Genomic DNA, 144,179 nt, shown 5'->3' with positions numbered 1-144,179 from the left:
TCCTTGGAAGCAAGCTATGCTACGCATTTTCATCTTACAAGCAGATCATGTTCACCTAAAGGTCTAAATTTACGAGCATCTATTGCAGTGTATAAAAATTGAAATTCGTTCTTATGCTATTCTTCTTCTTGCTCTTTGCTTATTTTTGACATTAGTATTTTTTAAATCAGGCGCAATTTTATAATTTAATGTCATTTATTTTTAAATAGAACTTCTTTAAACAGTGTAACAGTCGAACTCTGAAATAAAATTCTGTAGCGGTTGTTCTAAGAGGAGTTTGCTGGTTGTTGCTATGGGAATAATGGTCTATGTACGTTGCTATCTTATCGCGTAAATAAAGTTGGTGATGTTTGCGTTTATTCGCGATAAACCCATTGGAGTTTGGCTGAAGCCGGGCAGTGCGTCTTATGTGTAGTGTTGTGACGTTATACAGTCGAAACAAGTGACTGAGATTACATTTTGGAGAACTTTTTGGTATAAAGTATGCCGAAATTAGGGACTGACGAAACGAGAGTGTTTCGTGAAAGGAATTATGCAAACGAACAACGGAAAATTGAAGTAAAAATGAAAAAGAGCAAGTGAAAAAAAGTGCGATAATGCAGAGGGCAAGGAAAAAATGTATTTTCTAACCTCTTTTCGGCAGTTCAGTTACAGAGTGATAAGGATTTACTGAATGTTCCTACACTGCCAACAATCGGCGAACAATCAACGAGTGCGATGTCTGGTTCAACTGGTGTGTCATCCACCTTTGAGAACTATAAATAAGAACAAATTGAAACATTTTTTTTTCTCAGGCACCAGAAAGTTTATTAAAGTAAGAACTTGTGTGATAAATATTCACTGTCTCTACTTTGAAAAACAAAATTCGGATATTAAAAATAATTTATACTTACTAGTCATGAAATATTGAAAATGTCATCCGTGAAAAATGCAGTGAATGAGTGTTTTTCACTTAGTTTCCGAATTTCATTTTGTGATTCCTCTCCCATTGTATTCTTAAATCTTATAGCTAGAGAATGTACCAGAATCGGTTTTGTAACATGAATAGTTTAAATAACTTAGGCCAAAAAACAAAGAGAGACAACAAGAATTAAATTAACTCGTATTAGTGCATTACTACCGTAATCGAAAAATATGCGAGAAATTTATATTATCACTTACATAATGAGAGGGCTCAGTTATAGGATATCTCAGAATATGACTTCATAATTCTACAGGAAGAAAATGAGTCGGATGATTGAAGAAAGAGCAGTCAAACTTCAAAATTTTCCGGAGGCGAAACAGATTATTGGCCTAGTCCTTGACTATTATTATTATTATTATTATTATTATTGTTGTTGTTATTATTACTAATATTATTATTTTATTTTATTACATTTATTTATTTAAACTTCACCACCAGCAGAAGTAAACTTCCAATTATAGGTGGCTTATATTGATACATAGGCCTATAGAAAATACATAATAAGAAAGAACAAAACAAACAACACAAAAGAAAGAAAGATACATAATAGATGCTAAAATATAATATTGCAGTTAATATAATGCCAAATATCAATATAATAATGCAAAATTATTTCAAAACTAGAGTGGAAACATTATAATACACTTATTCATAATTTAAATATTTAAGGAAATACAATTCTTTTTAATATTGTATGAAATTTTTTAACTGTTAAACTGAAATCTAATTGAGAATCACAGTTTAAAGTCAGAGAGTATTACACATAACAAACAATAGAGAGTTCTTGAAGAAAACAGTTATAGGAATTGGAATAAGAAAAGGTTGCCTGTGACGTAATTCTGTTCTTTTTACATTGAACTGAAGGAATTTAAGAAAAATCATAGTTAAGTCTTATAGAGTAAAATTTGGCTATTTATTAAAGATTTTTAAAAGTTTTATACTAATTAAATTCAAAAAGTTATTGATTATATGAAATTTGCTTTTCATAAGACGATACGTGGTTTTTAAAAATATAAGTAATGTAAAAATCCTTTCTGTATCCTTTCTATTTGCATCTGATGGGACTGGAACTGAGGTGACCATATTATAGACGCATACTCCAGCTTACTCCTATTATTATTTACTATTATTATTATTATTATTATTATTATTATTATTATTATTATTATTATTAATATTATTATTGGTGATGATGAGTTTAATAATTTGACTCATGAATAACTTCACAGTTTAAACCTTCTGTTGCTGTCCCATTTGTAATATTTAGCTAGCATATTTACCTAGCATCTCGTTTTGCTTACCTTTAACTACCTCGAACCCGAACATGTACCTTCTCTCTATTCCTCTGCACAAAACATCCTTCTACTCATCATCTTTCAGCATATCTATTCCACGCCTCTGGAATTCTCTCTCCGACCATGCCAGAGACTGTCGGACAATATCAAAATTCAAATTTAAATAAAAAATCTCATTCTAGTTCATGGAATTGCTTGTTGAACACCTGTGAGGTTGCGCAACTTTGGCTTAACCAGTGAAATATAATAAATATTGTAACTACTGGGTGTTCAGTTCAAAGTGTGTCATGGCTCGCTGTATGTCGTCATGTGGCTAGCCGATGAGCCTAGAGAATTCAATATTCCTACATCTCCGCAAAGGTGTATTACCTATATGCAAGAGAAGTTGCCTACCAAGTACGGCGTTCATTCTTAAAAGTACTTACCGGTACGTACGGTAACGCCTGCAGTGGCAGGAATGTGAACTGTTTGGAAACACGTACTGAGGTGAGTTTTTTTTTCTTACTGTCGGGATATGGGGAGAGGGTTAAGACGATTACTTACGTACAGTTTTTGTTGACATTAACTTAGACGGTCAACATGGACACGGAGAATTTGATTTGTATTGTGGAATGTTGCCGTACGCAACCGATGATAACAAATACCCTGGGTACGACTTGCCCGCGCAAAACACAGTTCGAAAGAGGTTATGGTAGCACATAGACCGTACACACCGCCATCTGTTGCTACGACGTTCAAGTTATACCGTACACGTTCTTAAGTTCAGATTGAACGCCTTGATTAATAGGCAACTTCTCTGACATAAAAGCTGAAACTCGCTTCAAATCGCTGACTCACCAACAGTGACGTCATGACACACTTTGAAATGAACACCCAGTATGCTGTTGCAGAATTGATAATTAATATGTAATGTATTTATTATTGTTATTATTATTATTATTAATATTATTATCACTATTATAATTACTATTTCTGTTTTTCTTTCTTTTCTTTTTTTTCTTTCATTAGCTCCATAGTGTTCTTTTGACCCTCTTGACCTTCTATAGGGCCTTAATTTAGTTTGTATTATTTTCATCAGTGTTTGTATTTCTTTTTGTATTCATATGTGCTATCTGGTAGGATGGAAGAGAAGGCCTTATGGCCTTAATTCTGTAAAAAAAAAAAAAAGGTAAAGGTATCCCCGCCACTTGCCATGAAGGCACTTGGGAGGCATGGAGGTTGAGCCCCATGCTTTCCATGACCTCGGCGCTAGAATGAGGTGATGTGGTCGGCACCACGCTCTGACCGCCTTTTACTCCCGGGAAAGACCCGGTACTCAATTTTTATAGGAGTCTGAGTGAACCTCGGGGCCGTTCTGAAAGTTTGGCAACGAGAAAAATCCCGTCATCCCCCAGGATCGAACCCTGGACCTTCCGGTCCGTAGCCAGCTGCTCTACCAACTGAGCTACATGGACGTCCGGCCTTAATTCTGTCAGATTAAATAAATAAATAAATAAATAAATAAATAAATAAATAATAAAAAAGTAGTCACATCATCTATATATAAATTGCACCACTGACCTTTTGTCATTTTGTCTTCAATTATAATAAATCTTTATAATAACTGTTACCTTTTTTTGTTCTATGTTCGATGTATTTTCGTTTTAAGATACTGCCTGATTATGTTCACAGCCTTCTACTGTACATATTTGATTATTTTCAATAATTTAATTTCTTATGACTACACTTCTATCCAGAATGGTTACCTATACATGCTCTACGTGCAAAATATGTGAAACTCAGATGTAAATTAAATAGTTTTGAACAGTTCCAGAAGTTGTGATATAATACCTGGTGCGGTTAGTGAAACTGGAACACATCGATCGAAGTCCGAATTAGTTATCTCCCAGCAGTCAGGTCAGTTACCCGTGATAATTCGTGAATAGATGAGAGATAGGGTGTTGTGCAGATGACAGGGCATTGATTCCTAGTAGGTCAATTGGTTTTTGTCTTCTTGCTAAGCCCAGAATAGTTCTCGGCTCACCCCCATGTGTCTGGACTAAAGCGACCCATCTTGAAGCTGATGGATCATTCTCTGATCTAGTACAAATAGGGACATGTTAGTCAAAATATGCAGTAGGGAAATTAGCTTCTTATTGGATTCGTAGTAAATGTAATTGTACATTTGAGCATACTACGTGTCAAGAATTTTTTTTCGTACTACGAGCTGTAACTGTAAGTCGATATGTTTTATTTACTTGGACGTTACCTACACAGACACAATGCGGAATCCCTTGAAGTGAACCAGCTCCACGCCGGTTATCTGCATCCACAAAGAACCTGATATATTCGTCTTCTCTTCCTTGCCTTCCGCGTGAAAACTAATTTCACTCTGGGGTCCTTTTGATAAATCAGTGCTAGAGAGCGGATTTGTCATTCCACGAATTTGAATTCTAACCATTGTGTTCATTGGAGTGATACTTGTAATGGATAAAATCGAAGGATGGGGAGTTTTCCTGGGATTCTCCGTTTCCGTCAACATTACAAATTTCAATCCAATCACCCCAATTTATCTTTTTCTTCCCCGTTGCTTATCATTTTCTGTCATAAAGGAAGAATTGAGGATTGTGCACATGCAACTCTCATAACTGTTCACAGATATCAATCGGGGACGCCATTTGGCGAGATCCGTTGGTATTTGTTGACATGTGGCCTGGTGAGTCTTATTCCAGAAAAGTATGGTATGGTATTGTATTGCATTGTATTTATTTACATAACTTAGTATTCGTACATCGCTTCACAGCTTGAATATGGAACATGTCAAAAAATTGATAGTACTACAAAGTCTTAATTTATAGTCACAGTCTACTTGAAATATACACAGAAGGGTTTTACAATATATTAGCATAACACAAGAGGTTAGTATCGATACTGAATACAAGAGGAAATATTCATGTAGTGTTGTTGAATGTCATAATTTCACCTGTAGGTTAGAAGGCGTGAGAAATTAGGTACAGCTCATGCATTTTGTCAAGACACTCGCGATGTGCAGTTCGGGAACAACGTTTCTGTGGAGGGGGTTGGAATAGAAGAGAAGGTCGGGCGTGTGTCTACCGAGTTCAAGGCAAAGAGAAACCCATTCCCCTATAATTCGTAAGTAGACTCATCCGATCTCGTGCGCAGCTCTGTAGGAAGAGTGGGGGAATGTCTGGACATAATGCATGCACTGTACTTCTTTAATTTGGCCCTGAATAATCTTAAGTTTTGAGTTTCATTTGTTAAATCCATAGGGAGGCTATTAAAATTGTTACTGCCTTATAACGCACTTCTTTTGATAGCACGACAGATTTGCCGATGGAGTATGAAAGTTATTTTTTTTTACGATTATTTATGCTATGAATTGTTAAAATAGTTACAAGGTTTTCACTATTGCATGTGGAAGTTTATTAATTAAAAAATATACTGACAAGCCATAGGCATTATGTATAGTTTTTTTAATGGTCCTACACGATTCCCTAAATTTGGCACTGCTATTACTCTTTACTCCTTTCTGTAGTAGGGATATACTGTTATTAGCTGTAGAATTTTCCAAGTATATTATTCCAAAACTCATTACCGAATGGAAGTATGCAAAGTATATTGTTTTTAAGGTATTCATAGTTACTGCTTCTTGCATATATCTAATAGCAGAACATTCCGAATTTAATTTGGGGGTAATTTCTTCAATATGATTTTTCCAATTTAACATATCAATTTTTAAGCCAAGAAATGTGATTGTTGTTGTTATTTCTCTTAGGGACATGTTATTAATTATTGCGCTTGAAATTTGCAAGGTTGAATTTGGACAGGTGTAATATATTATAAAAGTTACACAACACAGAACTGCACGCATTGTGTTCTTCACCTGACATAATTAGGAACATTAATTCCAGACGTTTGAGATGGGCAGGGCATGTATCACGTATGGGCGAATCCAGAAATGCAAATAAAGTGTTAGTTGGGAGGCCGGAGGGAAAAAGACCTTTAGGGAGGCCGAGACGTAGATGGGAAGATAATATTGAAATGGATTTGAGGGAGGTGAGATATGATGATAGGGAATGGATTAATATTGCTCAGGATAGGGATCAATGGCGGGCTTCTGTAAGGGCGGGAATGAACCTCCGGGTTCCTTAAAAGCCAGTAAGTAAGTAAGTAACTATGTAAGTAATACATTATAAACTACAAGTGAACATTTTTCTAAAATGTGGAGTTGTATCTTGTTGTGCGCAAAATTACGTATAACTACATACATTTTTAATAAATATGTATATGTAATATCATAACTAGAGCCCTGCCTATGGTCACCTAAACGCTCCAAGCAACCCGCAGCAGTGTACGTGTATATAGACTATAGCTCCGTGGCACCAACCCTCATCTGCACAGTTGCGTTCTGCTGTTCAGTGAATGAAGTTCGCGGTCAACATGCCAAAACAAACCAAAGGCAGGCTCTTGACGATCAATGCTCTGATAGAAGAATTTGGTAACGAGTATTTCATGCAGAGAGAAGAAAACATTTTCTGTAAGATATGCAACATAGAAATAAGAACCAACATACGGCGTTTTATAGAGAAACAGTGCAACACAAGAACACATATTACACGTGTAAAAGAATTGTCCAGAAAGCATGGAAACGTGTCTTCCACTTCCGACTTCCCCGCTAATCGGCCTGAATTTTACAAAGACATGTGTAAAATGTTGGTATTAGCGGATACTCCATTTGAAAAGGTCTAAAATAGTTACTTTCAAGAATTCGTGGAAAAATATACAGAAAAGAAAACTTCCTTGTGCTACAACATTACGTAGATATCATTTACTGCCCTGCTATGAAAATATGATAGCTCGCATAAGGGACTCTCAAAATGTTTGTGATAATTCATTTTAATGCATAGACACTCGTAAACTTCATAGAAGGTATAGTTTTCTTTAATGAGATGTATGTCTTTTAAACTAGTGATTCGAATTTGTACGACCTCTATAGTATGTAATTGGAATATATTATTGTAAAAATAATATTTGTTTGACTTAAAATAAATAGTTTATTCTTATTGAGTCTTATAAAATAATAATTTGTCGCATGACTACTGTTCACAACGTACACACACAGTACAGTAGCCTACCGGGAGACTGATTCGCTGCTGCTTGCACTGTTTTGATGGACAGGGCTCTCCGTACACAGCGAGGTTAGAAATGCTCGACTTATACCTAACTTTATCCAAAGTGACTGAAGGCAGGGCTCTAGTCATAACAATATTATGATGTATAGCCTATACAGACTGCTTTAATTAATGTCTTACTGATATACTGAAGTTTATATCCATCTCTCTTATTTCTAATATCGTTATTAGGGTCTTTGGCAAAATTAATATTAACATACTAAAATATTTTTTCAAAACTCTATTATTATACTATTTTGTAATTCTAGGCCTAATAGTTCATAGTGTATTTTAACAATAAATTTTGAGAAAAGTCCCCCCCCCCCCAAGATACTTCTGGTTTCTGGCTACATATGAATTGCAGTAGTACCAATTTCAGTCGACAGACTCCGCTAGCAACCATCTTCTGTTCCTACAAATCGATAGCACTTAATCTAAACATTCATTATACACGTACTCAAATTCTGTTTTAAATCGAGATTTATTCTTTCTTTATAAAATCTGCGATTTTCAATATCAACCCCCATCACTTTCACTGCTACAACAAAACATATTGCATGAATTATATTTTGATATAATACTAATAAAGCACCAGGATAAATAAATGTATTATTATTATTATTATTATTATTATTATTATTATTATTATTATTATTGTTATTAAAATAGTTTAAGGGTACTGGGTAGAGCTGAAAATAGTATTTTCGCGTATAAATATGAATATATAAATATTTTTTCCTCCCTGTTTCTATCAAACATATACTAATATCCTTTACATCGTGCAGTAAACAAAAATGTTAATGAATTGTGAGCTGGCCACAGAAACAAATTATCTTCCATTGTTTTAATACAGGAATGGCAGAAAGAAAGAGCATTGAAAAAAGAATAATTTTCATTGTTATTCAGGAACCATTTACTCAGAAACTACTTAAGATGAAGGGCTGAAGTTTTGTATGCTAATGCTACCCAGGAACTCTACCAGACCTCGGCTCCTGGGTAGCTCAGTCGGTAGAGCGTTGGCGCGCACAGCCAAAGGTCACAGGTTTGATACCCGGCCCAGGAACAATTTTTCTCTTGAAATTATTGAAGTCAGCTGTACAGGAAGCTATTCCTGAAAAATAAGATTTGTATATTACACGTCATTGTTCGTTAACAGAAGACGACAATTTAAGTCACACAGAAAAAGTGTGCACTCAATGCTGTGTCCTCGACGTCTTGTCAACCCACTTGAGGTGGATATGAAAGGGAGTCTGGTAAAGTTCCTGGGTAGCTCAGTCGGTAGAGCGTTGACGCGCTCAGCCAAAGGTCCCTGGTTCGATACCCGTATTCGGAACAATTTTTCCCTTGAAGTGATTCTTTGGTGTTGAACATACATGTTCTTTCAAGTTAATTTTATTCCGATGAACACTGGGATTTAAAGGAGATCCGAAGTTCTGGAACTCTGTAAACTGACATAGAGCTCAATGACGAAGAAATTGTCAAATACTTGACGTCTTCTAGAATAAAACAATGCATTGTGTAACATTCTAATCTCTAACTTCGCCATTACTGGTTGCACGCCTTAATGAATCAAGCTAATGTGTCAAACACACTATTGACTTTTGCATTGCATATCTAATTGAGGGTAGCAGGGTAGGTAGTTGGTAGAGCAATAGCTTCGGACTGGAAGGTCCCGGGTTCAATTCCAGGTTTCGACGGGATTTTTCTCGTTGCCAAAATCTTCAGAACGGTTCAAGTTTCACTTAGTTTCCTTCCCATTTGAGTACTGAGTCTTTCCCACGGATAAAAGGCGGTCGGAGCGTGCTGTCCACCACACCGCATCATTCTAGTGCCGAGGTCACGAAAGCTCCACGTGCAATCTTCCCACGCCTTCATGGCGTGTAGAAGGGATACCTTGATATTTATATAATTATGAATGCTGTGTTTACGCAATAACCTATAGATTACATTAACCTACTTCGTATAAAGTGATGCATCTGGCTCATACTATATCTATCCATACAGGGTTAAAAATGAAGCATTTTTTTAATTTGTGATTTATTTTTATCTCCTGCATTTATTTTCTTACTGATTTTACGAATATTCTTCCTGTTGTTTTTATAATAACAAGGGAACATTCTCTACCTATTAACTGCGATTTTAATAAAAATTGTCACAATTGCTAAGTTTGAATTGGTAAATAATCTGGTAATAATCACTCACCTAGCTTTTCTTTCATTAAGGAAATATAACGTGTTTAATTACACGTCTTATACGCCGCTCTTACACGTAACCAGAACACAACACAGCATGCTATGAATTTGTTCGTACTGTACATACCGGTATGCAACCACCACACTGCAAAGCACTTCAAATCAAGTCTGTAACCTTGTGTATTTGAGAGGGGGTTGCAGTTCCGGTACTGTGAGTTGTATGTTAGTGTCTTCTGATGAATCATGTGGACGTGGTGTTATGAAAGGAGCGGTTGTATAGTATATAAGTTTTGAAGAAAAACAAAAGTGATACGACATTCAATTTAGTTTGGAAGCGTGTAAAAGAATTATTATTATGTTTGTGCGTAGTCCTAATTCGGATATTTGAAAGTATTTGCTTTTATTTTCACAAATTTTAGTTTCCAATTAATGTCACATACATTCTAAAGAATCTAGTCCAACCATGGGGAAAAATGGCTCCGAAGGGCCACTGCACTCAAAGCCGCCTTACCTCACTCCACCGTCCCTCTTCTCCGCCTGGTGCTTCTCTAGACACGCTTCATTCAGTGGCGGGTATGGCTTCGATCTCGGGACGTCAGTTTCAGGAAGAGTGGCAGAAATAATTTTTTATTACTTACAAAAAGAAGAAAGTCTGTTGTTTAATATGTAGGTTTAAAATCGCGCATATAAAACTCTTCATTATTAAACGCTACTTTAATCGGAAGCATAAAACGGAATTCGGTGATCTTACAAGTATTTATTTACAATTTTTAAAGCTATTTTCATAATATTTGTGAAACGATACAAAACAGGATATGTTTATGGTATTTTCAGGATTTAGATACTTGTTATTTTATTAAGTATCTGGAGCTGAACTTATTTAAAACTTTGAGTGCATATTAGGCCTACTTGATGCGTTCTCTTTCCAAGAAAGATTTTCAGAAGTAACTGCAATGGACATAGAGATGTGTTTGTTCAATAATCCATTTGTATTTGATGTTACCCAAGCATCAGAGCCACTATAGAGATGCAAAAGAGCACGCCACTAAAGTGTTTAGGAAAAAATGGATTACCTACCAGAGGAGCAATTCCCTAATCTGCGCACATTTGCAATGCGTATGGTATGTACGTTTGCCTCAACTTATTGTTGTGAGCTGTTTTTTTTTCCAAAATGAATATGACCAAAAGTATCTCCAGGTCTAGGATCACAGACATGCATTTAGTTTCAGTATTTCAGTTGAGTTGTTCTATTTTAGAGCTAAATATATCATTTTTAGTTAATAACAAGAAATTTCGAGGGCAATCAAAAAAAATGAAAACAAGCAGTAAAGGCCTAAAGTAGTATTTCGTTTCATTCATATCTCATACATTTTGTTTAATATGTTTTAAAGCTATATGACAGTGGAGCTTAGTTTTACTTTCTTTAGTATTTATAAAAAGAAACAATTGATTTTGTTGATCATTATATTGTGTTTAATATGTTTTCAAGTTAAATGACAATGGAGCTTAGTTACTTTATTAGTTTTAAAAAGAAACAATTTATTATGTTGAGCATTGTATCTTTTAATATATTGTGCAGTTAAATGACAATGAAGCTTAGCTTTTTTCTTTATTGTTTTTAAAAAAAGGAATACTTTATTATGTCGACCACAAGGCAGTTCAAGAATTTCTTGTGCATATGATAAAGGAATAGTTATACAATTGAAAAATATATAATTTGCCTAATGACAGTAGGTGACCGTCATAATTATTGTATGGTACGTGTACTTCCTATAAACAAAATACTGTAAAGATTTTGAAACAAGAAATAAGAGCGGAAAAATTACTGATGCGCAAGGTGTGTCGAATCCACCACTGCACTTGACCTAACAAAACAACTGCTTTACCCCTCGCCTGTCAATCAAACGAATGTGGGGTGAGTAGGAACGTTCCCTCCCTATTTTGCTTATAGTCCCCATAGCTGATCTAGTCGATTCAAAATACAGTGAACTACACGATGATCAGTCTTTCGCTTATGAACTACTTGACATGATTCAGGATAAATCTCAATATAGAGGTGGAGTTGCGATGTATGACTCATTGCAGATAGTGCTTGTGACAGTGAAAACAGTGATGAACTTGTGAATCCCGATGACACAGAAACACCTTCATAAACATGTGAGTATGAAATCTCCTCTTCAGTTAAGGCACAGACAACCACTTTAACCGAAAAAGATCGAAAAATTAATGATCACGTGGAAACAGTGACCACAAAAGGAACTAACAAGCATATAATATTATCAACTGAAAAAAATTCAGATGCACCACTGGTTTTGTACTAGGCCTATATAAGGCAGTAGGTTATTTTAAAAAGCCTCATAAACATCATGTATTATTGTCAACAACAAAAAAGAAACGATGGATGCATTTAAAACTTCGCGCCAATGAGATCTTCCGGTGCATTACTGTAATCTAAAACAGTGGGCATTGATGTTCGCAAAAAAAAAAAAAAAAAAAAAAAGACACACACAATTATTCTCTTGATACCCCACAAACATTTATTTATCAATTTAAGGAAGCTCATCATATCACCACACGTAAAATTACTAAATTTATTTCTCGTAAAGAAATCGAAAATTAATCCGAATCCATTGACAAAGCCAATAAATTCGTAAAAGATGTTAATAAAATTACTGATGGAAGCATTACAGTTCCGACAGTGTGTTTAACACTGACCAATCTCGTTTTGAATATGAAATGACTTTTGGCAGGACACTCTCTCATCAAGGTGAAAAAACACGCTTGCAGTAGTGCAGTCCACAGCATCCACAACGTATTCTTATACTATCCATATTCATAATTATGTCCTTTGCTGGTTGTTAGGTTCGCGATTGTTTATATGTTTTCAACAAGGATGAATTTGTTCCTAGAGTAAAGCAAATGATAGAGAGAGAAACTCCTTTTAATATTGTAGTAAGTGCTAGCTCATAAGGTAAACTCTCTAAACTTCATGTAAAAACTTTGCTGAAGAAAGTTTTCATTCCTGATGTACAGATAGATACTTTACTACTTTTAGATTCCTGGAGTGGACAAACAGATATAAATGTATTTACAAATGGGGAAATAATTCGCTTGCTCGATGGGAAAACAATAAGCGGTTGATACAGCCATTAAATGTATATTATTTTAGACAATTTAAGCTTGTGATTCGACAGAAAATTTACATGATAGAATCTTTATTGTAAAAATGCATTCTGTTATGTATCATCAGTTCTGTTAACCAGAACTCCGAGACATGCTGTATATGCTTGACAGAAATATGGATATGTGACAGAAAAGGTTATAAACGATTTTAGTAATGTTCTCCAAACTATTCTGAGTACTGGAAATAGTATTTGTGAAACACCTCGATGTGAGAAACCAGCTGTTGTAATATGTTTGTACTGCAAAAGGATCCTGTGCCCTGACCATTCCTTAACAGGGCCATAATATCCCAGAGGATAATGATTCAGGTATGTGTAGATAATAAAATTATACTATTGTGTACGGGGTTCATGTGTGTATATATAACAAACATTTTTCTTAAAATCGTAGTGATTATTTCGATACTGTTTGTAGCAAGTAATAGGTTTTCGAGTGGCGCTGCGTTGTTATGCAGATGAACAGTCAGTACAGTGGCAGTGTTAGTTGCGTGTAAGAGCGGCGTATAAGACGTATATTTAAACACGTTATTGAGTAGAGCATCGATTATCCGAACCGAAAGCGTTCCAGTCGGCAAATTCAAATTTGCGCGCGCGCCATGTAGAAGTTTTGCTAGAGCTATTTGCGAGATTTAGCGGCAAAAAAAATGAGTCTCAGCTCTGAAGCAAAAAAAAATGGACTTTTACTAAACTGTAGGCTACTTTAATGACCATTTTGAACTTGTCAAACTAGACTAGTCAGTTCTCTATGTTATTTGTAAGACTTGTGATACAAAAAAATATACTGTATGTACAGTTTTTTCTTTAATATTTTTATTTTATTGGGTTATTTTACGACCCTGTATCAACATCTAGGTTATTTAGCGTCTGAATGAGATGAAGGTGATAATGCCGGTGAAATGAGTCCGGGGTCCAACACCGAAAGTTACCCAACATTTGCTCGTATTGGGTTGAGGGAAAACCCCGGAAAAAACCTCAATCAGGTAACTTGCCCCGACCGGGATTCGAACCCAGGCCACCTGGTTTCGCAGCCAGACGTCTGACCGTTACTCTACAGGTGTAGACTGTGTTTAATATCAGTGTTTCTTTGTTTCATACTGCTTCAATGACACCAGTACAATTGTTTTTCGTAAGTGATCGGTTATCCGAAAAATCAATTATCCGCAATTGTTTCGGATAATCAATGTTCTACTGGATTTATTTAAAGAGGGAAAAGCTGAGTGACTATTAGATTATTTACTAACTCAAACTTAGCAATTGTAAGAATTTTCATTGAAATCGCAATTAATAGATAGAAAATGTTCCCTTGTAAGACAATTTGATAACGTCCATTTATAACTTATTCCTCAATTTCTTCCCGTTCATGTGATACAATGATTATATATCTTTTATGCATTATAATGAGAAAGTAAAATATGAAAGTACAGTGTCAGAGAACCGATTGTGTTCGCTTTATCTTTTGACTGAGTAGAAGTCAGATTATTGCAAATGGCTTGCGACTAAAAGCAGTAGCCAAGTCCTGCATATTTTTAGCTATCCTTCGGTGATCTCAAAGTGAATTTCAGAAGTATGATGCACTAAGAATTTTTGTCTTGTTTAGTAATGTGATTCACAGATGGCACTGAAGTATTGCATTCTTGGGTAAGCCAGTGAATTGTGAGTGCATGCCAGAGAGTAGTGCATGCTGGAAGATATTGGATTTTATTCAAGGTATTTGTGTCGATGGCAGCAGAGCACTTCTTATTTCTGATCGGACATTCCTCAACGCTGCCACCGTTTTGTATCGGCACTTGGGGAATGCAGCAGTCTCATCGGCATGTGGGCATAGTTCCATGCTCTCTGCATTAACATGTGCACTATTGATGGAAAATGGGGTCTCGTACTTAATCGAAATGCTTGCAGAATTTTCAGACGCGACACTCAGTAATTCAGGTTTAATTAAAAATTTAATTTCCTCTCTTTTTACTCTCGGCAGTTCTTCATATTGGGTTTCTACTCCTTCTGTTTTCAGCATTATGAGTCGTCAGAATAGTTGAAACTCTGAATATCCAACTTAAAATGCCGATAAGTCAAAGTGAAATTTTTGTTGCACGAAGACAGATATCTATTTCCGTTTTATATTTATCTGACTCATATAACAGAAACGCATTGTTAGAATGTTACAAAATATTACATTGAGATACTATTATTTCTTTTCTCGTGAAGGTTACTGATGTATTCCCGCAACTAATTTATTTTACGATTTTTAGCTACAGGGTGAACCAGCCAGGGCTAGACTCCTAACTCCATTCACGGCAGCTGATTTATACGTAACAACGCTATCATATGCGGAGGATTTGTTCCGAACTTTTGCGGCTAGTATTGTGTAATGATGTACTTATCGAATTCACAATTCATGTTCGAAATGATGTCCTTGTAATACCTGAGAGGCTGCACAACAGCTGAAGACATGTCCAGCAACTCGCCGCAGTTCGTTCTCCGAAATGATTCGAATTTGTCATGTAGCGGGTTTTTTGTGAAAGCGGCGTGAATTTTCACTGTCCCAGTAACGATTGTTTTGAGTGTACACGTAACTACTGAGGCAGAACCATGCTCCGTCACTATAAAAAATTAAGGTGTGGTCAGGTACTCCATCATACACTGAGTGTTGGAACCAGATGCCAAAAGTAAGTCTGCTATGGTATTCGGGTTCCGTTAAACTCTGTACTACACGAATTTTGTAAGGTTTAAATTTTAATTGTTTCGTACCTCTTATCATCGAAGACTGTGATACCCTTACCTGCTGAGCTACACAGCGGGATGATGTAGAATTTCTCTGTAGTCGGTGGTCAGTTTTATCTAACATCTCTTCAGTGAGACCACGCTTCATACATGTTCCTTTCTTATCTAATAATGATCCTGTTGTACGAAATTTCTTCACTCAATTTTAAATCATTGCTTTAGAAGGCTCTGGCGAATCAGGGATTGACTGGCGGAAGTTTGTTACAACTGTTCTCCAAGATTCGTATTTCATAAAGTTATCGTATATAAACACTCTTTGTTCAAGACTATATTTCGTAATGGACACACACTGCACTCTAAATGTACGGTATACAGCTGCACCCTCTCTGTGTGAACGTGTTTACGTAAACTAAACACGAAACGAACGCGAGCAAGAGGTCTGATCACTGCGATGGCACAGCAGTGACAACGCATACGACTTTCCGCTGACGCCGGTCTAGCCCTGGCTGACTCACTCTTATTTACTATTATTTTCACCATAACTGTTACAATGCTCTGAGTAGTTGGAACGAGAGATATATTCCAAGGTACACTTTATTAATTAATACTTCTGTAATTTTTTATGTTTTCTTCAAGTAATGATAGGCCTATAGCTCGTATTTTCAGTGAAAGGAATTTCCGTATTATAAAGAGGAATGGCATAGGAATGAGCGATTTTAAGGAGCTAACAGCACAATTAATGTCCAATAAACTGCGCGTACATTCTATTATCAATATAATACCATTTATTCATCATAGAATGGTGTATAACATGTTTTTGCATTTAAAATCTTTTAGAATAACATTTTAGATTTTGGCCATTATCCCGTCCCATCTCCTCATTCTATTCACATTTTCATCCATACAAGATTTAAATGGTACATCAATTAAAACATCTCAATATTCTGAACCAAAGGGCGTTTTGTAAGGAGATTTTAAATCGCTTGGATGAAGATGAAGAATTTTTTGAAACTTTTTGGAAGTCTGACGGAACACATTTCCATCTCAGTGGTAGTTATTTAAAGGACGTCTTTTTCAAGAAATAAATGGCATACAATGTTCTTAATGATCTTACGTATGACATTTAAAAAAGTACTAGAGTTAATAAGCAACTATTTATAATCGTCAGTTCCTCTGTCAAATCATGTATGTTTTAGGTAAAGTAATGCCTTTTTATGGATTACAGACATTAGTTTACACAAAAAGTAAATAAATAACATTGAAATTGAAAATTGCGTATCTGAAGTTTCAAGGACAGTAAGTGGCGTATAAAATTGCGTAAGATAACGAACATTTACCCTAAATTCCATAAGCTACGAAAGTTGTTCAATTCACTGAAGAAACTGCATCTCATCAACTTTCTAATATACCAACCAACAGGATCCACTATGGACCCTGCATCTATCCCAAATTCCGAAACCTGAGAAACTTGCATATTTCACTGGCAAAAACTTCTTGCCGCATCATAGGCCTATTTATAATATCACGCCAGTCAAGTAGATTTAGCTGTTCGTAACAATCACAATTTTTCATCTGAAGGTGAACTGTGAATTCCCAATTCATTATCAGCAATGGAAAAACTACAGTGTGCACCTCTTCTAAATGCACCATTGCTTTCTGTCTCTTTTAGATTAGCATTAAAAGCATATTCGTTCGATGCAAATATACTGTAATGTAAGCAGAGAATGAAAATGAAATACTTTCAAAAGAAGCAATGAACTACTAATTAAAAAGAAAAGGGATCCTACAACTTCGAGATAAGAATAAAGAAGCCGCAATGTAGCCTACACTACCCTAGTCCTTGATAATGACAATGATAACAGTAATAATAATAATAATAATAATAATAATAATAATAATAATAATAATAATAATAATAATAATAAAGAATTATCTATCCCTTTGTAGTTTTTAAATGAAATGGATGGTTTTCTTGAAAATTGAATTGAACATATCGTTATTTCCTGCTATTAGAAAGTCTGGCAACCCTACTAGAGTGAGAAAGGGACTGAATTCTGCTATTCAGACGTGAGTTTGTGTGTGTATTCGTAGATTAGTCGTCGATGCGCTGTTCTCAAACTTCGCAGGCTTTCAGCCAAATTTTCTAGTTAACCATACACTTCAATACAAAACATATAACATTATTTTATTTATTTTAATGTTGTCTATTACGCCCTTCAATCTCCACAGTTATATCTCCGTGGTGTATATATTACTGCTGTTTGCAGAAGTTTTCTTTCAGTAACATGGGTGAGAGGAGCAAGTCTTTTTAACTAAAGAATCTTGTGATAGTGTGCATGTACACAGCCATCTGAATCGTAATATGACTAAAGCCAATTGTTTTGAATGAGGGATGTTGAACTACTACTACTACTACTACTACTACTACTACTACTACTACTACTACTACTACTACTACTGCTGCTGCTGCTGCTGCTGCTGCTGCTGCTTCCAATCCCTGATGCTCTTAGGCGTCGGGTTCACCTCTCTCCGTCCATCTCTTCCAAATCTCTCTCTCTTTACACATTTTCTTTATTTTAGCCATTGTCTTTCCACATTGTTGTACTATGGTTTTAATATTCTAGGTTCCCATTCTCAAAGTCCGTTCCCAATTCGGTCGTCGTCTGAAAGAAATGTCCGTTCCGAGGCTAGTTATTTGTCTTTGAATCAGTAATACCCCAACAGGGTGATTAACCCATTGTAGGGTGGTTTGATTTTGGGGTTACCGTCCCGTAGATCAGCTGTCTTCACTTCGACTATTGAGCCTGATCCGCCCATCGTTTATTCAAGGTGTCTCATACGCCTCCTCCGCCATTGGGACTCTCACTCTTCTTCTGCCTTCGGAGCCGTTGGATTAGAGTCCTGCAAAACCGGTTGAAAATCGAAAAAAAGCTTACATAGCGCTATTGAACGCCTGGCTCTATAGACAGTATGCGAAGTACATCTGCTTGCATACTGCCTCAGTATTCGGTTTAACGTGTATTCGAGTTGATTCGATCTCTATGTGGGTGGACGGCTCTGGCGTATAAAATGAAGATCACAGTGAACCATCCAGATATTATAGCTGCGGATCATCAATAGGAACAAACAGCGTGAAACTACAGACGTTGTTAAGCGTAAATTGCAGAAAAAAATTTTTCGGTATCCACAAATTACCAAGGTTGTAATTTTTGCTTACACTAGAAAACTGAATTATAATATTACAATAATGACACACTTAAAAACAGTAAACTCGATCAATAGTAAAACTAAAACAAAAATAACTTTATATCTTCTGAAACCTACTACAATGCTTTTAGTATGTTTACTATGACTAGAGAATTAAACGTAATATAGGTTTTCCATTCATTTAAGTGAACCTTATCGCCCCGTACAATCTGCAGAGTTTTTTCACTTCTACCCTGTATATGAATAGCTACTGTTTTGGAGGAATGCATTTAGAGTTAATAGTTATTTAATTTTATGTTTTGTGATTAATTGTAATTCTATTTTGGATTTATTTACTTATTATATCTCACAATATGCATTATGCTCATTTCATTTTCTACATACTAAATTGATGGAAAGATCACCAAACAACTCTAGCCTCTCTAGCAACACTTGTGAAACGAATATTGGCCATTCCATGAATAAGTGTTTCCACCGAGCGTAACTTTAGACTAGTAAAACAGATTTATTAATATATAAACACAAGAAGTCAACTCTGATCATGTAGTCTATGATAATAGGCCCTAATAATAATTGTGAACATCAAATAGTTGATATTAGCACGTGTGTGATAAAATAGTTCTTTGAATGACACTTGTTTTCTCTGAAGTAGATCTTTTCTATACAGAATGATTTGTTTCTAAACCTTGCTATTCTTTTTTTATTCGTAGTTTAGAAATGTGTAAATTATAGTTATTTTGTACAGAACAACAACCATTGGGAACCAAAGTAATCGTATTGTTGAAAATAACATTACTGTTTATCTTTTTAAATTTATTTCTTAATAAATAATATTGAAACTGATTAAAATAATTAAAAAGCACGCAACTATTGTTTTAGAGGTAGGCCTATACATTTTTTTAGTTTGAAGTACAAACGTCATAATGGACTTATGTACTTATTTCCTATTTTGTTTTATAATGAAATGTAATTATATTTTTGAATATGTTTACATTATGATATTTCACATTATACATTACGTCTATTTCCTTCGATGTCACTATGTCCATTGTTCATTTATTTGTTACTAGTCTAATTACTGCAAGTTCGAAATACAAAAATAAATGTATTAAAGTGTCAAATTATTTGTATTCCTATTTGAAGCAAACATATTTTTGTAATTAAACAAAATAAATATCCTTCAATATTATTACTCTGTTTGTATAGCCTACTGAGAAAATGTTAAAGAGTTATTGTATGATGAAATGTACCTGGTGTTATTTGGAGATCGTATTTTCTTCCTCACCATTTCTTTCTGTGTGAGATTTGTGTTCTAAATAATTCGCGATCTTACATGAACTTATGTAATATCGATCATTGGTTTATACAAATCGAACAAGATTCAGTCAATATGTGACGAGAAAGAGTTACGACGTAGTAAATGATGAAGTTATGACGTATACTGTATAGAAAAACGCCAGCTATATAGCGTTTATTGGTAAGAAAAATATACATGGCTTGTGCACGTCTTGTTCTGTGAAAAACTATAACATTGTTTAACATATCTATAAGCAACTTTCATTAGTAAAACTCTAAAAGTTTAAAATATAAACGATACTTATAAAGTTACTGCAAGTTCAGAATAATAAATAAAATATGTGTGTTATAGTGTCGAATGAACTGTAAGAATACTTGCAAACACTTTTTTTTTTCAATAAGACAACGTAAATTTCCTTGTTACTCCGGTTGTGTACTCGAAAAACGTTATTTTCATGTAAATGCGCCTGATGTTTTGTTTACTCTGCAATACATCAGGCGTAATCGCTCGACAACCGAGTTATTCGGCCCGATGTTCATCGTAGCCGGTTGAGCTCCGACCGGTCGAATCCAAACCGGTTGTGTGCGCAGTTTTGCAGGTCTCTACGTTGGTATACAGACGTATCTAATATTATGAAGGCGGTTGCTTCGAAGCAATTCTCCTTTACGACAGAAATCCAACATTTTTCTAAGGGTTTCGATATTGTTGTAGCCAGGATAAGGGCAGTTGTTGGTGCCGGAATGTCTGCCAGGGATGCCTCTTAGCGCAGAAATGTTAGCCGACATTTTAAGTGCACGTGACTTCCCGTATAATGACATTCCTCTACTATTATTTAACCAAAAATTTGCTTTAGAACGGTAAACGTAAGTAACTACATATTTTCCTCGTAATGACTGACAGGTTTGATAGTTTTTTAGAAATTATTACAGGTAAAAATTGGAAATTCCGGCAATGCGTATTTAAAACTTCGGAAGAGAAAGGATTCGTAATAATTTGAATTTGGATAATTTTACAAATGTTCGTATCAGGTTAAATCCATGTAGTTTAACCCAAACTACATTATCCTGAAGTATTTTACATTCCTCCTGAGACACTCTGTATACAGACGTATACAGAGTATTGTAAAGTTGTTATACTCCAACCCCTTGGTAAGTTCCTTCACTTTGAGCATAACCTTTTGAACCACTCTGTAAATTGTTTGGTATCATAAATCCGGTCAAACAATACTGCCAAAGGGGATTGTGAGTAAGCTTCTGAAATTAAGCTTTCAGGTCTGTTTATTTAACTCAGCCTTTTCACGTTCAAGAGGTGGACAGAATGGGCTCGTATGAACTGAAGTGCTTAGTGACTTAATCCGCCTCTTAATTCCAATCTATCGATCTGTCTTTCTAGCCTGCTACGTACAGTGCGAAAGGCAGACCAGCATTAAAAATAATGAAACGAAAGCTTCTCGTTCTCGATGGTCTAAAGCAGGTATAGCCTACCTAGCTTGAGCGTTTCCCGGACTCTGTCACTGTGCCAAGATCTGCTTGGAAATGAGACTGAACGATTAAGCCGTAAGAGCTGTCAGAAATGCTGTTGAAGTAGACATGTTTGCCTTATGTTTCCAGAAATAGGAAATAGGATATATACTAAGATTATACCAGATAATTGAACTGACTAAGAAGACATTTCACAAGTGCAGAAAGTAATGCATTTTATTCTACAACGACCAACAGAATGATAGGCCATTGTAAGAATATTGCAGTTACCACAAATACATTTTTTCATGTGTAATTTTAATTCTGTACTATGTGATCCGTTTTAAATTCAAATTATAAAATAACTGCCAAAGTGCAACTTCAAAATAATTTAAGGGTCTGGTGCGAGAGGGGTATAACTCCATTTTGTCACATTTTTCGGGAGAAACGATTGTCTCCTTCAAGCGCCAATCACAAAAGCGAAGTAAGTTTCAATCTCTTGTAACAGGCCGAATTTCCAGCGAATCTACCTCGTACCAAACATGCCATTTATTCTTGCCTATATATAGAGAGAAGAATTTAAATTTTGGAGTTACCTCTCTCTTACACCAAGCCCCTCAATTCCTAAAATACAAGATCAAATATTTACAAATTGCTGTATATATTTTATTCAAAAGAACAAACATCAGCCTATAAATACAGGTTGCTACTTACTTACAACTTACAAATGGTTTTTAAAGAACCCGGAGGTTCATTGCCGCCCTCACATAAACCAGCCATCGGTCCCTATCCTGTGCAAGATTAATCCAGTCTCCATCATATCCCACCTCCCTCAAATCCATTTTAATATTACTTTCCCATCTACGTCTCGGCCTCCCCAAAGGTCTTTTTCCCTCCGGCCTCCCAACTAACAGTCTATATACATTTCTGGATTAGTCCATACGTGCTACATGTCCTGCCCATCTCAAAACATCTGAATTTAATGTTCCTAATTATGTCAGGTGAAGAATACAATGCTTGCAGTTCTGCGTTGTGTAACTTTCTCCATTCTCCTGTAACTTCATCCCTTTTAGCCCCATATATTTTCCACATCTCTGTTCCTCTCTCAAAGTGAAAGTTCAAGTTTCACAACCATACAGAACAACTGGTAATGTAACTTTTTTATAAATTCTAGGACCCTAATTCTAGAAGACAGTGTATACTGGAAATTTGAACGTAGTTGGTTTAATAGAATAATTTAAAGGTACAAAAATGAAAACATCTAATTTAACTGAAATATGAATAAAATAGTATAAATGTGCCACGACTTCTTGTAACAATTTAGGCATAATAAAAATTACGACAAAATATACAATGAAACATTAATAACATGAGAATGATTACTTGTTCTAATAGCCTATTCTGTGAGGAATTCCGTGTTGCTTTAAAATACTTCATGTACATTTAGTTATGGCTCCTCGGCTACAAAATAATAATCTTCTCACAAACCAGCTCTCTAGATTGATGACGTTTTTCTCATTGAAATGTGGTACGCATGGTTCATACAGACTACAGAATTTTTTCTTTAGGTCTGCCTGCGATGTCTGACTAATATTTTCCTCAGTCTCATGGTGGGATGTAGAATCAAAGCCTTCTTTTTTCCTTCATCAAAGGCAACGATATTATTGCTCTTCCACATGATCACGAAAAGGACAAACAGAAACATCTTTTTAAACTTCCTATTTAAGAGATCGTAATTTAGATGCCAGCAGTGATGTAATCTTATGATGGCGGTTGTTTGGAAGCAATTCTCCCTTGCGACACTGTTGACTAAACAACAACAACAACAACAACAACAACAATAGCTGTTTCCTATTGATCTAATGATTACCATACTTGAGACCAGATTTGAAGTTCTCAAGCGCAAAGTCGGCCAACGAAAATTGATTATCAAGGGCAATATAAATACTTTGTTTCTTCCTTTGAAATAGGAGAAAGCCAAGAGTCTCTTGTTGCAGATTTACTGAACATAAAATACGCCTGTTTCTGTTTCAAGATGCTCTGTGATGAATTATTGGCCAGCTATTTCTTTTCCCATTAAATTCCGTACTTTTGGTACTGACGATTTTATAGATTAATATTTCGAATGAGACCGTGTTGTACCTTGCACATTAGAGTGGAGTGAATCTATACATGAAATTGTTTTTAATCTGTTTTCTAAGTGTAATAATTGCAAAAATCTGTGTTTTCTCTTACCTTAGGAATGTGAAAAATATGGGGTTTCTATAATTAATTTTTGAGGTGCCCCAAGTGCTTTGAAGTTTCTTAAAATTATTATTTTTTGTCTCTTTGTATATTTGTTCTATTATTTTGTTTTTCATTACATAGCTAATGAATTGCTGTAAAATCATATATTTAAACTTTATTTGGAAGACTCTAAATTGTGGTTGTAGTATATAGTACTTTTGAGGGGATCCAAAGGAATAAAATATATAGTATTTTGCATAAAATATGACAAATTCTATTTCAGACCATGTATTTTTTTAGTTAATATTTCATTTCTTTCTGAGTGGTAACTAAATCAACAGGTCCAATTATCATCCTTTCTGTTCTTTGCTCTAGTAAAACATTCTTTCTTGTTTTGGAACACGGCGGTCTTTATCACAATTAGGCCTACAGTATTATTATTATTATTATTATTATTATTATTATTATTATTATTATTATTATTATTGCAACTGCATATATCAAATAGTTTGTTTGCTTCTTCTTTGAATTTTGCTGTTGTCATTTTAGTTGCCATTATGTCGTTTCTTACAAGGCTTCATTAAGTTTGTGTATTGATCATGGTAAGCGCCAATCAGTTGTAATATTCTTGTATGACCGACTTTCGAAATTTATGCCTTTATCTAGATTTCCTTAGTTTTGATAGCAACTCTTTCTGAAATCTCTCCAATAGTAGTTTCTTTTCATTTCAAATCAGCTTTTAATTCATTTTTGACCCATAGATAATTTTCATTACGTCATGATAGATAGGTAATTGTGATGGATTCTGCTCCTCTGGCATTGCGAATACAGGTTAGAAGGTCAGATTTCTTGTATTAATTTTAGAGATATTCTGATTTAAATACCCTGCAACGTAAGAGAATGAATTTCCATTAATTTTATTATATTAATTATATCATACCTAAGAGTTTTGTGATTATTCCCAATTTTCGTATAAATTGAGGTTTTTGTGACACTTCAAGATGAAACAACAGGGGACCAAAAATATGCCGAGTCTTTTCACAGGTATTTTTTTAACATGTTCCTAGTATCCTGTTCAGATTGAATCACCGGAGAATGTTCTCGCGCTAAAAAATCTGAACCTCAAAATTTTGTGAAAATTTCAAATATGGTGCTCTTGGGGCACCTCTAAATATTAATCTAGAGAAAATATATCTTGCATTGTTCTTTATGATATCAACCCACAACTTTTACCTGGTATTACAGTTTGATTCCATGAACTTTATATTTTCACTCCTTCGTATTGTCCATTACTCAATTTTTTAAGCATTAAACGCTTAAGGATAGGATTCTGAAGACAAGTAAAGCAGTGCACATTTACATGACTCGGTACAAATAAAATTTAAAGATTGATGTCTCGCGAGAATGAAAATCTCTGAGAGATAAATGAAGAGTCAAAGCAGAAAAATATGCAAAAGAATACAATAATTTAATATATTGCAGTATATCCGAAGATGGCGGAAAATCTCTAAAGAATTAGTTCACCATTTAATATACTCGTATATTAAATTAAAAGGTATACCATTTTCTCTAGCTATGTTTACCGGACGTGAATTGCGCTAGTTGTGCAGGGTTGTTCTCTCACTTTCAGCTTGTCGAATATATGGAATAAATGGGCACATTTATTAATTTCATACAATGGGCAGTTTTGAATTTGTAAGTAAATTTAACTTCGGTATGTAATCAGTGCGATCTTCGCAAACCTGCGTGAAACGTTTCATGGTTGCTAAATGAAACCAGATTCATTAAAATGTGGTAAGGGGAATGAAATACATGCCCATGGCTCGAAAACAGAAATCTAATTTGGGTTATTTAGTGGTGTCCCTCAGTCATTCGTTTCAATAATGGCAGGCGTGCAAATTCTGCGTATAACCAACTCTGTTACACCTGCTAGAAATCCATATTCAAGTTCTGGGTTTGAGGAAAACACTTCGATATAAACATACACTACCGATCAAAAGTTTTCGATCACATATCAAAACTATGGATTTGTGGTTAAAACAGGGATTTAATTTTGAATATTATATCATATCATAATGCTAGAGAGAGAAAATATTTATTTTGTTGGTCTATTTAGTTTTTCCGATGTGTTTGTATATTGCAATAAAGTTTATAGTTGTTTTCGTAGCTTATCTAAAACTTTTGACAGGTAATGTAATTAGGAACAGTAAATTTTATACATTATAATAACTTTATTTAATTATATTAACATAAGAGATTTTACAAGTTTAGGTTTTGCAGATGACAAAGTACGATTGATTTTTAGATTTGAATGTTAATTTGAAAGATATCTTTCTAAATCAGTACCGGTAAATGATTTGAATATAAAATTACTTACAAATAAAAATAAAATGTTGGCACTCAATGGTACTTTTTCGAGTGTGATCTCCGGCGTGATTGTGATGGAATTTGTAGTAAAAAAAACATACATTTCAGAAGATCTTCCTCGGTGTACATCCGTTTCTTTCCACCATTCCACCACAGTCTAGTAGATAGATAAGTGCATTTATTGATGCATAATAAATTATACAAACTCATGTACACAAGATGCTTCTCACGAGCCCGTATGGCCATTCGTGCTGTAACTATGCACAGTTTGAATCTTCAAAACGAAAATAATACCTACTAATAATAAAATAGTAAAACAACAGTTATTATTATTACTACCGTTATCATTAATTATCACAATTACAACTAATCTAACTCACAGTCTAGTATATACAGTCATACAATCAAGAAGCTCAATACGTAATAAATATGCATCCATAGATAGTTGCTAATCACTAGGATCACTACTATGACCTCATTACAGACAATGCAAAATAGTACCTGTAGTCTATTGTTCCTAGAACCCTCAAGACTCAAGCTTCGTGACTGTGATTCCACCAACACTTGCCACATTCCCCTCGCTTCAACTATTGTCCTCGATATTTAAATCTAGCACGTAGAATGTTCGAGCAGTTAGTTGCTTGTCTCTCGTCCCAAGCATCAAGGGTTTAGACTGCTGAAAGAAACTTCTCGGACGAATAAATCAAATTACAGTTTGACTGGCTCGCTTTTCAAGGACAGACCCTGACGTTATCAATGCACTTATGCTTACACTGCACTGACCCGTTGTGCTAGATTTAAATATCGAGTACATTACTTGTGATTAAGTGTTTATCCTATTTAAGCATAACTAGTTTGTGTGAGAAAACCTGAGGACAAACTGAAGCGGTCTCCTGTACAATAATGAGATAAATTTATCGGTTAGCGATTGTTTTCTATTATTCCTTAGCAGCTCTCGCAGGGGTTTCCTCTCCCCACAGTCCAATTCGGATAACAGACACAGCAGAATGAAACGACAGACCAATCTCTCCTAATAGCACCCAGACGCATTTTGTGGTTTGTCCACTGCTCTCTTAGTGCTGTATGCAGCTAGCTTCCTATTTAAACGCCAGTTTTACTTGTTTTATCGTCCCGTTGATGGAGTGGCTACAGTGTTGTCATTAGATCTGAGGTTCTTAGGTTCAAACCTGACATACAGCGATTCATTCATAAGAATTATAAAAATCCTTAGTGTAATTTTCTTTGGAAACAAAGTAATATCGGAAACTCGTTCGTATATTTGTGGCACGAAAAATAATGCAGTTCCTGAATTGAAGCGATACGTTGTATTGGACTGCTGTCTATTTTAGAAACTCGAGGCAATTCGAAAACTTTTTTTTAAATTTTTTTTAACTAGCTAGCTAGCTGGTGAGTACAAATGAAAATTATAAAACAAAAATGTTTCTAGCCACTACAGAAGAGCCAGGCTCGTGTACGGTGTGGTCTTAGCCAATAATATAACATAAAATTTAGAAAGAGAGTTTACTAAATGCAGTAAGTAACTTAATTCAAACCAATAAATAACACACAAGAACAAAAAAAAAAAAGAAGAGCGAGAAAAAGAGAGAAAAAACACATTTAATATAAATTGACAAGCAGACAGAATCCAATGTATTCAATTAAAACATGAATATAGTCGACAGAAATAAAAGGTAAAAAGTACACACATTTGTTAATATTAGATATCATGAATAATTTTCTTTTTTAAAAACTTCAATTTCAAAATATTTCAAATTTGGAAAATGGTTTGTAATTTTATTATAAAGTCTTGGGTCGAAACTAGCACCATGCTCAAGAGCTGCACTTGTATGACATTTAGGCTCAATTAATGAGAAAATAGAGTTTTTTCTTCGAATACGATATTCATGTCGGTTAGATTTATGTTTTATTTGATTTCTGTGGTAGTAAGTTAGTAAACTATATTTATACATTTATTCAATAGTTAATACTTTAAAATCTGTATAAATTAAATTTATTGGGTAATCCATATTTTTGGTTAGACAAATTTTTATTAATCTTCTGTGTAATAAAATTCATGGATTAAGTAGGCTACAGATGATGCTACTCCACCCCAATTTATTATACCGTATTGTATTAATGATTGTACTAAAGCTAAAAATATTATTCCCAATGCTTCCTTAGTGAAAAAATTTCGAAGTATTATGAATTTATAAATTGACTTTCTTATACTTGTACATATAAAATCAACTTGTTTATCTCAACGTAAATCCTGATCTATAATAATATAATAATTTTTAGATTATGGTTTTAGATTTTAATGTACGTATATTTTGAAACCATGTAATTTTAACAGATTTGGTTTTTGATTTAAGAGTCTTCTGTGGTAAGAAAATGTAATTTTGAAGATATGAAGGAAATGTGTGATGTCATATCACTTAATCCCCTCAACTAACCCACTAGCTTTGTCACACATGTTCTTAATGGGTTAGATGGGTTAAATGAGGGGATAGCTAAGTGACATTAAGCCGAGGTCTGTGACAAGGTTAGTGGGTTAGTTGAGGAGATTATTTAAGTGATGTGATATCATACCTTTCCATCGTATGGTCGTTCTGAGTGGCGCAATTGATAATGTTGGTATAGCGCTGGAGCTCTGTGCCCGAGGTTGCGGGTTCAATCCCGGACGAGGTCGATGACATTTAATTATGTTTAAGTGCGACAGGCTCATGTCACTAGATTTAGTGGCATATAAAAGAACTCCTGCGGGACAAAATTCCGGCACACCTGTGAGGCTCATATAAACTCGGCAGTTGCGAGCGTCGTTAAATAAACCATAATTTAAAATTTTCCATCGTATCTTTAAAATTACCAAAATTTTGCATAATAATTTTATAATTGAATTTAATTATTATTTTTTTATTCCTGATCCTTTTATGAAATTTTTAAGTAAGCAATAATAATAATAATAATAATAATAATAATAATAATAATAATAATAATAATAATAATAAAGCAAAAATTATACTCATATGTTTGACGTACAGAATTAAATATTCAGTTAGATGAAATTTAAGCGTTTATGTATTTTGGTCAGTTGTGCCCACAATGAACTCTAACCTCAAATGCTATAATTAAGTCTTTATATTCTAGTAGTCCTCCGTCCATATTCGTGAGTCTCGCTTCCGACATTATATGTAAACATTTTTATATAGTATTGTTCTATCATGTATGTAAAATAATTTAATTAACTTCTATTTCTTCACAAATTTATTCTTTTTATTAAATCCATTTATCAGGGACTAGCAACGACAGGTTCTCGTAAAAATGCTGCTGTTACATTCATGTAGACGTCACACTAAAAATTATTACTTGTCATGAAGAGTAAGTATGAGTAGAGAAATATTACTCTTGGATAAAGAATATATACGATTTTTGTGGTCTTTTATGAAATAGTCTTTTTAAAGCATTTGACATATTTTTCTTTGGCTCTTAGTATATTTATTAAAGGATCGTAAACATGAGAATAACTAAACCACAGGAACTGTTTGTCAAGGACTGAAATGAAAAACTTCTGGATTCACTCTGCGACTTTTGTCTCCCTTGAATGACATCCCAACCCTTGTGAATTACGGGATTCAGAAAAATTTCTGTACATATTTAGCAAAGATGTTATGAGATAAAGTGGTTTATAAATAAAATCTCTTAATGGATTCATATTACAAGACATAAGCACTGAATAGAAAGTGAAATACATAGTGAAGAGGAAATACGCTATTGCTATATAAATATTAGACATACAGTACATTTCCGCTTCTTTCTTTGTCCCCATCTTCTTCTTCCTCCAGCTATATAGTATTACACTTCTCCCATTATTTTTCGTTGTTCAAGCCCTTCATCTTTCCCACTCAGTCATAAACACTTTCGTCACCTTTTTCATATCCATTAATTCATTCGTTATCCTTATAACATTTTTAACATTCAGACATTCGTCAATATAAAATTCATTATTATCACACTACCACAAACAGCACCACGACTTACTTACGTATAGATTTTAAGGAACCCGGAGGTTCATTGCCGCCCTCACATAAGCCCAGCATCCATCCCTATACTGAGCAAGATTAATCCAGTCCCAACCATCATATCCCATCTTCCTCAAATCCATTTTCATATTATTCTCCCTTCTACGTCTCGGCCACCCCAAAGGTCTTATTCCCTCCGGCCTTGCAACTAACACTCCATATGCATTTCTGGATTCGCCCATACCTCCTACATGCCCTGCCCATCAAAAGTCTGGATTTAATGTTCCTAATTATGTCAGGTGAAGAGTAAAATACATTCAGTTCTGTGTCTTGTAACTTTTTCCATTCTCCTGTAACTTCATTCCTCTCACTAAATACTTTTCTAAGCTCCTTATTCTCATACACTCTTAACCTCTGTTCCTCTTTCAAAGTGAGAGTCCAAGTTTCACAACCATACAGAAGAATCGGTAATATAATTGTTTTATAAATTCTAATTTTCAAATTTTTTGAGGGCAAACTGGATGATAATAGTTTCTCAACCGAATAATAACAGGCATTTCCGATATTTACTCTGCATTTAATTTCCTCCCGAGTGTCATTTATATTTGTTACTGTTGCTCCAAGATATTTGAATTTTTCCACCTCTTCGAAGGATAAAACTCCAATTTTTATAGTTCCATTTCGTACAATATTCTGGTCACGGGACATAATCGTATACTTAGTCTTTTCGGGATTTACTTCCAAACCTATCTCTTGACTTGCTTCAAGTAAAATTCCCGTGTTTTCCCTAATAGTTTGTGGATTTTCTCCTAACATAGTCACGTCATCTGCATAAATGAGCTGATGTAATCCTTTCAATTCTAAACCCTCTCTGTTATCCTGGACTTTCCTAATGACATATTCTAGAGCAAAGTTAAAAAAATAAAGGTGATAATGCATCTCCTTGCTTTAGCCCGCAGTGAATTGGAAAAGCATCTGACAGAAAGTGGCCTATACGAACTCTGCTGTACGTTTCACTCAATCATTTTAGTTAATCGAACTAGTTTCTACCAATACCACCACTACCAAACGAAATACCTGTATCATATAATGTGGAATTTAAAATAAAAGAAAAAATAATACTAATAATGGTTTATTTTAACTGGCAGAGTTAAGGCCATTCTACCTTCTCTTCCACTCAACCAGTGTGATATAAATTAAATAATTACTGTAATATAATACATGATTAATATAATACAATACCAGTTCCTTTTATATTCCCAGCACACCAAGGAAATAATTATGTAATAATGATATTATTAACGATAATAACAGTAGTAATAATAATAATAATAATAATAATAATAATAATAATATTCAGACATAAAATATAATTAAATGTTCAAACTCTATCATGATTATAATATTAACTTCAATTCGACTGCGTCCATAAGAAATCGCTTAGTCTCTCTTCTTGAAAGCAGTTTTTGTCTGGTAGCCCCTAATCTTCTGAGGTGGAGAATTCCATTCACTGGGGAGTGAGACAGTAAAAGCGGAAGAATAGTGGGATGTTCTATGTAAAGGAATTGTAAGGTTTCGGCTCTCCTATGACCTGGTGTTTAGATTGTGATTGGAGGATAAATAGAGAAACCGGGAACGTACAGTAGATAATTTGGAGTAGAAATGTGCAGAACTCGAAACAGAAGAGACAGGGACTTTTGATTAATTGCAATTTACGTTTGTACGAGTACTGTATAATATGGTAATGAAATGTTTGGAATAAATACAATTTAAGATTTAAACACGTAACGTATTTTTTTTAATTAGTCTTTTCATTATGTCATAGTTTATCACCATAGTATCTTACATGGTTAAGATATGAAGACGACCTAATGACACTTCTTTGTCCAGGTTTAGAAGCCTCTTCTTTCTATCTTAGGATGTTGTTGTTTAGTCAAATGTACGAAGACAGGTCTGAACCTCACAATATGGCAGCACTTATGAGGCGACTAGGCCAGGAGATAATGGTGTAGGGTGGCTAGTTACTTTCCCCCCTCCATTGCATACATGGCCGATTAGCTACATATTATACTAATCAGACTTCAGATGCATACAAACAATAAAATTGTTCTTCCTCTGAAACATGTCGTCAAGTGAGATGTACTGCCCAATAATAGATATACATATCAGCCAGAACCTGAATATTTCCAATACAACTTCGTTTCTTACTCTGTCTGTCCATTTCACACACTCCATCCTTCTCCATATCCACATTTCAAATGCTTCTGTTCACTTCGTCTTAATGTCCATGTTTCTGCCCCATACAATGCTACACTCCACACAAAGCACTTCATTAGTCTCTTCCTTAGTTCTTTCTCCAGAGGTCCACAGAAGATGCTCTTTTTTATACTAAAAGCTTCCTTTGCCATTGCTATTCTCCTTTTGACTTCTTGACAGCAGCACATGTTACTGCTTAGTTAGGCCTAATAGTAATGGAAATTCTGATGGAAGGATGAAGGTTCTACAGCTGCTGGGTTTACTTACATTGCCGGTGATTATGACTGTAATTGCGTTGACGACGATGAATATAATGATCGTAACAATGACACCTCTGATGATAATGAATGATCGACGGAATGAGTTGAATAAATTCATCATCTAAAGTTCTGCGGTGTCGCAATGTGTACAATTTATATTATTGAATGGAACTGTACTCTCTGTTCAAAAGAGAGAAAATTGTATTCATTTTGTTAATTAGTTTGTCTTTCACTAAAATATATTTTGTTCGAAACGAAATGTATTTAATCATCTACTGTAATTCCTGCTTTGTTTCATATAGACTAATCTATTTTGTATATTACCTACATGAATTGGTGGCGGTATAAGCCTATTGGAGGTGATAGTATAGGAATGGTGCAAACACATGTCGTTGGCGTTACAATTGCGACAGAGAGTGATAGCGGGTTGTTCTGTTTGGCCCTTTTAATAAATTGTTACGTAAATAGTACGTCATTCCCGTTTTGGTTCAAATCCCATCTGTAATCCAGCAATGTATCACATAGGTCAGAGTGTACTTTAAATGGGACGGGGGACTTTACAATTCTTTAGTGTAAATTTAACTATCCATCCGTGTGAATGACAAGAAAAACAACCAGATTGCTGTTGCTCGTAGTTAAAACACGTGTTACTCTAAACCTCATTTTATTGTAGCCAATTACATTTCACTATAAAATCAAATAACATTCATGTAAAGGATTATTCAATAAATACATACAACTTAATGTTTTGTACATTAAAGGTTGGTACAGGGCATTGTCAACAAGTGCAGTAGTGTTGATTGAATGACTGCTAGCTAACACTTGCAGATATGGTCGATAAATTTGCTAGTTCGCTAGCCTGAAAGATTCTATTTTTTATGTAGAGGCATCTACAACGTAAAATTCTTTAACCTGATGATAATTTAATACCCATGCTGGATCCGATAAGCTGTGTTGATTTATCAATGTTTTTCACAAAAGACCTTCATAAACTTATCTGATTTTGATGTAATAGTAATTTACAATATTTTTATTTCGTTTCATAATAAACGTTTCGGTTTTTTTAAAAATCATCATCAGATCATCATTAACTCTATAATGTAACTGTTCACCTTAAGAGTTAATAAAGATTGATGATTTTTTTACCGAAAACGTTTATCATGAAATGAAATAAAAATATTGTGCTATTACATAAAAATCGGGTAAGTTTATGACGATCTTTTGTGAAAAACCTTGATAAACCTGATGATAATGTTATAGACGATACTATTGACTATGGTATACTTGAATGTTGACCTGGACAATGAAAGGCTAATGAATTATTCCTTTTTATCCCTATTTCTAGGAGAGAATTCTTTTCGTGCAACTAACATGCGACACAGGCCTCTTATCTTTGCCTTGAGAAGAATTTATGCTACATATTTCTCTCTCTTACGAAATCCATTACTATTTTAGGGATTAAATCTCTCGAACATATCGCAGCTCTAGAATAATCCTGCACTGTCGTAATTCCCAAAAATTGAATTTTGAGTTACAGGCAGTTTTGTAATCTCCTATTAAACAGTAGAACTGCCGTATCTCTAAGTTCAAGGGAAAGCCTGCAGGGCTCATACAGATACTTGGTAATCCCGTTTTTTCATACGACTTTGAAAAGTTTCTCTAGAATTTGCTCAAAACTAACTTTTAGTAGTTACGACAGTATTATTTTAAGGGCGCGATAAGATGAAATGCGCCAACAATGACGAGTCAACAAGTACTAATATTTAACTGAAAGTTCGAGAGAGAAAAGTTTGAAGTTATGATTTCGCATATTTATTTATCGATGATATATAGGCCTACCGCTATCTGCGCTTGTCCCAATAATAATAATAATAATAATAATAATAATAATAATAATAATAATAATAATAACAACCATCATCATACTAATAATAATAATAATAATAATAATAATAATAATAATAATAATAATATCGTAAGGGTAATGGTAATAATAATAGTATTGATTATGATGACTTTATTTATTTATTTATTTATTTATTTAGTATTTAGCGTAAATGTTGGTAATATTATGATAGTTCTTTTTGAAAATATTTATTACAATTTTACTGAACGACAGGAAGACAGGTTTATTTAGTTATTTATTTACTTAATTAATTAATTACTATATTTATTTATTTATTTAGATATTTACTTAGTTATTTACTTATTTATTTATTAATTAGTATTTATTTATATATTTAGTTATTTATTTATATATTTAGTTATTTATTTATTTAGTTATTTATTTATTCATTTAGTTATTTATTTATTTATTTATCTACTTAGTTATCTATTTATTTAGTTATCTATTTAGTTATTTTTTTATTTAGTTATTTATTTAGTTATTTATACTTCACCATAAACAAAAGAAGCAAGCTTCCAATTATAAGTGGCTTACAATGATACGATTTACATATATACAACGTACATAATAGTGAAAAGCAAAACAAGTAACACAGACGAAAGAAAGAAGGATAGTTAATAGATGCTAGAATATAATATTGCAGTTAATATTAATGACAAATGTCAATACAACAATGCAGAATTATTTTCAAATTGAAGGAAATACATTATAATACAGTTATTCATAATATAAATGGCTAAGGAAATACAGTTCTTTTTTAAATTTTAAACAAAATTCTTTAATTTTATTGACAACTTGAAATCTAATTGAGAATCACAGTTTAAAGATAGAGAGTAGTAAGTATTTCACATAACAAACAATGGAGAGTGCTTGAATACAATAGTTGTAGGAAATTAAATAACTAAAGGTTACCTATGACGTAATTCTGTTCTTTTTACATTGTACTGAAGAAATTCAAGAAAATCAAAGTTACTTAGTATACCGTTAAAAGTCTTATAGAGTAAAATTTGACTATTTTTTAATCATCTAGATTTTTAAAGTTTTATAATTGAATTTAAAAAATGAAGTGATTGTTTGAAATTTGCTTCCCCTAAGAAGACACGTGCTGTGTGTGTGTGTTTTTTTTTTTAGGTAACGCAAAAATCTTTTCTGTGTGCTTTCCATTTGCGTCTGAAGGGACTGGAACTGAGGTGCACACACTTTCCCCGGCAGTCACTTTAGATTTATAGCAGTCATGCTGCGAATAGATTAACCAGTAATAACTAGAAAAATTTTTCAAGTCTCAGGGACTATACTGTTCCATTTAATGTATTTTGTAATAAAAGCAACTGAAGATGAGAATCGTTAGTCGAGTTTCTGTAAATAACCGTGTTGTGCAATTTTAACAAGAGAGCTTCAATAATGTGTTGCTTGGAGTTAAATATATTTATTTCTTATTCATATTCGTGGTTGAATACGAACAAAATTTTCAAGTAATTTAGGAGAAAAAATATAGACGTATAGACAGACGAGATGTTATTAACAGCATTTTATGAATCATTGAAGCTGAAGAATGTATTTTTCCATGAATGTTGGAATTTTTTTATTGCCAAAAGTGTTTTATTTATAGTTAGTTCGTATAATGAGAAATTATCTTCTTCTTTCCTCACGGTTAAGACTACAGTCTGTTCCAGCTTCCTATGGATACATCTATCCTTAGGTTTACCTTGCGTTCTTTTGCCATTTGAAGAGTACAGAGGAAAAACCTGATAAGTCACGTTTTACTCTTTTTACAGGAGAACAAGTTTCAAGATTCATTATATGCTATTGTCTTTGCGTTACTATTCTTCACATTCCTTTGGACTAATGATTTTTAGTAGGTTATTTTACGACGCTTTATCAACATCTTAGGTTATTTAGCGTCTGAATGAGATGAAGGTGATATTGCCGGTGAAATGAGTCCGGGGTCCAGCACGGAAAGTTACCCAGGATTTGCTCATATTGGGTTGAGGGAAAACCCCGGAAAAACCTCAAACAAGTAACTTTTCCCTGACCGGGAATCGAACCCAGGCCACCTGGTTTCACGGGCAGACGCGCTAACCCTTAAGGCTGATCCACAACAAACCGGGAACGGAAACGACAACGAGAACGGAAATGTTGTTAAAATAAATGTGTGTGAATGTGAGCATTCACAATTAACGATAAGCTTACCGGAGCCCGGAAACGGGAACGTGAAAGTTAATTGTGAATGCACACTTTTAAATACATTTATTTTAACAATATTTCCGTTCTTGTTGTCGTTGTTCGTTTCCGTTTCCGGTTTATTGTGAACCAGCCTTTACTCCACAGGTGTGGACGACTAATGATATTGTTAATTTGTACAATTAAACTACACAAATAGGGCTATACACTACCTGATCTGTTTGTTACATGACATCTAAAACATAAAATCGATCATTTTGGGGTTATTAAGTTTTTCCCTGTGTGCTCTTAATTTGGTTTAGGCCTTTATGTAATAATTTCTTCTGGCAGGTTTTCTTTTTTTGTTCGGAAAATGTGTTCTTTCCAAATTTTTCCTTCGTTCATCTATCTTTTCATTTATCTCGTATATTTACAAATTTTCTCTTATAGTTACATTTTTAATTTTACCTAATAAAGTGCATTCTTTCTGAGTTCTGAGAAATTTCATTTCTGCTGCTTGGATTTTGTCTTTCCCGCTTTCTACGTGTCCATATTTCTGTTTGACGCATCAAGAAAGGAGTTGCTATTATGTTGTAGAATTTTGTGTCTCTCTTTGTCTTTTTCCTTATAGGGATCTTATTGTTCCACTTGGTATCGAAGCAATTTATTTTCTAATCTTTATTTTATTCAAATGTTATATTACGTCTTAAATATTGAAATTAGGACAGTTTTTCCGAAGTAAAATCATCGATTATTATTTTAATTCTAATGGGAAGCTTGCCGCACAATACCATAGTTCTCATTTTATTTAAAGATATTCTTAGATTATAATTGTTATTAATTTCATGCACTGAGTAAAGGGCTTGCTGGAGATAATCTTCATCTGCCTGTATTATCACTTGGTCGTCTGCGAAAAGTAAGGTGTTTAATACCAATCCTGTTTTAACTCTATTATATTTTAATATTAATTTTCCATTTTCTAATTAGATCACCCAAATATAGGTATATCGAAAAATGTCGGGGATAAGAATGAGAAATTATGTTCACTATTAAAGGGCATTTTCAGGGAATTGTTTTCTCGGAAACTAGCCAAGATATATTTATTTTACATCGTCTATATCTTCTGAAGGCGTACTGTGGAACAGCCTTCAAGTACAGAAGACACCAATTACCAGCTCTCGAATTTGTAACCCAAATGGTGTGCCTTAACCGCTAAACAATGCGCGTATATTTCCATAGTGATGAAGTGGTCTGGAATCTTGTCTGCGGAAACCCTCTCAGCTTAGAAACAACGTTGTACCATCTGTCAACTGTTTCCAGGTGAGTTGTGATTACTACGGGGTCAGAGGTCGCCGAGGTCAGAGAAAGAGAAGAGGTCACTGCTTTAATCGGAATGAAAGTTGTGCTGTGGTGGTCAGTAGGGGGCACTAAAGATGACGAACCCTAACGAGATTAGTACCGGCGATAAAAACACTAGTCTCTCGGAGGGATGAGGCTTTTGTTTCTATTTCTGTAAAAGCATGATGGCTCGCATAGGGTTTTAATGGCTAGTAAATCTCGATTAGTAGCCCCGAAACAATGAAACCTTGTCTCAATTTCATTTTCAACATATATATGTATGTATTAGAGTGAATCGAACTTCGTTCATCTGATATACAGAGTAAACCGTAAGTAATGACATTAATTTCAAGAAGTTATTCTTTGAGATATTTAAAACAAAAAAGTTTAATACGATTTTGTTCGTGTGTGCTTCCTTTTCGAGAAAAAAATTATGTTATAAGAAACCTTTCATAGCGTATTTTGGGAAAGCTATTGAATTAATTCCCTGTGTGCTCAGTCAATGTATTATGGTAATAAATTACTAAAAATTTTAGTTTTATTATTTAAATGTACAGAAATTTAATCCAAACAAATGTAAGTTTTCGTTCTACGAAGGAATTTTAAAACCTGATGCACTGTGACAATGCTGTAAAGATGCCTGGACAGATGCAGCTCGCTTATGCAAGGAATACGTGAGACAACGAGGAATGTAAACATAACACAATTGCTTTTAAATATGGCGCGGGAAATTTAATTTCTCTTATGTAAGTTTAGAGATTACTACTTTAAAATTAAGTGGGAGGGAACTATTTCTAACTGGATGAAGAAATTGCTCGTGGTACGACAAACGGATATATTTTTTTAAAATTATTAATTACGTATGTATAATGTCAAATAAGCTTTTCTTATTGGGTGTGTTCACCGAATATATAATTAAAATTAAATTGAAGAGTATGAAAATAATATTTTTAGTGCATCAGCATTATAAACAGTCTTTACTGTTAGTAAAAATCGTGCATAATATGCCACATTATCGTAATAGTGTCGTAAAAATATTACTATGCCAAGTAAAAGTCATGATTTCTATTAAGAAGGCATAACTTGTTTCCTGAAGTTAACATTATGAAACGATTTGTCAATGCTATAATATCATTGTTGTCATAGAAATCTCTTACTTCATAGACCATGATATCAAACTACCCATCATTACAAATCTGATGTTATTTATTTATTAATATCGATTTATAATACTGTCATACAAAAAAAAAGTATGAAACTCATTTATAATGTTATGCAATTTTATTAAATTTGCAAAAGATATGAAACTCACTATGTTCGTTTCATAACATTTACTCGTGTAATAATAAGCTATATCATTATAAACTTGTTTCATAATATTACTATTTTAATTTTATTCGTTACTTTAACGTAATATAAGTATATCGTGTTTTTATTTTTTTCTTTAGAATTTTAAAATTTCGTTTTTATAACGTGAAATATACGTCTTTATTGTTTACGATCTCTAGAATATTCAATTATAATGGGAGTGTGGAAATATTTCTTAATCTCTTCACTTAAGTTTGAAATAACCTTGTCTTATTGTCTGTGTTCTCTGAAAATTCAATTAAATTTAGGTTGTAGAGTTTATTTTAAATATTTCAAATTTTGTTTAACATGAAAGAGCATTGTTCAGTCTCCGTTCTCTAACACAGTTTAAACACAAAAATTAAACGGTATATCGTCTGTATTTTTTCTTACGCGTTTAAAAATAATGCACCTACAGGGCAATAACCTTCAACTAGCCAGGTGAAGGGGTTATTCAGAGCAACACACCTTAATGAGTTTTGTCTGCTGATTGCAGCGTTGCAAGATATAAATTAATGTATTTTAAAATGCACGTTTTTCTGGGAAAACTATTCATAACATAGAAAAATGGTATTTGACTTTTTTGTTGCTCTTTACTCAAGGAATCACCCACCAGAACGAATGACATTACTTACGCTTACTCTGTATAGCTTTTTGAAAGTAAGCTTCTGTAAGTTAAAGCAAATAATAGTACTATAGACATTCGAAATTACTACAACTTATGTATAAAGAAAAGAAAATCAATAATATACGGAAGATAGAATTTGATAAAATGTAAGTGTTCAGCTAGCCTACAAAAAGTTATTATGCAAGTAGGTTTATTATACAGAGTGATTCACGAGGATTTGCCGTCCTTTACAGAGCTTATTTCCAAAGACATTCTGAGCAAGAAATGTCATATAAACATGGGTCCTATTCTCAGTATTTACAGAGTTATTGGAGCGCATTGCTATGAACGCGTGATCTTGGTCAGCGTGCAGTCAGCAGCCAGCGCGAGTGCTACGGAAATCAAAGATAGCCGTATGCAGTTACGTAGCGCGACGAGTGCCGTTCACAAGCGTGCGGCCAAGTGTACTCAAGCGGACGGCAATATTTTTTTTAATGTGTTGAAAACTCTCCAAGACTGTAAATTAGGATGCAAAAGTGAACTGCAAATAAAATTGAGTTGGTGTAAGTGGTGTGATTTGTAATATTGTTGTGATAAGTGCGTAAGAATAATGTAATTTTCTGGTTAAAAATAGGAAAAGATGTCTGTACGAAGCAACTAAGGAGTTCACAGCACATTTTTAGCTTCATAATACTTGCAAATTAAAGAAATGATACTTCTGAATGGTTTATTTTCTATTTGTATTATTCTTTTACTCTCAAATTAAAGGAAAAACATTTGTTTTTAAAACAACTTCAAATTAGTGTAACTCTGGAAATATTGAGAATAGGAACTATGTTTATATGACTTTTTTGCTCAAAATGTCTTCAGAAATAAGCTCCGTAAAGAACGATAAATCCTCGTGAATCACCCTGTATAATAAGGCATGGTACAAATCTCTTGAATTGATACACAATCTCATCCAATTCAAATTAATAACCGAAAGAGGGCGAAATAAAGGGAGACTTTTAATAATACGACAAAATTATATCAATATGAAGATGGAAGTGACTATTTTGTATTCCCAGTTAATCAGTATACCGAGCTTTCATTTCAAAATTACAAGTCGAACTATTTGTATTTCAATCTAATTAAATTAAAAAGAAAGAATTCAGTTTAGTTATTGAGTGGGAAGTTTAAAACCAGTCTTAATTGCACCTCCTCACTACCTCAACTCCCTTTTGAAATTTCTAATGGTACCTCTATAATTTTATACTTAAATTTGAAAGACTATTCATTTGTTTACACATACAATTCATTTGTTTCACATCTTTTGTTTTCTTTCTTCCTCTGGGAACCTGGATTGTTGTTATAGTATTTGCAAAGCAACTGCGTTGTCAATAGTATGTACAGTTACCCTGAAAAAGAATGAGACGATTCTTGGTCGTCGGAAGTTAAAGTTCTACAGCGCGGTTCACTCGATATCGACGTAACGATACATAACATGACAAATAGTACAAGAATTGTTACAAGGACCACAACAAGGACAAGGACCAGAGTAAGGATCACGAAGAAGACTGCCATTTAAGGCCAGGATTTCACAACATAGCTCGAGTCACAAAATATCATTGCTTCTCTGTACCGAATGGCAAATGCCTGCTAAGGGATCTACATTCTGGACTGCTGCTGTCACTGTCTTGTCTCGTTAGCTCATATAGGAGCGAGTCGATTCCACTGTATAACCGAAACGTCTCGTGTTCGATCCCGGGTAAAACTTTTTTTATTGAGGTGTAATTAATATGTTCAGAGTTCCTCGACTGTCTAATTTGTCGACAAATATGGAATAATTTATGCCCAATTTCTGGGTCTTACAAGTGGGCTGAACCTCGTCAAAAAAAAATAAATCTTACTTGGAAGTTAAAAGTATTCTTCCTCAAACAAAAATAATAAGAAACAAAAAGAGACATGTTAACTTAAAATCTTGTCCACATGCCATCAGCTTCTATTACAGCTCTAAGTCGATCCGGCATGGATGTCACGAGATTGTGGAATAAGTTCTGATCCCCAGCGAGATCTTTCCAGGTGTCAACAACTTGATCCCACAATTCGTTTCGATTTCGAGGGCGTCGGTGGGCATAGGTGGCTATCCTTCTCTTTTGTAATTCCGCCCATAAATTTTCGATGACATTCAAATCAGGTGACTTCGGAGGCCAATTAATGATTTCGATCTCGGGTCTCCTTTGAAACCATCTTTGAATGCTTGCAGCATAGTGCACGGGATGGTTATCCTGCTGGAACAGCAATGTTCCTTCGGGAAAACGTTCTCGGGCGGAGGGAAGGAATATATTTTCCAGAATGTGTTCGTAAGTTCCGGCATTAAACCGGCCATCGATGCGTTCTATAACGCCAGGTCCATCGTAAGACATCCACCCCCAACACGATATGCTAAAGCGCCGCGATCTTTCACGTCGGTGCACATAGCGCTGGTCATGTCGAAGACCATCCTCACGATAGACACGGACAGGACCTTCGTAATCACTCGAGATGGTTGTTTCGTCGGAGAAAATTACATTTCTCCAATCGAAATCCACTCGATTGGTAGCGAAGACAAAATGGTCGACAGCTTGTGCTTCCCCCAATATTTCCATTTGCGCAGCCCTCCGGCTCCTAATACCGCAGTTCCTCAACCTGCTGATCACAGTCTGTGAAGAGCCGGGAAAGTTAGATGCTGCTCTTATTTCGTTAGCAGTCAGAAAGGGGTCCTGTCGAACTGTCTCGAATAAGAGAGCATCCTTTTCCAATGAAGAAATCCGCGAACGCCCAGGAATAAGGCGATTTTCGACCTCCCCTAAATTTTGGTAACGATGAACCCACCTCGCGGCTGTACTTCCAGGAACACCGACCAAACGGCCAGCAGATCTAGCCCCATATCCAGCCTCAACTAGAGCTATAACTCGCTGTTTCATGTCACGTCGGTTCGCCATTACGATGAGAAATGAGGGATGACGATAATACTTTAGTGTAGACAATGACTATTTAACGTGATATAGAATTATTGAAATAACAGGCATCTTGCATAGTAAGAGATAAATCAACCCAAAATTAAATATCTAAATAACAGTATATAACAGGAAGTCCAATTCTTGCGAAACTAATCAAATTAAATCTAATTACATTAAGTAAACAAATCCCAAGTTATGACACCACACTGCTACAGCTAAATTGTAGGTTATTAACATAAGCATTGAACAGGTCCGTGGTTGTGCGTTGGACGACAAAACCAAACATCGAAAGTTCGAATCTCGCGGAGGAATGTAACTTCTTTCTTTTTATAATGTAAATCTTATTTCTAACTACAATCATTCATATTTCTTAGATTATTTATTAATATTTATAGCCAACATTGAATTTGTAAAGAAAAGACTTCAGAAATCTCATATGGAATTTGTGATCTGTAGTGACATAAACATAGATTATCTCTCGGAACTTTTCCGTAAAAGTAAATTAAATTCACTCCTTGAAACTGGAAACCTTAGTCGCAGAGTAATTTTCCCATAGCATACAAGCTGAAGTAGCGCAGCCATTGATAAATGTTTTGTACACTGAATTAGACTGAATTCCTATTCGACAGAACCTATATAATCAATGGTTTGTCTGAACGTGATAAACAAATCCTAAGTGTTTCCAATGTTACTGAACAATTTCAAAATATTAATTTAAAAACTAAGAAAGGATCGTAAATGTTGTATCTAGTGATTATTCACATTTATGTCTACAAAATGAATCTTGGAAAAACATATTTGATACTGGTACTACTGATATTAAGAGTAAATGTATTGAATTTTTCATTTAATTTCATAATCACTTCAGTGGATGTTCTCCACTCAATGTTGTGAAAAAATTCAAAAGTTAAAACATGTAGATAACGCAGGGACTTCAAAATCTCGTGTATTAAAAAGAAGAATCTATATGTAATGTGTTGCAATGTAATGATCCCCATGTTCTTAAATACTGCTAGAAGTACAGTGTAATTTATCAAAAATTATGAAAGAGGGAAATAGAATATATTTGAATAGAAAAGTACAAAATTCAAATAATACAATTAAACCTATTCGGAATATTATTAAATTTAAACTTGTAGATATCCTAAGAAAGAAAATATTTTTTTCATTAAAACCAATGTTTATAAAGTAGAGGCTCCCAAATCTATTGCAAATTATTTTAACGTATTATAGTATATAGTACAGAAATATTATTGACAACTTAAACATTCAAGATTTTGAAAAGATACTGCAATTGGTTACTTAACAGATGCATTTAATAATTAAAAGTAATATATGTAATTAGTCAATAACTGCAACAGTGCTTTTTCATTCAATCATAACATGAATAAAATGGAATGCACATTAAATTAAACACTATTTCAAACACGTAGATAAAATAGTTAAAATTAACTGAAGGGGTGAGAATGAAATAATCCAAAGCCATATTTGTAACAAAAATTGTTTTGTGCGAGTGCATTTCTTACACATATGGGAAAGCTATTAATAAAATATTGTAATAATTACTCAACAAATGACTTAGCCTAAGGACTCAAGGACTCTAAACCTTTGTAAAAGTTTGTTTATTATTACATATATTTTTTAATTTAATTTTAATTGTTAGTTGTTAATATAATATGCATTTACATTGTATATGTGTGTATAAATGCATTCATTAGATTAACGTTTTGTAACTTGTAATTTTGTATTGTTTGCGATCATTAACACTTAATCTCAGGAGTTTGTAAATCTATATTTCAACGTTACTTAGCTATTTAAACGTTATTTAGACAAAAAAAATCGTTGTGTAGACTAAGAATCGAACTCGCACTCTTCTACACAACACGCAGAAGTCTTACCGTCTGAGCTATTGAAACGACATGAAAGCGTTCCTTTCTGTGCGGAGTGTCGATCTAGTCATGAAGGTCCATTGTCGATTTAACTACACGATTTATATATATATATATATATATATATATATATATATATATATATATATTTATTTATTTATTTATTTATTTATTTATTTATCTTTTATTTACGTAATATTATCATATTTTTTGCAGTTTTTGAAGTGAATTTCGGAACGATGCTAGTAACAAACCAAACAGCCTGAATTTAAGTAACTCAATATTCGTTATCTTGTGTATCAGTGCTCTGGTCTCCGATCATGCGCAGTGTCTTACATCTGAGACTTAGGAATATTCAATCGTCTCATCCTTTTCCAGGGAAACTGTACGTTTCCCATGGATCGAGTGTGGGAAGGTTTTGTGATGCTTTGTATGGATAGATGATGCAGGTTGAAAGGACGTCAAGGTTAGAGCATTAGTATACAGTTGATTTCAGTTCAGTTCGTGTAATGCAGTACATGTTAGACCAGCTAATTTTCATTTATGTTACACATATGACGAAGAAATCGTACAAAAATTGTCGTGCTATATTTCCAGCAGTCGACAGTTCCAACACTTACCATAAGCTAATAAATAATATCTGTATTGTAATATATAAGTCGCAAGATTTTATTGCTGAAAGGCTTGTGTGAAAAGAGCAGTAAAAATAGTGTGTCCACAAGAGTTAACATTCAGCTAACGCGGCACAAATCAACATTCAGTGAAAACATATTCCCTCCTAACCTCTTCCCCAAGTTGCAAAGTATTGGTTCAGATCAGTGGTTCCCAAAGTGTGCTCCGCGGATCCCTGGGGATCCGCCAAGACTTATCAGGGGATCCGCGGTTGGTAATATAAATTTTGAAATAAATAACATATAATACTACCATGTGTACAGTACTGTACTGGATTGTACTTGTGAAAGTTATTATATCGACAAAGGTAGATGACCAGATCTCACACTTGCGTTAGCTGGCCTTCGAGCTGTTGCAACAACATGACTGTCTTTCTTCAGTTAAGGTAGTCAATTCTGCTGAAAATGTTTGTCTGCTTGGCGAGAGTGGTGAGTTATTAGTTCTTATCTGCTTGGTGTGTGTGTGAATGTTTGCAGTTTTTTTATCTCGAGACCAACAGTGTAAGAATAAGTTTTTGTAAATGTGCTCGAAGACTTTATACCTTAATTTTATTGTAAAATAAATTTGATTGACAATGTTATTTTTACAATAACAGCAATAAATGTTTGCACGTATTTTTTTAAAGAAACGAATTTCGTCCATTGTTGTGCACGCGTTCTGCTTCTGCAACTCGTACTTTTATTGTGAAGCAAGTTTTTATTCATTCAGTACGTGCAGGCTTATGTGAGGTGTTCGTTTTAACCTGTGTGTTAATAACTATGTGTCTTTCATTCCGAACACAATATTATTAATTTAATATTATGAATAATTTTATTTTTCATATTATACAGTGTCGTCTCAATGGCTAATACATAGACAATAAAAATTACAGTTCTGCAAAATATGTACAGGGACATAATTTTATTTTTACTTCAACTTTTATTGTACCTGAGTTTTTGAAAGTACTTCATTCCCACCCCTTCTACTAACGAAGTTCCAACTGTCCTCCACACAGAACCAAGGCCGCAGTACTGAGTTAGTGATTATAGTACGTTTCAGAAATATGTTCGCGTTTTCCAGTGACGAAAACTTCCAATATTGAATCATATTTTCGCATAAGTACTGTCGTCCGTTTGCCTACGTCGCACCCCGATTTCCCCCAACTGCTTCTGCTCGCTCCACTGTAAAGACTAGTGGCTGGGCTTTCTTAGCTCTTTTCTGAAAACATGAATTTCTGTTAGGAATTGGACTTCTACATAATATTATGCAACTGTTTAAAATAACTTAAATAAAAGGGCCTCGTTAAGTAATTAACTATCACGTGATTCCCCCCCTTTCTACGATCCTGCGACATAACCATTTGGACGGACAGTAGATAGCATGTCTGAGTAATTTTATCTGTGCGGGTCGGGCAGAAGTGAAGACTGAATTTATAGTACGTAAGGTACTCTTTTATAGAGCAGGTACAGAATTATTTCAACATGAGTTACTAAGTATGAAGGACGAAACTGGTAATTGGAATTAGATCCGATAGTCTATAGTGCGATAATAGGCACAAAATAACTGAAGCCTGTATCGAAATGAACGGCCACCATTTTCAAAAATGTGTTTAAATATCCATATTATGATTATTTTTCATTTTAACTTCATTCTCTGTATCGTACGCTTATGTTCTGTATACAGTATAATATTCACTGCATAATGAATACGTTCGCATGGATAACTCAGTTCGTGAGTAAAAGCACTTATTGTTAATACTGTACTATATTTTGATTAAACAAAACCTAATGAAAATTATCACACTCAGAATCGCGATATTTGCTACTGTACGTAAATGGATGAACTACTTTTCTTCCCTCCTGTACCTAGTAAAGCGATTTGTTTGTATTTTACGCCAGTATCATCGAACTCCAGTCGTGGAAGGAGGTAGCATACGGTGTTTCCGGGTCTCAATCATTAATCCAAAGGTATAGCCAGGTTAATATCAAAAATGTTAGTAAAAATAAAATGATGTCCCTGTAGAAACCAGTCGATCACCTTGTCATGTACCACACCCTAGTGCTGCTAATTTGAAAACGGATGAATCAACTTATAATTATACACGTAATTACTCAAAAAATACACGCAGTTTATAAATACTACTGCATTTTATAAACTCATGACTATGAATGGTAATTATTATCCCTTAAATTCGCAAAGTATCCTATAGGATACAAGAGGTTAATAAGCTATCTATATATATAATTTGAACTGATAATGGAAATTACGGGAAAACGGCTGAACGGATTTTAATAAATAACCCCTCATTTTGAAGCTTGGAACCCAAATTTTTTCGGGAAAGTAGTAGTTTTCAGTGAAATGTCAATTTTCCTACATCATTTTCGTATTTTTCAAAATCCATCTGTCGTCAGTTTTGAGAAATACATAGGCCTAATCACGGCCGACTTGATACTCGCTTCCTTGTACAGCCTAATGAGTTCTCAGAATAAAACAAAACACAAGCACACTACAATAAACAATATCACACGAAGGCTACGACCTGCAGGATTGCTGACATATTTAGAGTTGAGATGGCTCAGATTCTCTGACATCATAATTCCAATATGTCGATCTTCATTTGTGTAACTTTTTCAGAACGTTTCTGTAATATTGGTTATTAAAAACTTCATGACTTATTAAAATGAATTTACAGGTTAGATTCTCTGGTGTGTAAATTTCTGAGTAGAGCTGTCTGTGCGTTGGATATTAAAAACTACAAAATTTAGGAATGTTTGATGACATTATTACCATTAAAAATGAAATATTATTATAGTGAATGCCATGATGTGAGTTTTGTTACTAATCATACAGATTAATGCTGTATTGGTGATATTAAAGTGGAACATTTTGGGTTTATATAAGTAGACGTAGAGAATTTTTGAAGTTAGATCTTCATTTCTGTAATATTTACTGAGTGACGGCTATATAGTAGTCTATACAAAGCTTACATAAGATAACAATTTTGTTATGAAAAATGAAATATTTTTATAGTTATTAATCAAGTGGTATGGGTCTTTTCGATATTATATTTAATGGTGGTGTAGTGTAGATATTTAAATCTGAAAGTTAGAATTTATAAAACAGTTATGCTATTGGTTGTTCTTTATGGTTGTGAAACTTGGACTCTCACTTTGAGACAGGAAGAGAGTTTAAGGGTGTTCGAAAATAGGATGCTTAGTAAAATATTTGGGGCTAAGAGGAATGAAATTATAGGAGAACGGAGAACTGCACGCATTGTATTCTTCACCTAACATAATTAGGAACATTAAATCCAGATGTTTGAGATGGCAGCGCATGTAGCACGTATGGGTTAATCTAGAAATGCATATAGAGTGTTACTTGGAAGACCCGAAGGGAAAAGACCTTAAGGGAGGCAGACGTAAATGGGAGGATAATATTAAAATGAATTTGAGAGAGGTGAGATGTGATGATAGAGACTGGATTAATCTTGCTCAGGATAGGTACCGATAGTGGGCTTATATATGAGGTCAGCAATGAACCTCCATTTGTAAGTAAGTGATATAGATATTTATATGTGTGATTCTCTTCAGTATTGTCTGGAGGATGCACAAAAATTATAATGCCTAAGGGAAGATCAAAGATATTACTTACTGATAAAATAAGAAGCCTACAAAATGTTATAGTGTCCCGATCACTTTAGCAAGATACTTGGCAGGATAAAATGATTCTACCCTCTACATTTCGAGGTAGTTCACGAAACATGCAGCAGCTATACAAGACGCTATGTCTGTTGTTGGAAAGCATGGCAAATCTGATATTTTCATTGCTCTAACCTACAATCCTCAATGACCTATTGCTTCACTCCCACATGAAAAACAGACTGATCGTCCTGACATTGTTACTTGCGTTTTCGCATTGAAATTCAAGAACTGAAGATGTATAGGTTCAATAAAAAGTATTTAGCATGAAGAAAACTATTCAGAGGGATATGTTTATTATGGAAGCAAATAACTTCCAAAATGTCTGGTATTCTTCATTGGAAATAAATTTGAAAAATTTGAATTTGAACTTCTACTGTAATGAACTTAGTTTGCAGCATTTGCTGCACAAGCCACTAGTATGCTATAATTTTAATAGAACAATAGAAAAAAATTGGTAGGAAAATTAAAATTTCACAATACTATAATATTGTACAACAAATAAAATATGGACATTGCGATAGTTGTTTTCTTTACAGTCCGACACGGTTTAATAAACTAGTGTGAGAAATGTTTGCCATTTTAAGGGTTAATGTGTTGTATACATATTGTCGAGATTAAATACGTACAGAATATAAATATGGAGGCATATTAAATTTATGTCTATATAATAATTTAGCGATTAATTTAATTTAATTTAATTTAATTTAATTTGAGGATCCGAGAATCTTTTTTGAGTCGAAAGGGATCCGCGATCAAAAAAGTTTGGGAACCACTGGTTTAGATTATATGAGTGTGCCGCGGGATTTTAAGTTACATCTTTAGTGTGCCACATACTGAAAAAGGTTGAAAAACGCTGGAATAGAGTATAAATACGACTACAACTACAAACCAACGTTAATCTGTATGTACTGCTGTCGTACCAGAGACTTTACAGCCCCGACTCAGTTTATGATGTATAACTTCACGCATAATTACGGGCGTCGTAGGTAACTTGACTTCTTCTTCAGTGGATACTTTCCCTAGCTCTATTTTTTACTTACGTGTGAGTGAAGCATAGGTGCCGACACAGTGCGTAACTTTACTTTAAATGATAATAATGATAATAATAATAGTAATAATAATAGGCCTAATAATAATAATAATAATAATAATAATAATAATAATAATAAAAGTAAATATTGGAATTGAATGGGTTACATCAGCTTCTCGTCCATGCGGATGACATGAATATGTTAGGAGGAAATCCACAAACGATTAGGGAAAACGCGGAAATTCTGCTTGAAGCAAGTAGAGAGATAGGGTTGGAAGTAAATCCCGAAAAGACGAAGTATATGATTATGTCGCGTGATCAGAATATTGTACGAAATGGAACTATAAAAGTTGGAGATTTATCCTTCGAAGAGGTGGAAAAATTCAAATATCTTGGAGCAACAGTAACAAATATAAATGACACTCGGAAGGAAATTAAACGCAGAATAAATATGGGAAATGCCTGTTATTATTCGGTTGAGAAGCTTTTTTCATCTAGTCTGCTGTCAAAATATCTGAAAGTTAGAATTTATAAAACAGTTATATTACCGGTTGTTCTGTATGGCTGTGAAACTTGGACTCTCACTTTGAGAGAGGAACAGAGATTGAGGGTTTTTGAGAATAAGGTTCTTAGGAAAATATTTGGGGCTAAGAGGGATGAAGTTACAGGAGAATGGAGACAGTTACACAACGCAGAGCTGCACGCATTGCATCCTTCACCTGACATAATTAGGAACATTAAATCCAGACGTTTGAGATGGGCAGGTAGTAGGTATGGGCGAATCCAGAAATGCATATAGAGTGTTAGTTGGGCGGCCAGAGGGGAAAAGAGTTTTGGGGAGGCGAGACGTAGATGGGAGGATAATATTAAAATGGATTTGAGGGAGGTGGGATATGATGGTAGAGAATGGATTAATCTTGCTCAGGATAGGGACCAATGGCGGGCTTATGTGAGGGCGGCAATGTACCTCCAGTAAGTAAGTAAGTAAATATCGCCATCACTGACATCACCTTTCCAAATTGGATATTCAGTAATAAAATTATATTATTATTATTATTATTATTATTATTTATCATTATAATATTATCATCCCTGATTGAGGTTCTGACTGATATGTACATCCAATATCAGACAGTACATCTCACTTGACGATATGTGTCAGAGGAAGCACATTATTTGTACGCATCTGAAGTCTGACTAGTGTAATATGTAACTAGTCGGCGATGTATGCAATGGAGGGGAAAAGGAACTGGCCACCCTACCCCATTATCTCCTGGCCTAGTTGCCTCATAAGTGGTGCCTTCTTGGTATCACTTTTGAAGTTAAGTCCTGTCTTCGGACAGTTGACTAAACAACAACAATAATATTATTATAAATAAATCGAAATAAATTACGAATAATGTGCTCAATTGTGAAAACCTGATTACTTTTTTTTAATAGATTATTTTACGACGCTGTATCAACATCGTAGGCTATTTAGAGTCTGAATGAGTTGAAGGTGATAATGCCGGTGAAATGAGTCCGGGGTCCAGCACCAGTAGTTACCCACCATTTGCTCATATTGGGTTGACGGAAAACTCCGGAAAATGTCTCAACCAGGTAACTTGCCTCAACCGGGATCCGAACCCGGGCCACCTGGTTTCGCGGCCAGACGCGCTAACCGTTACTCCACAGGAGTGGACATGATTACTACTCGGGGTTTGAATCCTTCTTGGATGTAAATGATGTAAAGCAGATGTGTCTGTGTTTAGTTTTGTTATTTTAGTATGAACGCTTTCTATGGTGTGAAATTTAATGCAATCACTTGAATAGATGTTACAAAGCCAAGAACTAGATATGTTACAGCGCTGTTCCTTGTGGCCATGGAGATGCTGCGGTAAAGCAAATGTTACTCTGATGGTGATGACATAACGTAATTCCAGTTCCTTTGTGTTGCGAAATTAACCTGAAGCCGTTATGATTACACGCAAGTGAAAAATTCCTGATGACCTGTTGAAACAATTGAAAAGTAATAACTCTACCGGTCTGTACGAACTGGGTAATGCTATTGACTTTTTCGGGTGCATGTAATTGGGAATGGGTGGTTGCTGCATTCATATCTCCTACGGCCGTATAATTTCATTGGAATTTAATATGCGAGGTCTGTATTAACGTTCGCTTCAGTGCCATACACTGACTCAATAATGAATTGCTTCACTCTTGAAGTAATACTGGTTTCATTGTGATATTACTGTTCTCAGAACTAAACATAGTTGAGAGTGAAACACATCACAATTTTTTTTAATACTGACTACAAACGAAGAAGAAAATCGCTATATATGGACATGTAATGAAATTTAGTCTTATAAAATTCCTGTCGTCTTCCTTTTCTTCTCCCTTCTATCTTCTTTCACTACTACTACTACTACTACTACTACTATTGCTGCTACTGCTACTACTACTATTACTACTGCTGCTACTACTACTACTGCTTCTACTACTACTACTACTATTGTTGCTGCTACTACTACTATTACTACTGCTGCTACTACTACTCTACTACTACTACTACTACTACTACTGCTACTACTATTTAAATTAGGTCTGAAAACTGTTCATTATATCCTGTAGCCAAACTATCGTAAGTAACTTATATCAATCTTGAGTTGTTTTTTGTCCATTTATACCAACAGAGCGGCTCAAACTTTGAGTGCGAGGATTCGTTTCATATTATGTTCATTTTGCTAGCCCACTAACATATTAACTGTAGGCTATAATTTTGATTAGTACAATCTAAGAAAAAATGTTTATGTATACAAGTTTTTATTTTTCCTTCCTCTTCCTCGTGTTCTTCTTTTTCATGGATTTAGGTTTTTGACCTGTTTTTACATTATGATAATTTATCTGTCCATCTGGTTACAAGACGTCCAACATGTCTTCTTTCGTTAGGTCTATAATCTAGTAAGAAAAATGATGTTCCGTCAGGTTCCATTCTTTGAGTATGCTGGTACCAGCTATCCTGTAGTTTAGTGGTCGGCATTTCGTGATTCGCGAGTAAATTCCTTAATACACGAGCAGGGCCGAGGGGTAAAGCATGATCTTCCTTCCCTTAGCCATTACGGGCCGTATTCATATACATTCTTAGCGCGGGCTTTCGGTGGATGATCAGCGAACTAACGTTTTTCGTATTCATAAACCAATGATATGATATGAATCCTGTTTAGCACGCTCGTAGCGCGGGCTAGCGAAATGTCTATAAATAGCACCCTACTTGTTTATTCAATGTTAAGCGTCTGGGTATGCTCTCCCTCTTACCTTCCTCTTTGCTGTGTATTGCAAGCTGCATTTTATATGGCGTACTCTTTGTCGATCATACAGCAAAGAGTAGTAGTTAATTTATTCTTTCTTTGAGACTAAATATTTTGAAATATTTTCTAATATCTTTATTTCTTTTCTTACCTAGAAATGTTACTGCCGCTACTGAACTTACTGTCTGACCGAGTGGTCATGTCGTAGGATCGGCGAAACGGGGGAAGTCACGTGACGCCTTACGAGGCCCTTTTCTTTAAATTATTTGAACAATTGTATAATATTACGTAGACTTCCAATTCCGAACAGTCAATATTTTCAGGAAGGGGTCTAACACCCCAGCTACTAAACTTTACACAGAGGCCAGCAGAAACGGGTGTGGGAAATCAAGATGCGACATAACCACTCGGTCGGAAGGTAGAAACGTCATCTATGACGTTTCAATTTTCATTTTATCCGAGCGGTTTAATGTCCAGTTCTCACTTGTGTAAGTTAAAATGTTAAATTAGGTACTGCTATCATATTATACAATTTTAACTGTGTAGTTTCCAAGGTTTTTCTTTTAATATTCCACGTATTGTTCCACAAATTTCATAAAATCAGTTTAATTTCATGTTTAAATCTTCTTTCTGACAGTACGACATATTAAGCCCTAGATCATGGATGTCAAAGCGACTGTATTACGTGCTCATACTACAAGCAATACAAATCCAACAAGGTTCACTTTTAGCAAGATAAAGTACAATCATCGCTCTTAAGGAAATGTTGTGCGGATTCTTGAGAGCACGCATGCAGGCGCTTTGACATTCCTGCCCTATACAATTAAAATTACTGCTCTGCTCTGTTTTGGTTGTAAATCATTATTTTACATCTCATGTGATTTTTCCCATCAAATACTATCACTTCAGTCCTCTATTTGTCCCATGCAACTCTCGTAAAGTGGCTAGGAGACATTTATATTACCGATAATCATCAAGAAAATAACCTGATTGATAACTATTTATTTTTTACTGTCTAATTGTTAGAAATTCAAATATAGTTTACAAACTGGGCAAAAAATAGCTCTGTTTCTAGGAATTTATAATTACATGTTTTCATGAATATTGAGATTATTTATTGTTGTACCCTATAGGAACGATGGTGCTGTTTTTTGCCACTAGAATGCAATAGCTGTTTCAATGTTTGAAAAATTTATGAGTAAAAAAATTTCACTCGATATCCATCTGATTTCAATACATGTTTTTATGTACGCAAGGCTATAAAAAATATTTTCGCATAAATATATTTTGCAGAAGAGAAGTAATAGCCAGACAGATTTTTCTGCCAATTTTGGATATATATATATATATATATATATATATATATATATATATATATATATATATATATATAATTCCTAACGCACAACCAAAAGTTAGCAAGGTTATTATGCTCTAGAACTATGCCATGATAATTCCTCAAGTTAATGCTATTCTGAAGAAGTCAAGTTTTTTTGTTTTCTGAGTGTCTTGAAAGTTATTTTCTGATTTGGTGGAAGGGAAATGTAGTATGACAGTTCTCCTCATATGTTTATGTGCATGACAAAATTTTCCCTAATATCAGGAAAACTGTATCCTGAGAGATTGCTAAGAATTCAAATAGCATAGGGAGTGACTGAAAAACATTATTTTGATTCGATTTACCCACAAATAAAATGTTTATTAGTGTTTCAACTCTTTCCTGGACTTAAAAATATGTGCACAGTACTTTCTTGTAAGCTTAAATTCAGTTAAATCAACAAACTAAAAATGTCTATCAAACAAACCATCATCACAAGCCTAGGGAAATGATTTAAGGGATCTTTAAGATGAATAGTCTCCATTAAGCACAGATTTACTTCATTCCGCTGTTCAAATGTATGACTTTTCCCAAGAAAGCCACCTAATTTTTGAATGCAAAAGACATACTTATGTTCACTCCCCACTTTTTTGCACAAATCATTAAAAAGTTGACATTTCGATCGACAAAACTTGGTATAGTTTACCACAGAAACAATCTCTTCGAACAATGTCTTCGAATCTTCAAGCATTTTTCTGACAGAGACTCCTGGTGAGTACGACAATATGTGCAAATGACATGTTGTGTTGCTTCAGCTTTAAACCAAACTGATAAGACTATTTACTTCTCAGCTCATAACTCGAGCGCCGTCTGTACATGTATTTATCCCGACTCAGTTTGACAAATTTAGAGGTTAGGTATTAGAAGTACTGCATACGTTGTGCGAGTTTGAAGTGATTTGCAAAACAAAAAGTCTTCACATAACCTTCCACCAAATTCATACCGAAAACAAGCTATCAAATTAGCATTGTTGGAGACATCTCTACTGTCATCTAGTTGTGATGAGTAAAAAGGACTGCTTTACAGGTTAGTCCTCAACATTTTTTCTCGTAACTGTGATTGTATTTTAACCGTGTCATTAGATAATGAACTTAAATGTAAATAATTTGCTGCTTTTCTCCTAACGCTGTTGTAACTCATTGCCTTTGGAGCAAGTAAAATTTAATTTTCTGCAACAGTATAAGGTTTTGCACACTTTGCTACTAATAGAGACATGTGATAGCAATCAAAATAGCTCTTTCATTATTATAAACCATTGCTGCCTCCTCAGTTAATAATCAGATTTGTTGCATTTCTTTTAACTTCTTTTTAAAACTTCATTTGGTGTACTGATACTAGTTTTACCACAATTACTCCTATTAAAACCATTATTGCCACAACCACTGCTATAACTGTAAGTACCGGAACCACTACTGACAACATTCTTACTATAATCACTAGTACATCTATTAGTAACACAACCACTTTTATAACTATTACTACTGCAACCATTGCTATCACAACCGCTAACATAAACATTGCAACCACAATCAGTACCACAATCATTACTATCACAATCACTGTCATAACCATCATTACGACAATCATTACTATAAACATCACAACCACTACAACCATCACTACCATAACCACTACTATAACCACCATTATAACCATTGCTATCATAACTAATACTACAGCCATTGTTATCACAACCACTACCTTAACCATTACTACCAACCACAATCACTACCTTAACCATTATTACCAACCACAACCATTAACATTACCATTACTAAAACAGCCACTAACATTATTATTACAACAACCGCTACCACAACCATTAGTACTACAAACACTACTATAATCATCACTACCACAAACACGTATTACCATTACTACAACAAACACTACTCTAAAAATTCCTACAACAAACGCTGCTATAGCTATTACTACCGCAACCATTATAAACACAATTAGTACCACAAACACTGCTATAACCATTACTTCCAAAAACTGGCCTGCTATAATTATTACTACTATAACACTTCTATAACCGTTAGTACTACAACCTTTACTAACACTATTATTACGACGACTGTTATTAACAATGAAACCACTGCTATTATCACCCTCACCATTACTGTCACTATCACAGACATTAGAATCACCAACACAACTGCTACCATCACTAGGACAATTACTGTCATTACCACACAACCACTACAATGATCACCAGGACAATCACTGCCATTACTATTACTATTATCAGTACAACCACTATAATGAATATAATCACCATTATCATCACTATCATTACCACCCAAACTACTACCATGATTATTACCAACATCTTCGCTTCCTCCAGCACCATTACCACCAACACCATTGCTGTGGCAAAGGAATGCACTTAATGCACTATATAATATTCAGACAATTACAATTACATGAATAATCGCCATTTATATACTTTAAAGTTTCTCCTGAACAAGTATTACCTAGTTCTGTTTCCCATGTGCTACTATATCAGTGTCTATAAAGAGCTTGGATAATACACAAGGGGAGGTAAAACAGATGATTTTCTTTCGGGAATTCTAATTAATGGGAACAATTTAATATTTCTTTGGAACTACTCTCAGCATTTCGATTTCAGCTTTAGTAGACAATAATAAATTTATAAACACACAACCATAATACTATAGTTAGTATTAAATGAAACGTAATAGAGACCTTTCAGCTTAGTGCTTATGTTGTCCATTTTGAAAATGTCAAAGTCCTTTATCCTATCCCTCTGTATATATGATATGACACTTGCAATGCGATCTCACTTGTACCGACACGTCAGGTCTGTAATGCACATCATATGGTATTACGTATGCATTTTGGCGAGCTGAAGTGCGTCTTGTACTCGGAATTCTCTCTGGGAGTTAAGAGCATTGCTCTGTTTGTTTGACGAATATGGTAATAACTTGTGTCACCCTGTATAATGAACTGGAGCTGTTATGATGACGTCACACCTCCATCACAGTGTTTGTATGCGTAATTGAAGAGACTCCTGCGGGTAACATAAGCTGCAGGCGTAGTGTAGCAATGATATTGCTGTGGAACACGTTTTAAGTCTTGTCACGTGATATCATTGGCTTTTCTATTTAAGAATTATACATCATTATATCGATTCTTTCGCATTATTATACTACATAAATAACCTAAACTTAGACATTCGTTACTGTGTTTCATGATGCAAAACTAGCAGATTCGGGTTCGATTGCTGTTAGAGAAGAGAAAATATATTTAATTCCTATAATAGCTGTTTTTTATTTTTATTTCGCATACTACCTATGTTGTTTTGAAAAAAAAATACAAAAATATGTCATTAAATAAGTATATATTGGTAATTATAGGAGACGTTTGAGTTGTGTTCAGGTATGGAATGTTTCACTGAAAAATCTATAGAGACACTTTTGATAGACTAGTCGCAGTTGAAGTTTTCTTTCTGGCGCTCCCGTTGCATCTTCCTCATCCGCTACTATTTCTTAGCATTCCTCGAATGTCGGCTGGTGAAGTGCATAATTGAGACTTTTATGTACGAGTGGAGTTACCTGCTAGCGAGCCTCTGGATTAAATTTCTCCTCTCTCGCATCCTAATAATATCTTAGTTGCATACTAGATGGCGTTTTAGGTGATAAACGACCTTATTGCTTTTTGAGGCTCTTGAATCTCAGGAAGAACAACTTTTCTAGCAGAGCAGCATAATCCGTTTGGCTCATTAGTCCATTTTTTGCATTGAATTTATTGCATATTTGACTCATTTTACCTATCAATAATTGGATCATAATGGAATGTTACATGGTGTATCCACAAATGTTTACCTTGATTTCATCTGGCTATAATATTTTAACAATGAAACTAACTATACAAATTTTGTTGCAGGTAAACTTGGGCACTCATAAAGTTGCTGTACTGATATCTGAGTACACAGATTTTGCCACCAGAAGCGCTGCTGCTGATTTAACAAACTGGCTTCAGTGTAAATGAAATTAGGGTAAACATTTGTAGATACCCCGTACTATAACTGCGATCTCAAGTTCCAGTAATACGCTCTCGTCCGTTAATTCTCTGACAACGTCCAATGCTGTTTTCCCATTATCGAGTCTGGTAAATTCGAACTCTGTTATCGGCAAGTCTCTTAATATCTTAAAATTTATTTTCAGAACAAAAAGTTCTATTTATTCAGATCAAATTTTTGCACATTTAAATTGACTAAGCATATTGGGAATTAAATCAATGGTTGTCCCAAAACATGCTATGAAATGTTTAACATAAAGCACTTTTTATCTCAAAAAGGAAGCAAAATACAAAGAAAATTATATTAAACTTTTTTTTGTTTGAAATATCTCAAAGAATAAGATAATAATAATAATAATAATAATAATAATAATAATAATCCGTGGCGCCACAGCCCTTGAAGGTCCCAGACCGACCAGCCGGCTGCTGGCCTCACGTTCACATGCCGAAGCAGAGGTGGACGATCATTCAACCAGAATGAAGGTACAGTAGCACCGCGATTATCCGTTATCCTATTAACCGATTGTTGGATTATCCGTCTTTATTGTGCAGGAAACGTATTGAATACTGAACAACAGACTACATTAGTAACTTACGTATTTTTTTTTATAGAGAGTGATATTACAAACCTTTGCTCTTACATATTATGATCTACTGTTCGAGTGAAATGTTTAATTTCTCTCCAAAATGTCTTCCAGAAGTTCCAAAAGAATACATATTGTGTTAAGTCTCGAAGAGAAGTGCATATAATTGAGTAATTTTGGAAAAAAAGGAACTGTTGTTCATCTCACATCGGAATACGAGATTGGAGTTACAACTGTGCGAGATTTCATAAAAAAAACAAGGATAAAGAATTAATTACTTAAATCTATAACATCAGACCTATACTTTTCCTATATTTCCATGGAAATCCATCATAGAAGTTTCTTTGACCCTTAGAAACCCGTCATTGACATTCATTTATTCATTCATTCCTAGTGTTCTGTCACTGCAAACCCAGCATTCGCCAATCTTTCCTATTTTCTGCCTTTCTCTTAGTCTCCGCATATGATCCATATATCATAATGTCTTCAATTATTTGATATCTTCTTCTGCCCTGAAATCTTTCTCCGTTCACCATTCCAATGAATCCTTCAGTAGACAGTTTCTTCTCAGTCAGTGATCCATCCAATTCCTTTTTTTCTTCCTGATCAGTTTCAGTATTACTCTTTCTTCACCCACTCTTTCCAACAGAGCTACTAGGGCTATACTTAAAACTTCTGATCCACTACCTAATGTGTTAAAACACATGACCACGGAGAAAATTACGAAACTGTATTATGCAACACTTAATTTATGAAAGTCTTCTATGGTACTGATTATCCGATTTTTTTCAATTAACCGTTCAGACCATCCCCTTCATTACCACGGATAATAGAGGTTCTAGTGTATCTTGTGGTTAGCACGATGATCCCCCCCAGTCGTTATAGCTGGTTTTGCAACGGGATTTCGCTACCTATCGTAACTCCCCCAAGTGTATCACGATGCTGGGTGGACATCGGTCCCATACACGCCGAAATTTCATGAGAAAATTACTTCTACCGTGAGGATTTGAACCAGCCTTAGACCACGACGCCACGGCGCGGGACATCTCAACGAATAACCGCTTGAAATTAATGACAATACTTACGGTTCATTCTTTGTACCTTCTGTTTTTAAGGGACGTTTTACTCGAATCATTGCTGGATATGTCACTTGCAATTAGACAAAATCTTCAGTTTCAACATGACGGTGCACCTCCACATTTTGTTCGTGCAACCAGAAATCACTTAACTGCAACATTTAGTGAGAGGTTTATCACACATGGTAAAATCCCGTAATTAGTAAAACTATCGTTTGCGCATGCAGCCGTCCGTTTTAAGCTCATTTTACAAAACCGACAGCAGGCAGGGAAATTCCAAGAAAATATCTGTCCCCATTCAAATTATCTCTCTAGCTGCAGAGAGATCTGTTACCAGCTTTATTAATTTGACTGTTGTAGCAACAATTGCAGTACAGACCTACCGCTTTCATTATTCTTTCATAAGACTTCTAAAATTCAGTTATTAGGCCTACTGCTTCTAACTTCAATGGAAGAAGTTGTGAATGTGTAATTTAAATTTCATGTGTAATTTTAGTTTCATGTTTAATATGCTGCTTATTTTTGCAACTTGAAACAAATGTATATTTCATCTATCACAAATGAAAAATATTGAACGGATTTCTCATTTATATCTAGACAACAGAATTTCTTCGAAAACAGGCTGAATTCTAAAATATTCGCCAAAAAATATCTCCTAATCACTTCAAATTATGACAAATATAACATGAATAATAAACAACTTTATCATTTGTCACTAATAACAACAATTTTTGTCTTTGCTCATTATATATTTTTTCCTTGGAAGAATTCTAAAATATTCGCCAAAAAAATACGTCCTAATTACTTCAAACTATGACAAATATAACATGAAGAATAAACAACTTTCTCATTTATCACTAATAACAATTTTTGTCATTGCTCATTATATATTTTTTCCTTCATTGTTCATGTTACCATGGTTATCTGTTTCGTAGTATAGTATTACGAAGAATAAAATTACAATTAGTATTAAATTTACAATTACAAGTAAAATTACAGTTAGTATTAAATTTACAATAACAATTACAATAAAAATCAAAGTACGAAAAGATTACCTCACTAATTAAAGCTAGATAATTTATCATAGAAAAACAAAGAATATTTTATATTTACTGAATTACAAATTAAACCTAGAATAACAAAATTGTATAGTGATGAAATTACTGGATATTTAAATATTTTGTGATAGATTAAGGACACTATTTACAAGAAATCAATTACTGACCAAGTGATCTATCCTTTGCCACAAACAGAAATGAAGCATCCCAATTGGTCGAAAACGCTAGCGTTTTATTGAAAACAAAACTTGTCGAGGTAGAGCTGTAAGTGGAGGTTACCTTCCTAGGATTGTGAAACAATGTCAGGAAGGAACTCATGTATCAAGAGTTGAAATGGAGCATCCGAAAAAGTCTGCCAAAAACAGCCGAGAAAGGTAATACTAGTAGATGGACATTAAATTATCTAGCACGCTACGGACATAATTTCAGCCTATGTACATATTTCTGAACAACATAGTCTTACCTCTTGTTCACCAACAATTGACAGGTTCAGAGCCATAGTGGGCCAAGCGCCATTTATTAAAAACGGAGAAAGCAAGGGTTAAAGTTAATTGAATACCATAGTTTAATGAAGATTCACATATCATTTAGTTTCAATGTGTATACTTTATATTACTTGCTATATGTTTCCATTGAATTATGGTAATAACTTCATTTTAACCCTTTTTTTCAACGGTTTTAATAAATGGCGCTTAGCCCACTATTGTTCTGAACCCTTCAATTAAGATAATTAAATTCAGTGTCTTCTTGAACATTTACACTTGTTTTATTTCCTCATTTCGTCATTTGTAGTAATGTAGTAGGTAAAGAGCAGATGAAATTTAGTCGGCAGCACACAGTGAGTTAAGTGTAGTAGTTGAAGATGCAGTTTAGCCGAAAATGTATTATGTAAAGTAAAACTTCCTAAGTCATTCCAATTCCCTTCTGTTAGACGGCATAATCCAAAGGTATAAAAGTTGCCAATACTTAGTAAATTTTGTCTGGAGCCCTTTATTCAAGAGACTATTATCTTCTTTCGAAGTACCTACGACATGTACCATCAGTTGTCATCAACAATATTTCTATACCTTATAGCTCTGCTGTCAAAAATTTAAGTGTCTATTTCGACGAAAACTTAAGTTGGAACAATCACATTACAAATATTACAAAGAAAAGTGTTCTCAGTTTTCCACTTCCTAACCCACATAAAACATCTCCTATGCTTGTAGTGTAGGCTTTCCGGCCGGAGTCTATAGATCTAGATTCATTTTCCGGGCTGAGAGGCCGTGGTCTGTTGGTTGGTTTTCTACCAGACGTTTCGTCTGCAACTGCGGCAGACATCTTCAGTGGAGTGGTATCCTAGGTCGCAAAACTTTTCTCGGCGTACCTGAGGCAACTGATCTTGTGGCTCGAAATCGAAAAAGAGAGGAGAATTGGGAGGACAAATTTAAAAGGTACGCAAAACGCGTCCTTGCAAGGGATTGGGGGCTGTAATATGTAAACTAAATAGGCTATGTGAGCTCCAAGCCTGTTGGCCACTGCTGAATGAATAAATGAATGAATGAATGAGGGGGAAAGTGAGAGGAGAAACTTTAAAGGTACGTGAAAACACGTCCTTGCAAGGGGGGAGTTGGGGCTGTGAAAAACTGAATATGTGAGCTCCAAGCCTCTTGGCCACTTGTCTCACTTCGGGTTTCGCCGCCCCAGTGAAGGAGCGCTAGAAATTTCCAGTGGGTAAGCCGAAAATGGACGTAACTGATTAGCTACAACATACGGGGGGGGGGAGGAGGGGCAGAAGTACAGTCTGCGCCCTATGAATCGATGAATGAATGAATGATGGGGGAAGTGGGAGGAGAAACTTTAAAGGTACGTGAAAACACGTCCTTGCAACTGTGCGGGCGTATTTATAGTGCAACTAGCGGGCCGAGGCCTGTTGTCGCTGCGGTCCGCGCCGCTTTGTTCGCTGCTCCTGCCAGAACAGGAAGAAATACTCGTAAAGAATAATTAATAATTGAGTTTTTTGCAGACCAGTTTAATGAATTGATTTTCTCTTCATATGTTGAACAGTGATTATATTTAAATATCTAAATAATTGTATTTTACTTCATAAATGATAGTCCTAGGTAACTATGCTTACATTACTAATGTATTTCAGATTAACTGGTAACTTAGATAAGTTTCAATAACAGTATTTCATATTATTATTATTATTATTGTTATTGTTATTATTATTATTATTATTATTATTATTATTATTATTATTATTATTTCACTTGTATTAATTGTATCTCTGGTTGAGTGTAAGAGAAGGCCTTAGGGCCTTAATTCTGTCAGGTAAAATACAATAAATTATTATTATTATTATTATTATTATTATTATTATTATTATTATTATTATTCAGAAACAGGATTCCTTTACGTGCCTTAAATTCACGAATTGGGTCATCTAACCATTAATTCCCTTGCGAAAGTAGTTATCCTGGGAAAAATACATCCGCAAACTAGTATTGTTTCAATTCTTGTAAGGTTTTCACAGATTCTAGTGAATAATTTGAAAATGATAATTTAGAGGGAAAGTCATGATGTACATGAATTCTACATAGTCTTTAAAGTGAATATTCTCTCATACTGTCGGTATACTGTACTTCAGTCTTACACTTGAATACCATACTGGTACGAAAGGGTCTGACGAGGTTCCACGCTTCGTCCAGTTAGGTGAATTTTGCATGCGTACCTAGCACAAGTTTCGAGTTTAATTTAACACCTACAAACTTTCTTGTTTCTCGTCTCACATCGTTCTTTACGATATAATGGAACAGAAAAGCGCTGCATGTGGTGGAATTACAAAATTAGACGGATTTAGTTGAGGCAGAATTTCTCGTCAGGGTTTCTCCCCATCCCCGAGGGTACGAGAGCTGCTGCCCTCTCATGGGTACGGCCATAATATATACGGCACAGTGGCTTTCGCGGTGTCGGTCATAAATAAGTTAAACACTTTAAGATACATGCAAAGCAGCCTGCTGCCTGCATCAACGGATTATTTCCGTTCAAACCATGTTCCAATCTTCTTTACAGCTGTAATACCGGATTCTCCACTAGTAACACATCAAATTCCTCTGCCTAGAGTTTTTGTTCATTAACGATGCTAATTGAAGCAGTAGACGTGCTGTGTTTGGTCTATGCGATTGTTCGTTCGACTCTATAAAAATAGTTGGTTTCCAATTCCTCCAGGTATGGTCAGCTAAAACTTCGTAATTACTTTATTTATGTCATCGCTTTGGTGTTTACTCAGCAAGGGATAAACGACAGCCTATTGGCTTTCCTGCCGTGCTCGTATTTCCTCCTCCTAAGAACTCTGCAAGATAAGTTCGTTGCTACAAATATAGTTCGTTTCCAGGACATTAAATAACTCTTCTTAACTACTTATTTATTTCGACGTCCTCATCTAACCCTGAATAAACAGCAGGCTGTCGCCTCTTAGTTTCGGCATTTATATTTATATTTTATTACTTTGTCAGAAGGCTGTTAAGTTCTCGTGATTCATTATCTTGCAGTAGAGTCTCAGTTATGACACAATTCCATATAGACATTTAGATATAGAGGTATAAAGATGGTTATTAAGCGGAACGTGGAGTATTCCTATGCACTGCAATCTAAAGCAACTATGTGAATCCGTGATGGAACGAGTCGCGTGTCGACTGTGCTGCCCATCTAAGCCTCTACGCTGCACATTCCTCTTACAGCGTATTCCGAATCTCACCGGACCGGTGGACATCAATGACGTCCCGCTGCAGCGAAATAGGAACAAAACTGCTGGAAGGTTCAAGGCCATCATGGTGGCTGTGCAAGTTATATGTGGTACGCTAGCAAGATTTTGTGAAATTTCCATACTGTCATCTCGTTCAAAGAGAGCATAAACAATTTATTTCTTGAACCAGTAGTAATAACTGGTCTGTTGACATGTTCGTTCATAAGCCAACATTTCTTTTACGTTATGCTCATTACAAACAATACAGCAGAACACACCGCCATGACACAACAGTGCACGATGTCATTCGTCTGCTAATTCCCGCTCTATACAAGCATCAATCAGATTCACTGATGGCGGCTGATGGATACTGCCACCACCTCTGCAAGCTGATGAAATCAGTGTGACACCGGTGGAGCATCAGTGACGTCATCGTTGAAATTCGGAACACCGTGATACCATCAGAATGCTTGGCGCTGAGATTCGGAATACGCTCTTAGAGAGCTGTAGAATATGGCTTACAACGGGTTTTCATTCGACCGGTCAGAGAGCATCCGTCAAGGTAGAGCATCCGACCGAAGTTCGAATTTCAACCGGTTGTCCCCGATGATTTGCAGGCAAGAGAGAAAACTGACTTTTTTGAGTACATAAAAGGAGAAATAATTGAAAGAAATTTACCATGTGTAATTTAAAAAATGTATTTGCTTATGATATAAGCCTACAATTGATTGCATACTGTATTGTATTTATCTTCATAACATACAGATGAACAAATAGACACCGGTAACAAGAAAGGAAATAAGTATAATGCATAATATGAAATCTGGTGTGTAAAGATATGCAAGAACAGAATAAATTACAATTACTTACTAAAGAGAAGAGAAAATAACTACATATATTCTATTGCAACATTTACACTTTAAACTCAAAATGTATACTTCTAAAATAGTAGTTGTTAATGCCTTTTAATTACTCTACGCAGATGCATTATTTAATTAATAACTCATTTTAAGAAGATATGTTTTACTCTTACGATACCACCTGAATGAATGAATCAATGAATGAGTCAATCAATTAATGAATGAACCAATCAATGAAACCATGGATGAATGAATCAATGAGTCGATGGATAGTTGGATGGATGATTGATTGCATAATTGATTGAATGATTGATTGATTTATTGATTATAGTGAGAGAAGAATTATCGATTAAATAGTAAGCCTACACGATGATAATCGCGTCTTTGCAAGGTCTCTTGGAACCTCTGCATGGCTCAATGTAACTGCCTTTGTCGTCCACCCACAGAGTGAGAAGAAAGAAACTACTGAATATCCGTTAAACCGAACCTGAGCCACTTCGCGAGACGGAAGAGCTTTACATACTGACTACAACGCCAGGCGTTCAGTAGCATAGCAATATAATTTCTATTTTTCATAATCGGCTGTGTGCGACTCTAATTCCTCTCCATCCTTCTAATTCGTATACCTTACCTCTTGTGATGATCCTCAATTCCTACATACATACATATACATACAAATGGCTTTTAAGGAACCCGAAGGTTCATTGCCGCCCTCACATAAGCCCGCCAGCGGTCCCTATCCTGTGCAAGATTAATCCAGTCTCTATCATCATACCCACCTCCCTCAAATTCCTCATAGATTATATGAAGCTTCATTGCTCCTTCAGGCAACCAGAAACCTGTAGGGACTTCGATGTCTCTTATGCAGAACTATAAGTCGTCTATAACTCACCGTCACTGCCATCTACTAATTTTTGGACAAATCGCCATGAATAACTGCGGCGGACGGGAGCTTAGGCGCTACACAAATTCAGGACGTACCATATTTTTATAAAACTGAGGTGATAAAATGAAAGTGGAATTGTTAAGATTGTTGATGAAATGACGAGGGGAAAAGGGAATACCACGAGATAAACTGTCACAACCTTGGCTTTGTACACCACAAACACAACTCTGTTATCCCTGGAACTTGAACTTGGTTCCACACCAAGGAGAGGCTTACGACAGGAAGAAACTTGGCTGTGAGATCAAAATGCGCATGCGTGGACTTCTCATGGAGTGCCAGCATGATTCTTAGCTGGATTTATTTTCGCGTACACATTCCAGATCAAATCAAGATGTTCCCTTCGTATTCCGGTTACACAACTTGCATATACGAAGGTTTTCAATTTAGTTTAGTCTAGTCTAGTCTAGTCTAGTCTAGTTTGGGTTGGTTGGTTTCCTAGATAGACAGTCAGTCAGTCAGTCAGTCAGTCAGTCAGTCAGTCAGTCAGTCAGTCAGTCAGTCAGTCAGTCAGTCAGTCAGTCAGTCAGTCAGTCAGTCAGTCAGTCAGTCAGTCTGTTTGATTGTTTGTTTGTTTGTTTGTCTTGCAGTATTAATGTATCAATCATTGCATATTATTTGTGCTGCATTTTCAAACACGAACTACTCTAACCTTCTGATTTTACTGGCGTGCGAGTTATGTAGTAATAACTCAAATAATTTATGATGGAAGATTTTAATTCCAGTAAAACACACTATTTATCGTAGACCTTACTAATTAATTAACTACATTAATCTACTTTCCATCCAAAATGTTAATTTAAAACATTGAATTTGTCGCGTAATTTGTGTACTTAATCAATTTACGTGAATAAAAAAAATGTTTATTCTGCGCACAAATTAATGTGATTTTACAGTTACGCTGATAATTGTTATATATGTGTAAATTTGTATAAATGAAATTAAAGTGTCTAGTTTAAATTTATGAAGGTAATTTATTGCTTACAATCTCTTTTTAAAACTGCATTGCATGTTTTAGTGCTGAGAGCAATGTACTTGACGGCTAAGACGCGCGATTTTAAGCTTTCGTGAAACCGCTATATTAGCTTATTGTCACAAAATTAAAACTAAACATATTGTGTTTGGAAAATTAAAATATCAATCGTTCTTTGACATTATTTACAAATTTATTATATTTAGCCATCTTTGTCCAGTGTCCAGTGGGTAGCAGGAAGTTTATGTCAAGACGTATGACGCCACATGGTATGATTCCGCCAATCACCGATACGCATGTTCGCTGTGTCGACAAGTAAAGGCCGGCGCAGATCGGAATCTATACTATGTTGCTATAGAATAAGGATACACAGGGTGATTCACGAGGATTTACCGTCCTTTAGGAGCTTATTTCCGAAGACATTCTGAGCAAAAAAAGTCATATAAACATGGATCCTATTCTCAATATTTACAGCGTTACGTTTCATTATTGGAGCGCATTGCTGTGACTCGTGATCTTGGCCAGCGCGCAGTCAGCAGCCAGCGCGAGCGCTACGGAAATCAAAGATAGCCGTATGCAGTTACGTAGCGCGACGAGTGCCGTTCACAAGCGTGTGGCCAAGTGTACTCAAGCGGACGGCGACATTTTTTTAAATTTGTTTTAAACTCTCCCAGACTGTAAATTAGGAATGCAAAATTGAACTGCATATAATTAAGTCGGTGAAAGTGGTGTGATTTGTAATAATTTGTGTGATAAGTGCGTGAGAATAATGTAATTTTGTAGTTAAAATAGAAAAATTTGTCTGTACGAAGCAACTAAGGAGTTCACAGCACATTTTAGCTTCATAATACTTGCCAATTAAGGAAATGACACTTGCTGAAAAGGTCTTCAGAAATAAGCTCCGTAAAGGACGGTAAATCCTTGTGAATCACTCTGTATAGCTTATAGCTAACATTAATGCAGCATGTGTGTGTATGTTAACCCGCACACCGAAAGAAAACTGTAGCCCTCTGTAAGCTGTAAAAGCCTGCTATATAGAGCGGATTTGATTCCTGGCTATCTTTACAAACAATAGGGAAGGTTGGCACATGCGCAAAATGCGAATGCGACTATCAAATGTCCAGAAGAGAGGTCTGGGAAACATAGGAGCGTCATCTTTGCATTGCTTTCAAGATGGAGTATTTCATAGATACAAAGTAGTGTCATTAATCTGACGGCTGGGCCTAAGTAACAGATTACAATTTTCAATTTAAGTTATATAAACTATGATATGGAAGCGCAAATTTTAATGAGCAGTATACCGGTATTCTTGAGGTAAAATTGTTAGTTATTTATATATTTTTAAATAAATTGGTCAATTTTCTAGTTCAAATAAATGGAAAGTATAGTGTTTGGAGAAACAGTTTTTCAGCAATGAAAAAGCAAAATTAAAATACAAATGAAATTTACCTCACACAAAAAGCGATATTTTCTTTAGCAGATATTGCCTTTCTGTAGTTATTGTCTTCCTTCTGTACGTCCTCTTGAATGAGAATTAACTATTCAGAAGTGTCGTTTCTTTAATTGGCTAGTGTTCTGAAGCTAAACATGTGTTGTTAATTGCTTTGTACAGATTTTGGTTTTCAATTTTTAACTAAAAATTACATAATTCTTACGCACTTATCACAAAAATTGTTACAAATCATACGATTTTAGGAACTTGATTCTTTGCAGTTTAATTATACATCCTAATGTACAATCTTGAAGAATTTACAAGAGCGGCGTGATTTGTAACAATTTTTGTGATAAATGCGTAAGAAAACGTAATTTTTTAGTTAAAAATCGGAAAAAAAATCTGTACGAAGCAACTATGGAATTCACAACACATTTTTAGCTTCAGAATACTAGCTAATTAAAGAAATAATATTCCTGAATAGTTTGTTCTTTATCTGTAATTTTCTTTACCCTTCAAATTCAAGAATAATGGTATTTTACAAACAACTTCAAATTAGTGTAGCTCTGAAAATACTGAGATTGGGACAAATGTTTATATGAAAATTTTTGCTCAGAATTATTTTTAGCAATGTGGTGCTTAAATCACGATTAAGAATACGGGAAATCGGAGAAATGGAATACAGAAGAAACTAAGGCATTGAAACACGATACAGGAGTTATAGTATTTTATTTATTGCAATCTGAAAACATACAGTCAGTGCACTGTTGTCGGTGAATCATTTTGGACAAATCCTTGGCAATCAAGAAAGCACTCAGTTAAGTGCATTCCTGACTCCGTGAAAATTTGCAATGTTGGGATGTTATGTTGGATGAAAGTTGTGATTGAAAGAACAGTTGTTCAAAACAGGAAGCCACCTTATTTTCTACTCCGCATGTGCGTAAGATTTTGTCACTAGAACGCTGCAATATGATTGGAGCAGAAGTTACAGAAAGTGTTCATAGGCTTCTTTGCACTCGCCAAACTCGAATTTTCCTATCTGTCGACAATTAATGAACACGATAATGCAATTTTCTGTCTATATTATTATTATTTTTTTGCCAACTAGGCAAATCACGATATTTCATTTTATTATAGTGACAAGAGTTAGAAAGTTCGATAGTGTGTAGAGTGCATTGTAATTTATATACAGCTTACCTGCAAGAAAATTGAATTTTGAATTAGTTTTGTCAACGATACCTATCGAAAAGTGCTAGAAGTGTACTGCTTAAGCCAAGACTGGGCACCGGGAGCGAATCCAAACTCTAAACGAGGACGCTTAATATTCATCCGTGACGACATCAAAGCTGCGCGGTGTTCGGCGGGAAGAAAGGGGTTGAAGAAAAGTCATATGACTTCCCGTGAGAGAGTATATAATTCGCTCTTGGTGTCCAGCCCTGGCTTAAGCAGTGGGTTGAAGGACAGGCAAATTTAGCAACTGATGGTGCTTCAATATTTTTATTTATAACAGAAAAACCATCAATAATGGTAAATGGTTTTTTTCTTTAATTTTAAGAGTGCATGTTTTGTTATTTTTAGTGTATATATCCTGGTTTTTGAGTGCATGGATACTCGTATTCTGCCGACTTGTATTGCAATGAATCCGCCCTCTAGTTACAGCTGTAATTTATGTAATTACATTTTTAACCCTTGCTAAGAAACATGTTCATAAATAGTTTATGAAATAAAACCAGATGAAGCCGTAACGGCGAAAACGTTTGTCCTTTACACTTCTGTATTTATTTTAAATGTTTGACTAAACTTACAGTCGAGTTTTTTATTTACTGTTATTTATTTATTTAGCTATCAAAGTGGGTACAAATTAAATTTATAAAACAAAAATGTTTTTAACCACTACCGTAAGAGCCAGGCTCGTATATGGTGTGGTCTTAGCCAATAATATAACATAAAATTTACAAAGACAGTTTACTGAATACAGTAATTAACTTAATTAAAGCCAGTAAATAACACACAAGAGCAACAAAAGAAAAAGAAAAAAAAGAGAAAAAGAGAGAAAAACACATTTAATAAAATTGACAATCAGACAGAAGCCAGTGATATTCAATAAAAACATGAATATAGTCGACAGAAATAAAAAGGTGAAAAATACACACATTTGTTAGTATTATATATGATGAATAATTTTATAAATTTCTTTCTTAAAAGGTTCAATTTTAAAATATTTCAAATTTGAAAAATAGTTTGTAATTTTATTACAAAGTCTTGGGCCGAACTAGCACCATGTTTAAGTGCTGTACTAGTATGACATTTAGGCTCAATTAATGGGAAAGTAGACTTTTGTTTTCGAGTACGATATTCATGTCGATTAGGTTTATGTTTTATTTGATTTCTGTGGTAGTAAATTAGTAAACTATATTTATAAATTTCTATTTTTGTTTAGGTAAGTTACAGACTGAATAATTCATTAATAAATCTCTGCTCACAAATAGTTTATATTCATCACGTCAAGCACTATAATATATAGAAATAATACAGAGTAGGCTATTACTGCCGTATTTGGATGGTAACACTGGTCGTAACCGCTGCAAATGTTTCAGGAAAACCAATATTAAAAATGCTGCGGCTGCAAACTGAGAACCCTGTTCACACGTCACTACTGCGCAGCTGCTCGCAGCAGGAAAAAGTAGCGAACAGCTGTTTCAGTAGCTGCTACTCACCGAGTTGCTCTGTTGTTCACACTTTGTTGAATGCGAGTTGCACAGTATTTTGTATTGCACCGCTGCAGAAGTAGCATGCATAACAAACTGTTAGCAATAAGAGAAGCAACAAAATGGTGCATTGCAAATAGTCAGCTTAGAGTGCAAACCTGCTAACTAACAAAAAGATAACTTTACAGGGAAAATAAAAAAAAAAGTATAAATTAACCTTGAAACTTTAGTCTTAATTTATGCTCAGATTTTTGTTTCCCCTTTAAAATTATCTTTTGGTTATTTAGCAAGTTTACACTCTAAACCGAAGAAATGAAACCAGTGCGTGCTTAAGAAGCGATTATGAATCAGCCCTACAGACTATTGAAGACAAATTTAATAGGACTGTAATTTGGATTAAGTTGCCATTGAAATTAAACATCTAATTAATAAAAATCCTAAACATATTTGTTTATTATGGGTTAGAGGACAAGTCGGGAATACTGGGAACGAGAGAACAGATGAATTTATTGGAAAAGTTGGCTGCTAATGCACATCTCCATATTTTGTAATGTATTACATCCCCTCTAGTTTGTAAAGAACTAAATATGAAAGCATATTCTTAAAAATTTGGATCAAATTTGGCGACAGAGCGAAAAAAAAAAAGTGCTACAAGAAATCTATTTTTTTTTAACAATTAAAGATAGATTATCCTCTAGGTACCTAAAACAAAATTTTATTCGAATACAATTTTTGACAAGACGAAGAATTTGACGACTATCTTTAGAGCAGGGATATTAGCTCCCAATCACGGTAGAAGAGCTGGCTCTCGATCACGAGCGCATAGCACATCCACTACATAGCGTCGTAACGTAGACATTAGGGACGTACATGCCCATGCACTGAATAAAGATTATTACAATAACTTGTGTTACTAAATGTCTGGCTATGTAATAGGGTTAATTATTCAGTTATTTAATGTACATGTACATATATAAACAAACCGCAAAGGAAAGGGATTTTAAGAACAAAAAGAGAAATAGAGAAAAGTTAATTGTTTGTAAACCATTTTATTGTTAAAAGCAATTATTTATTATGTAAATACTTCTCTTCATTGGTTATGTGAAACTAATAGGGTCTACCTGCTCGACGTGTGTATTGATTACGTGATTGTGAAAATGTAGTCCTTACTCTCCAGTCGTGATTATGTAATGAGTTTTCTTACAGCGATTTGTGAGATGCACGTAACACGAAAAAACAAATTGATTAAATTATGCTATTGAAGAGCCATCGTAATTTTTGAGGTCAATCATTTAAGGGGATATGTAACTTATGATTTTTAAAACTTCCATAATTTTCGGTCAAAATTTGTGAAATTTAACTGTATAAACAGATCTACAATACTATATAATCTATACACAATTTGGTATCATCAAGTCTAATAGTTTTTAAATTATATTTTTTAATATATTTTATATTGCCATCACTAAAAAGGGACCTTGCACCAAAGTTTTCAAAATGTTTAGTTCATATTTGCTCAAAGTCTTGAAAATAGTCATGGGAATAAAAATTAATTAGCTTTTCAGATCAGTCTAAATAGAGAGAGACAATCAATTTTTTAACTTTATGAATTTACCGTTACAGCATATTTAATCTAAGTGCAATATGAATTTCCCCGAAATATTTCATGAATTTTATTTATCAACATAATTGATCTTTGTGAGAAGTTTCAGACCAATATGACAATAACTATTGTGCAACGAGCTTTTCATTCAGTAAACTGCTTAAAATTTTGTAGTCGAAAAAACAGCAAAAAACAAACAAAATTTTCGTCTCAACTCACTCACCGCATGTATGGCCATAGGCCTATATGATTATACGGGTTAAGTCATTTAAAACAGTCTCAAATATAATTACGATTATAAAAACAAAAAAAAAAACGCGGATTTTCTTTAATTTTTCAGCATTATTTCGTGCCTGAAATCAATTTCTCTCTTCTCCAGAATAATGTCTATATTTGTGTTCTGTTGTGTTTCGTACTGACGTTTGACATTTTATATGTCACAAATAATATAGTATATATTTTTTACTTATTAAACACTTCACCGCCATGTTCATTATGTGAAAACTGAACCTTCTACTTATCATTAATACCTGTATTGTAATCTCGCTTGCGATCTGTCATGGTCTGCAACGTTGTATGTGCTGTACACCCTTGTGCCTCAGGTAGAAAAGCTCCGCGCTTATGGAGAGAGCTTAAAAAAGCTCGCGCTCTGAAATACTAGTAGGTATCGCATCCCTGCTTTAGAGATTTCACATTTCAAATAATGCAAATTGCAAATGTGCAGAAGTCCACAGCTGTGGAGTAATGGTCAGCACATCTGGCTATGAAACGAGTGGGCCCGGGGTCAAATCCTGGTTGGGACAAATTGCCTGGTTGAGGCTTTTTCCAGGGTTTTCCCTCAACCTATCAAGAGCTAATGCAGGGTGATTTTCGGTGCTAGACCCTGGACCCTTATCGCTGACATTGTCACTTGATAATCATAGCAGTTGATAAAGCGTCGTAAAATAAACCAACATGAAAAAAGACCAGGCGCGATAAGCATATATGAAAACTCTTATTATCGTTATGTAGAATTGAAAAAAAACGGATAAAAATTCGCTTCTGGACTCGGGATCGAACCCAGGTCTTCCAGTTCTACGTACTGGGTGCTCTATCGCTGAGTTACGCCGAGGCTCAATCCATAGCACCGGATCCAATCTTTCTCCTTTGTTTTTTTCCCTTTGGGCCTTACTCCATGTTCGACATTTATTATGTCAACAGTCATCATACAAGGAGCGCACTCATATGAGTGACTTGTGTGGCCGGGATTCCACAGTTTAAATGCACTCTTAGACGAATGATCTATGTAAAGATTATTAAGCCCACAAAGGAAGAGAAAACCAGAGGAGAAAGATTCGATCCGATGCTGTGGATTGAGCCTCGGCGTAGCTCAGTGGTAGAACACCCAGTGCGTAGAACTGGGGGATCTGGGTTCGATCCCCGGCGCCGGAGCGAATTTTTCTCCGTTATTAACCAATAATAACCATGATAGATAATTCTGTAGCATGGGCGGAGTTATGGGGGACGCATGGGAAGGGGGCGGGTACTGTCCACTCCCCAAACTTGTCTGAATTTTTTTCTACTAACGTTAGAAAATATTGCTGATTCTGGTTCACGTTAATTCTTTGTTTAAAAAAAACTTAAAATTGTTTAACGACACACAGTCCACAGTTAAACATCCTAGAACAATACGAAATATACAAACATACAATAACACACCCACAACAAATACTTACCAAAAAGTCCACAGTTAAACATCCTAGAATAATACGAAATATACAAACATGCAATAACACACCCACAACATATACTTACCAGAAAGTCCCACAGTTAAACATCCTAGAATAATACGAAATATACAAACATACAATAACACACCCACAACATATACTTACCAAAAAGTCCACAGTTAAACATCCTAGAACAATACGAAATATACAAACATACAATAACATACCCACAACATATACTTACCAAAAAGTCCACAGTTAAACATCTTAGAACAATACGAAATATACAAACATACAATAACACACCTACAACATATACTTACCAAAAAGTCCACAGTTAAACATCTTAGAACAATACGAAATATACAAACATACAATAACACACCCACAACATATACTTACCAAAAAGTCCACAGTTAAACATCCTAGAACAATACGAAATATACAAACATACAATAACATACCCACAACATATACTTACCAAAAAGTCCACAGTTAAACATCCTAGAACAATACGAAATATACAAACATACAATAACATACCCACAACATATACTTACCAAAAAGTCCACAGTTAAACATCTTAGAACAATACGAAATATACAAACATACAATAACACACCTACAACATATACTTACCAAAAAGTCTACAGTTAAACATCTTAGAACAATACGAAATATACAAACATACAATAACACACCCACAACATATACTTACCAAAAAGTCCACAGTTAAACATCCTAGAACAATACGAAATATACAAACATACAATAACATACCCACAACATATACTTACCAAAAAGTCCACAGTTAAACATCTTAGAACAATACGAAATATACAAACATACAATAACACACCTACAACATATACTTACCAAAAAGTCCACAGTTAAACATCTTAGAACAATACGAAATATACAAACATACAATAACACACCCACAACATATACTTACCAAAAAGTCCACAGTTAAACATCCTAGAACAATACGAAATATACAAACATACAATAACATACCCACAACATATACTTACCAAAAAGTGCACAGTTAAACATCCTAGAACAATACGAAATATACAAACATACAATAACATACCCACAGCATATACTTACCAAAAAGTCCACAGTTAAACATCTTAGAACAATACGAAATATACAAACATACAATAACACACCTACAACATATACTTACCAAAAAGTCCACAGTTAAACATCTTAGAACAATACGAAATATACAAACATACAATAACATACCCACAACATATACTTACCAAAAAGTCCACAGTTAAACATCTTAGAACAATACGAAATATACAAACATACAATAACACACCTACAACATATACTTACCAAAAAGTCCACAGTTAAACATCTTAGAACAATACGAAATATACAAACATACAATAACACACCTACAACATATACTTACCAAAAAGTCCACAGTTAAACATCTTAGAACAATACGAAATATACAAACATACAATAACACACCTACAACATATACTTACCAAAAAGTCCACAGTTAAACATCTTAGAACAATACGAAATATACAAACATACAATAACACACCTACAACATATACTTACCAAAAAGTCCACAGTTAAACATCTTAGAACAATACGAAATATACAAACATACAATAACACACCTACAACATATACTTACCAAAAAGTCCACAGTTAAACATCTTAGAACAATACGAAATATACAAACATACAATAACACACCTACAACATATACTTACCAAAAAGTCCACAGTTAAACATCTTAGAACAATACGAAATATACAAACATACAATAACACACCTACAACATATACTTACCAAAAAGTCCACAGTTAAACATCTTAGAACAATACGAAATATACAAACATACAATAACACACCTACAACATATACTTACCAAAAAGTCCACAGTTAAACATCTTAGAACAATACGAAATATACAAACATACAATAACTCACCCACAACATATACTTACCAAAAAGTCCACAGTTAAACATCTTAGAACAATACGAAATATACAAACATACAATAACACACCTACAACATATACTTACCAAAAAGTCCACAGTTAAACATCTTAGAACAATACGAAATATACAAACATACAATAACTCACCCACAACATATACTTACCAAAAAGTCCACAGTTAAACATCCTAGAACAATACGAAATATACAAACATACAATAACATACCCACAACATATACTTACCAAAAAGTCCACAGTTAAACATCTTAGAACAATACGAAATATACAAACATACAATAACACACCTACAACATATACTTACCAAAAAGTCCACAGTTAAACATCCTAGAACAATACGAAATATACAAACATACAATAACACATCTACAACATATACTTACCAAAAAGTCCACAGTTAAACATCTTAGAACAATACGAAATATACAAACATACAATAACACACCTACAACATATACTTACCAAAAAGTCCACAGTTAAACATCTTAGAACAATACGAAATATACAAACATACAATAACACACCTACAACATATACTTACCAAAAAGTCCACAGTTAAACATCTTAGAACAATACGAAATATACAAACATACAATAACACACCCACAACATATACTTACCAAAAAGTCCACAGTTAAACATCCTAGAACAATACGAAATGTACAAACATACAATAACACACCCACAACATATACTTACCAAAAAGTCCACAGTTAAACATCCTAGAACAATACGAAATATACAAACATACAATAACATACCCACAACATATACTTACCAAAATGTCGACAGTTAAACATCTTAGAACAATACGAAATATACAAACATACAATAACACATCTACAACATATACTTACCAAAAAGTCCACAGTTAAACATCTTAGAACAATACGAAATATACAAACATACAATAACACACCTACAACATATACTTACCAAAAAGTCCACAGTTAAACATCCTAGAACAATACGAAATATACAAACATACAATAACACACCCACAACATATACTTAATACACAAATACAGTTCAATACCCACACATTATTTGATATCATGATACATAGCACACAAACAACCACCCCCACCATAGGAGCAACACACCTACCTCCACCCCTACAACTGACGAATGCAAATAGGAGTATGCAAGATCTACAGGAATATCAGTAGTCCGTAGGGCACTGAAGATGACGCAGAAGCGGCGTCTGTGTGAGGTACATAAAACGTTTTTTAAAATTTTAACACTTTTAACGTGTCGTTAAACAATTTTAAGTTTTTTTTTTTTTTTAGAAAATATTGAATTCAAAAGATGTTTTTTTTTTTGCTTTTGTTTACGATTAAGTTCCTTTTCTTAAATTTATGAATGTGTCTGGACTATAATATTTATTTTTAATTTCTGATTGTATAAGAATTTCTATACCTCATTTGAGGAAAGGAAGCACTGTTTTTTTTCTTTTGTAACAGCCTGTACAAGTCTGCAGGTGTTCAGGCCGCCACTTGGAGAAATGTGAATAACATACTGCACAACAATGCATAAAAAAGAAAAGTGATCCCGGTATAATGTGTGAACTTAAATACGAGATTAAATATAATAATTCGAGTTTGCATTTCATAATTATGATATCTTCAGGAAGGTAAACTTTATACAAAAAAAGTTTCTGTTAGCACTGTACGTAGTTTTATGATGTACACATGTGTTTCTGTACGAGAGAAAAAAGAGGGAGATTGTTTTAAGTTATACCTTATTATAATTTGTAGTAAACCTACAGTTCAAGCTCTATACAACTCGGTCCGAAACATCGCGGATGTGGATGTAACACTGTAAGAAACAATACCTTTATTAAATAATCATATTCCGATATACTGTACCACGGTCAAACTATAACGGGGGGGGAGGTAAATGATGTCTCCCATAACCTAGTTATATGGGGATTTTATGGTTTTTCTTTGCCCCTCCCCCCAAGGAAACGGTTCTCTCTCCGCCTATATTCTGTAGGACCAAAAAATTAATTATAATCTTTATAGATTTATGTAGAATGTTTTTTTCCTTCATAAACTGAAAGAAGACAACTGAAATATTGGATATAAACGTTGGAACATAGAATTTACCGTTTGGATACTGACATCAACGTGAGGTTTAATCGTTGATCCTCACATGGCAATGACAGTGTGCCCCTTTATTACCAACTGAATGTGACGAAGTAGTAAACGGCTATTTTGTCACTTAGTTCTCGTAGCGAACCGTGCAGAAAACAGCAATTGTCAAGAGTTGACGGACTATGCGAAAATGTTGTTAAGCTGTAAATGAGGCGTTAAGAATGTGTGCTGAATGGACGAGTGACACGAGATCGTGGACTTGTGTCCTTGTTACCGGCACTTTGCTGTAGACCGCTCATTACTGGTTCAGGACGTATTCATAAATTATTGGCTTCGCGATTAAGCTCGCTCCTCACTATAAACTCGAGGGTTACCAAGTCCCCATCTTCATGAGACTCCTCACTCTGGATCGAGTTCAGATCCTCGACCCACGGGCACGAGGCAGAATATTTCATAATATAAATAAAACAAAGATTTCAGATACTGGCGCCATATATTGGTCTTTCAGAGATACTCTGAGATGTCTGTTTTATATTGTAAAATACTGTATATTCTTTGTAATATAAGTAGGGACCGGATTTTTATGTAGTTACATATTATATTCCTTTCATCCTAACCGTATATAAATAACAAATCTTTGCGAATCTTGTAATTACCATTAATATATTAAAATGTGATACTACATATTTTTACATATTTACCCCACATTACATATTATGGCTTGGTATTGCATAAACCTACATATTTAGGGTTTTATTCATTTTTACTTCTTTAAAAGGAAAAAGAAAACTTCTGCTGGGGAAATTTGCAATTTGAAATACATAGATTTAAAGAGCCTTTTTACCTACCCGAGAAAGGATATATTTCAGGTCGAAACATAACATCTTAGTTCCAGGAAGTAAAAGAGGCACTCACCCCTTACCGCCCACTGTAAATATGAGTGAACAAAAGGCAACCTTTCTCATACAACTAGTTTGTATTTAAAAATCAAGAAGGGAATAATTTCATACGCATAAGCGGACGACATAGTAGTAGGGTCTAAAGACCTTACAAAGTTACAAGAAACAATAAATATCATGGTCAAATGGTGCAATAAAAACAAATTTGATATAAAGGTGGACAAGACAGAAATGATGATACTCTGAAACGGCGGAAGAACACCAGAAACAGTAGAAATCGTCATGAAGAACAGAAAATTAAAAATTATATCAGACTACAAATATCTAGGCTTAACAATACAAATCAGCGCAGATATTGATATTAAATATTTTCATGATTTTGCATATTTTGGTACATATCGAGCTTATTTTTCTTACATAAATATGTAAATATTTCACACCTTATTTTACATAAAAATCCGGTCCCTAAATATAAGACATAGAATTTTAGGTACGTGATGGCTTAGCTCTTCAACCCATTTACTTACTCGATCGCCACGTTATTCTGTGCAATTTTTCACTAAATTTAAAGGCATTCAGTGAATTAATTGAACATTTTAACACAAACATGGAACTTATTTTCATAGACGTCACAATTCAGGTCACTTCGCTTTTTCCATCTTCATATTAAATGAAATTATAAACAGATCAGTCCATGGCATATCAGTAGAAAGCCTAGTATTTTCTTTTTATTTGACTTTTAATAGCTAAATTAAATTAGACCATGTAATGTGTTCCTTCCTAAATAGGTATTAATACAGGATCTTTCATGAGTAACGAGTCTATCGAAATTTTGGATAATTTTTTGAAATGATGTTCATCCTCACGAGAAAGAACCCTTCCAGGTGCCGTAATTGATTTTGGATATTCAGATACTAGAAGCACATTTTAAACAGATGGCAACAATATAATACCAAATAATGGAGAACTCAAAGATGGACAGGTGTTCCTAGGGATATGGATACATTAGTGTTACTTAAAATTATCAGGTATGGATCCCAAAATAATTACTTAAAAATGAAGATGCTACTGTTATCAACACCACACTCATAATAATAAGGATCGAACCAGGATATATTGGCGATGTGAGAATCGCTCAACCTGTAATGCAACGTGTAATGAAATTACACAGCAACGCGCAGAACCCCGAAGATGGATTTTTTTAAAATTGGGTTATTTTACGACACTGTATCACCATCTAAAGTTATTTAGCGTCTGAATGAAATGAAGGTGATAATGCCGGTGAAATGAGTCCAGGATCCAACACCGAAAGTTACCCAGCATTTGCTCGTATTGGGTTGAGGGAAACCCCCGGAAAAAACCTCAACCAGGTAACTTGCCCCGACCGGGATTCAAACCCGGGCCACTCGCGGCAAGACACGCTGACCGTTACTCCATAGGCGTGGACCCGAAGATGGAAATTAAAGAAGGAAATTACAATTTCTAAGAAATAGCTGCAATGAATGCATGATATTTGTTCTTTGAAATAACTGAAAATAAATTTCATGTTTTATTTCAGTGATTCTTTTTTTGTAATAATCATAGGTATGAAAATTTCACGTGAATAAATTTGGACTAAATCAGGCAAGGACAAAATATATAGGACGAAATTTCACATAATACTGAAATGACATGGACGAAATATTTGTGGACAAAATTTGATGCAAGACAAACATATAACTGGACAAACGTAAAGTTAGGACCAAATTACGAATGGACGAAAACGTAATGGACTAACATTCTGCTAACCAATAAGATGACTAAATTCAAAACGTGGGGAAAGTGTGTTTAACTTAATTGATAATAATAATATTTTTGTAAATTTAATATTTGTTCCGAGTTAATTAATTTCAAACACAAGTAATCTTGTAAATGTAAATTTTATTATGAGTTCATTCATACGGAGCGGGCTGTACAAGCAGCCGCTATCGTAACTAGTCGAGCGTGCACTCAAGGATTTTGTAAACGCAGAATACGATGCAGAATAGCCTATAACCAATACTTATTTCAGCCTTAGTGGTGAATAATGGTTTCACTGAAGCTGTTATATCAATGAGAGTCAAACGTGTGATGTAAAAATGGTCTTGTGGAGTGCTGTGAGTGTATGCAGGATAATCTGCCAATTTTTCTACAATAATACCATAAATTCTGAAAGATCAGTAAGTAATATCCTCGATTCATTCTTCAGAGAACTGACGGAGAATAAAACAGGAAAACAATCTTATATCCAACAAGATAATGCAGCAGCACAAGAAGCTCATAATTCAAATCCAATATTGTGTCATATATTTGACGATGAACAAGTAATAAGCCGAGGTTAATGGCCGCCTTGGTCCCATGATATTTTCATTTGTGATTTTTACTTGTGAGGTACTCCCAAGATTAAGTTTGTAAAAATAACTCACAAAATCTAGAGGAACTTGGGAATATAATTCAACATATAGGGTGTTTCAGAAGTGATGGTAAAAAGTTTAGGCATGAAAAGTACAAACGAAGAGAAGCAAAAACCTTCCAGTCAACAAGGGTCCGTAAATGTCATTTTTTGCTGGTTGGGGACGCCACTGAACCGAGCGCCTGGACACAGTAAAGCGGCAACATTCATGCTTCGTACGTATGCCACACTCTCCCCATCCCATTTACTTCTAAATGTAAAACGATATCTAAACAGACAATATGGTGATCGGTGGATAGATAGAGGAGGAACTGCACCTAGATTGCCCAAATTTTTTTAGAGGGAGGGAGGGAACATAATACACATTACGACCTGAGGTCTATTGTACACCCCCATATGGGATGAGTTGCGTGCCCACCGATCATCTACTACCACCGACCCAACCACTTGACTCCCTTAACGATCGGTTCCTACAGCCAACAGAGTCCATGTACCATTCCTGCTTCGGCAACTCCCCCAAGGCTCTCTTGACGATCCGAGGCGGAAGTCCTACCCCGTGAAGGTCTGCCCCGGGTTACGTTGCAGAAGTTATCCATCATCGAATGAATACAATCCACGGAGGCCGGTCGAGAGAGCCAGGAGCTTCGGAGGGCAACCTGTAGAGCGATCTGAAAACCAGAATAAGTAACGGGGTGCTGAATGAAAAGATCATAGGGGAGGAAAGGAAGTGGCGAAGATGAGAGGGGCTCCAATCGCCAGATAAAGTTACCTGATATTCATCCATAGGAGCGAGGATAAAACCCCGAAAAAAACCTCACCCAGGCAACTCGTCCCGACCAGGAATTGAACCCGGGTCCGCTGGGTTCGCAATTAGACTAGCTAACCCCTCAGCCATAACGATGGACATCACCGGATTTAAATCCTTTGGATTTTTATGTATGGGGTTATGAAAAAAGCCTAGTTTGCACAACAGACATCACCACACTTGTAGAATTGCAGCATCCGATTGTAGATGCCTTCTAGCAAATGAAGAATGACCCAGGATTGCTCTTGGATCTCTGCGGAGAAGACTGGACAGATGCATTCAAGTGCCATGGTCAGGATTTTGGACATCTGCTGTAAAATTCTTCAGTTAACATGTTCATACTCTACTGTACCTTGTTTATCCACAAACTTTATTGTTGATCAAAGAAAAAAGTTTCTTTTCTGTATGTGTAATAATATTTTTTCTGCAGTATTGAATCCAAAATTATGAATTTTACTGTTCGTGGTTGATAAATTAAATACAATTATTACTGCTTTTGTTGGAATTAGTACTCAGTATTCAGCGGGCGCCCACCAGCAAAAAATGACATTATTTCGTAAAGGGTTAATTTGTGGACACATGTTTACTGGAAATTTTTTGCTTCTCTTCGTTTGTACTTTTCATCCCTAAATTTTTTACCATCACATCTTAAACACTATATTTATAGTGAAGTCTTATCAGTAGCCTATACAAAAACTTCCGGGTGTGTTCTTGACTAGGTGTAAAGCTTGTATTCGATAAGGGATTGATCATTTTCAACGTTTTATGTCATTTTAGTAAGTCTCAAAATTCTGTTTCTCCTTCATTAGATACTGTTATAATAATTTATAGGCTAAAATCAATAGAGGCCTACGCATAGCTTGTGCGTAGGTGTAGGCTACGCTGTTAAATGTCCAAGTGCGTGTGTGGGCTGGAGAATATGCTAGTGTGGGCAGAGTATGTCGGCGGTGACCTCACCTCACTGTTCTCAAATTATTCAGGAGGAATGGAACATAGGCTGATAGTATGTGCGATTCTAAAGGGGAAGCATAATATAAACATTATGTACAAGCATATTATGCTTTATTCTCAGCGGTTTCGGAGAAAGCCAGTCGAAACCACGAGGAACGGGAACAATGGAGGTGATAGTAAATTAAGAGATCGTAACCTGAATGTTATGTTTAATTGTCCATTGCTCTAGACATATCCTGCTGAAATACAACTGTTAACCTCGCTGTACTTTACAGCTCGTGTAGCCGGATACTGTTGCTAGATTTGAGCTGATTCGGACATTTCTTAATGTGAACATATTCATTTTAAATGCGAGGAAACAATTGCCCCCTCATTTCCATTTTCCTTTTGTAAACTTCGCTCTTCAACCAAACCGCAAACAATCTAATGGTGTGAAGTCGGGTGACCTTGGTGGCCAAGAAATACCAACTGATCCAACATCCAGATAATGGACCACTGGCCGACTCGAATGTGCAATGTGCAGGAGCTACATATTTTTGAAAGTACAAGATGAGGCAGAAATATGTCCCCATTTTCAACTGCACATAAAATGGAAAGTATTGAAGTCAAATATCAATAATTTAAATTTATTCCTTATGGTATGCCATTTTATCCATCATCCATACAAAATGGTAATAGTTCACGAACTTAAAGATCGTGATATGGGAAATCGTCTGAGATTTGCTAAACAGTTTCTTGAAATCCTATCCAAAAATATTGTTCTGTTAATGTCAGATGAAGCACTTTTTCATTTGTCCGGAAGTTTAAATGAACAGAACTTTCGGTTCTGGGCAGAGAAAAATCCGAAAGGGATCAACATGCGACAGCTTCATAGTAAACGCGTCACTGTCTGCTGTGGTGTCGCACAGTTCGGGATTATTGGCCCATACCTGTTTGAAAGTGAAAATGGTGGATTCTGTTTTAGTGCTGAAGCCGTATTCCGAAATGACGTAGTACACAATTTTATGGTCTTGCGGCTAGGAACACGTCCTTGACGTGAAATCTGAAAGTGTGTGCGGAACTGAACTAAAGGGTTAAATGACATACCATAAGGTATAAATTTATTCTATTAGTTTGATATTTGACTTCAATATTTTTCATTTTATGTACAGTTCAAAATGAGGAGATATTTCAGCCTCACGTTATACATATACGGAAATAAAATTCACAGCTCTCTTATTGTGTAAGTTTCCCTTAAAAACACACTGCGTATATGCAGTAAACAAGAGCCCCTGTATATTTGCTACTTGTGGACAGTCGTGCGAAATTGTTTCCTACATACAGATGGACCCCCATCAAGTCTCGTTCCAAATTTTAATTCCGTATCTGTACATACCAGCCTGTGTTGCCAAAAGAACATCCTTCCAGCATTCTAATAATACATTTTGCGGGAACGCAGGATATTGTATTTCATTAAGACGATTGCCTAAAGTAAATGGACCAGTAAGATGGTCATCATTAATAACACATCACACGTTAACTGTGAAACTTCGCTGACAATTACTGTCCACAGTAGAGTAAGGATTTTCATCTGCACAAAGGTGACTAGTTGCTCATGTTGTTGAATCCGTTACTTGTAAATGTTGATTCACACGAAGGCTAAAGTAAATGTGTGGAATCAATCGGCTATTATAGAGTATTTCACCTTAAGAAAAAAAGCATTGATCTTACGGGTCTTGGCTAGTACACTGTTGCCGCAAGATGCCTCCGTTAGTAGAACTAGTGAGGTATAGTATCTCTATCTCACTCTCTTCCTAACACGTACAGTGTTCAAGCAAGTTTATCGCACAGCATAGGTACGTTGAGTCCGTTGAAATTATAAAGAACCTATTAATGCCATAATGATGCCTGCAAAAACATACATTATATTTTATATACATTATAATTAGATTTCGTCGGTTATTTAGGCCATTAACCAACTTTCAGACACAGATCTTGATACAGACCCTGGTGATGCCTTACTTTGATTATTGCGACGTTTTGTATAGTGATCTTATTGTTGAATTGTCATTGAGGCTTCAGCGTGTTCATAATGCTTTTGTTCGTTTCATTTTTAACAGCCGTCGCTATGATCATGTCTCCGAGTATTTCTTTCAATTATCTTGGCTTCGTTTACGAGAGAGACGTTCAGTTCATTCACTCTGTTTGCTGTATCAGATTTTAAATAATTCCACACCTATTTACCTAGTTCCTCGCTTCACACTTTTAGCATCCCACCACAACCGTGATACACGTTCACAGCATAACCATGTTCTATCAATTCCATTCCATCAAACATCTCTCTACTCTGCTTCCTTCACAATACACACAGCCCGTTCCTGGAATTCCTTGTCACAGGAAATCAGGAGCAGTCGGAGTCTAAAATCTTTTAAGTACACTCTACTTACAAATGTCTTTAATGAACAGAACTAGACTCTTGCGGAAGTTTCTAAATAGTCTTAAATGACCAAGTTATTTTTTTTCTCCTCTCTCTTCTTCTTTGTTTTTCTCTTTTCTTTTTTTATTATCTTCATATATTACTTGATCATTTGTGTTTGTATGCCATTTAGTAGGACTTTGCTAATCAACATTTATGTCTTGTCACCCATATGTATTCTCCAATTACTATATTAGCTGAATAATATATCTCAAGTAAATTAATCGTCCAATTTGTCACGGGAATTTTATGTCTTATAAATTGTGTGTGTGTGTGTATTCCCCTTATGTTATGTAACTGATTTTGAGTATGTGTAATTTTCTACTTTATTTTATATATTATGTAACTGATCTTGACCATTTGTAATTTTATATTATGTAACTGATCTTGTCTATTGTAATTTCCTACTATATTGTATGTAATTTCTAAAGAATTTTCTTTTGTGTTGTTTTTTAATCAAATTTGTATCTCATGTATATTACTGAAACCTGGTTGAGTGGAAGAGAAGGCCTCATGGCCTTAACTCTGCCAGGCAAAATAAACCTACTACTACTACTACTACTACTACTACTACTACTACTACTACTACTACTACTACTGCTACTGCTGCTACTGCTACTGCTACTGCTACTGCTACTGCTCAACTAGGCTCCACGATGATCGAAAGTAAGTATTAAAATACAGTTTTAGGGACCTAAAACGTTACTGAAATGACAAATAAGAGTAATAATAATTATTATTCATTCGTAGTGTTCTGCCCAAGGGCAAGTATTTAATTACAAACCCAGAATTCTACATCTTTCCTATTTTCTGCCTTTCTCCTTGTCTTCGCATATGATCCAAATACCATAATGTCGTCTATCATCTGATATCATCTTCTGCCACGAAATCTTCTCCCGTTCACCATTCCTTCCAATGCGTCCTTCAGAAGGCAGTTTCTTCTCAACCAGAGACCCAGCCAATTTCTTTTCTTCTTTCTGATCAGTTTCAGCATCATTTTTTCTTCTCTGTTCATTTCATACGCTCCATCCTCTCTATATCCACATTTCAAATGATTTTATTCGCTTCTCTTCACTTCATCATAATATCCATGTTTCTGCCCCATACAATGCTACACTCCACTAGTCTCTTCCTTAGTTCTTTCTCCAGAGGTCATTTTTCTATTAAAAGCTTCCTTTGCCATTGCTACTCTTCTTTTGACTTCTTGACAGCAGCTCATGTTACTGCTTATAGTACACCCCTAGTATATGAATAATAATAATAATAATAATAATAATAATAATAATAATAATAATAATAATAAAGTTAATAGTAATAATAGTAACAATATAATAATAGTGATAGTGATAATAATAATGATAATTATAATGATAATGATAATAATAATAAAACGGTTTTTTTATTGGGTTGAGGAAGTGATTATAATACAGACTTAAGATTATGTGCAGCATACGTTTACCGTTATTAAATGTTAAGAAGCGCTTATAAATACAATTTTAAGATTATGTACAGCATACTTTTTCCGTTATTAACTTCACAGTATAATCAAACAAGAACTTAGGATACATACTTGTTGTTTTGCTGACACTTAATTTTTTTGTACTTCTTCAAATAAGCTCAGACAATGTACATCTTTTAACAGTGTGAAATCTTAGCCTTAACTGTACCAGCCCTACTTGTCTGTTAAGTTTTACAGCTTAGATGTTCGGCAAGAGAGCGGAAGACTATTCCATCGATTTAGCTGTTACTCCGTTATTCGTAAATTAAATATATGGTAATGTTAGAGGTGTAACACAATTTTAGCACACGAAATCGATCTAGTTCTCAGTGAAATTATGTTCTATGAATTAAATGGAACTAATTAATTCTCAATTCTCAAGAAAAATACATATAAACAGCCTCCATATGTTCAATGCTAGTTTCCTAAAGTGAAATCCTCTATAGCAATAACCCATTGACAGAATTCGAACGCTTGGCTCAATCTCCTTTATGAATATGTTGCATATATTGATGATGGATGGTGATACGGATGTAGGTCTCACTCGTCGTGTATTGTACGTCACACTCGTTTTTAGGAATATAAAGTTATGCAGTAATTCTTCTAGAACTAGTAGTTGGCTGGGTTCAATTATTGTAAGAATGTTAAATTTTTTAAAACTTGTTGGCCATGTCGTTCAGACACAACTTGGTCACTGGGAAGAGTGCCACGTGCACGCAATGTGTCAAATACCCTCATAAACGTCTATCACGTACTCTGCGGTCAGGAAACCGTCGTTGATATTCTAGAACAGCAGCTCTACAATTACCATTGCGAGAACCACACACATATGCCATGTCTGTATATTCTGCAATGTTGTAAAGACTAACTTCACTACACTGAATGTACTGTGAACTGCTACAACCTTTTTGAAACAGACGAATTCGGCGAGCCAGAATGGTAAGACTCATCCCTTCGTCTCTCCATGCGCATGAAACAAACGCACATGCAACTGGCCAACATAACAAAGGCAATAGTACAACTTAATGTCCTTTTGCTTGTGTATATCATTGTGAATACTTAGGCGGAGGAAAAAAAGAAGACTGATACCTGTTATTTTCCCTAAAACCAATGGGAATAAGGCTATGTTTACAATGTATTCCTTTTAGAATCGCCCAAATCGTCACTCCTCAACGTACGGCCCTTTCGTCCTGAATCACCATGTAGGATGAAAGCGAAATTTGGGTAGGATTTCGCACTTTATTTAGTACAATGAATTCATGCTCATCGATTTACGTATAAACAGTTCGCGACACTGACTAAACAAAAGAACGACCATGCGAAAAATTGATAGTGATAAATAGGCTTCGTATTCCAGCTATCTATAAACTGGAATGAAGTTGCCTCATTCGAAGTATATATGACGTCAAAGCGAAGGTATAAGTACGTTCGTATACATTCCTCTGCCCTCTTCCTCTAGAAAGTCAAAATCGGGACGCAGGCATAGTGAGTAGTCTTACCGATCACTGCTCTTACTAGTCGTATTATTTTAATAACTACATCTTAGTGGCTGTTTGAAGGTTCATTGGAGAGGTAAAATGCCTTAGGTAAGACGCTCAAGCGTGTAATATTGGAGGGCATAGTTGAGTATATTTTAACTAATATTTTCACTATCAATATAAATACAATATTACAAATAAATTGTGTAAAATAAACGTAAAAATGACGAAAACAGTGCACTGAAAGACACTGCAATACCAAAAGGCACAGAAAGTGTGTTGAACGTAATCCAGAAGAATCAGTACCATCACAATCCGAAAATTATGAACATATTAACTCGACGTTTAGCACGGATCTGTGTAGCCTACCATGATGTTCAGTGCCAACATTCCAATAATTAATAAATTAAATAATCTGCATTTTAGGGAACTTCTAGAAAAGTACATAGAAAATTAGTGGGTTTTCAGTGATGAACGACATGCAATATCCTAATGAAAATGAAAAAAAAAAAAAAAAATATATATATATATATATATATATATATATATCTCAGACAATAGGAATACCTTGTACTACATCATGCACCAATAACGTCATGTGCTATTGAAAGAATTTCTTGCAATATAAAATAATTTCTATTGACATCTGCATATGTTCAAGTTCCGTAACTTAAGAGTGCACGTTAATACTGTATTCACTGCAAAGATCACGACGAAAATGGACGTCACGACTCAAGCATGTGTCTACTAGTATAGCTTCAGAATGTCGGGAGTTGACTGTACTCCACGAACACGACCTGTTTGTTTATATCCTTATCCGTTGCATTACCTGTGTTCGACGTACTATATACCCAATGTGTCTTTAACTTCAGTCTTTAGGTAGCTGGAATGCTAAGCCTAGTGATAAATCTAGCTGCAAAAATTATCGCGATGTATGACTGTGATTGATTGGAATTCAAAATTTTATTAGACTTCATTGGCCGAAAATGGAATTATGTCATATAAACGAAACAGTCATAGGTAATACCATACGTGAATTTATCCAAAGTGAATGAATATAATACAATATAATCACAGTCAATATTCGAAACACTGAGATCTAAATACTTCTCCATAGTCAATTTTCCCATCACAAATTTCACAAAATGTCAGAGGATCGAACCTCAATCCCTTTAGTGAGAAGTCCTGAGCTGAATTTGCTGTGTCTGTGCGGTTTCAATTAATAAATTTCAGTATCTATAAATTTTCGGTTGTAGGGACCACAAGAGTATTTGGCCGTCTTCGGTGAGATTTACGACGTCACTATCAGTTCTAAAAACGATATTTATGGTAAATTGAAAATGTTTTATTCAGAAGAAATGTTTTCCTGCGAATATATTTATACGTCTGCATCTCAGCGGACGGAAATCGCCTCCTCAGGAGCGCACCGGCAACGCTGTGCAATTTCGCCTCCGTCTCCCATTCTCGTGTAGCGTGAAAATTCTGTTTAAGCACTTTAATAACGGCTGCAGAGCTGTCTTCGGTGGCACAGTGGTCACCGCAGTTGTCCTCTGATCAAGATTGGAGTGCAACATTTTTCGTGGGCATGGTTTGTAAGCACATTAAAATCCCTTCTATCGAAGCACAGATAACAGAAACGATCCGTTTTCCACATCCGAGACAATTCTATTCTACATCTCAGTGAGCTCAAGGGAAATGTGTATCCCGTGTAATATAATATAAGCCTAACCAATAGAGGTTTAGCTCAAATTACGACCTTAGGCTACTTTTTACATATTATTAAGGATTACAATAATTATTATTACCAGTACATCTTCTGATATACAGGATGATACACGACTAATGACCCGCACTTTAGGAATCAGTTCTATAGGCCATTTTGAGGATAATATGATATTAACATGTGTTCGATTATCATTAGTTTGAAATATATATTATTTATATATTATTTAATGTACCGAAGTACATATGATATATCCATGCAGATATTCTGCGTCATCATACGATGAAAGAGTAATGGAACGGAGAAAAATTCTCTTCGGCGCCGGGATTTGAACCCGGGTTTTCAGCTCTACTTGCTGATGCTTTATCCACTAAGCCACACCGGATACCCACCCCGGCGTCGGACAGAATCGTCTCAGTTTAAGTTCCAACTCTTGGGTTCCCTCTAGTGGCCGCCCTCTGCACTGCGTCATAGATGTCTATGAACGTAGGACCGAAGTCCACACATGGGTTGAGGTGCACTCGTTATGAGTGACTAGTTGGCCGGGATCCGACGGAATAAGTGCCGTCTTAAATCCGAAGTGATTTACGCATATCATATATATTAGTTAATGTATCGAAGTACACATGATATTTCCATGCAGATATTCTGCGTCATCATCCGGTGTGGCTTAGTGGATAAAGCATCAGCACGTAAGGCTGAAAACCCGGGTTCAAATCCCGGCGCCGGAGAGAATTTTTCTCCGTTCCATTACTCTTTCATCGTATTAGTTTGAAAGTTATTCGTAAAAATCCAAACTTCATACCGAGAATCAGGTTTTGAAGTTACATCGCAATAGAAACATTGGAATGTAAACTAAATAGAGGGTTGCTCTGTTACGTGCAGTACGGGTGAAAAGGAGAAGAAAGCTCTGGTAATTATCAGCTGTGCTTATCAGGGACAGCCGTGCCGAGATACGTAATACTACGCACGCGCCATTCACAACAGTGCGCTAAGTGCATTTAAATGGAAGGAGAGATATTTGAAAATCTCCTTCCAAACTGAGGTATACTTCGCACGAAAACATGACGACCTTCCCTCATACCCTTCACCAGTTAACTGCAGGCACGCGCAAGGGATAAACCCTTAACCGAGTTGCCAATTCTTGAAGTCATTGTGATTTGCGAACGTTTTTCAAACTGTGTTCCGTGAAACCGCGATTTTCAGAAAGACTATATTATCTTTGTAAATATACCTTAATTTATAATTACTAAAACAAAATTGGTATAAAAATGAACAAACTTATTTTAAAAACACTTTATATTTATATTTTCACTAACATGTTTAGCCTAAATAAACAAAAAAATGTAGACTTCTATAATAAGTGTTAAATTCTCATGTTATTGAAGTTCCAGAATTTTATACTTAATTAAGAATGTTGCGCTGGTAAAATTTTCTGAAACTGTGATCATTGAATAGTTATAGAATGTATAGTACAAAAGAGTAAAGTTAGATTTTATTTACTTCGCCTTGGGTGATAATTTCTACGAACGCATAAAATCTGTTTACTCTAGTGTGCTATACAATATTTTATTCATTACTGGTATGTAAATTTAATTTTAAATTGTAGGGCTTTTCTTTGTAATGTGTTGGCGAAGAAGTTCATATACATTCATTTTACTATTGCTAATATGTTGGTTGTCATGTAGAGAGTGATTTAAAAACATTTAATTCACTGCTGTAAGTTAGAAAACTTTTAAGCACTGCTGTGAATAATGTCATTATTTAGGTTGCTAAGGACGGTGTTGCTGTTGGCGATATCTCTTTCGCGTACTGTTCACATACTGTTCGGCGAAGTAAATCACGTATAAAATCGTCTATCTTACCGAATTCTGTTTTAATTTGTTTATTTTCTGTTTAGTTGGTGAACCGTAATTCTTAATTTCTATGCCCATATATCCAACTCCGCCGGTTGCGTCCGATGTTAAGTGATTAAGATTTATGCTTATTAAACTGCCTGAACTTTCGATTACTTTATGGATAGAATTTCTAACGTTAGACACAATTTTAACACTTTGTTTTCTTAGCTACGCTCCTCTGCAAATAAGATACTCTGTTTTCTTCGACGGTGTTATTTGTTGTTCTTGTCGTGATGGTCCTGGATCTTCAGGTGTATCAGGAGGCCTGGCTGCGGATCATCTCCAACACTCATTAATCACGGCCGGAATAAATTAGACATATTGAAGCGCACAACGGTATAAAACAACACGTCGACAAATGTCTGAAAAGACACTAACGAGTGAAAGCTAAGAGGCAATGACTGCTATATTTGGCAATGCTGGGATCTATTGTATTTCTGCCACGCGGCTAGGGGTTGAGTAGAGGATGGGGGTTTATGAGGGATTACCAATTCCAAGAAGAGAGGCCGTCATGTTTCCGAGCCAAGTATATGTTTATTTTATGATTAATATGGTATTTTTAGTTAAGAATTCTGTGTAGTTTGAGTATTTTAGTTCTGTTCAAAATCACTACCACTTTTATAGAATTTAATCACCTGCAACTCATACATACATACATACATACATACATACATACATACATACATACATACATACATACATACATACATGTTCTGTCCATCGGCAGGCCTTTCACTGCAAACCCAGCATTCTCAGTCTTTCCAATTTTCTGCCTTCATCTTAGTCTCCGCATATGATCCACATATCTTAATGTCTCTATCATCTGATATCTTCTTCTGCCCCGAACTCTTCTCCCGTTTGCCATTCCTTCCAGTGCATCCTTAAGTAGACAGTTTCTTCTCAGCCAGTGACGCAGCCAATTCCTTTTTTTGTTTCTGATCAGTTTCAGCATCATTCTTTCTTCACCCACTCTTTACAACACAACTTCATTTCTTACTCTGTCTATCCACTTCACACGCTCCATTCATCTCCATATCCACATTTCAAATGCTTCTATTCGCTTCTCTTCACTTTGTCGTAATGTCCATGTTTCTGCCCCCATACAATACCACACTCCACACAAAGCACTTCACTAGTCTCTTCCTTAGTTCTGTATCCGAAGGTCCACAGAAGATGCTGCTTTTTCTATTAAAAACTTCCTTCGTCATTGCTATCTTCCTTTTGACTTCCTAGTTGCAGCTCATGTTACTGCTTATAGTACACCCCAAGTATTTGAAGGTGTCCATTTCCTATAGTGTCACATTTAGAATTCGTAAGTTTACTTTCTTCATTTTTCTTGTGACAACCATGGTCTTCGTCTTGTTTACGTTTATCTTTATCCCATATTGCTCACAGCTGTCATATAGCTCCAGTAGCATTTCCCTTAGCATCGTTACCTCTTCTGCTAACAACGCCATATCATCAGAAAAACTTATGCACTTTATTCTTCTTCCTCCTACTTTTACCCGTTCCATGTTGTGAAAACAGTTCTTCCTGCAACTCCTTAACGGTAGAAATGATCTATGGAGCTGATTCCTAAAGACTGGTTCGTTAGTCGTGAGTTATCTTTCAGTAAAAAGACGCTAGAAAGTCTGATTATAAATCCTGACCAGTTGAAGTCAATATGTTCTGGAATAGGTTTTTCCCACGGTATTACTCTGATATTACTTAATCATTTTTCTATCATCAAAACTATAATGGCATCATCTCATCTTCAAGGTTTATGTCTGATTATCTGTTCCTTCCTTAGTGAAAGTGTCTTGCCCTTTCTATTTGGTCTTCCAAAGTTCTTCGCTGCTTTAGGCTCGTAGTCTAAAAACTTCTTTAGAAGTGTCTTTTCGCTCAGTCTTAAATTATGTTTCTTCCGGTTTTGTTTGTGAGTAGTTAGATTTGCTGTCATTTAAGCTACGTGTCCAATTCCATCCGTATGTATGTGCGTCTTTCTCATCTAGTAGAGTAGCCTATCCTGTCTCTTAAAAATATAATAATTTCAGCAACTTTCTCTTGTCCGATCCAGATCTCGCCGCCGTAGACGATAATGTAATCAGGTAAAGGATAATACACATGTCAATTCAGGTGAGTCCACCAAATCGGTAGGTACATGAGTCTGATTGTGTAATGGTGATTCTGGTGTATTTCCTTTTCTTACATTTATAACTATTTCAGTTATACTGTAACTCTTTCAGTTCCTATTCTTTTTTTCATCAACTTTTTTTTATTGCTAAAATCAACAATTATTGCATACGAAACGCCCACAAATCATCTCCACTACAGCGTTGTTTCTGATCTCTGATAACGAATTTGAATGACGTCATGTGCGTCAGGAATCACACCGACAGCTGAATTGCGGCGAGAGGTGACAGACCAGTAGTGAGTGATTTCATAATCAGAGTGCTCGATGGATCACAGTAGCAATGCACAAGGAAATCGAACCTTTTTGGGGGGAGTACATAACAACCCTTTCCGATGCCAAGTACAGTTACGTGAAAATCGTAGGCGCCTGCAAAAAACGTGCTTTCGTTATTTCCAAGAAAGGCATTTTGTGTGTAGCAAATAAGACTTGCAAAGCTCGGATTAATTCCAGAGTGGAAAAAGCAAGCAAATCCACCCCCGTCACAAGTCGCCGCACCCCACGAGATGATACAAATTAATTCCATTCGAGCTTTACCAATCTTATTAAATACACAGAAGATGGCTTTCTTGGAAATAACGAAACCTCGTTTATTGCAGGTTTCTTTTATTTTCACTTAACTGTACTTGACATCGGATAGAGTGTTATGTACTCCTCCCAAAAAGGCTCGATTTTCTTGGGAATTTCTGCTGTGAGTCGCCGTGCACTCTGACTATGAGATCACTCATTACTGGTCTGTCACCTCGCGCCACAGTTCAGCTGTCGTGTGATTCCTCACGCACATGACGTCATTCAAGTTCGTTATCAGAGATCGGAAACAACCCTGTAATACTTCGTACCATGTTCTCTTCTAAGACGGAAATATTAATTTTTCCGTACTTGAATTGTATAAATATCATCTCCCTCTTCGCAGCTTATTATTGATGGGTCTATTACGTTTAGATATTCTAGGCTTGACACCCATGACAACAGCGGCGATGTTTCGTATTTCCGTAAGCTGTACGACTGTTCTGAGCTGGAATTCCCACTTGTGGTGTACTGGGCTTCCCAGCAACGAAGCGAGAGTGTAGTTTTCTCACTGTGCCTATATCCAAGTCGAGTTAGAGAGCCCGGATCGGTAGCCATGTCCACACATGTAATGTCCTCTTTGGGAACCCAGAGTGATATAGGCATCCCGATTGACGACTCTGCCCCTTCGGGACTGATGTACCGCTCCCACGAGTTACCGCAGACTGAAGAAATCCGCAATGTAATCACTATCAGCCACAATAGCCACAAGTCTCTTGAAACCTGATTGTCGTTGTATTTTCCAGTGTAGATTGGAGAGACCGCTGCCGGTTATTTCCGTGGTAAGAGTTTAAACTTGCGCTCCCTCTGGTGTAACTCCTGTCATGTTTAATATGTTTCTACGGTAATTTTGTAGGATAACTGTATTGTAGTGTTACTGGGGCAGAGTGATACGGAGATGCTGACAACCGTTGGGCTTGACAACATCTAGGTTTCTTTTTGCTTCTTCTTCTTCTTCCTTCTCTTTCGGTCACAGATTAACACTGACAGTTCCATATGGAGAACAGCCAAAATTCCTCGTCTTTCCTCCTCCTACATCACAAGAAGAGGTACATCAAATCTTAACGTAAAATGTGATAAAATGGGTTTAGTCCCGGATACGGTAAAAATCAGAACACCACAAGTAATATATAGGCACTTTCCAACAATGTGACCTCCGCGATCTCCAAGTTTCAATCCGGCCAACTTTTGGTTGTGGGTTTACCTTAAAGAACGAGTTTTCCTGACACATCCAACAACCCTACTGCAACTGAAAGATGCTTTCTCGCAAGAAATTGCCAATATTCCAAGACATTATCTGCAAAAATGCTGTGCATGGTGTCTCAGACAGAATGCTGTACGTTGAAGAAGAGAACGGCAGACATCTTTACAATGTTTTGTAAACTTCGTTGTTTGTCCAACATTGTGATGTTTTTGTTTTTTCCCTATCTCAAATATTATAATATTTATAGCGGTTTAATGTTTGAACTGACTTTTGAAATGTCCTATATTTTAATGTTATTGTCAGTGTTACTGAGAAGACAATGAAGAGCACAAGTCAAGAAAGTAGCAGCACCTTAGGATTGGCAGTCTCCTGATCAAAATTCTGACTCAGCAAACTAGACGATCTATTGAGGGCAAAGTTACTAGGTCTGCTACCCACTAAGGTTGAACGACACTCCCTCTCAATACCAGGAGGATAAAGTGATTCATGTTGATATTCCATATTATATGGCGGATTTTTGTTAGTCTGAAATTTAACTTCGATGTGTTGGCGACAGAGCGAGATGGTATTTTGTGAGTTTAGTCCGAGGATTCGCCGTATGATTGTCTGACATGGCCTTATAGTTGGTAACGCCTCGAAAAAGACCAACTAGATGATCATCCCAAACAGAACAGAAATCGAATCCACGCCCGAGAGCAGCTCTATATCAGCAGGCGAAGCGCCTACCGACTAAGATACTTCATGGTCAATATACAGGGTGGAAGTGAAATGGCAAATAGCTCATGTTGTATGTAACAAAACAGTATAATATTATATTGGTGGAAAGTTAATAGTTTTTCAGAAAAAAATGTTTCTTCTCAAATGTTTAATACCTCTTATTCGGTAATTATTCACAGTAGGGTCATGATTTTTGTCCGTATCGATAGAAAAAACTAATAAATAATAATTTATCCCTCTTACACATTTCAATAGTTTCGTTTAAATTTAAATTTAAAAAACCACTAATTTCAAACCACTGCACGATGCGAATTAGTTGCAACACAGACCCAGAGAACAGCTAATCTAGTGAGAAATCCAGTTCATTGACCTCTTACATCTGTATTACGAGAAAAATGTGTTAGCGACAATGTTTCCGTACTGCTGAAACTTCAAATTAATTTTCTAATTAACCGTGCATTTAATAACAAAACGTAATATAGGTTTTCTATTTATTTACGTATACCCTATTATACTTTTCAATCTCCAATGTTATTTCAGAGCGAATTGATTATATTGAGTATAACAAAAAAGTTTAATAGGCTACCATATTTGTGGGAAGTTTATGGTTTTTGAAATAAAAAAAATGTTCTTTTTTCTGATAAATTTAACGTCGTCGTCGTAGATAAATTAGCCTACTATGCATAGAAACTTGATATCTGTAAATTCTGATACTCACTTTATTTTTGTACTGGAAACGGAAAACTTACTTTCTGGAATTCAATGTTCTTTCCTTATGTGTAAAATAGTCCCAGACTCTGCTGGTCGGCTAAAATGATGCCATTACGGTGCCTTAGTCTTCTTTGATCTGCAAAATGCTTACGATACTACTTACTGTTTATAACTCCTTTTTTATCGTCAACTTCATGCAAGATAGGTATTTCCGAGTTAGAATAGGTACGAGAATTTCCATTGAACATGTTAAGGAAAAGGGTTCAAATTCTCTACTCATAGGACGCAGTGTGTCGATTTCAACGTCCGCTAATGTAGGTAATCGCATTTTGGCACTTCTGTATGTTGATGACTTCAGTTTGTAGTACGGTTTCCTTCGCTATATTCCAAATATCGGACTACACTAGTGTATTGTCTGAAATGGAACATCGCAGTGAGTTCAAATTCTATAGTCATAGGACGCAGTGTGTCGTTTTCAACGTACGCGGATTGCATTCAAATCATGAGCTGCGTCTAAATGGGGTAAAGTTACAGTATACAAACACTACAGGATTTGTGATTATAAGTAAACCTAAATGCACAAATGTGTTATTTAAGAAGGAATCGATAAAACTATTAAATACCTTAAGCATGTCATTAGAATTTGGCTGTGGTGCAGATTATGTAACGCTTTAAGGACTTATCGTCTTCTTATTCGACCAAGAATTAACTACGGCTCTTTAATTTTTAGGTCAGCTAATAAATCTAAATTCTAAATTTTAGTTCTTGTATACTATCAGGATCTAAGGCTCGTGGCAGATTCTTTCCTAAAAAGTTAAATAGAGAGAATATACTGCTAACCAAGGAAGTTTATATGACGTTGTGTTAGCGTCGTGTTATTTGGTCCTTCTCATATACAGGCTTATTAAAAAAAAAACTCCCGGGTTTTGTATTTTTATTTTGGGGAATATGTGAAATGTAGCATCATTATTTGTATGCAGATCTGTGCTATATGTCCACAAGTTTTTGTTGGAAAAGTTCTCACACCGCTACTTTTACACTTAGCCGCTAGGGGCGTGCAAACCAACATGGCGGCATCTGGACAGGAGAAGATATTGTTTCCTGAAATACTGTACCACGGGACATAGTCTATTAGTGTCGCAGATCTTTTTGGCACTTGTGTGGAAAGAAAAAGTTAGCCAGCGAGCCGTTATGGTGGTGGTCTTCTGCAGAGGCGGGTCAAGCACTGGGCTGGGGTAGACGGGGGAGGAGCACTGACACTAAACAAAAGTATGCAGTTACTTAGAAGAAATTGACCTGTAGGTGAGATGCCGCCGATACTTTTTAAACTAAACTATGTCAGGAAATGAACAAGAGAGATCGTTTTCAATTTATATAATTTTATGAAGAAATGAGCAGAATAATAAAAAATAAGATACAGAGAGTAGCAGAGGGAAACAAAGGTGAAGAGGATTTTGCCTGAACAGAAATAACATGGAGCTGAAGGAACATCAATTAGTGTACCTGGAAAAAAAACGATAAATGGCAAAAAACCGCTACTAATATTGATGACTTTGAGAAGTGCGTGATTCAACGAATGATTCACGAATTCTATCACTGCATAAAATTTCTCCTACAATTTCGAGCGTACTCCTACTGTCACGGCGATTGGCAGGCGGGTATAGGTTGAGGATGCAGCTGGTTGGGAGACAACATAGGTGAATTGTGACTCGCTTCTTTGCTTAACATTTATAATTTCAGGGGCCAAAAACATCTGCGATACTTAGCCTATACGACGTTACGAAGACAGTGGAGGACGAAATTTCAGAGAGACCCCACCAACGAAAAAAACATTCTAAGTGGTACAGTCAATTTGTGGCAACTGGTTGTCTGTGGAAAGGGAAATGCAGTGGCTGACCATCAGTGTCGAACGATAGTGTGGACCGGGTCCTCGAAGCTTTCCAAAGAAGCCCACAGAAATCAACTAATTGGGCAATTCGAGAGGTTCAACTGCCACAAGCATGTCTGGAGAATTCTCCGCAAGCATCTACAAATGAATATCAGGACACAAAAATACCTTCTTCTCTCCAGATGCCACCATGTTGGTTTTCATGGTCCTAGCGGTGATTTGTGAAACTAGCGGTGTGCGAACTATTCGAATAAAAACTTGTGGTCATATATCAGCCGTCGGCAAATTTGTACTTACTATGACATCACTGGACGAAAGCTGCAATACATAAGATGTAATATTAATCGAAGAGTACAGAGCACTCCGTTCGGATCCCAGTGGCGGACTCTCAACCCAATTATCTGACGTAGACTATACAATATTGATTTATAGATGGACAGATTATATTTTATTTCACCTTTATTTGTACTGTGCTACAACCTAGGAAAATACGTTACAAATTGCCACTCTTCATACAACTCGTAAATTTTCGTCTGCTAGTCACGACCTTTGTTTAGATAGTAGAAGTTTTCGTTAAGAAATCAAGTTAGTATTCCTAAATATATTTAATATAGAGCAAGACAGCAATTCTGTAGGATAGCAGCAGGCGACCTATGATATGACTACACACAAGTTATTACTTTTTCTGTGGAGAGCATTTTAAATGAATCTAAGCTAGTCTGGTGTGTTATACAATGGGAATGTTTTATGTCCTCACATATTTCCAGCTTTCTTAATAACACGTTAGTCCATCTAGTAGACTTTTTGAAAGTCGTATTTAGAGTCCCGTATGTTACCACAGATAAAGTTGCTTTATGTTCAGATTCAATTCTTCTCTATATTTTCTTCATGCTTTGAAAACTCCTCTCCTGTTGCATTTTTTTTAAGTGCAATGACATCTGGCAAATATTCTTATACAGAGACATTCTTCGTAACTTCGCGGATGAACATTACCAACTGTACTCTATCAACATCTGTGTTTCCGCCTAAAGCGAGAGATTACACCACTGTTTATGCATCTCTGATTTTATTTCTAGTTCAGCTAGTGTTTCAGTATCCCTCATCCTGTTTGTGTTATCTGTGTGGATAATTGCATATTGTTGAAATCAGATTATTCGGGACAAATAATGTTAGCAACTTCATTCAGACATGTAGGCCTATGAATGAATTGTCCTTCATTATAGGACTTCGATGACTTTGGGATTTCCAAAGCAATAACATAACTTGCATGGAGTTCCCTTTGACTTACAGCTTGTTTCATCATAGTTTAGTACCGGAACTATTATTTCAATTTAGTTTGTTTTTTAATGTTTAAATTTTTTCGTCTCGTCCAGCCTTACGAAAAGAAAATTATGTTTATACTTATTTTCTACTGTATACATTTCCGTTTACAATTACATTGAATATGTTCATGCTTACCTATGATTTTGTGATAATCTTATGGTGTGCCATAATGTCGCTACATGTTTAATTTATAAACGCCTATTAGAATATAACACAAGAGGCGTCTAGAATCGTAGTGAAAAAGGTAATAGGGCTCTTGATTTAGGGTCAAATCCACATTCAAAGGGTGATCTTTTTTCTCGGTCCTCAATCTGTTTTTTTGATAACATTGTCGCTATTATTATGATAATTGTTGACAATGTTATAATTATGATAATAGAATATCTTGCTAATATAATTATTTATCTTGTCACCATGTGCACAACAAATACTGTTCCTCAGATTCTTCCTTAAACATACGTTTCCAAACAGACGTTGAAGGTTTTGAGAAAGAAGCAATCTAAATGTAATCAGGTAACCCGCCACTGATAGATGCCTGTGAACTGGAGTTGTAGGGGAGTTGGACGGAAGGGTGGGGGTGGAGCAAAGACATTTACCTGCGCTGCCCCTGCGACGTCACTATTGCTAGTGATCACCATGACATTTCTGCCGATCCCTGGCATATATCAGGGGTATGCACACAAATATATATTCCATACATTTCCCACAATAAAATCACGAAACCAGGGAGTCCTTTTTGGATAACCCGGTATTCCGTGAAGATCCGCAACCAGCCTGATTGTAACAAATGATTGCTTTCAGTCCTTTCTTTGGGTTATCGTTATAGAATCCGTATACTTCGTCGCTTCCAGCAAGAACCCTGTGAAGGAAGTTAATTTCTGATAGGACCTCACTCCACAGTCGACTATAAAATAACATGCCCCTAATTTATTTATGTTTCAGTCAATGTTCATAGACTTTTACACTAGTTTTCATTCATAAATTACGATGCGTTTTAATGAACGTACGAGTATATCGAAGTATCCCACTACTTCATTGCTTACCGACGGGTCCCTTGTGAATGACTATGCAGGCTGTTCTTTTATTTAGACAGAAATATGTATATCATTACACTGTGTCAAAACGACTTACTTTTCTTTATATGTAGGGTATATGTTGCTTATAAAGAATTGCAGATTTTAATGGGAATGCCGTTGGGCAAATGTCTCATTTTCTGCGATTCACTGAACGCCATTCAGTGTCTTCAGTCCATTCATTCTGAAGACTTCCCTGCCATAAGAATACAATCTTCTTTTTTAATTGTTCTTACTCGCTTTTGATATCGAGTCCGAGGAAGTTGGAGTGGTGTGCTTACGGGCCACGTCGGATTGTCGGAAACGAGAAGGAAGACGTTCAGCGAGACGTTACTCGCAGTGGTACAGTGGTATATTTCCGCGAGAGATGGCAAGATGTATTGAACTATCTTAAGAGTTATATTTTTTGGTCATGGGAAAGGAGGAGGAAAAAAAATCATATCATAGTATAAAGACGTTACCGGAAATAGTTTTTGTCAACAACGCTTTTGATAATGATTTTGATTTTGTGAGCGCTCCTTTAACATTTTATTAAGCATACGTATACACCTAGACAAGGCAATTATAGCTTTGATAACAAAATGTATAGTTTTTGTTCTCTATATTGTGTAAGTAGGAGAATATTTTGTTACCGCTTCCGTTATTTTAAATTTGCTCCCTTTACATCTGGATATATTGATTAATGATTAATGATTTTATATAAGAACGCTGAACATTTTACACCTCAGTGCTATTTTGTTAATTTTATTAATATATTATTATTATTATTATTATTATTATTATTATTCCTTGGGTTTAGTTTGTGTCAGTTGTAATTATTATTGGTTATTATTGTTTATTGTTAGTAAAATAACATGTACAAAAATACAGTATTAATTCTTCCCTGAAGGATTAAAAACTCGTGCTCAGGGAGTTATCTAAACACATACTGAACATAAACAAAGGTAATTATTTGACACAAAGTGGGTCAAAGAAAAAAAATTATAGGAATAAATTAACTTTAGAAATACAATTTCAATTTTTTACAATTTAACTCATACAAATACATATACATATTAAATCAATATATATTCTTTAAAAATTAAATTCCTAACGCTATTTTTTTTAATTTCTGATACTAAAATTTTCCAAATTTGGGTATTTCTCAATTATTTTGTTATATAACTTTGGACCAAAGTAGGTACCATGGATAAGAGCTGTGCTTGTGAAGCACTTTGGTTCCTGTAGTCGAATAAAATTGGGTCTTTTAGTTCCATATTTACGATAATACAATTTGAATTTATTGCGATTTTTATTTATGAAATTTAATAAGGCAATATAATAAATTTGTTTAATTTTCAAAACATTAAAATCAGTGAACAGAAGCTCGGATGAGTAATCAATTGGTTTATTAAGGCATATTTTAATTATTCTTTTCTGAATAAGTAGGTATATTAGTGGAGTGAGATTAGAATTACAAGTATTTTCCCATCCTAAAATTCCATACTGGATAATGGATTGAAATAAAGCTAAATAAATGAGACTTAAAATATTTAGCGGTAAATATGACCGAAATATAACAAAGATATAAATTGTTTTATGTAATCTATTGCATAAATATGTTAAATGTTCATTCCATCGTAAGTGTTGGTCGATTGTAATGCCTAAATACTTAACTTCTGAGGATTCGATTAATACGGGACATTCACAGTTTTGAGAAGAACAATCTGAATGATGAATTTTGAGCCTAAAAGAAGATTTAGGAGATTTAAGACCACTGGACCTTAGTGAAAACGAAACAACTGTTGTTTTGAATATGTTTAAGGAAAGAGCGTTTCAATCAAATAATAATTGCAATTATCAATCAAGTAATTATTGCTTATACCTTGAAGACATTTTATATTTCTGTTAATATTTATAATTATAGTATATTCGGAGGCCCGCGGCGTAGCGTCGTTGCCTAAGGTGTCTTACCTTGGAGCCCTGATAACATATAATAGATTGATCAGTCTAATGGACTTTTAGGACAGGGTTTATCAAATTCACTAAGCTACCATCTAGCGACTACAAAAGCAGTCACATTATAATCCTCATCGAATTGCATGGAGTAATAGCTTGCAGCAGTAGTGGTTGTTACCAAAAAGTTCGTTTTCGACAGTGGAGATTCTGCTAATTCTCTTTTATGTGTTGCCATTCCATAACATGGGAATGGCCAATCTGACATATACGTGATCAGGGCTTGGACTAACGTTACGGAATGAACTGGATATAGGCCTACATTTATTTTTCCATTTGTAAGAAGAATGCAGACCCTTTCCCACATAATGCCCTGAGTGCCGATGGAGTCCGAGTTTATTATAAGCACCTCACAGCCATCTGGCTAGTCTAATAAACTGAGACAAATCATCCTGTCATTGATTTTCCTGAGGCTATGAAAAATGTAGGGGTGAGCCTAAAAGAAATGATCTACCCACCCCCAAAGAAATTTCGGTTTTTTTTCCATATTAAAGTCTTCTGAAAATCGGAGCCTAGGTCTTCTTTGCATTGTGTCCCCTTTGGTACTCCAGGGCGAGCTTACTCTAGTATCACTTTCACAGCGCAAGAGCTCAGGTCCCTTCTTTTGCAAAGACTGCGACGCACTCCCTTTCCCCACTTGCTTCCCAGGCTCTTTGCATTCTCGGCTATTCTCCTATGTTCTGTGTTCTGCTACTCTCGTACTTCATTTTTCCACTCTCATGTGATAGCTATAGATTACGTCCATTTTCGTCTTTATTTTTTAGAATTATCTAATATTACTTCATGTCCCGCGCCGTGGCGTCGTCGTCTAAGGCATTCTGCCTGGGACTCGCGTTACGGAATGCTCGCTGGTTCGAGTCTTCATGGGGGAAGAAATTTTCTCATGAAATTTCGGCCAATGTATGGGACCGGTGCCCACCCAGCATGATATGCACTTGGGGAGCTACTATAGGTAGCGAAATGAGGTTGCAAAAGCCAGCTATAACGGCCCCAGCGGGATCATCGTCCTAACCACGCGATACCTCTATTCTGGTTGGATGATCGTCCACCTCTGCTTCGGCATGTGAGCGTGAGGCCAGCAGCCGACTGGTCGGTCTTGGCCCTTTATGGGCTGTAGCGCCACGGATTATTATTATTATTATTATTATTATTATTATTATTATTTCATATGAAATTACGAAAATTGGAATGAGACAAGTGGCCAATAAGCTTAGAGTTCACATAAATACTTCCTCTGAAACACAATTTCCGTTGCAAGGACGCGTTTTAGCGTACCGTTTAAATGTTCCTCCTTCCAAATGGGAGTCCGCTATTCATTCATTCATTCATTCATTCATTCATTCATTCATTAACTGTCGATGTTTTCCACGCAATAGTCATGAACATACTGCACATGAGTTATGCATATACATGAATATCAAATAAAATGCACTACAGCATACACAGATATCAAATAAAATTCACTACAGTACAGTGCTAAAAATTACATAATTTAGTTTATTACATAAATTTCAGGATAAACGTTTCCGGCAAACAGTGCAATTTCCTGTTAATATTACTTTTTCTTTCAATTTGCCTATTTTAATATGTGTGGTCTTAATTCGAATCCGTAATTTTTTAACAATAGACCTATGAGTAAAAGGACGCTAAGAGCCTAATGCCCGTTGCTAATGGTCAAATTGTTACTTAAATTTATTGTTCAAAAAATTTGATGAAATTGAATTTTATCAAATCCTTGTTGCTCACGTTCAAATTTGAGTAAAACGGAGTTTCGTTAAACGTTCAACACAACTTTTCCAAAATAGAACAGGTGTTATTTTCTTCAAATTATTAGATGAAACCAACCAATCAGAGAAGCGGGAGTGTGGAATCAACGCTATCTGGATTGTGAAATTCAGGCATAAACATTGGACATGGCTAACTCTAGGTGCAGTAAAGAAATTGAGAGCAAGAATGAATATATTCATATCCATGTTTTGAGTCTTTTACTAGAAGAATTTTATTACAATCATATATTTCATTTGATAAAGTAGTACAATAAAATATGTCGTAGATGGCAGGACAAACAGACTGTAGTGTCGAATTCACTGCATAGATGGAAATAGTGTTTGAGAGAAATTGGAGAAAAAATTTGACCATGAGCAAGGAACCAATTTCGTAAAATATTTACCAAAACTTTAAATTTAACGAAAAATTTGACTGTGAACAACAGGCATAAGCTACTGACGTGCCAAACGCTTGGATTCAAATTTCAAAGAGATGAGCAGAAATTTTACTATTGTAGAAAAAGATATTGCTACAGTCTTATAATGATGATTATAATCCTGTCTCATTATTGCATCAATAATTCCTATTACTATTCTTACGTTTATAATTATCACAAGGCTATATCCAGGGGTAGGTATTTATGGAGATTAATTTTATCGGTTGTGCTTTTTAATACTGGTATCGGCGGAGATTGTTGGAGATTGATTTGTACTCTTGGCGGAGATTAATGGAAATTTTGGAAAATACAATTATTTTGGAATTGGAGTATTAATTCAGTATGAATATTACTTTCCAAATAATTAACATTAAAGTTCTTTGGATTCTGGTAAAGGTGCGGTATGGCCAGTGGACAATATTTGTTAGATTGAGACTGTATTTAACACTCATTCATTAAAAAACTTCCAGACCTCAAATTAACACTTTCAAATTATTAGTGAAATGTTGAATTCTCCGTCTTTTGAGTTGACTAATGTAATCAGAACACCTGAAATACCATGTAATGTAGCGTACTTGGATATATAACAAATTCAAGTGAAAAAAATCCGGAAAAAACTCAGAATATGAAATTCGCTATAAAACGATGCAATAGTAATATATAGCCTATTTTTTATTTATTATGTCCCAACGAGTATAACTCATATGTAGGGGCACATATGTTGTACAATGTAATTTAAAAAGTCATGAAACTATAGTCTGTGGAAAAAAACAATATTACAAGAATTTTTGAAAGAGGAAAATAAGAACAAATAGATTACATAAAGTTTTGGGTAGAATGAAGAAAAAGTTTGAAACCATGAACTAGATAAATCAACTGAGAATTAAAATAAATAATCTTCCCGAAAACGTATTTTTATACAATTCCTAAAACACCAGAAATTTGGTAAAATTCTATGTTCTAAAGGAAGTTGTTAAAAGTTATTAAAATGCTTAATTCCTTTCGTTCCATAAGTTACTTATGCTGAGAAAAAAATGTCTTTTTGCCTTGTTAAATAAGTATGTAGGCCTATATCTTTATTAAACTGAAATTTATTATTAGGGCCTACTATGTATTAAATTGTATGCAGATGATATTGTAATCATTGTCAGAAATATCACTGAGCTTAAGCTGACTTTCTCCGAAATGTATTCAGCCGCCAAGAAAATGGGTTTAGAAGTAAACGAGACCAAAACTAAGTACATGATAATGTCAACAGATGAAAGAAGAAGACGGAATACTGGCGTTACCATTGAAGAGATGAATTTTGAAAAATGTCGAAAGATTTGTGTATCTTGAAACAGAAGTTAACAATTGTAACAAAGTGAACAGCGAGATACAACGTCGAATAATGGCTGGCAGCAGAGCTTACTATGCTAATATCAAGCTCATCAAATCACGCTTTCTGTCAAGAAACACTAAGCTGAAATTATACAAAACGCTTAAACGCTTATTAGAACAGTGGTAACTTATGGCACCGAGACATGGAACATATCAACTAGTGACACAAATAGATTTAGAATTTTTGAAAGGCAAATAGTAAGAAGGACCTATGGTCCAGTCTATGAACAAGGTTTTTGGCGAATAAGAACAAACCATGAAATAAACGAAATCCTTGATAATGAGGACATAGTACGTTTTGCTAAAGCACAGCGCCTTAGATGGATTGGGCACGTAGAGAGAATGGCTGAAGATCGAATGCCCAAACGCATTTATAAGTCGAGCATGATGGGAAGACGACTAAGGTCCGGTTTCATAAATCATGTCAAACCTCAGTTAAATCTAACCGTGAGTTTAGCTCAACGTGCCGTATTACAGAGTCTCGGTTAAGTTAAACCGTAGTGGAATACGATTGGCATTACTGCTAGGAAAGAAAAGAAGACGATCGCAATTTTTAATTATATTATTGATTTAAAATAGTCGAAGCTCGTGGAGAAATCTTCATTAAGAAACATCTTTGTTCTTCGATATCAGAGAGAGTATCATAATAAAACCCAAAGAGGACCAACACCGTGCACTTCAGTATGCTTGTCAGACTTAACCTTAAATAGTTTCTTAACGCTGGCTACCAACGTTATACTCCCAAACACAATGCAACCAAACTAAACCTTGCATGACCATCCGCGACGTAACTCCATACAGAATCAACTGAGTAATGATATTAGTGTGCGTATTTTATGTGTCAACCAATAAAATTATTTTTATGACTCTAGTAAAATTAGGTAATATTATCAGTGTTTATAAATCAGGCCTCATAGTAAATCTCACCAGGAGACTGCTACACACAGTACAATGCGCAATAGGTTTATGGTAGATTTACGGACACCTTCGAAATCTTCTATCGTTTTCTGTATGCCTACTACCAGAGGAAAAATAGTGCAGCGCAACTAGTAACTGATGCAGAGATTCAATAGAATGTTTTCAAAAATAAAAAATAAATCATTTTTCTTTTCAAATAATCTTTAAATTCAAATCCTAAAACACATATTTTTGCACTTTTTTCGTTTTTCTGTTGCATGTTGTATCCGAGTTTCAATTTTTCGAAACAAGGTTAGGACCATAAGCCTAATTCTGAAGGTTAGGACTGTGCTTCGAAAGCACCAATCTGTTTTAAAACTTATGTTCATTTATGTATATTTCAAAGAGGTGCATTCTGTTTCGAAAAATTCTTGGCCGCCGTGATCGTTCAGTAATATTGATCACTCACCTATCGTCACTCATAAGTTCTTGGAAAACATCTGCAATATCCATGTGTATTGCGGGAACCGCCATCTTGCACTGTTGAGCCTTGAACTGTAGTTTAAACGGCAGAGAACTGCCGATCAAGTTAAACTCAAATTAACTCAAGATTAACTGGTACTTAAGGTTTATAATACGAAGTAGAACGAAAATCTTCAGTTTAAACTAAACGTAAGGTTTAAACGGCGTTTATAATGCCGGCCGTAAAGGTAGACCACGTAACCGTTGCGTTGGAAGGACGAAGTGGAAACAGACTTGAGAATTCTGAACGTTAGAGTATGGAGGAACGCTGCATCAGACCGAGGGAACTGGAGGAGCGTTGTGAAGCAGGCTAAAGCTCACCCAGAGCTGTAATGCCAGAAGAAGAAGAAGAGGAAGAAGAAGAAGAAGAATGTATTAAATTGTTAATAACTTTGTACATGAAAGTAGCAGCACCTAATTTGATAATTGATTCAATTGCGAATGTGTTCATATTTCGCTATTAGAATTCTATTTCGCGTCGTAAAGATTAGCAAAAATCTATTGTATACCTATGTCATGATTTCCGCGATTTCCTTAAATATCCGGGCCTGGCTATATCCTATTAGTAGAAATAAAGGAAAAGTATAAATTTGATTGTAAGAGTGATGGCAGTGGAAGATCCGGGATTGTGATTTTACTATGAAGAATAAACTTGACTGCCCCATATCTTGACTAATTGTGGATTTCCCGACATAAGTGTTCACGGAGATTGTGGTTATTCAAAGTGTGTTTGTCGGAAATCACAGTGTCTTTGAATTCACTAATATTTTTACTTTACGTACAATATTTTTATTTCCTGACGATGGTTATTGAATGTCGGTTTACAGACACAACTGCAGATCATTACTATAGCATTTCATCAGTTCCAGTATCTGTAATAACAAGAACATGGGCATATTTGGAAACCGTTATGTGCTCGTATCTATGAACAAAATTGTCGCTTGAAAGTGTTATAATTCACGGCTTCCTGTTACGAGTCTATAGAAACGTTCGCACAGAGCGAGAAGGTTAAAACACCAATATTTATAACTCCGCATTATCATTTTATTTATGGGTCTGCGTTTGTATTTCCCTTTTTTATTATTATTGCTTCGCGTTGTCTGAAGAAGTCTTTGAAATATTCAGTAGAGCCAGGCTACTAAATATTAAGATTCCTTTATTTGTTTCTTCTTCTGTCTGTGCATCTTCTCTTTTGTAATATTTTGGACTGGATACAGCGAGAGAGTTCAGTTCACTGTCTTATTTATATCGTTTCCATTTTAAATGAGTGGAAACTGCTGGGCTCTTCGCACATTCAATAGCTGATTTCGATACAATCAATTCAGCATCTAAACAGCTATTGCCGCAGACTAGTGTAATGGATTACATAATACACTTTCACGTAAAGCTGGCACTCAGATTCTTAAGTCGTTGTTCAGTCAACTGTCTGAAGACAGGTTCGAACCTCGCGACACCAATAAGGCATCATTCATGAAGCAACTAAATCAGGAGATATTGGAGGTAGGATGGCCAGTTCCTTATCCTCCATTGTATGCATCGCTGAGTATTAATATATTTCACTAATGAGAATTTAAATCAGGCCTGCACAAGGTTTGCGCTCTCCGAGCCGGCTCACAGCTCATGAGCGGAATGCAGATATTAGCTGCGCTCTGTATAAGGGTGGACTGGAAGAAGGGGTGATCTCGTACAAAATATATACAAAAAGAAGTACTATTACGAGTGCTTATGAAGTGAATTCTCGTTCAGTGTTTGCAAAACTATCTTGGACTATTATTAATTAATAAAGAAATATTTATTTTACAGAAATAATAGAAATTATATAGCTACTTATATGTACAATATCATTTTGTTATATTTTATTTATCAGTACATCAAAGCGAGGTTTTAAGCTGTTGGCAGCTGAAAGGAATAGTAGCCTACTGATCGTAATGAAACATCAGTTACAGAAGTTCGATGTCTGCCTTTATTAAAGTTGATTATAGAAAACAGTAGCTCACAAATATAAATGTTGAGCCAAACATAGCAAACATTTTCACAACCAGCCTGTGTAGTCGTGGATATTATTGCTAATGTTTAGTCTTGTAAAACTCAACCAGACTAGTAGTATTATTCAAACGATCTTTAACCCTTAGGTTAAATTGAAGATCAATAAGTTCGAGCTGTAAATCGTTAAATGTTAAATGTTATTTTCCATCTTTTAGATTCCTCCATACTGTACTGTAGCAGTAGGTAAGCAACGTGAAACAGTTATACCTTATTTTATTTCAAGGAGTGCAGTTTGGTGGCTTATTTCAACACCGAACTGCACTCCTTGAAATAAAATAAGGTATACTGAGAATAGGCCTACACACTGCACTCTACTAGGTAACTGAGTGGTCTTTTCCCTCTCCTCTACCCATATCAAGTCTATGTCATTCTGACGTATCTTCCTCTCCATTTCGGCGAGCGGAAAACACGGCTTTCCCGCTCCCAAGGAGCGCTCGAGGTCGTTGGGCGCTGTTTGTGCAGGTATGCTTTAAATTATACAAACAGTTGAAGAGTATGATCCCAAAACGCCTTCAGTTCATTTTTATGAAAGGACTGGGCTGATTTTTTTTATCCACCGACCTACGGACTGAGCGACTTTTCAAGTGACATGCACAATAACAAAAACTTTCAGACAAGAATTGGCTTGTTTTGGGAGAAAAGAAGCTTAAAATATAATGATAAAGTTCTAAAAAATTCAGACACATGTATTCACTTACTTGCTTAGAAATGGCCTTTAAGGAACCTGCAGGTTCATTGCCGCCCTCACATAAGACCGCCATCGGTCCGTATCCTGAGCAAGATTAATTCAGTCTCTACCATCATATACTACTTCCCTAAAAACAATTTCATATTATTCTTCCATCTACGTCTCGGCCTCCCAACTAACATTCTATATGCATTTCTGGATCCATCCATACGTGCTACGTGCCCTGCCCATCTCAAACGTCTGGATTTAATGTTCCTAATTATGCCAGGTGAAGAATACAAAGCGTGCAGTTCTGTGTTGCGTAAGATTCTCCATTCTCCTGTAACTTCATCTCTCTTAGCCCCAAATATTTTCCTAAGAACCTTATTCTCAAACACCCTTAATCTCTGTTTCTCTCTCAAAGTAAGAGTCCAAGTTTGATAACCATATAGAACAACCGGTAATATAACTGTTTTATAAATTCTAATTTAAAATTTTTTGACAGCAGACTAGATGACAAAAGCTTCTCAACCGAATAATAACAGGCATTTCCTATTTTTATTCTGCGTTTAATTTCCTCCCGAGTGTCATTTATATTTGTTATTGTTGCTCCAAGCTATTAGGATTTTTCCACCTCTTCGAAGGATAAATCTCAAATTTTTATGTTTCCATTTCATACAATATTCTGGTCACGAGACTTAAACATATACTTTGTCTTTTCGAGATATACTTCCAAATCTATCGCTTTATTTGCTTCAAGTAACATTTCCGTGTTTTCTTTAATCGTTTGTGGATTTTCTCCTAACATATTCACGTCATCCGTATAGACAAGAAGCTGATGTAACCCGTTCAATTCTAAACCCTCTATGTTATCCTGAACTTTCCTAATGCCATATTGTAGAGCAAAGTTAAAAAGTAAAGGTGATAGTGTATCTCCTTGCTTTAGTCCCCAGTGAATTGGAGAAGCATCAGACAGAAGCTGGCCTGTACGGACTCTGCTGTAAGTTTAACTGAGACACATTTTAATTAATCGAATTAGTTTCTTGGGAATACCAAATTCATTAAGAATGTCATTTGTAATGTTCGATACTATGATCATATCTCACCTTCTTTCGAGAAGTTATCATGGCTTAGATTACATGAGAGGAGAAATCTGCACTCACTTTCTCTCCTATATCGAATTGTGCACACTTCATCCCCCTATTATTTATTCGCTCGTTTTCATACTCTCTCTCGCTATCATAATATTAATACTCGATCACAACGCGATAACACGCTAGAAATTCCACTTCACACATCATCTCTGTATTCCTCATCTTTCACTGTTGCTACCTCTCGTCACTGGAACTCTCTGCCGCCTGAAGTCAAGGGCTGCCGAACATTGAAATCTTTCAAATCCAAGTTAGAAAATTATCTTATGACGAGTTGCCAAACTAACTTACTATTATGACAAGTGTTGTATTGCATGTTTCCACGTATTCACATTTTTTTAATGTTCTAGTGATATTTAACTTATTTTATATTTTTGTTTTCATATTTTCCGATAACGGTATATCTCTAATGTGATAAGTTGAGCTATATATAATCATAATTTTCCTTACTGTGTGTACTTAAAAATATTGTATTCATTGTATGCTTTGTACTGTACTATTTTATTATTACTATTAGTATTATTATTACTATTAGGCCTGTTATTATTATTATTGTTATTATCATTATTATTACTATTCTTATTTATTTATTATTATTATTATTATTATTATTATTATTATTATTATTATTATCAATAAATGTCTTATTTTTTATACTTTGTATGCCTCATTTATTTTTGACCTGCTGTTCACATTTTATTATGCTTTTTTCTTTCCTTCTCTGTGTTATATATTATGTCTGATTTCTTCTTACTTGTTGTTTACATTTTATTATTATTATCTTATTCAGTTTTGTGTGTAAAATTGTAGTGTACTTTGTAAATTTGTAGTGTTTTTGTAACGCAGTTTTTACTCCTGGTTGAGTGTTAAGAGAAGGCCGTATAGCCTTAACTCTGCCAGGTTAAATAAATAAATTATTATTATTATTATTATTATTATTATTATTATTATTATTATTATTATATAAAACATCCCTCTTAACCGAGTCATATGCCTTCAGACATATGGACTGAGTCAGTTTTGGAATCACACACTTCAATTGCTCTTCCTCTGACACATATCGTCAAGTGAGATGTACTGCCTGATAATAGAGTAAATATCAGCAGAAACTCTATCAGAGGTAGATTCTCAAGTCAGGTCACGAATTATTGGGGTCTACAGCTGGTTCTTAGTCCCGCGCCGTGGCGTTGTGATCTAAAGTATCCTGCCCAGACTCACGTTACGGAATGCGCGTTGGTTCGAGTCCTCATGGAGGAAGAATTTTTCTCATGTAATTTCGACCTGTGTAAAGTACCGGTGCCCACACAGTATCTTGTTATACAGTACTTGGGGAGCTACGAGAGGTAGCGAAATCCTGTTAGGAAAGTCAGCCATAGCGACTAAGGGGATCATCATGCTAACCCACAATACCTACATTCTAGTTGGATGCTGGTTCACTTCTGCTTCAGCATTTGGACGTGAAATCAGCAGCCTGATGGTCCCTTAAAGATTATTATTATTATTATTATTATTATTATTATTATTATTACTGCTAGTTTTTGTTTCCACAGACTATCGCTTCTCTTATATCACTCATGAGAACGTATAGCCAGTGAAAATGCTAATGTGGACACCAATAAGGCATCACTCATTAGACAACTAAGCCAGGAGATAATGTGGCAGAGTGGCCAGTTTCTTTCCCCCTCCATGCATACATCGCTGCCTAGTAACATATTACACTAATCAGAATTCAGATGTATACAAACAATTGTTCTTCTCTGACACGTATCGCCAAGTGAGATGTACTGCCTAATAGTATAGAGTATGTACTGTACATATCAGCCAGAACGTCAATCAGAGATTGGCCTATTCTGCTATATTGGGAGAAATAAAGTTAGGAATCATTTATCAACGTTTAGATATTACTAAATGAAGTCCCAATGCCTGCATATCTTGTAATATTTGTGGTAGAAGTTAAATATAAGTAGAGTGGGATAACTTTTGTTTACATTCCTACTCTCATTTCTATTCATTTATTGCAATGTACCAACTGTCTATATTCATTTGTGGCCAAAACAAAAAAAGACATAACTTATTAATGGAAGCACTTTCGACCAAAACTTAAATATCATTCATATGGGAAAATAATATATAACCAGTCTTTACATTATCTTCGTATTTCCCCTCTCCTTTCATTTTCTTTCACATCATCTTTCTTTCTTTGTGTGTCTCATCTCCTTTAATTCGTCTACTGCTTTGATTTGCTTTCTTTTTTCTTTCTATTTTCCTTGCTAAATGCCACTTTCTTTCTGTTCTGTATTTTCTTCATTAGCCTACATATCTTCTCCTATTCCAAAATTTTTCTCTCCATTATTTTCCTCTTATTTTCCTTCCTTTATTTCTCTTCTTTCTCTTGGCTCCCTTTCCTCTCTCTTTCTGCTGTCCACTCTCTGCATTTTCTCTTCTTTCTCTCGGTTGGCTTCTTTCTCTCGCTTGTCTTCCTTCACTCGCTTGTCTTCCTTCTCTCGCTTGGCTTCTTTCTCTCGCTTGTCTTCCTTCTCTCGCTTATCTTCTTTCTCTCGCTTGTCTTCCTTCTCTCGCTTGGCTTCTTTCTCTCGCTTGTCTTCCTTCTCTCGCTTATCTTCTTTCTCTCGCTTGTCTTCCTTCTCTCGCTTTTCTTCTTTCTCTCGCTTGTCTTCCTTCTCTCGCTTGTCTTCCTTCTCTCGCTTGTCTTCCTTCTCTCGCTTGTCTTCCTTCTCTCGCTTATCTTCTTTCTTTCGCTTGTCTTCCTTCTCTCGCTTATATTCTTTCTCTCGCTTGTCCTCCTTCTCTCGCTTGGCTTCTTTCTCTCGCTTGTCTTCCTTCTCTCGCTTATCTTCTTTCCCTCGCTCATCTTCTTTCTCTCGCTTGTCTTCCTTCTCTCGCTTATCTTCTTTCTCTCGCTTGTCTTCCTTCTCTCGCTTGGCTTCTTTCTCTCGCTTGTCTTCCTTCTCTCGCTTATCTTCTTTCTCTCGCTTATCTTCTTTCTCTCGCTTATCTTCTTTCTCTCGCTTGTCTTCCTTCTCTCGCTTATCTTCCTTCTCTCGCTTATCTTCCTTCTCTCGCTTGGCTTCTTTCTCTCGCTTGTCTTCCTTCTCTCGCTTATCTTCTTTCTCTCGCTTATCTTCTTTCTCTCGCTTGTCTTCCTTCTCTCGCTTGGCTTCTTTCTCTCGCTTGTCTTCCTTCTCTCGCTTGTCTTCTTTCTCTCGCTTGTCTTCCTTTCGCTTGTCTTCTTTCTCTCGCTTGTCTTCCTTCTCTCGCTTGGCTTCATTCTCTTGCTTGTCTTTCTTCTCTCGCTTGTCTTCCTTCTCTCGCTTATCTTCTTTCTTTCGCTTGTCTTCCTTCCCTCGTTTGTCTTCTTTCTCTCGCTTGTCTTCCTTCTCTCGCTTGGCTTCATTCTCTTGCTTGTCTTTCTTCTCTCGCTTGTCTTCCTTCTCTCGCTTGGCTTCTTTCTCTTGCTTGTCTTTCTTCTCTCGCTTGTCTTTATTCTCTCGGTTGTCTTTATTCTCTCGCTTGTCTTCCTTCTCTCGCTTGGCTTCTTTCCCTCGCTTGTCTTCTTTCTCTCGCTTGTCTTCCTTCTCTCGCTTGGCTTCATTCTCTCGCTTGTCTTCCTTCTCTCGCTTGGCTTCTTTCTCTTGCTTGTCTTTCTTCTCTCGCTTGTCTTCTTTCTGTCGCTTGTCTTCCTTTTCTCGCTTGTCTTCCTTCTCTCGCTTGTCTTCCTTCTCTCGCTTGTCTTCCTTCTCTCGCTTGGCTTCTTTCCCTCGCTTGTCTTCTTTCTCTCGCTTGTCTTCCTTCTCTCGTTTGTCTTCTTTCTCTCGCTTTTCTTCTTTCTCTCGCTTGTCTTCTTTCTCTCGCTTGTCTTCCTTCTCTCGCTTGGCTTCTTTCCCTCGCTTGTCTTCTTTCTCTCGCTTGTCTTCCTTCTCTCGCTTGGCTTCATTCTCTCGCTTGGCTTCATTCTCTTGCTTGTCTTCCTTTTCTCGCTTGTCTTCCTTCCCTCGCTTGTCTTCCTTCTCTCGGTTGTCTTTATTCTCTCGGTTGTCTTTATTCTCTCGCTTGTCTTCCTTTTCTCGCTTGTCTTCCTTCTCTCGCTTGTCTTCCTTCTCTCGCTTGTCTTCCTTCTCTCGGTTGTCTTTATTCTCTCGGTTGTCTTTATTCTCTCGCTTGTCTTCCTTCTCTCGCTTGGCTTCTTTCCCTCGCTTGTCTTCTTTCTCTCGCTTGTCTTCCTTCTCTCGCTTGGCTTCATTCTCTTGCTTGTCTTTCTTCTCTCGCTTGTCTTCCTTCTCTCGCTTATCTTCTTTCTTTCGCTTGTCTTCCTTCTCTCGTTTGTCTTCTTTCTCTCGCTTTTCTTCTTTCTCTCGCTTGTCTTCTTTCTGTCGCTTGTCTTCCTTTTCTCGCTTGTCTTCCTTCTCTCGCTTGTCTTCCTTCTCTCGGTTGTCTTTATTCTCTCGCTTGTCTTCCTTCTCTCGCTTGGCTTCTTTCTCTTGCTTGTCTTTCTTCTCTCGCTTGTCTTCTTTCTCTCGCTTGTCTTCTCTCTCTCGTCTGTCTTTTTCCCCTCGCTTGTCTTCTTTCTCTCGTTTGTCTTCTTTCCTCTCGTCTGTCTTTCTGTCTCTTGTCTTCTGTCTCTCGCTTGTCTTCTGTCTCTCGCTTGTCTTCTGTCTCTCGCTTGTTTTCTGTCTCTCGCTTGTCTTCTGTCTCTCGATTGTCTTCTTTCTCTCGCTTGTCTTCCTTCTCTCGCTTGTCTTTTCTTTTTCCTCTCTTTGTTTGTCCGTTCGTCCTCCCTACTTTTCTTACTTCCTCCATTTTTTCTTTCTCACTTCCGCTCTCTTCCTTTCTCACTTCTTCCTCCCTCACTCTCTCCTCTTTTGCTTTCTCTTTTTTCTCACATTCTCCTCTCTTTTCCTTTCTTCTTATCTCACTTCCACTTCTGTCATTCTCTATTTCTGTCTTTCTTCCCTCTTCCTCCTCTGTTCCTTTCACAATTACTTCTCTTTATTTCCTCTCTTCTTTCTGTTACTTTCTCACTTCCTTGCCTCTTCTTCCTATCTTCTTTCTGTCTTCGTTTCTCTCTCTTCGTTCTCCCTTGCTTTCTCTCTTCTTTCTGTCTGTTGCTCACTTCCTCCTCTAATCCTTCTCTCTTCTTTTTTATTTGCTCTCCTCTTCCTTTCTCGCTTCCTCGTCTCTCCCTTTTTTGTTATCCTTTTTGCGTCTCTTTCCTTCTCATTTCCTTCTCCCTTCCTTATCTCTTCCTTTTTCTCTTTCTCTTCACTTCACTCTTTCCCCTCTCTTACTTCTACCTCTTCTCTGTTCCTTTCTCTTCATTCTCCCCTTTACTTCTTTCTATCCTTATCCATTTTATTTCCTCTTGTCTTTTTTCTCCTTTTCTTCTTCCTTTTCTTACACTTCTTTATGTTCTTCCTGTCTTTTATCCCTATTTTCCATTATCTTCTTCTTCTTTGTTCAAGTATGCACTTATAATTCTCGCATCTGATTTCAATTTCAGAGATTCTCTTTCGATGCTTTCCCCTGTGGATTACATTCTATAGGCCTAAAACGCGAACTGTTTGTATCCTGGGATATGATTGTATATGATGCTATAATACATTAGTAACAGAATATGTTATTTTAAGTAGAGACATTTCTTTTACTGAGTTGCACAAAATGTAAGATTGTAGTAAAGACCGTTGAAGCGCGGAAATTCTCGTTTATTCCGTCTGCTCGCTAACTCGGGACTTACGTGCCCGTGATGGAAAGCTCTTTCCTCGTCCTTGTTTCTGCTTTTAAGGAAATTGTTCACGGGAATCAAGATACACAACTGCGCGCTCAGCTGGGAAATAATTGCTTATATATGTTTGTTCAGTGAAGACCTTACACACTTTCACCACGGGAACTCTGAGGCATCTTCAAGTTGGTGATTCAAATGTTTCTATTCACGAACTGCGACCACATTTTCTAAATGAAAGCGAGAAGAAAAATCGCTGTTTTGCTTCTGTTCCTCGGGAAAGAGTGAAATACAATACATTTTTTCTACTAATTAAAATATAGATATTCTTTTGAGCTTATACGAGAGTGCTTCAAAAGGTAAGGTAACAAGAGTTCTCATGGACGAACTTTATTTCACAGGCTGATATACTGATACACAGTAGTGGGGCACTGATACATATTTATTTTCAATATAGTCACCATGCTTGTCCAAACACTTGTTCAAACGGTAGACCAAGGCATCGATGCCGACATAGAAGAAATCTGCGTCCCACAATCCATGTCAAGAAGGCAGGTCGGAGCTGTAAAGAGATTGGTCCAATACCTCCCACCTGATGCGCCGTTCCGCACCGTACACCCTAACAAGTTGACGATGAATTTCTACTGGTGATGTGCCCTTCAGACGCAAAAATAGGATCACACTACACACTTCCACGTTTGACCTTGTTTCAGTGCGCGCAGCCATCTTGCAACTGATATTACGAAAGTTTGATGCATCATATACGCCACCTAGTGGCTTTATGATAAAGCTGTGGTCTACTGCTACGGCCCTTGTGGAAAATTCGAACCAGAGGGGAAATATGTCACTCGTGAGGTGTCTTGTTATCTTACTTTTTGAATCACCCTCGTAAATATCAAGTGGATATTCAGAACACTGATATAATGAATATATGCTTGACGTACGTACAGTAGGCTACATAAGAGGCATTGAATAGACCCAGAGCCTGTTCGGTCTTCATCTTTTCCTGATCTGTTTTATGTCCCATATACCAGCAACTGATCTCTATTTAGCCACTTATTTCTGTACTCTAACACCATTGTCCTTTTATGTTGTATTTATCTTAATTTCTTACTCTTTATTAATGGAATAAATATTTAGTTCGGTCCTCGAATATGCACTGTTTCTCACTGTGCAAACATTCATTTTCCTTAGGAGTCTAATTTTTTGTAATGTGTATTCCTTATTACTTTTCATTAATTTGCGTGTTTTGCTACCTTATATTAAAACACATCTGACAACTACCGCTTGAAATTTAATTTGTTGCCCTTTTCCTTATTTCATTGCCCAATATGGTTTTTCACAAGACAATGTTCAGAATTTTCCTGCGTAAGGAGCTGCGAAAGTAAACATTTTGAATTACGTACATGATTAAGTAAGAGGTTACGAAATGAGAAAATGGTACACAGGACACAGGTCGAAGACTCTGCTAGTTCAACTAGAAATATGAAACACGAACTTACTGGTCATATTATACGATTGCCTAAAAACATATGGATCTGCATACCAACTATCTGTAATTCGAGAAAAGGCTACAGAATGTAGGAACAATAAATGTAGATTAGCTGAAAAGTACAAACCTATTGGAAAACTGATAATAGATATTTGATAGCCGTCCCAACCAGGGTTTAATAATCGGCCTCCTATTCAATTCTAAATGAATATTTATGTTTAATTCGATTTTTTTCTTTAATAGAAACCCTAGTTAGGTAGGCTATCATTGAAAAATTTACTGGCCATGGATTAACATGGTACCGGTATTGTTTTGTTTTCTGTTCGTGTTAATTATTTATTGTTTGTAATATTTTAATTCAAACTTAATTTATTATTTTCTAAATAGTAATAATAATTTATTATTAGTTTCATTAATACGTATAAAGAATTTCATTTGAATAACTTTTCACAACGATAATAAGTAATTAGATGATTTCCATTCTGGTTACGTGTATGCTATCACATCTTTAATATCTAATTTGTTTTATAGCATTTACTTCAGTGCGAATATTACTAAAATAATTAATATTTTACGAAGAATTGTGGCAACATTAAGATCCGCAGCTTCCTAAGCAATAATTGCTTCCCGTATTACTATCTGTCTAACGTTAAATTATTTTTCTCTAGTGCATCATCTCTTATACCAGATACAAAATCTATCGTTTAGCATAGTCTCTATTGTTAAATGCTCATCAAATGTATAATCTTTAATGTAGCCTTTTTAAGTGACACTAGGACTTAATTTTTGGCCAAAATGGTTTTTTACATAAATGATGACTTTACACATTTGTCTAAGTTTTCGTTCTATATTTAGCATTTTTAAAGGTCTGGCGACCACTTTTAAAACGCTGCGTGCAGGGGATTAAAACGTGCAACTCCCACCTTTCCACAGTTGTAAGTAATATATTTTTCGACTCTCATATTCAAATTTCCCTTAATTTTTGCAACGCATGTCTCCTCTGCCATCTTTTAATGTTTTAGGAACAATACCACCGTAATCAACCCAAAATGAAAATGAAAGTATGGCGAAAATGTCTAAAGGAAATTTTGTTTCCAAAAAGAGGTTGGTCATAGCAACCTGCAATGCAGTTGGATGGTACAATATAGGATGCAGTGCCATGCAACATGGCAAGACCACTGTCAGACAGGAGGATCTTCCAACAGTTCAGCAAGAGATTGCAAAGAGACGAAACAAGAGGTGGCTATATGAGACTAAGAGGTCAAATTCTGATTTCAAGAAGGAGGCCAGGATGTCAAAAACCAACAAGGAGGAAGGCATTAAGAAGAAGGAAGGATGCTATGGTGCTGCGGAGTTCGAAACACTCAAGATTAAAAAAGCAACATTTTTTTTATAAATTTCATTTTCTCAAAATGACATTTTTCATCGTACAATTGCATGAATACTCTCTATATATCAATACATAGAACTGTGCATTAATTTGGCTCTTGATTAAATATTTTGCGTGTAATGAATTTTTAACTCTTAAAAAATATATAAATTTAACCAAAAAAATTATGACCGAAATGAAAATGTTTATTTTCTTCACCAGTGTTCAGATTTAAAAATTAATGCATGGTTTTATTTATTATGGAATGTAAATTTTTCACAAAAAATTTGAAAACAGAATTTGAATTATAGTTCCGCGAGGGACATTTTGAATTTACACATGACTTAGTTTGATAAGATAAAAAAAAAAATAATATTGAAGGAACTACTGTATGAAATTTGGTATACACACGCTATATAAATACATAGAGCAAACCCAAAATATTTGAAAACTATTGAACCAAAACTATAGAAGATGTTAAATTCAGTCCCAGTGTCCCATAACATAGAAACTAATTCTAAAATTGATTCATTATCTTCTTGTTTTCTTCATAAAATTTATATATTTTTATCATTTCATTTTCTTTTCACAGTTATTTCCTCAATCATTTTTTTAATTGCTCATAATTGGTGTGTTGGTGTATTTTTGTTCATTTTCTGACGATTTAATGGAGTAAGTTCAAGCTCCAACTATAGAAATAGATGTTATTTTTGTATCTTCTTAATGTTACTATTAACTATGCGGAAAACCTCAATCTCTCCAAATATTTATCTCATACATACATACATACATGCATGCATGCATACATAAAAAGTAAGTTATTACTCATAAAATAATTATTTATACAAAATCTTAATTACGCTATTGGAAACAATAATTAACAAGAACAAAAACAAAACTATAGGCCTACTACTTTAATTCATGACCTTAAATACTTAGGGTAAAGTTGCCTAATTCCGTGATACGTTTTTTTCACTGAATGTCACTGGATGGGTATCTTGCTAGGATGTTCACTGATGTCTCAAAAGTAGACGAAAGATGTAATCTTTCGAGAAAGATGTCTGGCGCTATGGTCGAACGGCAAAGCTTTGACTGACATTACATTTTAAAAAAGTATCGCGGGATTAGGGATATCACAGAAATAGGTAACTTTACCCTACTAGATTTCGGTTCATAATGTGAAGGAATAAGCAGTTCTTAGAAGATAGTATAGAAGTTAATTTTTAAATTTAAGAATACGATAAAGGGTTGTTTCCGATCTCTGATAACGAATTTGAATGACATCATGTGCGCTAGGAGTCACATGACAGCTGAACTGTGGCGCAAGGTAGTGATCGGTAGTGAGTGATCTCACAGTCAGAGTGGTGCACGGCGACCCACAGCAGAAATTCCCAAGAAAATCGAACCTTTTTGGGAGGGGTACATAAAAACCCTTTCCGATGCTAAGTACAGTTAAGTGAAAATAAAAAAAACCTGCAATAAACGAGGTTTCGTTATTTCCAAGAAAGACATCTTCTGTGTACTTAATATTGGTAAAGCTCGAATGGAATTAATTTGTATCATCTGGTGGGGTGCGGCGACTTGTAACGGGGGTGGATTTGCTTGCTTTTTCCAGTCTGAAATTAATCCCATCCGAGCTTTGCCAGTATTATTAGGTAGGCCTCCACACAAGATGCCTTTCTTGGAAATAACGAAACCACGTATTTTGCAGGCTCCTATGATTTTCACGTAACTGTACTTGGCATCGGAAAGGGTTGTTATGTATCCCTCCCAAATAAGACTCGATTTTCTTGGTCATTGCTACTGTGATACACCGTGCACTCTGATTATGAAATCACTCACTACTGATCTGTCACCTCTCGCCGCAATTCAGCTGTCGGTGTGATTCCTGACGCATATGACGACATTCAAATTCTTTATCAGAAATCGGAAAGAACTCTGTTTAATAATGGTTGTGGGAAATTCTCGTAGTACTAGTGAAACGAAAATGGCAAGGAGAAATGAAATGCCTAACCCTTTGTCTCTTTGTAAATGACGAATCTTTCAAAGTTTTCCAGAAGTCAAGTTGCGAACTTTTATGTGAGAAGTATTAAGTTGAGTAAGATTTAACATCCCTGAAAGTGGAAACATTACGTAGATTGGAATGCTTGCTACCGAGGCTAGATATGGTATGGTTGTGACCGAAGGAGTGTAAATTTGCCTTCACACTGTAAACAAGAAAACTTACTGACCGCATAATAATATAATTGGATCAGTCAGCGGAGCGCCTTGGTAAATAGATTGCCCTCCATTTCTAGCGATAGAAGGGATTTATCTTCCTTGTTCTCTGTGTGTGTTTACTCACACAAACTGCTGGACTACCTCACTGTCTACGTACTTCATCTCTTTTTCACCTACCAGATGAAGTTTCCTTATTTTTGCATCTCCGAATTGTACGTATAGGGAGGCTGTAGCCTAGAAATAAGGGTTTACTTTGTTTTCTGATTCCGCTTGTTATATTCTGAGTGATTAAAATTTGAACATATATGATATAGACCTAACAATTAAACCTAAATACTTGGAAGTTGAAAATGTGCGACCTAATTATGGAGAAATTCACACTAGTTCGATTACTTTATTTTGAATTTCAGTTTCATTGTTGTACTTCTTATCGCATAGCTAATGTTTTTGTATTTCTTTTAGTTGGTTATTTAACGACGGTGAACCAACTACTGTATCCATCCCAGGAATCTGTGGAGTAAAAAGACGAAACAAGGTCTCTGCGCAAATGGTATGTGAGAGTACTAGGGCCAATGACTGCTCTGGTGGGAGGCATTGCTTGAACGAAGCGAGCAATCGCTTGCATGGAGGGGATAATTTCTATCTAAATTCTACGCTACCTTCTACCACGAGCATCGTCCCCTTAGCGGAGTCGAGCTGATGCTGCCCGCAATACACTCCGGCACAGATAGACTCCGCTCCCATATGCGCGAAGTTACTCTACAGAATCCCGAGACGGGTCATACGTTATTTTTATCGTCGATTGAATTTGTGATAGCGAGATGTTCGAGATGATACTGAGGATTCTCCATGGATTACCTGGAATCGCTTTATAGTTGGGTAAAACAGTGGAAAAACTCAACCAGATAATCAATCCGAGCGAGAATCGAACTTTTAGACTAACACAACTACGGATCAGCAGGAAAACGACTGAGCTATGGCGATGACTTGCTTTTGTTATGTGTATATATACTACAATTTTGGGCAATTTTATTCAGCCTCTGCGTTTCTTTCTGTACTTCCTTTAATGTCTTCACTGTTATGTGTTACTCTCTCACAATTTTATAGTCATGGGGGTCCGTCATATAAAAGGCAATATCAGATTACCGAAAGTTTATTTACATTCATTTTACATTAGATAAAATTTACTGCTTCCTTTCAAATTTTATCATATGAGACTATTTTTATTTCATTTCTAGAGCCCGGATATTTATATACTATACACTAAAAGTGACATCCAATATATTTGAGTAGACGTAATGTGCTGTATATAGTGCTGAGAAGGCGTTGTTTATAGTTCGGATCAGCTTACTTGATACCCTAAGGATGAAACCTAACCATTTTTCCTATATTACAACATATGCTAGTGCGTTATAGTTTTTTTCTAGATGTGAGGTTACATTTTCTTTTACCAACTTTGTTTGTAATTTCGTGTACTAGCAAATACGACACTTGGCAGTTATTTTCTAACTGTTATGTTGGCAGCAATATTTTCAGTTTGCAATAAAGGAAACTGATTAAATGAAAGTATAACCAAATACCTTTTAAATATCTTACGAGGTATTTGGTATAACTAAGCTTGTGAAATTTGAACGTAATTGGTAATACCGATATTAATATTAATATCAATATATAGCCTAATTCACCTGTGTTGCGTTGTGATTCCAATTCAACACTATATTTAAGTAAGAGTAATTAAATAAGATATAACTTATAGATCTACTCGATATGAAACTTCACGTGGCTAATGGACAGATTTTTATTAAAATGTCCAAGAGAGGAAATAGCATGATACCGACTTAAGAGTAAGTATTTTAAGTAGGGTATGTCTTTCAATGTGGTATTCTGTTTTCGAAGTTCGTACTAATCATTTCAATTGATGAAACAATATATTTATAGGTTTGGTCTCGTGATTCGTAAACTGTTTGTTCAAAGCATTGAATTTCATGTTGTCAGACAAAATACATTTTAATATTAGATCACGCTAATCTACTAATTACCAATATAATGTGCTAGAGGTCCAAGAGGAAAATACACTCTTTCACAAATTATTGAACTTTTAAAAAACACCTTCCTACATAAAGATGAGGTACTATAAATAAGTAATTAAGCAAGACATTTTTATTGTTAATAATAATAATAACTATTATTATTATTATTATTATTATTATTATTATTATTTCAGTACATGGCATTGTGATCTTTACTTTCTTTGGTGTCTGATATTTGTTGGCAACACTGTATCTAAAGTTGTGGCAGCCTCGCTTGTTGTTTGCTCCGCGGTTTTGTTTGGAATCGAGACAAGAATGCAAAGCAGCTCGAGCCACTAGTTAGTGCGCGTTAATTGAAGCAGTTAACATCGAGTTGTGTGATGCCGTCTTTACTAAAGCTCTACATGGAGCGAATTGATCACAGCGAGGCATCTTTGATCGCATCCAAAAACAGATTGAATTGACTCACGAGTAGGGCGCACTGTTACGCGGAAAGGTATCCACTGAGCGAAGAAAGCATCATGAGGTAGCCTCGCTTTGTGGATACGCACCTCAATAATATTTAAAGGATGCAAGTGCACCTATTGAATCGCGAGCCGAGCGTATTACACGTGGAAGTTATCGTCACAGCGGTCATCTTGAGACGCTGGGTTTAATTGGTTTTGTCTTCTTTAAAGGCTTCTGTGATTGGACATAATATGTATTGCTTCCCACACCACAACTAAGTATCCAGAAATATCTGATATTAGACACGGTTAAATATGTAGGAAATATAGATATAGGCCTACTACTTTATAGTCCTACATAAAATCCGAGCCCTAATCATGGATGGATAGATGGATGGATGGGTGGGTGGGTGGGTGGGTGGGTTTGGATCGATGGATGGATGGATTCAGCAATATTATACATATGGATGCAGTACACTATCATAATTTCCTCTTAAATCCAATGCATGGGTCTCTTGACCGTACGTGCTGTGTGAAACAAGTCCTACTTTGTATGTTTCACCCCCTCACCTAAGATTAGGTACAACCACTCTCCAGAAGAACACACAGATTAATATGAAAATGACACAAACAAAACGCATTATACAATATATCCTAACCTAACATACAAACAGGCATAAAAGTGTATAAATTATTACTGAAAGAAAGTAGAAAACATGCTACGTGGTCTGTTGTGACGAGAATCCAAGCACCCACATACCGGTAAGGTATCGCGTCACAAAACGTTCACATCTCATTATTTTTGAGAAAATAAACATTATTGAATTCTTTGAAAATGGCTCTAATATTAAGAATATTTGCTGGAGAATTTAAGGTAATATTTATTTATTTTATTTATTTATTTATTTATTTATTTACTTATTTATTTATTTATTTTATAGATAGATACGAGTATTTATTGTAAGAAATAAAATTAATTTGTATTAACATATCAGATTCGCTTTTTATAATGAGTTAACAACTCTTAAATACCCATTCCCATATGATCGATGAATTCCTGTCCATAATATTCCTCGACTTTCATGCTCTACCAAGACCATATTACATAGTCTGGCCTTGGCTCTACCTAAACATGACGCTTGCTGATTGCAGGGGACTTGCTCCGCGTGTTATATCCAGTGAGCTCTATACAGAACTGGAGGCACAACTCAATCCTTTAAAAGCGTGACGCGAATGCTGAGCGTATTGCTATCTCTTTCTAACAGTGTTTTGTCCTTGTCTCTCTTGCAGTGAATGCTATCGTACACAATTACGGTATTTTTATAGCTTACTGCGCATGTGGATCATCAACCTCACGAAAGACCCATTGTAACACATTAGTTAGAAAGAGAGAGCAATACCCTCACCAACAATCACGCTTTCAGACAGGAAAGGGCATTGCGGTGGTGTCTCCAGTTTAGTATAAAGCGCACTGGTTATATCTAAGTAGATAAACATTGATCTTTTCGTATATCGACGGAGGAGTGTATTGTATAGCTAAGATGCACACAATCAGGGTTGCGTGAAAGCTACAGTCTTGATTTCGAATCCCTCCTATGGTATGCATTTTAATTTCAAAATATTCGCGTCTCTATTTCAAATATTGCGCAGTGTACTGGTACAGCTTGTAATAATGGATGTATAAACTCGTGACTTATTACTTCCCCATTTTAATTAAAACCTTGTCCCAATAATAAACCACTACTATTGTACTGTAATATCTATGATTTTAAGGATGTAGGACATGGAGATCATTTTGTTATTCCATTTCTGTTTGCAAACTGATTAACTATTGGGATGAGCTTCCCCTGCGCTGTGTAGTCATATTAAAATCCAACGAATACAGAGTAGAATGAACTACAAGTCATTGCTAGTAGTTAGACTTCAGTTCCTATTGCAGGAATTGCGGTTCGTAACTTCAATAGCAGACAGCGCTTGGTTAATTTAAGTTCGGATACTTCGATAACAGTTGATGTTTATTTGTCTGAATCCTACAAACCATGGCAACAAGGAAACTGGAAATGCTTACACTTCGATAGGAGTTTGAAGGAGCACTCCATAATAGTGTACGTGTAGATGTCTTCCTTCTGTATTCGAACATAATTCGGCTGTGTGATTGTGTAATTCACTATCTTGTGGTATCTCAGTAATCCAGAACCTACCTCGATTCCTATTAGATAATTTTCAACATTAATAATTACATTTAATGTAATAAAATATATCCTTACTGTGAAAATAAATTAGTCTAAGAAGGTTACTTTAATAAGAATTGTTAATTTTACTACTAAATTCGATATTTTTTTTATGCTCGACCATGCCGAAATGTAGTAATTATACACCTGGTAGCAGACCTTTAATGCATGTCATTAAAGTACACCTACTCATTAAAGGTCAGTTCTTTCAGCCAATGACGACTCAGGTTACAACTGTTCAGCCAATGACAGGTCAGCTTTCTACCGTTATAAAACCGTAAGTATCGATTATTCTCGGATATGCAATCGAAAGAGAATTAGCGAAAAGTCACGGAGGCTGGAAATCCAATACTGTCGCAGAAGGTTATGTTCTGTTACTATAATAATTAGCGTTAATTGTAAATAATATTTAAATAAATACAATTTGTCATCTCGTTTTTCAATGTCTAATTTTATTTCAATGTTATCTCTGTAGGTTCTTATGGCCTAGCAAGGTCAATGTGGGCATCTGTTCCTCGGAAAAAATCAATACTTTCGCGTCTGCGCACATCTCACAACATACGGGACATTGCTAAAAAATTAATAATATCAAGTTAGAAATATGGTCGAGCATAAAAAGTCGTATGAAACTCGCCTATAATGGTAATTAAGAAGCTCGTATGAAACTTATGAAACTCGCTTGCGCTCGTTTCATAAATATCCTTACTCACTTCTTAATTATCTTCATTATAGGCTCGTTGCATAATGAACTATTATAAGAAGATATTACAGTTTAGGTGCGGGGTTTGGACTTTTTCCATTGCTGGTTGTCACAATGAAAAAATTAAGACAACGTTTCGAAGGGTGGTTCTCCCTTCGTCTTCAGGTGGAAGGAAGGAGAGAAAGGAAAAAACCTACTGTTTGGATCGTTACGTACAGCTATTCTCAGTCATACAGAAAGGAAAGAAAGGAAAAAACCTACTGTTGGGATCGTTACGTACAGCTATTCTCAGTCATAGAGAAAGGAAAGAAAGGAAAAAACTAACTGTTGGGATCGTTACGTACAGCTATTCTCAGTCATACAGAATAGCTGTATGTAACGATCCCAACAGTAGGTTTTTTCCTTTCTCTCCTTCCTTCCACCTGAAGACGAAGGGAGAACCACCCTTCGAAACGTTGTGTCTTAATTTTTTGATTGTGACAACCAGCAATGGAAAAAGTCCAAACCCTCACCTAAACATTAATGATCCACCATTGCTTTCCAACCCCTCATTTAGATCAAGATAGGGTAAACTAGGTAGTTATTGACCAGTATACGGTGATTGACCGGTTCCTTTTTTCAAGTATATTGTGAATAAACCACGATCGTGATTTCACTTTTTGCTGCATATACATCTAGTAACAACCCTTATTTGTGGTTAGTTGTCGCTGTTCATCCCACTGAGTTAGTGTCTGTTGTCTGAGAGGACTGAAATCGATTGGAAATGCAACTGAACTTAAACAAGTGTAAGTAACTAGAGAAATTGCTAAGAATAATGCACGCAATAATTTATTTATTCTGCAAAGGATACACAAATTCTGGTGCTCGTTTTTACACTCACAGTGTGAGAAAATGTATAAGGTTTCCGTCCACAGAATATTATTTTGTAAAAGTTTTTATATGACATAAAAATGCCCCGTGGTCAATCACTATAAAGTGTATGTCCGCAAACTACAGTGATTGGTCGTTCATAAATTATTTGTTAGAATAATGACCAATGTGCTTCAATTCTATATATGTTATCGGTTAAATGATGGGGATTTTTACAGGACTGATACTATATTATAATGCCTAAGCCAGGTAAAGTGCATTATACAGGGGAAGCTTTACGAAACGCTACAGAACCTGTCCGCAGTGGATTTGATTTAAATGAAGCTGCCAAGAAGTTTGGTGTCCTAAAAGCAACCTTAGCGTCCAGAAACAAATATCCCGTTGAAGGAAAAGTGTTCTTTGGTCCTCGTCCAGTGCTGGGTGAAGCCATTTGTAATAACATCAGAGAAATAACACACACTTGCTTCTGATAAGGCACAAAAGAGAAAAATGGAAGAAGAGGCAAGAGAAGAAAGGAAGCGAATAAGAAATGAAAGAAAAGGCAGCGAGAAGAGTTCTTTTCTTATTTTTTTAACTTGGTTATTTAACGACACTGTATCAACTACGAGGTTATTTAGCGTCGATGGGATTGATGATAGCGAGATGGTATTTGGCGAGATGAGGCCGAGGATTCGTCATAGATTACCTGAAATTTGCCTTACGGTTGGGCAAAACCTCGGAAAAACCCAACCAGGTAATCAGCCTAAGCGGGAATTGAACCCGCGCCCGAACGAAACTTCGGATCGGCAGGCAAACACCTTTGCCGACAGAGCTACGCCGGTGGCGAATAGTTCTTAATGAAAAAGATCAGAAGAAGAGAAACGAAACAGACAAGAAAAAAGTGAAAATTGTGAAAATGTGTTGTTCAATCACTAATAAATGAGTATTCAGTAACTGTGCAGTAGACGGTCAATCACTAATAAGCGTGTGGTCAATAACTGTGCAGTAGACGGTCAATCACTAATAAGCGTGTGGTCAATAACTGTGCAGTAGACGGTCAATAACTGTAAAAGTGGACTTGTTGTGTTTATTTAATTTATCTTTGCATTAAAATTTTATTTTTTCTTTTGTTTATTGATTTTGATTTGTTTCTGAATCTTCACTTGACCCAATGCCTTTAAAATTCTCTCAATAAGTTACCACTGTTTTCCGCTATTTCATTGTTTTATTATTCATTAGCTTAAGTGGTCAATCACTATACAGTTTACCTTATTACAGATTTTCTGAAATTTACTTACTTACTTGCAAATAACTTTTAAGGAACCCGGAGGTTCATTGCCACCCTCACATAACCCCGCTATCGGTCCCTATCCTGAGCAAGATTAATCCAGTCTCTAACACAGGCCTGCAGAACTGTAGCACTTGAGAGCGACTGCTTTCCTCCCCTCTTTTACCCCACCCATCTTTTCTACCTGTGGGGTCACGGCGTTCTAGTTACGCTCGGCTGCATCAACATTCATTCTCGGGGCGGAAGTCGATCATCCCCAATAGAAGTGGAGTGAGGCTGACGTCATAGTTCCCCTACTTTGCGAGTTCTGCAGGCCTGCTCTAACATCACACCCCACCTCCCTCAAATTTATTTTAATATTATCCTCCCATCTACACCTTAGCCTCCCCAAAGGTCTTTTCCCCTCAGTCTTCCAACTAACACTCTATATGCATTTCTAGATTCGCCCATATGTGCTACATGCCCTGTCCATCTCAAACATCTGGATTTAATGTTCCTCATTATGTCAGGTGAAGAATACAATGCGTGCATTTCTGCGTTGTGTAACTTTCTCCATTCTCCTGTAACTTCATCTCTCTTAGCCCCAAATATTTTCCTAAGCACCTTATTTTCAAAGGATAAATTTCCAATTTTTATATTTCCATTTCATACTATGTTCTGGTCGCGAACATAATTTAAATATCACAGGATAGTGAATGAATAATTTTATTATTTGAAAAACACATGATGGAAATTAAATTCTGAGACAATTTTTTTTATGTAAGTCGTAATCACATTGAATCCATTTATTTTTTGTTTATAGAATTAATTATAATAATCGGGAACTTGGAATGGAATTTACGGGAGGGGGCATTATGAACCAGCACTGCTACCTGCAAATTCAGAATATTGTACAGAAGTATGGTCATGATATTACTTGTGACGCGCCAGGTTATGCTTTATTCGACCAGCTCAGCTGGAAAATTATTTAAAGTTAAAACCATAAAATGTAATTGTAGCTACTTCATAATGTAGGAAGAACTTGGATTGCATGCAGAACACGCAACTTTCGGAAAGTTGAATATACGTTCGTCTTGAGGTGAAAAGGACGGGCGGAAGTAGTATCCTTCTCACTGGGGCTTTTACGAATGTCTAATTAACTTGGCTGACTGAAAACTGAAAGCAGTAGGTGAGAAAATAGAATGACAAGAGGTTGCAAAGCATAGAACTGTGACTTTAGAAAGCCTTTTGCACTTCACTTTTTACTTTCTAATTGCACAAAGTAGAAAGATAATTTATTGCGATACTGTAAAATTGATTTCGATATATTCATATAAGTGCAAGTTTTCATAATTCATGATACTATTGAAGTTATTTTCGGCATCTTGTCTATCTGTGTACAGCCATTCTCCGAAGTTGTGAGACGAATTCTGTATTGGATTTCTACGAATAAGTTCATTTGGAAATGATTTGAATGGAGTATAATCAATTTGTTAAACAATTTGTAAATCTTTATTTCTTAAAGTAAAACACAAAATGGTTTACTTGAAATCGGCTCGAGGCATTTTTATTTACTTTCTCTTATGTAAGGTATAGATAAATGAAACGATGTAGTTGGTATGTTGCCAAAAATCTCAGCCATAAAATTTACTCCTAAAAATAATATTCATATTAATTGCTTTGCAAAATTTACATACCCTAGCAGATATGGAGTACAGCAACAAATAGACTTAATTTGCCTATCAAAATAAATAACGTCTAACGTAGATTGTAGTTTAAATATTTTTTACATTAACACGTTTTCAAAAGAAGAATAACTTGAGACGTTATAGAAAAGCAGAATTAAAAAGAAACCTTAAATTATAAAAATGATACAAGAAGATGGTTGGAAATTAAGAAGTCGAGGAGAGAAATACCAAATGTTAATATACCCACAGGCCAAAATTAATCGTTTACCACAAATAATTAAAAACCTGTTTTCCACAGTAAGCTGTAAATTAAAGATTTTTTTATCCGAAAGCGATTTTTCCGTAAATTATTTTCATTTGAATGATTGTCTATGTCAGCCGTGGCGAGAACGTGACTCGCGAGACATTGTGGCTCGCAGTGACAGCTGTGCATTTCGCTTGCTTCTAACCTCCGCCAACCCCCACCCTCTCACTCACTGGAGTCAAAATCTGTTCCATTTCTATTTGTCTCTGACCTGCGAGTGGCATACGTCTCTCTCGAAACCATGTCCGAAAGTTCCTAGTAGGATGGGAGGATGCGTTTTTTTTCTGTCAATATGATGGGAATATTAAATGTATTATTTGTTCACAAGTATTAAGAGGAAAACGGTTGTATAACATAAAACGGCATTATACTACATGTTACTGATGAAACATTAAAAGGTTAAGTGTTATTGTTGTCATCATCATCATCATCATCATCATCTCTGTATGTCGACCCTTTTTCAGCAGATGTACGAATAATGCGGTTAGCTCTTCACTTTGAACTCACTGATTTACTATGTGATGTCAAATGAAAGCTAGATGTAAGGACTTGACAAATATTGAACTTTCAAATCTTTGCCAAAAAATAAATATCCGAAGCTTCGTTCTTTCGCTTGTTCTGTTGAAGCCATGTTCGCTACAACTTACGTTTGTGAAAAATTATTTTCAACAATTAAAATAGTAAAAACCAAATTTAGATCACGACTAACAGACAAATACTTTCGTGATCAACTACGACTGGCAGTAAGTGACATAATTCCTGATTTTGAAACTTTGTCGCAGAGACATTCTGCTGACAGTTAATTTTAGGTTGTAATATTGTTCATTTATTGTTCATTTATTTCTTCGTTACACGTACTAAAGATTAGTTTGTAGCCTTGTACTATATAAAATTATATCTAAGTGCTTGACGTAAGGAAAATGAAAATCCGATAAGTCAGACATTTGCTTCACTTCCCCTTCGGGTGTCCGCCTCCCTCCATAAGTGCTATGCACGTTGCAGGTTACACAGTGGCTCGGCGCACGATTACATTTTCGCCACCGCTGCTCTATGTTTCTTATTCCACAAGTCATCCAGATATATACACTCGTTATAAAGGACTGATATTTTTGAGATTCCTATCAATTTTATGTAATTTTATAAGAATCAGTCCACACTTGTGGAGTAACGGTTAGCGCGTCTGGCCGCGAAACCAGGTGGCCCGGGTTCGATTCCCGGTCGGGGCAAGTTACCCGGTTGAGGTTTTTCCTGGGTTTTCCCTCAACCCTATATGAGCAAATGCTGGGTAATTTTCGGTGTTGGACCCCGGACTCGTTTCAGTGGCATTATCACCTTCATCTCATTCAGAAACTAAATAACCTAAGTTGTAGATAAAGCGTCGTAAAATAACCTAGTACTAAAATAAATAGGCCTATGAGAATCAAGTAATTAAAAGCGAGTAAAATACAGTATACGAAGAAGTGGAAAATTGTTTAATAATACCCATTTCCTTTAACTGCAAAGTTTACCAAGTAACACTTTTTTATTATATAGAATATGTCTTCTGTAACCCAGAAAATGAAAGTGTATATTCATATTTCAGTGCACAACAGTAAATTACTTTGTTTATTCGTGTTCTTAAATGATACTTCAAGAAAATGAACTGTCAACAGATATGTAATTCCCAATAAGGTCTGAAGATATCAATAACCCAGTTTTCTCCCGATCCTATTTTATTTAGATATATATAAACATATTCCTTCTCACTTTGAAGCTCAGTTCCCTTCCGGCCAATTCCAATAACATGTAAAATCACATTAGCATTCAGAAATATTATGCATAGCAAATTCTAAGTCCGCAACAATTTCAGATGCATTAAAGTTCAATTTTAATTTGGAAAACTCATCCACTAAAAGTAAGAAAGCAGTTTCATATATAGAACATGCTTTGTTCCTATTGCTTTCCGAGCTCTATAAGTATAAGGTGATGTAAGCTCTACTGCCTCAACACTAATAAACTGTCACAATAGTGTAGTATCAAAGGTATCATGTAACTTATATTAGCTTCAATTAGACATTGGGCAACAAACAACTCATCCATTTTATTTCAGCAGTTCTACCATGATTGTTCTAATGAAAGTTTTAAGTGAGCAGTGAATTACTTTAATTTTATATAATGGCTCTGAATTCAGTTATAAAAGACACTGAAAGGTGGTATAAAAATGTGGACATGTATCATAGTTATGTGTAAAATTAATTTGAACTTCCTTCAATCTGCAAATGGAACGGAAAGTTATAGTTCCGTTTCACGAAAAGAACAGGGCTACCGATTATATCAGTGCTTAAAATTTAAATCCCCAGGGAACTAATCCATGACCTCCGTGACTTTGCACATGGGAAGGAATAGAGCTGTCCTTTCTTTTGGGAGGGAATGGAGATAATTTCGTGTCAGGAGTTCCCATTTCGCGAAACCGTTCAGTGAATGGGGTTGGTTTGTCGATCTGGCAACTGTTATGGATGTTACTAAATATACACGAAGATCATTTCCGACCTGTAAGCCCAATGTAGAGATCTCTCAACTCTTGAGATTTCAGTACGTAAAATATATACAGGGACATCATTTTATTTTTACTTCAATTTTTTTGTATCCGAGTTTTTTAATGTACTCACTCCCACCCATTCTACTAATGCACTTCCTACCGTCCTCCACACTGAACCAAGGCCGTATATGAAGTCAAAGTCGTCTTACGGTCACAGTAAACAGTACTGAGTTAGTGAGTATAGTACGTTCCAGAAACAAGGTAGCGTTTTCAAGTGAACAAAGAGCATTCAATATCGAATCATATTTTCGCATAGGTATTGTGCGTCCGTTTGCGTACGTCGCATCCCGCTTCTCCCCACCTCCTTCTGCTCGCCCCTTTGTAAACGCTATTGGGTGGGCTGTCTTAGCTCTTTTATGAAAACATTTTGTTAAGAATTGGACGTCTACATAATATTATACATCTGTTTAAAATAACTTAAATAAAAGGGCCTCGTTAAGTAATTAACTGTCACGTGATTTCTCCCCTTTCTACGACCGTACGACATAACCACTTAGACGGATAGTAGATAACATGCCTGAGTAATTTTATCTTTTCGGATCGAGCAGAAGTAAATATTGAATTTACAGTACGTAAGGTACTCTTTTATAGAGTAGGTACAGTATTATTTGAACATGAGTTACTAGTACGAAGGACGAAACTGGTAATTGGAATTAGGTGCAATAGTCTACAGTGTTATAATATGCATAGAAGAACTGAAGTCTGTATCGAAATGAACGGACACCATTTTCAGAAATGCGTTTAAGTACCATATTATTATTATTTTTCGATTTAAATTCACTCTCTGTATTGTATGCTAATGTCTGTAGACAGTATAATATACATTGCATAATGAATATGTCCGTATGGATAGTTCAGTTCGTGAGTAAAAACACTTATTGTTAACACTATAATGTATTTTAATTAAACAAAAACCTAATGAAATTTATCAAACTCAAAGTCCTGATATTTCCTAGCTTACGTAAATAAATGACCTAATTTTCTTCCCTCCTATACCTAGTAAAGTGATTTGTTTGTATTTTACGCCGGTATCATCGAACTCCAGTCGTGGAAGAGGGTTGCAAACGGTGTTTTCGGTTCTCAACCCTTAATCCAAAGATATATCCAGATTAATATTACAAATGTTAGTAAAAATAAAATGATATCTCGGTATTAATAATGACCTAGTTCGAAGGGTTTTCGTTCCTGTCTCAGTACTGTAATAATATTGTAATTGTATTGCAATGTTAGGACATACACTGTAATAATAAAACTATATCTCGGATCTTCACAAGTTATCAACGTTGCCGTTAACAATTTTAGGGTAATCGAAGTGGAAGAAGCGATTTTATTATTGAATATCAGAGTATTCAGCTAGACAATCGTTCTATATTCGCTATCTCTGAAATTTTGTACGAAGGGAAAATTGAATGTTACAATTTCATTTCCATCGGAATTTTTCAATAAAACATTATTGTTGAAACACAGTCATGCATAGACGTAAGGTTTTTTAAACGTCAAATAGAGGTAAAATACATTTTGTACGTAATTTGTTCAGTTTTTATTGTACACAACACAACTCTGAGCCACTCTACACGGATATTTGAGTATTCCGCCCAACTGGCAACGGACATGAATGTGAATAATACTTCGCGACTTGTGCTGGTCACAACTCAGGCGACAATAAATATCGCGACGCACGATCTAAATATAAAATCTGTCCAGTTGGTGTGGTAACAGGCAGATACATAAACTGCAGCGAAGTGAGAGGGAAGCGCGGATATAGATAGCCGGATTCTGCTAGTTCAGCTGATGCATAATTATTTGTCCTCATTCCAATGTTGTTGAGTTGAGAATCGATCGGCGCGCCATCTACATCACGGCTGTCAAGAGGAGGAGTTATATAGGCTGTTATGGAGTTTAGGCTTTTCACAACATAGTCAATAATTTGAGTTATGTTACGAACAATGATACCAAGTTTGCATGATATGCTGTACTGGGATTAATAACGTCTATATTGAAACTCTCTCTTCCTACGGACAAGTGATTTACATCAACATTTTGTGCAAACATGATAGGATATTCCCACTGCGATGGGTGTACCGAAAGTAATGATTGTAATAATGTACAGTAATGGTAGAGAGACTGGAGTCCAATGAAACATACTTATCGTGACGGAAATTATGTTCAAACTTTTTCTTCTTTTATTTCTGCCCGAAATAGTATGGAATACTGTCGTGACTCAGGGTTGAGGAGCTGGTCTCGTGATCAGAGACTACGCTCGCGCAATGATTTGAATCGTGTTTCGAATGATTATGTAGTTGGGGTTCTGAGGTATTCCACAACTGTAAGGCGTACATTAATTACCTTTGTAATAAATTACTTAAAATAATATATTCTTTTGTTTTATTGAGGAATTACTTTTCAATAAGTTTATTACGCAATCGTCAATCGAATCGAAATGATAGCCGTTCAAATCTTGGATTTAAAATATCGGCATCCTAATCAATTCAAATGAACAAAAAAGAAAATGTAAATTAATGTTAAAAAATTACGTAATGAAATTTTAAAAAAGAATATTTTGCGACAAGATGTGGTAGCCAACAAAACGATAAAAATTTATTGAAAATAAATAATATACATTGAATATTATAAAGATGAATAGAGGTGGTGATTGATGATGTTCAATGAAGATTTTAAAATGGTTGATGTAATTGTCTGAAGAGTCTTATCAGGAACCTTTAATTTTCTGAGGATCTCCAATGTAAATTTGGGAATTGTCCCTCTCGCACCAAACATAAGTCCAATGACGTTCCAATCTTGAATATTATATTTATGACTGAGATCATCATAGCACGGAAGGTAAATAGCGCGTTTCTCTTCATGTACCTGCTTTGGTTGATCTTCATTAATTTCGAACCTTACAGTGGGGTCAAATATGAGACCAGTATTTTTTTATGTCGGTCAATTATTATGTCAGCACGCCGTGTAGATCCTTCCGTAGAAAGCTTCCTCATATACTTCGTATTCACCATGTTCCCTTAATCTGTTAGCAATTATTGAGCGGACTGTGTTATGTCTGTCAATTCGCAGTAATTTTCCCTGAGAGCAGAAACCTAGCACGTGGGGTAATGTTTCATACTTAACTTTATTTCAATCGGTAATTATGTATGGAATTATAGAATGAGGTAGCTTATTTAAATCAAATTTTAATCCACTTTATTTATTACAGAAGAAAATAATTAAAATTTAGCTCCATAAACATATTGATTTTCCATCTCAAAAATTGTTTTTAGACTTTAACGTTATTAAAATAAGACAAATTTATTGTATTATATTAATAAAATTCATACATAAAACTCTAAATAATTTTTAATTGTATTCTCATAGTTATGAAATAAAAGGTATGAATTTTTTAAGATTGTTTAAACCAAAATGCAACACTGCTACAGTATTTAATCATAGTAGTAATTTAGGCCCAAGAATATATAACAAATTTATATTTAAATATCCTAATCTTGTAAATTATAATAGTTCTGGTATTAAATTACAAAAAGTTATGTCTGGATTTTATAAAAATTGGAAAATTGTAAATTTAAATTTATATATTTTATTGCCTAGTAGACATAAGACAAATTTATTGTATTATAACTTATACTTCTTAATTTCAATTCAGGAATCCGCCCCTGAGCACGAGTTCTCTTTGAGGGGCGAGCTAAAGTTTTTATGTTTATATTGTATTTTATGTCACAATTATTAGCTAAACAAATAAATTTCCTTGACAATACTATCTCCTTATCTTAACCTCGCACTTCATAAAGCATCGTTAAACAACCGATTAAAGACGAATATGTTCCTGTGAGCATCTACAGGATGAACTTAATATGTGGTAAAAAACATCAGGAGTTAAAACATGACAGGAGAACAAACAAAAGAAGCATATGAACTTAAGTCTGAAAACGAAACCTTTGTATGCCAATGGTATGTTATTTGATAGTATACTATATTATATAATTCTCTTCCAAATACAAGTTTTAATGAACAACACAGTTGTGTTGCAATTATCGTCTAGGCATGAAACCACATCCTTCTGTCTAGGATAATTTTTTTCTAATATTAATCGCACTTACATCATAATAAAATAAAATCTGTATATCACAATAAATTAGCAATCTTTAAATTATCTTCGGAATATGTATTATGACTTTCTTGTGTTAAATTTTACCGTACCTGGTTAATATTTTCTGTCTGTTATGGGCCATCTTCAGAACTAGTTGGTGATGATCTTCGAGCTTTTTGTTTGTGTTTCCTGTCAGCGCCAAGGCCAGCACCAAGCAGTTGTGAAGATGGCCCATAACAGGCTCAAACATGTTAACCAGATACGGTAAAATTTAACACCGAGAAATACATATAATACATATTCCGAAGTGATATAGTGTTAAAAGTTATGTAATCAAGATGTATATTTCAATTATCCTTAATAGTATGGGGCAGTATAACATTTGTCCTATTACGTCGATATGTCCCATCATTAGTTTCGAAAAAGTAAGATCGGTTGGAACCATATCCACCACTTTATCATGTTTTCTTATATCAGTTATCTACAGTCCATAGGATTCGGATTCCACTTCTGCCACTATTTATTATTTGCCAATATAATAAATATAATACACTTTCAGAAATGGCAATTAATTTTACTTAACCAACTAGTCGGAGACTTGAATACTGCATCCTGGAAATCCCAATATTGATTCGAAGTCCTGCACAGTCATTTGAAAATAAGGAATAAGTAAAACATACTTGCAAATTTCTGTTATGTACAATTGAATATCTTACACTTAATTTAATGAAATTGCGTTTCTATATTACCCTTTTGTCTTATTTATCTTTCTCCATATGGTAATGAAATTTAATGCAATGACATTGGAAATGTACGGTGCGTTACATTCAAAGCTGTATTCATGCCGTGTATGGTTAAAATTGCTTCATTAATTCATATAGATCCTTCACTTTCCTGACAGTACTCAAGTTTCGCGTAGTTCTCCAACTACCTGCGCATCTCACCTAAGTGGGCGTGACGTCGAAACCGTAGCGTTGCAAAGGAACTTAGCGTCATTGTTAGAGTACAGCAACTTGACAATAGCTCGTGGCGCATACATAACTTCTTGTAGTTTGGCGATCAGAAGTTGATCGGTCTTAATTTGAGCAAAATTTGAGAACTGAATCCTATTCACTGGTGAAGGCATAAACCGCCTCTTTCCTTCTAAGTTTACAATATTACGTATATTTCTTTTCATTTCTTGTTTCAAAAAGCATCCTATGGTATGACCCTAGAATCATGTTTCGAACATTCTTTCTTTTGTGGCGAAACAATATTTTTAATCATCAGTATAATTGTTGGTCCTTTGGTCCCTTGACTACACATTGCTTATCGCTGAACTCGTAGGCCTACAGTTAAAGCCTTCGTTGCTCTTAACTGCTTCGCCACTACTCGCCTCCACGGTCTCACTACGCGTGGCAGAGGACGTTGCGTCAGTCTCGCGCACTGTCTCATCGATCAGTTTTCGTCGATTTCTGCTGGATCTCTGTTGCTCGGCCTGTTGTTTTTTTTTATAATTGAGATAATACTTTCGCTTTATGTATTCCGAAATTTTCTAAAGTGAGTCAATTTTTACCAATTTTCGTTCAGACCTGAAACAAACCAAGTTAAAATAAATGAATATTGTTTCAGTTAGATATGGACTAGACAAATTTGTCGGCGTACGACCACCCACTGACGAGATATGGAACCCTGGAACTCGTGGAACGTTGCCCTGCAAGGTCATTTTTCACAGGCACGCAGTGACTCACAGAGGCAGTGAAGGGGAATGAGAGTAATGCATAACAAACTTCCGTCCTTTGGCTACATACACCAAATAACACAATTCATTTCGATTCACTTATTGAGCAACAGTGAATTAAACAAATGCCTTGTAAAATCGTAACATTAGGTTTCACTGCGTGGCATCCATTACGGGAGTGATTTTAGAGGCGTCTTCAAGTAAAAAGTGACTTACAACGTTATTCTAGACAGCGTTAATTAATATATAGTATAGGGTAAGGGTTGGTAATATTGTGATACGGGTAATATTGTGATAGTCTCTTTGAGAATTCATTACAATTTTACTGAGCGAGAGGAAGATCGGCTTTTTGCGTCAACGTATTAATGAAATGTTCGTGGACAAGTTTCTGCACAAAACCGGTCCTTTCCTCGCTCAATAAAATTGTAATATATTCTCAAAAAGAACTATCACAATATTACCAACTTTTACCCTATACTAAAGGTTTATTATCGTAATTGATATTACGAACTGCAGTACAGGTCTTATTCTTGAAAATTCTATACTTGAAGAGATTTCTCCAGTCCCCATATCGTCGTCTTCCAGATCAAGAGACGAAACTCCAAAATATCGACTTTAGAGATACGTCGGTTTTGAATATATTCGTATGCAGTTTGCATACGGAAGAATTCAAGACCGGCGTATCTCTAAAAATCTATATTTTGGAGTTGTCTTCGTCTGGAAGACGACGATTTTTTAGAGTTCTAGAAACAGAACTTATCAAATATACAATTTTTAACAATTTGGATTAAAAGTGTTTCGTAAAGATTGAAACAAACACTACCAAATGATGCAGCTATGATTTTCTTTTTTAGCCATTTGCATGCAGTATTGATAGTCTCGTAGATAAAGTGATCTGGTTACCATATGCATTGCAAATCTCTCCTAATGTAGAAATAAAACGTATCATCTGCATTTGCATTATGCAAAGTTGACACGTCACAAATTTGAACAGGTTCTTTCTCAGCTGGATTTATTGTGTCAATCTTTTGTTTAGTAGGTTTCTGAGCTAGCTAGTGATTGCGTCGATCCTTCAAAATGTGAAATCAATGATATTGTGAC

The sequence above is a fragment of the Periplaneta americana genome, chromosome 11 (genome assembly GCF_040183065.1).
Source record: "Periplaneta americana isolate PAMFEO1 chromosome 11, P.americana_PAMFEO1_priV1, whole genome shotgun sequence".
Classification (NCBI taxonomy): Eukaryota; Metazoa; Arthropoda; class Insecta; order Blattodea; family Blattidae; genus Periplaneta; species Periplaneta americana.
This window is presented reverse-complemented; position numbering follows the sequence as displayed.